We start from the raw sequence: 129448 nt of genomic DNA, 5'->3' as shown, positions 1-129448 counted from the left end.
AAACAAGCCTCAAGTTGTGTCAGGGGAGGTTTAGATTGAATATTGGGAAAAATTTCTTCTCTGAAAGGTGGTCAGGCATTGGAACAGGCTGCCCAGTGGAATCACCATACCTGGAAGTGGGCAAGAGCTGTGTGGATGTGGCACTGGGAAAAGGGTTTGATGGTGAGCTCAGTGGTGCTAGGCTAATGGTTGAACTCAAGGGTCTCAGGAGTCTTTTCCAACCTTAACCATTCTAAGATGAAAGTTAACTCTGTCCCTGTTGAAACCAAGACAATGACATACTACCTTTTTTATTTTCCATGAAACTGTCAGAGCTAAACTTCCTACTCTTCAGCAGCCCAATGATGTTTGTTGCTTTCTCTTGTAATGCAATTCCAGATATTTTTCTTCTCCACAGTTAGTGGAGGCTGAAATCCTTTTGCAGCTTGAGTGAGAAGTACTGATATCTTCAGTGTCAATTTGTGTTAATAAGAATATGGCATTCCAGATAGGCAGGTATAAATTCATGAGCTGATGCTGTGTTGTTCATTTCATCCTCTCCCTTTTCATCTCCAAAATCTCCAGCTCTCAGAAAGAGAAGAAGGCAAAGCAACAGCCAACACAGTATTTCCTAGCAGAAGTTTCCAAGTGCATGAACTTCTGAAGAATCCTTAATAAGACCAATCATCCCACACTCCCTGTATTCTCCAGGCCCTAAGAAACAGAATCAAAAGAAAGAAGGATTATCTCTGAAAACCCTCAGGGGTATAATTTAGAAATAGATAAGTAGTACTGAATTCAGTTCCAAATAATGTTTATGTGAAAGCTCTTCTCCTCCACAAACCATGGGGTGATGTGTCTAGCTTGCACTTTTCACTGTGTACTGAAATAGTAAGTGCATTCTGTTCTTTCTCCAGTAAGGACAGCGATCATCTTGTCATTTTTGGCTCAAGCAACATAAACTTTTATTTCCCCGGAATATTAGTTTAAATGATGGCTACATTTTTTTTTTTTTCTGATGAAATCATAGGGGAATTCCCAAAGTTTTCTTCCTCCTGTATATGCAACAGGATTACAAAAGAGAGGTATGAGATAGACCACCCAGTGAATGAGCCATGATTTATTACTCAGGGTTATTGCCCTTCTCTGGGCAGTGCCATGCTGCTCTGATTATCAGGCTTTGGGTATTGCCTGTATATGGCATCATTGAGCCTTATTTGTGTATTTGGGAACTGTGAAACTCCCATTCCCAGTTTTTACTTTTGCTACTGGCTTAGAAACAGCTTTATCACACAGGCTGCTTCTGATGTGTGCTCTTTTTGATAACTTGCATTAACATTTGTTCAAAGAGCTTTCATTGCAAATTCAGGAGTTGTGTTTGATGCATAAATTGAAATGACAAACATTTTATTTGGGAAAAATACTTGATTGCTTCAGGACCAGACTGGGGTACATCCCTTTTTTTTTCCCTCGGCAAAATTATTTGCCCTTTCAGACACCAACAAATTGGAAGGAGTTCTGCTCTGACTAAAAGCAAACTCAGAATTGCTATGATATGCTTTGAAGACATCTATAAAACAGAGCAGATCTTATCACTTCTGTTCCCACAGGTACAGATGGGGAAAGAAACCTGGCCACCATCTGTCTTTTCTCACTTGGACTTTCACATAAACCAAGAAAGCCTTATGAACAGAAGGGTAAATATAGTTTCTGTAAATACAAACTTTTAAAACTAAATTTACTGTCTTTAAAAAAAAAACCACAACAAACTCATGTCTAAATTGACAGTTTACTCAACAATGGTAAAAACATGAGGTATTTTTCACTTTCTGACAGATTGCATCTGCTTGACAACATTGCAACTTGAATTAATCCCGTGTTTCCTTGTGAGTGCAGCTTGCTCTCTGCCTGCAGACAGTGCAGCCCCTTTTCTTTGGCCAGAGAACTGCTCCTGCACCCAGATCTCCAGAACCAGAGCATTCTGCTGTTTGCCACTTCTGCAGCCTGGTTGTACAAATGAACACTTGATGCCACTGAAGCTCGTAAACATGAAAATTCCAAGCCAAGGATGGGGCAGTTAAAAATACACACCTGGGTGGTGCTCAGGGCTGCCCAAAGGAGTTTCAGCTCTCTATTAGCTTCCAGCAGTGTCTCTGAGCCTTGGCATCCCTCCACCCCCCCACCAAGTCAGGTGAGCTCCCCACCTGCCTGCCCTGCAGGACTGAAACACATTCTGCTCAGATTTTAACCCAGCTGCCCACTGCTGCTGTGTTTGAGCCAGCTCTGCCAGGAGGGTGGGATGGACAATCTCCTGCAGTCCCCTCCAGCCTGGGCTCTGAGCTGCAGTGTCCTGCCCTGCTGGCTGCCTCTGGGCCCCCAGGATGGTGCCTCAGGCTCTAAACAGCTGTAGATGCTGGTTTGTGACAAATCCCAGATTCTTACAGGAAAATGGCTGGGGAGCACACAGGTACTCCTGTCAGCTGGCAGAACAGAGGGTGGGATGTTTCTTCACAAGCAAGAGCATCCTGTGCTCTGGTGTGTTCAAAATGAACAGCTGGATTGACATGAAACGTATCCCAGTTGCTGGGTAATTTGTCAGGCATGATGATTCTGGTGGGCCAAAGGAGGAATCCAAAGGTGTTTTTACCCTGCCCCACATTACACTCTTTAGTTGGGCTCAGTTTTGAGTGGACAGTTCATGCACTGTGGTGCCATGAAAGTGCTGCTGCAGACCAGAAGTTTTTTAGACAGTGTAGGAGACAAACTGGAAGTTAAAATGAGGCATTTAAAATCAGGCTGTCAGAAGTGATTTACACTGGGGAGTTTATTTGCTTGTCTCCCACCCCACAGGAAGAAGACAGTGGTTAACTTGTGTTCTGTTGGCCAGTCCTTCTCACAGGGGATGAATTTCTGACCTCTGATGAATGTTTTCTGTGCCAGACATTCACAGAAATAAAACCTACAAGTACAGGAATATTTGTTTTATGCCTGATACTCCCAAACTGGGAAATAGGAAACCAATGAGGGACAGATGCTGTGGGCTGGAAGATGAGCCAAGGCTGTGGCTCCTTAGCTCCAGCTGCAGTAGGGTCCCTTTTGTTGTGGGCAGTGCCCTCCCCTGTCCCCAGCACAGGATCCCCAGTGCTCACCCCTGTGCCCAGGCTGAGCTGGCAGCTCCTGCCCCAGCACAGAGAGCAGGTCCAGCTGTCTTCTGCTCCCTGTAACCCCAGCTTGTGGAATTAAAGGTGATGCCCTGGAGCATCCACTGGAGCAGACCCACTTTGATGGCTCAATGTCTGTGGAGACTTTCCCTGTTTATCCTTTCCCTGACATTAAATGGGTTTATTTAAATACATTTTGGTGCAAAATGAGCCATATCATTTGTTTTGGGCTGAGCCAATGCATGGAGCAAGGGAGTTCAGGCCTCCAGGGACTTCATGTGCTGCAGGACTTCACAAAGGAAGCATCACAGGGTGCCTCTGTCCATGGCATCTTCCCAGGGGCTCCCTGCAGAGACAGGTGGTGTAGGACTGGGAGATGCTTCAGAAGAAGGCAACTCTTCAAGTTTCAAGGCTAGTAGTGGGATTAAAAAGCCACTGCTCAGTCACCTTGTGGGGAATTGAGGAGAGCACAACTCAGTTTTAGAAAAGTGCAGATTGCTGCACCCACAGGGTAAAGGAATGTCTTTCACAAAGCAGGCAAACTACTGAGATCCTTTCATTAAAATATTAAAATACATTTTTTTATTTTCTCTGTTAAGACAAATCTTCCCCCATCAGCTAAAATCCATCTTGTGCCAGTTGATTAATACACTGATGAAGGATTCGTGGGTATGTTTCTTAAAACTTGTTGAAATATTTGTTTTTGCTGTTGTAAATCTTTTGAGTAGTATTACTCAAATCCATGAAGTCATCTCTAATGCAGGGCAAACCCAAGAACAGAGCATAACACCAGGAAAAGTCACAAAAAGGGAACAACTGGATAATAACAGGATGATCTTTGGGCTTAATCCTGCACACCCACAAGAGCCTGTGCCCATGGGACCTCTAATTTCTCAAGAATTTCATGTCAGATATTAGGTGTTGGCCAATATTTTTGTTTGCAGAAGTAGTTTTTGATCTGTCTGAGCCCTGCCTTCGAGGTGAAACTGGAGCACATTCTTTCTTACCAGCAACAGAACTGCAATGAAACCATCCCAGCATGGCTTTGTTTTGTAAGAGTTGGTTCACAGCAGAGATGTCAATCCTTAGATTCCTTTAACCCAAGCCCAAGTGCAGTGGTTAGTACAAATGCTGCTTGGTGAACCCCTCTGAAAGGAAAACCCAACACAGCCTCTACTGAAAAGGATCCTCAGGACACTGACATGGGAATGGCCCTCTCAGGGCTCTGGCTTTGGAAATTTGCTGTGCTTTTGTAGAGGTTTGAACAGTGTTGATTTCAGGTCTGGTCACACTGACCCAACTTTATCAGTGCTATAAATTGTTGGTAAATTGTCTGGCAAAAACATCTGGCCCCAACATCCCAGGCACAGCTCTGGCCAGAGCTGGTCTCTCCCAGGACCCAGGGGCAGCTGGCCTGTCCAAGCCCAGCTGAGTGGGATTAGCCTGACACCCCCTCAGGAGGGTCAGGGTGTCCCCCCTCCCTCCCTGCAGCCCTGCAGCTGCTGCTGGATGAAGGATCCTGCCAGCAGCACCTTCCACAGGGCACAGCAGCTCCTCCACCCCCTCTGCTCCCCTTCCCACTGCTCCCTGATGTGTGTGTGCTCCTGGGTTTCACAGGGATTCCAGAAGAGGCTGGTCTGCCCTTTTTCCCTAATCACATTTCCTAATCACATTTCCTGCTGCAGAACAAACCTATGTAAGGGCATCCACAAACCTGGGGAGATCAAACCTGTGCCTGATTGCACTGGCCAGTCACTGCTGGGTAGACCAGCCAGCTGTGCCTTGGGGAGCAGTCCTGTGAGCACATCCTTCAGCACAAGGATTTGTGGCTGGAGAGCTGCTGAGCTGCTGTCTGAAAGCTGCAGTCATCTGGGCAGGACCTTGGTCACAGCACGTTTCACAGGAAATAACAATGGAGCAAGATTTTTCTCTGACGAAGGAGCCCCACCCAATTTGAAAGGACCCAGTGGAAGCCAAGAACAAAATTTGTCATTGGATAAAAAGTGTTTTACTTTCTGACACCTGTGTTTGTTTTTGGGGGTTTTCCCCATAAATGAAGAAGTCCAGCAGTCTGTGGACACTTGTGCCCAGCTGAGATGCTGATGTTAGTCCAGGCTGTGCAGAGCTGCAGCAGTCCCAGGGAGGGGGTGGGAGACCTGAGACCAGCCAGGATTGCCAAGGTTTTCTTTCCCATCTGCTGGACACAGAGCCCCCAGCCAGAGCCCCTCCCTGCTGGGCTCTGCCTGTGGCACTGTCCCCACGGTGTCCCACAGCCAGGCAGGGCTCTTCAGGTCACACTAATCAAGGTTTCCCCAACCATACTGCATCCTGCTGGTAGGAAAATTAATCCACAAACACCAGAGGTTTATGTCCAAAAAGGAGACAGAGGAGTCCTTTCTGGCTTTATTTGAATAAAGGGAGAGGCCATGGGGCATTCCCCTGGGATCTCTCCCATTTTTGGAGGATGCAGCCTCCCTTTTTATCCCAATTTCCCAGCCACATTTCCCTTCTCTCTTTCCCCATTGGCTGAGGTACTTGAGAGGTACAGACTTCCCAGAACTCCTGATCCCAAAGACTCCCCTCTAATGTACAACCCTCCCTTTTCATTTTTAATTGATATGGAATTTAGGGGTTTGTTTCTTTCATCTCTCAATTGTTTCTTTCATCTCTCAATGTCTAATTTCATTTATCAGCAAACCTAAAGTTTATTTGTAAAAGCAAATATCATTTTCCATCCATCAATCAGTGGAATCCTTCCCATTGTTTCTTTTACCACCCAGTGCTGGTTTTATCTACCAGCAGACCCACAGTTGGTTTGGAAAGACAAATCCACTGCTCCTCTCACTGTGAAGGGAAAGTCCCTCACACAGGGCTGTGGGGCCACCAGCCCCACGTGCAGGAGCTGTGCTGCTGGGAGGGGATGCTGAGCCTGATGTCTGCCAGCTCTCCCTGCCTGCCCTATTTCTTCATGAGCATCCTACACACAGAGCACTCCCAGGCTGCCCTGTCAGATGCAGCTGATCAAAGCTCACTCTCAAGAAACAGGAACGTACACAGGACTTTTATTTTTTTTCATTTCACTCTTCCAGCTTTTTTTTTTTTTTTAAGAGCTAATAAGCATTTTGTCTAACACGTTACCTGGCTTAAAGGAACATCCCAAAGTGTGATGGTAAGTTGTAGTTACTTTATATTATCATTTTATTTTGTGTGTGTGTGTGTGTGTGTGTGTGTGTGTGTTTGAAACTCTCCAAAGCTGTTCAGTTGTAGTGCAGAATAGGGATTTAAGCATACCATAATTTCTATATAAATTTGAAAGAATTTCTATATAAATTTGAAAAAAATTTCTGTACAAATTTGAAAGAGTTTTCCAGCACCTCTATATTTTTAAATGACACTGATGTTTGTGTTCTTAAAATAACTTTGGTTGTATCTGCTCAGAGTGCAGGGTGATGTTTAAATTGCCCAATTTCAGACAGTTGTGTGTGTTTGTGTGTGTTTACACCATTGTTGCACCAATGTCTCATCCCTTTCAAGCCACATTCTGGCCGTTCTGAAATCTTTCTGGTGATCATTCCTTAAGTATCTTCCTATATTTTTTCTTTTATGGCAATATTTAAACACTTTTCCTATCATTGACAGCCTTTGGGCACGTCCTAATCCAGCCCTGGCTTGCTGATAAGAGCTGTCAGTTGATGTCATGCAAGGGCTGTCTGGCCAAGCAGTTATTCTGGGCTAACACTTTTCTCCTGGGGGAGGTGTCAAAGATCTGCCTCTGAAAAGGGTAAATCCATTCAGCATTTTTGGAATGTCTTTTCCTTTTTCCTTTTTAAAGAATTTCTCCTCAGTTTGCTCACTTTCAGGCCAAACTGCATATCTAAGATTTCTCAAAGCAGCTTTCAACACCAGAAGTTGATGACAGCAATAAAGGCTCGGGCTGCTGTTTGCACTGGTGGTCCCTGGTCACCCCTGGGAAAGCACAGGAGGGCAGCCCAGCACTGCTGCCCCCTCAGACTCCAGGGAAACCACCTGTCCACAGGGAAAATGGGGTTTTGTATGCCCAGGGCTGCAGCTCAGGGTTCAAGGACCAGCCTGTGAGGCTGACCTGGAGCTTGCCCTTTCTCCTGTGTGTGCCAGCTGCCCTGCTCAGGCACTGACCCTGTGCCATCCCTCTGGAGGTCGCCAGATCCTGCCCTCAGCAGCAAAGGCAGGATTGGATTCTGGCTGCAGGGAGCCTCCAGGGCTCCCTGGCTGAGCATTCTCCCAGCCAGCCCCCTGGGGACCTGCCTGTCCTAGTGTCCCTGTGCCTGTCCTTTTCCTGCATGTGGCCCCAGCACTGACTGTGGGGGTGGGGGCTGCCCCACCCCTGGCAGATCCTGCCCTGCCCATGGCACCACTGGAGACAAAGGCAGGAAGCAAAAACAGAGATTGGGAATTGCCAGCTCCCAGGTCAGGGTGTTCAGCTGTACAAATAACAAATGCAGAATAAAAACCAGAATATCTGTTCTTCCACTTGTTAGTGCCATTGCACAGTGGTTGCACCAGAACACCTCTGCCAACACCTCCATAACCCTCTGGAGCAAGGCATTGGATGGAGTTTAAAGGAGAAGGAAAGGGAAATTTATTTTCCTTATTCCAAGGGCTTACAGGCTTGTGGAGGACAAATCAGTTTTGAAAGACGAGGCAGAGAATAAGAAACCAGGAGATCATTCTCACTTCAGGATGGCCTGAACAGAGCGCTGGCTCCCTTTGCTGCCTGTGCCAGAGCCATCAGAGGCAGCTGATCCCTGCCTGCCAGGATCCCTGCTTTGCCTCCTCCATTGTCACCCAGAGCCTGCAGTGCTGCCCTGCTGCCAGCCCTGCTGTCACACTTACTGGGACAGCACCTCATGTGAAATATTTCTGCCTTGATAACTCTCAGCCTGGTTTTTTGTATGTCTATCTAATTCTGGAGCAACCTGAAAATGACATTGGAATGCTTACCACCAGGGATAATTACTTTAATTACTTTTACCACCAAGGTAATTACTTTTGGGGGCAAATGCTGCTGGGATTAAGTTGGTACAAGGGAGGGCAGGTGGCCAGTAGAGATGGTGATTGCCTGGCAGCAGGATGTGCTGGAAGGAGGCTGGGCTGGCACCTGGGCACTCATCACAGCAAAAAGGCTGAGCAGGAGGGTCCCAGGGAGGTGTGTCAGCCCCTCCCAGGATTTAGCACTGAGGAAGGGATTGAACCCCTGGCTGCCATCACCCACGTCACTCTGGTGACAAAACTGCTCCTGTGGACGGGCAGCAGGCTCTTGGCTGCACTCAGGTGTTCAGCAGCAGGATGGCAGAAAACCATCCAGCCAGCCTGGGAGCTTGCTCTGCCCTCTCCAGTAACTCCACACTGGGTTCGGGACTGCAGCAAGATTTAGGACATTTCCCTTTCCAGATAAACTCTGCCTTGAAGCCAGGCTCACAGCCATGTGGTGAGAAGGTTTTGGTCTTTCCTAAGGCAGCCTCTAGGCCAGGTAGGGAACAGTTGTGCTCACCTGCCCCCGCAGCAGGATTTGGTGGGAGGAAGAAAGGGGAGGGCGTTTTCTAGCTCTGAATGGACACCTGCACAGAGCCTGGTGCCCAGGAGGCTCCTGCCCACCCTGCAGGACAGCCAGGGGGGATGGGGTGGGTGAGAGCCATTTATCTTTGGATATCTCCATTTTCTCTGCTCCAGCAGGGCTCAGTCTGTTGGATACAAGGTGTTCCTTCTGCCTGCTCTGGCTGAAGAGCAGAGAGTGGTCCTGGAGCAGCCCCGGGCTGCCCTGCATGGGGTCAGCAGCTGCCCCTGACTGTGGGCAGCAGAGATCCGAGTCTGCAGGCAGGGGGGAGCAGGAGCAACAGGGCAAATGGCACCTTTCTCACAACAGGGAAGCACACACCTTCCCTGTAAGCTCCATATCCCTGGCAGAGCCAGGCAGGACCCATTGCACCCAGTGCTGATGGTGCTGGGAGCGGCCAAGAGCAGCCACATGGCAGAGTTCTGCCTGCACAAATAGGTACAGCGGCTCTTTGCCCCCCCCTAACCCTTCTGTGGCAGGGCCTTTCTGCTCTGGAGATAATTTTTACCTTCTTTTACATCTCTCTCTGGATGTACTCATGGCCTGTTGCAGTTGTTGCTCTGCCAGCTTTGTGTCTGCAGTTGTTTCTGTAATGCCCTGGTGAATTTAGTGGCAGAATTTGGTCCCTGCCTTTCCAGGCTGTGCTCCTATTCCCCTTGCAGCATATCCCCAGCCTGCCCTGCACACCCCAGCCCCTGGAGCCCTGTTTTTCCTGCAGGCTGATTCCCAGGCACTGCTGTGCACTTTGGTCAGCACTAATTCCTCAGCCTGCTCTGTAGCTACAGAAGTTTTATGTGCACTGCTGTTCCAGGGCAGAGCCACTGAGCTCCTGATCCAGCCTGGCTCTGTGCCATGAGAAGAACTCGATTTTTCTCACAGTCTCTGCTAAACCTAAGCCCAGCTGCAGCAGAGGCAGAGGCAGAGCAAGTCCTTGTGTGGGCCAAGGGTACGTGCAGGCTCTGGAAGGAATTGCTCCAGGAGCAGAAGCTGACTCAGAGTGAAGACAGGAGCCAGCAGGTTGTGGATGCTTCAGTCAGGGTGTGCTCCCAAGGTAGCAGGGACAGCACACAGAAACCATTTCATCAGGAATTGCAGGAAACTGCTGATGGATTTGTGCAAGGGCTGTCTCACAGGCTGCCACAGACTCATCTGAAAGGCAGAGGGAGTGTGTGATGTTTGACTTTGGGCTGGATGGGTCTTCCTGGGAGCAGCACTGATTACAGAAAGCAAAGATTTCAGTGAAGCCAGCTCCATGGCAGCTGCCTTGTTGGCACATTCCAACAGCTGCTGTCCTTCCTAAGATGCCATCCAAGCCAGGATAGTAGCCATCAGCAAAGAAATATGGAAAACTGAGGTCTCCACTCTCCAGAAAAATAAATATTGACACTGGACATTGCTAGAGAGCCTGGATTCCTTCCATCATTTCCTGAAATCCTCTAACAGCCATAAGTGTTTAATTTATGAATGTAAAGAAGGGATTTTTTTCCTTGCAACACCCAGTCTGTTGCCACTGCCCCGTGCTCCTTTTCCCAGCCCTTGTCTTTGTGGTGACATCCCCTCTGCAGTGCAATCCATAACTCTGTGCTGGAGGCCACAGGTCTGCCTGGAATTACTGAGTCCTTCATCCTGGCACCTTGGAAAGAGCTTGTTTAATGCAAGTCTGTAAAGGAGACTGATTTCCCTGAAACATGAGGCAGTTACAAGGCTTTTATAAATCATCCCTTTTCCATGCCCCTGGCAATTTCAAAACTATCCTTCTGGATCAAATGAAACATGCTCTTTTATACCAAATGGTCTGTTCACAGCTGGAGCCTTTCTGGTTTTATTTTGGTGATGAGGAAGCTGCTTCTAAACATGGAGGTTGCAAAGTTGAAAGCTTTTATTTTGAGCTATGGCATCCCAATATTTTAACCTAGGTTTACAATGGAGTGCTTGACAGAACCAATTTAGCACAAATGGGACGAATATATCAAATATATTTCAACCAAAAAGGATTTGGCCCATTTTTTATATTTAGCTCCATTAATGACCTCTGCCAACTGCTTTGCCATTTGCAATGAAGTATTTCAGCAGTGATGCTGCTGTTCTTTTATTTCCTCAAACAGAAGCAGATTTTTAGAGAAGGGCTTTTTAATTTCTTCATGCAGCTGCATATCTGTCATAGTCCAAGAACCCAGCTCGGAGGAGTCTTGGCTCTTTGAAATCTCTTTTTCAGCCTGGTGGCACCTTTACAAGCTTGCATTCCCTCAGCTTTAGTGTTTTTATTCCTCTTGCCCCAGGAGAGGAGCTGTGGGGCTCTGGGAGCTGGCCAGGCTCTGGGAGGAGGAGGAGGAAGCTGAGGTGTTCCTGAGCACACAGTGACTCCATTTGTCACCCAGCTGACAAATCCTAAAAGCTCTCGTTCATGAGCAAACCAAACGAGCCAACTTCCAGATCCTTGCAGCAGGGGAGGCAGACAATCAAAGGGGACACAGCCCCTGGGGCTTTGCTCGCTGCTGGGCTCAGGGGAGCTTTGCTGCTGGCACCAGGAGCCTCCCAGGAAAGGTGGCACAGGGGACACAGGGAGGGCTGAGCCCAGCCAGCAGTGACCCACAGGCTCAGCTCTTTGCACAGAGCTTTGGCAGGGCTTGCTGGTGAGCCAGAGCTGCTCTGGTTTTATTTATGTCTTCTGCCATGATCTTGTCATCACCTTCTGATGGATATTTTTTTATATAATTTTTTTTAGTTTTATCCCATTTACACAACAGTTATTAAGACTCAAATCCTCTGCCTGTCCCTGCCCTGACCTCAGGGCCCTGAGGCTCTGGTCCAGCCCAGGCAGGGATTGTCCCTGCCTGTCCCACAGTGCTGGGACACTGCTCACAGCCTCAGTCAGTGAGGCTGGAGCCAGCCAAGGGCTGAGCTCATGGCCTGGGCAGGGCTGTGCCCTGGGCTGCTGATGTCTCCCCACCCACGGCAGTGCCTCCCCCGGCTCTGTGGAATGGGCATGGATCCTCTCCAGTGAGGAGAGGAGAGAGCTCAGCTCAGCCTGGCTGCACCAGCACTGCCAGGGGAGGGACAGAGCAGGAGGAGCAGTGCCAGCAGAGTGGCACCATGAGAGGAAGGGAAAAGCATCTGCAGCTCACCAAGGGGGCTGTTTTGGGCAGGACATGGCCAGAGCAGCTGGACCAGCAGGCTCTGCTCAGCACAGACCTGCACCCTCTGCTCCTTCCCAGGTGCTCCAGTGCTGCTGGATGTGTGTGGATTGCTCTATCATTGCAAATCCCAACTATGCATTTTTTCCAACCCAATTTTCTCAGGAATTGACCCAGTTCTAGCATTTGGGAACTGGCATTCACTCTACTGGCAAATGTTTCTTATTTGTTTCAAACAATGTGTCCAGTGTGACCTTTTCTTTTTAAATAGCTTACACAACAGAAATACATGAATGCTAAATTCTAATCTTGCATAACTCTGAAAGCAGGGCCATACATTTACCAGCAGTAAGGGACTTTGTTCCCCATCCTTTGCAGGAAGTAAGAAGGAAAAGCCAGCAATTTCAGTGAAGGGACAACCCACCCATAACCCTCCTACCCTCAGAATTCACAGGGCTCTCAAGGTGACTGTGTTAACACTACACATTTCTCCATGTCTATGCTCACAGAGAAATGGAGAGGACACCTGGCAGCTGGAAAGGGCCCTTATCCTGCCCTTGCTGCTCCAAAACATTCCCACTGCCAACAACTGGGAAGTGACAACACATCCATTCAGCCTCTCATCAAACAGCAATACCCTAAGTCCTGCCCAGGTGCTTGGAGGACACTTTTGTTCCTGACAAGAAGCACTCCTTCAGTTCCTGATGCCATTTCTCATGCTCTTTGTATGCCTGAACTCTTTCCCAATCTGCCTGAATTTGGCCATGGGAAGAGTCAGCCTGAGCCACAGCCCGTCCTTGTCAGGGCATGCAGAGCACAGCCCTGCTCCTCCCAAAACCTCCCATTGTCCCTCCTGGAGGACACTCACTGCACTCACATTCCTGCAGCTCACAGCAGGCAGCAGGGCCTGGCTGACTCATGGATGACTGGCCATGACCTTGAACGATCCTTGGCAGATCAGCAGAACCATCAGATGCTTTTCCAGCAAGGTGTATTTGGCAATAGATTTCTCACCTGGGCTAAACCAGGTGTGGTGGAAGCACCTGCTCCTTGCAGAGCTCTCCAGGCTGGGGCAAGGGAGGGCTTGCAGGAGAGGAGGGATGGAGTAAATGGAGACAGGCAAGGCTGAACAAACTCAGGGCTGAAAACTCCTGGCCACAGCAGAGGGGTGAGGAGGGGGATAATTCACTGCATTCCCTGCAGAGCCCCAGGAGCCAGGAGAGGCTGGCTTGGTTCCTGAGCCAGGGAGATGATGGGAATGCTCTGTGGCGGGTCACACAGCAGGTGGTCCTGGGGACCCCCTGGTGGAGCCACGGGGGTCAAGGCAATGTGTGGGTCTGCAGTGAGCCAGGGGCTGTGGCTGCCAGCTGCTGGGGACAGCTGCGTGCCACCAGCTCCAGCAGACAGCCAGCACTGGTTCTGCCATTTGGTTTTCATCTTCATGAATCACTTCAAACATACCTTTGACTCACTTGAGCACATAACAACAACAATTAGCACCAGCACCTCATCAACCCCAGCAATGTTCCCTCTGATGGTTAGTACAGCCCCTGACCGTGTGTCAAAGCCATCACATTGCAGTTCAACAGCTGATCCCTGGGGAGCACCGAGTGGAGTCTTTAAAAACCACAGGACTTCTGTGAAATGCAAAGCTTTGAGCCATGAAGCTGCTGAGGAGCCCCACACTCCAGAGATAGATGGGTTCCCACGCAGTTAGAGGTCAAGGTAAGAGCACTCTGATGATTTCAAACTTCCCTGTGAAAGCATTTGTTTACTTTTACTTGCCTTCTGAAATCAGATGAATCTATTCAAATAACCATACTGGAAATGATGAGAAGCTGTCTGTGCTAGCATGCACACACAGTCCTTGGATGCTGCTGCTCACCAGCTCCAAGTCAGAGCTGCTGCTTCTCCCAGCTCTGCAGGACAGCTCTCCTCTGCCACTGCACCCTCAGACCTCTCTGAAACACAGACCCACTGGCTACAGGTTTGTGCTGACACTGGTTTTATCCTGTATTTCATAGGATAAAGAAGTAATTCCTCTGATTTCTCCTGCCTACACATTCTCGCTTCACAGTGAAACAGAAAAATTGCTGCTATTGCTGTAATAATAATACTTATGTAATAACTATATTTATGTGATATAATACTTACAATTATATGATGGACTGGGGGGATTTGATATTAATTTAAATTGAAAATTTGCTGTTAAAATTGTTGTGTATTTTTAGTTGCTGCTATGTTTTGCCAGCTCAAATTTCTGGTTCATTTTAAACACGCACAGATAACCTGGCCAGCACAACCTGTCTCCTCCTCTGGCTCCCCTGAGCCACTTCTTCCACTGATGGGGGGGTTTGTGTTGGCTGCAACCCTCAGATTTCTAAAGATCCCTCTGACCTGAAGTTCTGTCATTCAGCAGAGCCCAAGTTTCCTATTGCTGCATGGTAGCTGTGGGTGCTGAGGAGGAAGCAGCTGTGCCAGAGCCTGACCTGGGATTTCACCTGCTTAAGCCAGGCTTGTGTGGGCAATACAAAGTGAGTTTGTTTTCTGAACAGATCTCAGTGATAAATTGCATGCTCACACTGAGGCTGCCAAGTTCTTAGTCAAGTGGAGCTCAAGCAGTGGCCTCAAGGTTCCAGGAAGATTAATGTCTATATCTAGACCTATTTATATACCTAGATATCCCTGTATCTATATCTAATCTATATCTCTCTCTCATCCTCTATCTCTCTAATCTGTACCTACACCTGTATCTATCTGAAAAAAATTAAAACCCTGTCAGAATCCATGTGCTCCTGGCATAGGAAAGCATGCTGAGCTGGGTGTCTGTAGGCAGAAATTTCTACCCACCTTTAGCATGAAATCTGAAGGAAAGCATAGCCCCCTCCCTGCAAACTCTGCTCCTTTCCCTCTCAGTCCCCATCTTCCCTCCAGCAGACTTGCACAGGAATAGAAATTTGTCCCCTTCAAATATTAACATGACAACAGAGAAGCATTCTCCCAAGCATTCCTACCATTCCTACCATCCTGAAACAGCAAAGGCAAAAGGTGGGGATAGCTGCATAACCCGTGTCTAGATAAGGCAAGGCTCAGGCATTCTATTTTCATTTTTTTAAAATGAAAGTACCCCTGGTCCAAGGCACTTCCTGAGGCAGGGAGTTGAATCACTTTCCACAGAAGCATGAGACAGAGGGCTGGTGACTGAAGTGCTGACACACTTCTGCAGAGTGTGCTTAGCTGGCCAGAAACTATTTCAAATGAAGCCACGTTTGGCCATCACCAAAAATTGCAAAAAGAATTCCTCTGGGAAATCAGCCTTGGTAAACAAGTAAAGCCAGGCTTACTGTCAGTGCTGAGCCTGCAGAGGGAACACAGGGTAACGCTGAAGCCTTTGACCTCTGCTGTGTCTCCACAGCCCCTCAGAGCCTGCTGCAGGACTGCTCCTCTGCCCAGTGCCACCCTGACCCCTGATGGCTCCCTGGAGGCTCCCCCTGCTCGCCGTGGCTCTGGTGTGGGGCTGGCTGCTGGCCTCCTCCTCCTCCTCCCCCAGCACAGGTAAAGGCCAGCAGGCTCTTGTGTCACTGCTTGTGTTCCCCTGTGTCCTTTGGGGGCTTTGTCCTTCAGCCAGAGGGTGAAGAACACCCTTTTCTTCTGTGTGTGTGCCTTGCTGTGTGAGTGCTGGCTCATCCATGGTCTAAATATGTCATGTGTTCAGTGACTGTTTTTCTGAGTGCATTTGAAAGGAGAAGAGACTGCCTTTGGTGCACAGCAAGTGTATTTGTTTGATAGAGAGTTATCAAATAGAAACACTGCTATAAATGCTCCTGAGCATGCTCCCAGACAGACAGACAGACTGTGCTGGGTGTAAGAAACACAAGGCTGATTTGTGCTTGCAGAGTAATGCTTCTAAGGGAACACTGCTCTGCCAGCTGCCATTCATGGCAATGGCACTTCAAGCACCCTGCTGGCTCTTTTGGCAGCTGGCATTTGCACCCAGAGAGATGCTGAGCAGGTCTGGCCCTCCCTGATGGAAGCAGTGCATGGTGCAGAGGTGAGAACATGCCCAGAAGGCCACTGAGAGACTGCCTGTCCTGCCAGCCAGCATGCACAGAAGGCTGCCACAGCCCCTGTCAGAACAAATCAGGCAAGGCTCCATTTTCTTCACGTGGGAAAAGCCAAATCTTTATTCACATAACTGATGTTATACAGTTTCCACAGACCTCAAGTGCAACATCTCTTGGCTGGTAGTTGTCTTACTGCTCCATTTGTTGGTCAGAGGGTGATTTGTGTGTACATACTAAGGTTCAGGTGTTTACATTTTTCTTTTGTGGGTTTTCATGGAACAGATCTAATGTTTATGCACGTGGACTTATTTTTCACCCAAGAATAGGTTGTTATGTTAACAAACTATTCATACCAAGATTGTTTTCACTTGGGAACTTGCAAAGTACTAGGTGCACTTAGAAGAAATGACAGGGCAGCTATCAATCCAGCAGAGCAGGCCTGATTTTATGAGGCTTTTCTTTTATAGTTCTTTCACCTGTCTACAATACCCCCCTGGTGCCACTCTGAGCAAAGCCTGCTGCCTTTGAAATGGGCTCCAGAAAACATGAGTGTCACCTCCACCTCTCTGAGCAGCACAGGGAAGGGCAGACATAGAGGGGGGACATTTGGGGACACCTGGCAAGTTGATGTTTTCCTCTAGCAAAATAGGTGGGAAATTGTAAACCCCACCTGCATCTCAGAGGGCATGGGGTAGACAGAGGTGGTGAGGGGCAGCTGGGGACAAGCAGGGGTCTGTCACCTGTGAAAACCCCCCCTGAGGTTCCCCTGATGGGGAGACCCCTCAAAAGTTCTGTGCCAGGATTGAGAGATGAACGGGACTTTTAGTTTTTTCAGTCTTCAGGTTGTTTATTTTTTCTCTTATCAACAGTTCTGCATGCCATTCCAGACTTAGCACACAAAGAGAAAGGCACCAAAAAAGCCACAAGACACACAGGTTCAAGGTTTTTTAAAACTATTTAGTCCAATTAACTCTTAGAATGAATTTTATTTCTACTTTCTACCAATAACTCATTATTTGTCTGTTCACACAACACCTGCACTGTGACTCTTTCTGACCAATCACCCTGTGCCACCAACACTGCAGAAAATGGAGCAGATGAAGTGCAAGAAGGAGATCAGACAAGGCTCAAAATGCTTCATCTTGTCTCCTATCTACCTCCAAACTAAAACCCCAAAACTCTGAGTTTTTCACCTTTTTCACCCTGTGATGAACTACACCACTATCTATTTCACACACTCGTAGATTCCAGTTGATCCCAAAGTCCTGGAAGATTTCTCCATGGATGAAATTAAAAGCAGTGTTCTCCTAGGGTTCAGGACTTCTCAGGACAGGCAGAGAAACATTCCCTGTGCCCTGGGTTCCAGCAGTCACCAGAGCAGGGATGCTGGTGGCAGTGAGGGCTGTGGCTGTCCCACAGCCAGCCCAGCATTACCTGACTCACCACCACAAACATTCTCAGGGGGAGAAGCTGTTAGTTTGGTTTTCTCCAAGAAACATCGAGGAGCAGCTCTCCTTCAAGACTGTGTGGTGAAATAGAGCATTTCCAGTCCTGTGTTCTGTATGAGTGATGGGGATGAGAGTGAGACTGGCAATGTATTATTGGGAAAATGAGAAACTGCAAGAGGCAGTGCTGACACAAAAAACAATGAAACCCCAGAATGCAAGCACCATCCCAAAGAGAAGCTTTTCTGTTCCCTCTGAAATCCAGTCAAAATTTATTTTGCAAGAATTACTGTTTACAATTACAATTGTATTGAAAAAATATTTCTGTTTTGCTCAAGCTCAAGATATAAATAAATTTCAGAGCATTCTCCTATCCAGACAGAAATTCCACTTCTGACCAATCTGATCCTCTCCTGACAGCTTATCATGGCAAAGGCTAGCAGCTTTTTGCTTCCTTGTTTTTCTCCTTGTGAGGTTCAGCATTTATACACTCAGGAGGAGCCTCCCAAGCCCTTGGTCCAGTATCATCCTAAATGCATCTCCTACTTCACCATCTAATGTGGTAACAAATCTCCCATGGAGCTTCACATTGTGGGAACAGTGGGGTTTTCAAACTGCTGCCTGGAGTGTGTTTCATTTGGGAAAATTTCTGTAGAAGAAACAAATCCTCCAGCAATGTAGCCTGCAAACTTTCCAGGGAGCACATTAAAGCTGGATTTATGTCACCATCTTCCACTGAAAAATATCCTTATGGTCTGCTTTCACAAAGGATTTATTAAAAGAATAAAAGAAAAAAAATGGTGTAAATCCCGATGAAGACATGAAAAAGGTGTTAGAGAAGTGATCTGGAGGCCAGACTCAAAGGGAGAATGGTGGTAATTCTGGACTGGCTCTGCCAGGACATAGGCTCCAAATTCCTGTGAAATAAAGTCTATCATGCAATGAATATGTAGAAACCAAATGGATAATCTCACCTCTAGTGGAGAAAAATGACCTTCAATGTTGAAAAAAATTGGCTTTGTTTCAGCTAATAAAACTGAGCAGCCAAACAGTTTTTATCATGTGAATGACAACTCCTTATAGAGCTGGACCTTTAGGACATGTTTTAGGATGGAATTCATCCATACTTCCTTATTTATTGGCACATACCAGCACCTTGAAATACCTTTATAAAAACCAGATCAACTGTAAAGGCACATTTTTTGTATAGCTGATAGTCCAAAATAAGAATAATTCTAATTCTCTGCTTTTTAGGTTTTTTTCCTGTATTCCAATAATCTTGAATACACTTGAAAGGAATATTTAAAGCAATATGGGTGATTTGTGTCTATTCTGGCAAAGGAATATAAATCCCCCTGACAGCACACTTTGATCTGTCCTCCTGTGCTGGTGGATGTGCTGAACACAATGTTTGCAGAGATAAGGGTCCTGGAGGTTGGTAAATACCAGGGGTTGAAGGTAAGCAAATACAGGACATGAAAGGCCATCCCAGGACAGCAGTTTTGCTTAAAACATCTTGAAAAACAGTGTGAAAAACTGGCATTCTGTTGCCTTTTCAATGATCCTTGAGTGCTTTCTCTGAGCACCAGCAAAATCTGGTTTTTGGGGGGTGGGCAGGGCAGAGCTCGTGTGTGTTGGTTGAACAGCCAGGGCTGCAGCACTTCCCTGCACATCCAGCAGCTGCATTTCAACAATTCACAGCAAAGTGTCACACTGACTGTTTCATGACTGCTTTGGGGTTGTTTTCTCCACTTTGACTCTCTGTTTCACCCTCTGCTTTGTTTTTAATGCAGTTGCTCCCCCACGGGACCTGCGGATCACTGACCCCGGGCTCCTGGGCTCCCTGGATGTGGAGTGGAAGCCTCCTCCCCACTCCCAGACCTTCCAGGAGTGCACAGTAAAATACAAGCTTGAATATCACAGCACTGGGGATAGAGACTGGAAGGTGAGGCACAGCATGAATTAATCCTCCTAAACCAGGGCTGTTGTTCTGTCCTTACATCCTGCACAGATTCATGTCTGCATTTTGAGCAGGAGTGGAACCAAAGCTGTTCCAGTTTTCCATGAGAAACCAGACTGGTTCAGTGGTTTGAATGGGAATGTGCTTTGAAATGTGACAGCAGCAGCAGCAGCCAGAGAAGGGGTTCTTTCTGTCACAGGGCTGGGTGTTTGCTGCCCAGAATAATAACATTCCTCATTGTAAAAGGAAAAAAATATTTCCAGTTTTCCAAAGCATCTTTATGGGGCTTGAGCTGAAACAACAGATCCTTAGGGATGCAGAGCAGTGAACAAATTACAGTTAAATTTCATTAATTATCCTGATGCTCTAAAATTCCCTCTATCCAGAACTGTGTTTCTAATTGCCATTCACTTCTCTCTTTTAGATGTGGTTGACTCTAACTCAGCTCTTTGATAAAACTGTCAGTCATCTCTCATTGCTGTGTAGCAGGGCAGCAGCAGGCACAGCACAGGAAGGGTTGTTGGGAGGTATTTTGTGAGTGCTTAGAAGATGAAAGCTGCTGCAGGGTTGGGAAGGTAAATGGAATGGGGAGAGGAGAAACCCAGCAGTGGGGGCTGTTTGGTTGGCACAAGGTACTGAGGAACACATGAAAGGTATGCTGAGGATCTCCCTCAACAACCTAAAATACAGACTGAAATCCTGAAAGAAAAAGGGATTTTTTACCCAATCCTAAAGCAGGAGAGCTAGAGGGCTTGCCAGCTCAAGAGAGAGGGAGAGAGAAGGAGCACTCAGTCAGGCTGGCAGTGCTGGAGCCAGCTCCTTGCTGGAACGGGTCACTGCTTCACCTGCCTGGGGCAGCAAAGCCAGGGCTGCCAGGCTGTGCTCAGCCCCCACAGAAATGGGGTTAGGCCCAGCCATCCCATAGGAGCCTGCAGAGGGGAAAATCCTGTTTCAGCTATGGATTGCAATTGCAAAGGCATGGAAAGGGGCTCCTGGACCTGATGCTGGTCACAAAGCACTTCATGCTCCCAGCTCTGCAGCAGTGCAGAGCCCTCCAGGATGATTTTAACTGCAATTTAAAAGAAAACCATATGAAGTTTCAAAAAAAGAAAAAAATCTGAATTCCTGAAGTTAAGAGTAATGAAAGTTTCTTATATGAGGCAGATGTACAGACTAGAGCAAAATCATCTCTGACACCTTGCCAAAATGTTGACCTCAGATAAGGTCACGAAGAACAGTCAGGCTGAAGAAAATCCATTGGACATCAGCAGAAGCAAACATGACTGATACCTGTAGGAAATACCTGGCTGACCAGAGCTCTCACACCTGGGGAGGGCTGAGGGCAGCCTCACTGTGGGCTGTGCCTCTGCTGTTCCCACTGCAGTTTATGGCACAGATGCATTTATGGCACTTTAGCTCTGTCCTACATGAGCTAACACACCACTTTACCTCATCATTTGCTGTAAACCTTGTTAACTTCATTGTCCTTGCATAAAGTGAAGGGAAAAAAACCAGAAAAACCTTCAAAGGGGGTGCTCAGAAAGTCCCACAAAGGCTAAGCCAGGTGGGACACAGTGGTGGGTGAGGCTGGGCTGCACTGCCTGGCTCACCCTTTCAGGAGTTGCTTGAACTTCCCACAGGAACCAGCCTTACAAGACTCATTGTTCTTTCTGTTTCTCATTATTTCACACCATAAAAAACTGCCTTTTGTGTGGATGTGTGGTGGTATCCTCCTCAGGCTGTCTGCAGTGCTTCTTGCTGCTGGGGGTCCCATTAATCAGCCTGCTCTGCCTTGTCCTGGCTGGGTCCTGTGGGGTGAAGGGACTCACAGCCAGCAAGGCTGGGCACAGCAGGCATGAATTCATGCTGGAGAAGCCCTGGGCAAGGGAGGCAGGATAGAAATATAAAGAGACAATAAAGCACACGAATTTGCAGCTGGAGCAAGAGCAAGGGTACCTAATTCTGCAGCCCACTTAGTGACAGAAGAGGTGCTTAAAAAGTCTGTCTTTCAACCAGGTTATTTTTACTAGGAAGCTAAAACTCAGAGTTGGATTTGACCTCAGCAGGACCGCTGAAGTGAGGCTGCAGACACTGCTCAAAGGAAGGTGTACAGGTGACGTGGAGCTGCAGAGTGACTGGATTTATGCAACCTTTCAGATCCCACCACAAGGTCAGGAGCAGCCTGTGGTACCTGCTGCAGTTTGGTGCTTTGCATGAGCCTGTTGCATGAACCAGTGCTGGCTCGAGGGCTCCTGGATGGATAAGTTATTGCAGGGCTTGCTGCTGTTTAAGACACTGGAGCAGCTCTGCTACCAAAGGCTGTGGTTGTGGTCACTGGATACCTGGGGCTTGTTTCCCTCTGCTCGTGCCCAAGCCTTGCTCAGTTACCCTGCAAGAGCTCCTCTGCTGAGTGAAAAGGTCAGTAAAGCATCTTTCTGCTTTAAGGTAGACTGGCTTTTATGAAAAACCAAGCACTTGGCAGTAAAACTATTAATTCTGACTGGCTGCCTTTTCTTTCTTCCTTTCTTTTCTTTTCATTTTTTATCTTTCAACTGCAGCACGCAGTTGTTCAAAGGCATAAAACTGTGTTTTTGCTGCATCTGACTGGTACACTGCTAAATAGTGGTTATTTCCTTCTCATTTGACAGGAAAACTTGAATCAGAGGTCCAGAATTTCAACTGCATCTATCATGACTGGGAATACCTGAAGTGCACCTGGCAGCCAGGTCTCCTGACACCTCCTGGTGTACATTATGAGCTATATTATTGGTATGTAACAGCAAAATAGGAAAACTTCCAGGCAGCAATCAAGTGAACCACTCAGAGTACAAAAATGCCACAGGAAATGTGCTTTTATAGCTGGCAGTGCTATTGCCCAGCTCACCCAGAATGAGCCAAAATAATGTCCCAGGCAACACACAGCTTCTGGCAAGAAAACACCAAATCCTTTCTTACTTTCTTATAATCAGGCCCATGCTGATCTTTGCCAGGAAATGTCTTCTCACTTCCTCCTTTCCTTTTATTCATCCCCAGGAGGTGTTTTCTGCATGTTGTCCACCATAAAGACTCGTGTTTTCTCTTTGCTAACCACACCTGGGTAGTTCTGGCTGCACATTTCCCATGATCACAGTGCATATATCTCAATGGGACAGGATTTAGCTCAAGGCTACCAAGCTCAGTGAAACCTAGACACAGAGTGGAGCTTCTCAGCAACTTAGAGTTTTTAGTGTTCAAATATATTTTCATAGCCTCAGCACTTGCCATACAAGCAAACACGCTGCCACAAGGTTATAATAATACAAAATTCTCAGTTCTTTCTTTTAAACTGGTGCCTAAATTCTGTTCTGCAGGAAAACATAGCTGGAATTAGTGGTTTGAGGCACAGTAAATACTGTATTTGTGCTTCAGCTCCCATGATATTATGGAAAGGATGACTTAGGCTGGGTTTTGTGCCACTGGGCTATGTGGACAAAAGCATGGCTGTGTTTTAAAGAGGTTCCATGTAGTTCTTGGAAATGATCTTCAAAGGAGAAGCACCAATTCAAAACCATTCTGCTAACTGCAAAGATCTGCTTGAAGGAAACCATGGAAATGCATGATTCATGCCTAAAAGGAAAACAAACATTAAAAAACCCAACCTTGATTCAATTGCCTTCAATAAAACCAGGCATTTGGATCTGGGTCCCATTTTATCACAAGATTGGGTGGACACCACGGCATCCTTTGATCCCTGAGAGCAAATTTTTATAGTACTAGAACATGAAGTTTTTCCCCCAAACATAATGTGCTGTGCAAGGAGACTTTCATTAGGTCTGGAGTACAGGGGCCAAATTCAGCCCTGTTGTGAGGGCATAAAGCAGCAGGAATCCTAAAAGGCAATATGAGACACCAGCCAATATTTCCAGGATGCAGCCAGCAGCTCAGCTTTGGGGAGTGGCCCCCAAAGGCAGGAGGGACAGGGTTGTGGCTGCACATCAAATAACAAACAGCAAACCCTGAGTTTCCACATGCCCGTGGAGAGCCATGGGAACCACCTGCAGTCAGCCAGAGCAGCTCAGCAGCACTCAGTACATTCATGGCACACATCTCCTGCCTAAAAACACTTCCTATTGGTTTGGGAGGGGACCTTTCTGCACCTCCAGTCCGTGGCTGACGATGCAGGAAGGGCCCTAGAGGAGCAGCACTGTCTCCATGAGTACAGGCCAGATCCTTCCCCAGCTCCAGTCGCACACTGGCACCTCTTGTGCTCCAGGAATGGGCTTGGGGAGAGCCTGGCACAGCCTAAAAACCAACCTGAGAAGCTGTCTGTGCATGTTAATTTGGGTTTTTCTCTTCTCCACACTTGTGCCATAGCAGGGGTCCAGGTGACTGACCCACAGCACTGTGCTTTGGACAAAGGCTGGGCTATGGGCAATACTTGAGGCTTAGGTCCAATCTCATAAAAACCATCTCACTAAGCAGCAATTTGCTTTGGTTCTTTTTTCTGTTTCCCTGCCAGGTACGAGGGGCTGGAGCAGGCGGTGCAGTGTGCTCACTACATCCAGGAGCAGGGCCTGAACCTGGGCTGTGTGCTGCACAACCTCAGCCAGGCAGAGTACCAGGATCTCCACATCTGTGTCAATGGCTCAGCAGCAGCCACTCTGCTCCGGCCCCTGTACAGCACCCTGCGCCTGCACAACCTCGGTAAGGGTGGCAGGGGAGCAAGGGGACCCTCCTGGCCACCACACAGCCCAGGGCCACTCTTTCATTAGGGCTCTCCATTCAATGTGTGCTTTTGGAGCTGGGTGGTTGGAACGTGTGCCTTTCCCCAGGGAAGGGGGCTGTGGCATGTGCCAAGCAGGATTTCCCTTTCCAGGAGTGTTTGCAGGGAAGCAACACCCAGCACAGCCCTGGAGGTCAGTGGGTACCTCCAAGTGCTGCATTTGGCAGCTGAACAGCTCAGGACATAAATGGCCTGCTGGGCATTTGGCAGAGCAGCTATGGGGGTCTGGCTTTAGCAGCAGAGTCACAGAGATATCTTCATTTACTCCTGCTGGGATTGAAACCACTGCTGCACTCCTTGCAAGCACAGGACAGACCTTTGGGCTCTGCTGTTCAAACCAAGCTAAGGGGTGAGCTGAGTGCAAGATGCGATGGGGTCTCTCAGAGATGGATTTCAAGCCCGTGACAGACAGGGAAAGGGAGCAGAACACAGCATGATGTGCAAACATTACATGCACTCCGTGTTTATTATGGTGTATATTTATTAAACCGTGCTGGTGCATTTGCCTACATGCCAGAAGGACAAATAGCCAATCGTCCAGCTGAGCCCCAGAGCTAAGGAGCAGGATTTCTGAATTCAATTAGTGCTGCCACGTGCTTCGCGTGTGGCTCTGGGTCTGGGACAGGAACCAGAGCCCTCTCTGGGATGCAGAGCGGGCAGGGAATGTGCCGGGCACGGTGCTCACACCCCGTGCCTCCAAACCCCTGCCCCGCAGCCCAGAGCCGGGACCCTGGCCTTGCTGTGCGTCAAGCTAAAATAAACAACACACCCTCCAGACTCGGTGCCATCCTGCCCCTCCAGCGTGGTGGCTGAGAGCCAGGAGCGCTCAGAAATCCCATCGGCGGGGACAGGGACAGAGGCAGGCGGGGATGAACTGCAGCCTTTCGGCCAGGAGCTGTCCCAGCACCTCCTGACCCTCTCTCTCTCTCCCCAGCACAGCCCTCGGCCCCGGAGCAGCTGGAGCCATCCCAGCACCTCCTGACCCTCTCTCTCTCTCTCTCCCCAGCACAGCCCTCGGCCCCGGAGCAGCTGGAGCTGTCGGTGTCCGCAGCCCAGGAGCTGCGGGCCGCCTGGAGCCCGCCGGGCGGGCGGGTGCCGCCGCACTGCCTGGAGTACGAGGTGCAGGTGGCGGAAGATGCAGGGCAAGCCGCGGCTGCCTGGGCGGTAGGGACAGCACCGGGGTGTCCCATGGATGGGAGGGGGTCGGGGAGCCCGGCCGAGCCGGCAGAGGGGGCACAGGCTGCGGCAGGGTGTGGGTTACCCCGGCGGGAATCGCTGCCGCACCGCACACGCTCCTCCTTAACCCCCCGACCTGCAGCTGCAGCTCTGCTGGAGCAGGAGCAGAGCCCAGCAGGAGGCTCCAAGAGAGCGTTTCCTTTTGCCTGCTATCTCAGAAAACTGCCATCGAGGAAATTTAAAGGTCGCTGCGGTTTATTTCCCTGAATAGGATGGCATAACTTGGAGCTATGAAACTATAATTCTAATCCCTCAAAAGGAGTGGCCTGGGACAGAACATATCTTTTTTGCATGGTGCTTTTTCCTTGTATGTTATCCAGGTTCAGTTTGGAGGCAAAACCAAAAAGGGCTAATTAATCATAGGGGACATCTCTTTTTTAATTGATGTATTCCACTCATGAGTCTACTCAGGTAATTAAAAGAAAGATTCCATAAATTAACAGGCATAAATGGCAACATACATGATGACACCTCCAGAAAACTATTTTCAGTAGATTTGTCTTCAGAGTCATGTTATTTGCATTAGCTTGTACAAAACTATTGTGAAATCATTTAAAACTGCCAAAAGATAATCCAAAGGTTTACAGAGCCTGGACAATGTGCAGGAACATCAGGCCACACCTGACAGATCCTGGTGGTGGCACGTAATTCCTTGATATTTCTTTCTGTTTTGTTTCTCAGTTTGTTTCAACTCAAATGGAAACTGATGTAACAATTTCCAGAGCAAACCAAAGCCAAGTTTCATGTGTTCGTGTCAGGGGCAGAACAAACATTTTCTGTGCAGACCAAGGCTTCTGGAGTGAATGGACGCAGGATTGTTTCTCTGGTATGGAACTCAAAATAAATGGTGTTTCATTTATATGGTTTATAAAACCTGTTTGGGTGCAGGTGCTGATGGCTGCCCAGGGGATCTGCTGGTGTCCAGCCCTGCAGGTGGGCTGCTGGCTTAATTCCACCTTCAATCTGCTCCAGCACAGCCATTCCTGCAGCTTTGCAGCTCCAGTGCCCTTAGCAGGCGGGCCCCAAAATATTAATGCTTCTGCAGCAGCACCTTTCCCTGCTGCATGGGGACAGCTGGCATGGAGGAGTGGCTGCTGAGCAGGAGAGGGCACAGGGTACTTGCAGTCTCCGCACAGGGCATCCTTCTGGCCATCCTGCACCACAGAGCAGCTCCTCTGAACCCTGTAGGCTCTTGGGCTGTCCTCGTATGCCCTGGCTCTGCTGCAAGCTGCAGAAGGCAGGGGAGAGGCACTTAGCATCAATGTGCCAGAGGTATAATACCCTAAAGGAGGATGTGATCCCACCCAGTCACATATACCTGTAACAAACAAACAAATAAATAAATAAAAGCTTGTTGGGTAACATGGACAAGATGATTTGTGTCTGAGCCCAAGCTTTGTAGGAGGAAATATAATCCATTCTAACATCTTCTTATTTCATCCCATTTATCTTTGCAGTGCCCAGAAAAGAGGACAAGCAGCTATTTATTCTCATCCCAGTCATCCTGAGTTTGTCCGTTAGCCTCATAATATTTATGTTGATTGGCCAGTGCAAGAAAAGGTAAGCACCAAGGTTGCCTGTCCAAGCAATGTGCTTTTTTGTTGGTGTCTGTAACTATTTATAAGTACAGTTGTAACTGAAACATCACATTAAATGTCTAAGGGCCAAACATTAATAGATGCTCTAAGATTGGACAGCAAATAAGAGTTCATTTTCAGTAAACAACCCTCCTGAGTGTGCCTGTTTCTGATATGAAATGCCCCTGCAGCAACCCATAAACTCACTGCAGAGACTCAAATACTGCTCATAAGAGCTCAGACTGCTTCTGTTAAATGCAGCAGTTGCTTGCATCCACAGCAGCATAAATAAAGCTATTACCATGCCCCAAACCACTCAAGAGCAGAGATTTGTCCTAGCTGTGTTATAGCAGTGCCATTTTAATGGGCTAAAGCCTCATTCTTTTGGCACTCTCGTCCCAGCTGTTTACATTCATGTCAGTGATGGCACGAGGGGAAAGCAGAGTGGATGAATTTGTCTGGTTTTACTCATGATCATTTCTTCAGGTCTGAGAGAACTGATGCCCCAGTACTGATGACTATTTTCTTTTCCTGATGGCTATGTAGCATAAGCAAGAAGGAAGCTTTTCCCAAAAGCCTTCTATGGCATCACTCATGAGGGAGAACTGGCTCTAGAAAGACCCTTCTGTGGTCCCCAGAGATGAACTGACACCTGTTTGCAGTCCCAAACTCACACCCCTTCATCTTTGCTGTGCATCTGCCTTCAAAGGGTTTTGGTTTGTGAAATTTGAACAAACTGTAGATGCTAGTGAGAAATCTGTGGAAAGCAAATGCTTCCTGCATTGCCACTGGGATGTGTGACAGGGATGCTGGAGCATGTCCTCGGCTCTCTCATGTTGGGAATGACAGCCTTTGTCCCTTTCAGATCCCCAGCAGGAAAGCCACTGCACACATCTGTGGGATTCTAACTGCCTGTGCCTGCTGCACTGCTCGTGTTTGGTGGGCTGCTCATGGAACCATCCCAAGGACAGCCCAGGAGCCCTGAGCTTTCTGCAGCCCACATGGGTCTTCCCTGCCTGCTGCCACTTGTGGAGGCAGCTGTTGCAATCCCAGTCCTTAACGGGCCCAGGAAAACTGGAGGGGCTTAAACTGGCTGCAGGAAGAGATCTAAACTGCCTCTGAAGCAAGGTGTTTCTGATAACAGAACAAAGGAGAAAAAGAGGCAGTGGAAACTGAATAAAGATAATGTGTTCTTCTGTGGGCTTGTTTGGGTTTTTTCTTTCATGAGAACTTCAGAAATCTGTTAGCAGGACACACACACTGAAGGGCAGCAGCTCACACACCATACACACCTTGCTACACCTGTGCAAACACCTGCATCCAGCCCCTGTGCCCACCTTGCTCTCACCAGATGTTCCCTTTTCCCACTCAGCCTGCTGAGAGCATCTAAATGCTGAACAGGAGCTACCTGAGCTATCCATTGCATCAGCTGATACGCCTTATTTGTTGAAAAGCTCAGCTGCAGAGGCCTTGAGGGAAACTTTTCCTCTAAAGAGGCATCACCAGAGCTACTGCAAAGGACAGATGATTCAGAGGAGAAGTGAGGGTCACACCAGCAAATGTGACATGGAAATTTCTCTAGGAACTGGACATTGGCACCAGAATTCAATGAATCATACCTGATGTTTCTCAACACCATGTAGTCAGGTGACAAAATTGCTGATCGATTTTTTAGGAATCATTCCAAATGATGATGATAGAAAAAAATGATTTAAAAAGCATCACTGGATGAGATACTCTTTTCCAAGCCCATTCTAGGATTTTTTTGCTTGAAGAACTAGCCAAGGCAAACACTGGGGTTTAGTGTGGTTTTATTTCATCAGAACAACCCTGAAAATATATTTTCTTGAAGGAGCATTTATTCAAAGTGGGAATTCCTAATGAACAGTGGAAGCTCAGAGAGAAAATCAAGTTTGTGTCAATCAGTTATGTAAAGAGCCATACTAATCCAATCAGAAACAAAACATCACAGCAAGTGTTGTTGGATGCAAGCAGTTGGATGTCTTACACATCCAACTGCAAAATTATTCAATCACTATCAGCTGCTTCCACTGCTAAATGGGCAACAGCCCAGTGTAATCTGGGGAGCAACCTAAGGAGGAAAGAACCAGGGAAAAAAAAAGGTCAATGCAGGGGCTGAAGCAGAAATGAAGTTTCGTGGTTGCTATAATTCTGCTGAGACACAACTTCTGCCTCTCCTGTCTCCTGGGCAGCCACCATAGGACAGCTTTACTTTGAAAAACAACTGTGAGCATGCACTGGGTGTGGATTTCAGAACTGCCATCAGGCCTCTGATGTTCTGCAAGACTCTTAAACTGTTAAAATATCTACTAAAACCACGTGAGTGCATTGTGAATGTCCCCAAGGGAAAAAGTAGGGCAGGCAGCCAAGCCCAGCCTGTTGTCCTGGGTACATCTGGTGCAATCTCACCTACTTTACCAGGTGGGAATGCTGAGCAAGGCATTTGGATTGGGGCAAATACTGCAGCAGCCCCAACCTGCTGGATGGGTTTAAACCCATTGGGCTAAAGCCTCTAGCCCAGTTTTACCCAAAATAAAGAAGGGAAGAAGAATTAAAGTGTATGGGTGCAAGTAAGAGAGAGCAAAGGAAAGGCTGTTGTACCTCCACAGCTAGATCTCACCCCAAAAAAGATCAGAGCTATTTCAGTAACCACAGAATATAAAAGTTAGGCTGAAGCCTGCCTAGAAACCTGCCTAGTAACAGAGTGATAAATTAAGTACATCTACTTATGGTATCTGTATGCTGCAGCTTCACAGGAGCATTTAGGTGAGGAAAACTGGGCTTGGCCCCAGTGCAGGGCTCCCTGCTCCCCAGACTCATCCCTGCAGAGGGTCCTCACTGCAACTGCAGCAGCAGCAGCAGCAGCAGCAGCAGCAAACACCTCCCTCCTGCCTTCTCATGGAGTGACATCTGCAGCATTAGCAAAAATCCAGCCCTAATAGATGGCACTTGCCTTCCTAACATCCTGAACCTCACTAGAATTTCAGCAGTGTTTTTTTTTATCCTGTGCTTATAGAATTACACCAAAGTATTTCTTTCACATAGTTGTCTCATGAGAGTGTTTTAATTCATTTGCTGTAGTTCATAATTAATATTTTTAGTAAAGCAATTTAAAATCCCTCCTTTGGCATGCTCTGCACTTATTGTTCCCAGCTCATGTCTGGGTTCCACATATTGTTACCAACTAAGCTCCACATGTTTGGTGAGACACGTCTTTGTCTTTGCATACCCATGAGTTTAGAGTCTTCTTTCTGTCTTTGACTGATAAAGTCTTAGAGCCATTTGTTGAAGAATAAACCCAGCTTTTCCTACACAGCTTTTTTCTCCCTAGAGAATGTCAATACTTGTCACACATACAAAAGCACGATCCTGTGCATGCTGCAGGGAAATGCAAAATCCTTTTAGTCTGTCATATTCTAGCTGCTTTGGGGAACTAGCAAAACAGGGAAGAGGAATACCAAGGTCTTTGAACTCAAAACTCACCCTTCTTCTCTCACTGAGGTATATTTTCAAGCTGCCAGCAAGAGAATAGTTTGAAAATCAGTTAAAATTCTGTTTTCTCATATCTATCCTCATATTTTTTTAATTTTTCTGAGTGGCCTCTCAGTACAAGTGTTTCAAACCCTGTAACTTGACACAAAGCAAGGCTGACATAGGAACACAGGAACTGACACCTGAACATGAGGAGGAACTTCTTTACTGTGAGTGGAACAGAGCACTGGAACAGGCTGCCCTGAGAGCTTGTGGAGTCTTCTCTGGAGATATTCAAAAGCTGTCTGGACACAATCCTGACTAAAGAGCACTTGGGGACCCTGCTTGAGAGGGGTTTGAACAAGATGAGCTCCAGTGTTCCCTCCCAGTCTTGCAATGTTCCCTCCCATTCTGCAATGTCTCAGGAACTCCTTACTCCTCCTGCACTCGAGGAAATGAAAAGGAGGATGTTGGATCTCACCAGCTGAGGCATCTCTGTTGAAATTTTCCATCTCGTACAGGTGCTAGAAATCCCATGGCCACTGGGTGTCAGCATCTGTGCTTGGATGCAGAGGACATGGAAAGCAGGTGCAGCATTGTGCCGCCAGAATTTGGAATTTAGTGCATGAAAATGAAACAGAAGGGATAATGTCTCTGTCACCATAAGGAAAAGGAGTCTTGTTCTTTCTGTCCTGAGAAGCAGAGACGTGCCACAGCTCTGCTCCATCATTCAGCTCTGGTGTGACCGAGCGGTAACCTCACCTTGTGCCGCGTGGCATCCTGCCCATGGCCCAGTGCTGCTCCTCTGAGCAGATCTGGGTTCCCCAGGGCATGTGCCAGCCAAAACCAGCCCCTGCCACTGCCCTCCCCCACGCTCATGCCACTGAGCACCCACAGAAAGGTCCCGTCAGCCCAAACTGGTCTCCAGCACCCATCTCTGAGCCACTGCAGGCGTCTTGGAAGGACAACACAGCCCTTCTGGCTGCAGCTTTCTCCATGCCAAGGCTTTGGGACTGCAGCAGCTAATGATTTAATCTGAAATCTAAAGAGCTTCACAGGCCATGGCAGGTTTGCAGCTCACTGCCTTGTGTGGCATCTGTACATTTGAGAGCATTGTCACCCTCTTTATTTCTATGTAGAAGCTAAATTTTCTCAGGAGGGTCTCTGGTTTTCACAGCTTCAAGGCAAGCAAATACAGCTGATGCATGTGCTTGACAGAACAATTTGAGGCAACATATTGTGGCTGAGCTGTCTGAACAGCTGAAATGGCTCTGCAAACTGTCTGTGTCAAGATACCCTTCCCAGAGCACAGAGAGATAAAACAACCAGCTGAAAAATGACACACCACAAGGCTTAGCCCCAAATTGAGGATTCATGTCCCTGCCATCCTGGGCTGCTTGCCTCCTGTGTGGATCTGCATCCAGACACAACAGGGGACTGCCACATCCAGGAAATAAAATGTCATTTCAGCAAGTCTCACACCATCAGACAAATTACCAAAAAAAAAAAAAAAGGAAATTATTTAAAAATATTAAACATGGCTTTGATATTTCCTTTCTTGATGGGTCTGCCCAGGAAACAATCTCAGTGTTTAAGTGGGTCTCAGCCCAGGGAGAGCTGAGTGTGGGTGCTTCCTTAGGCTGGGAGGATGGATGAGCATGGTGGCAGTGCTGCTTTGGTCCCCAGTGGTGCCTGCACTCCTCTGGGACAGCAAGGACAGCCTGCACAGCACCTCTGACGTCTCTGAGATGCCAGATGAGGTTGCTCTGCCTTGCCTTTGATGGAAGGTGTGAAAGTTTCCTGCAGCTGCAGTGAGGGGGTTTGAGCCACGGCCATCAGCGATCATCCACAAACGATGGGTTTTGTTTCCTTGCCTGGGAAGCTGTGAATGGAGGTGACAAAGGCATGTCACACCTTTGGTGTGCTTGGAGGTCTCACCTCACCAAAGCACCAGCGACTCCCAGGAATTATTTTCATTTGGGAAAAAAAAAGTACCTAATATCAAGGGGTTTTTTTACAAAGCAGAGAACACCTTCCTTTAATGTTATCTAGATATCATTGTGATTTAAAAACAAACAAAGGGTGGCAGAACACTCTTCACTGAAATTGATGCAGAAATGGAGAAAACATGCATAGGAAACAGACACACAGAGCCTGATATTCCAAGGGGTTGGAGCCTCCCTCCAAGGCTGCTCTTGGCCATGTCACCCACCCCAAGCACCCTCCTTGCATGGCCATGGCACACAGGTGACAGCAAGCAGATGCCAACAGTGTGTTGAACCACTCAGAGCAGCTCCTGCAGGAGACACAAACTGCACAGCACACACAGGTGTGAAGCTGCTCTGAACGTTAACAAATGCAACCAGGCAGTGGTCTAACATGCAGGTGAGTGTAACATGACATGGTTACAGAAAATTTACACAGGAGAAGGAAACAAAGACAGCAGACACATGATCCCATCCTGTCTCTAGGTACCCAAACATCCTTTGTACCCCCACAGGGTCTGACTGCAGAGCCAGGGCTGCCCAGGGAGCTGAGAGTCATTGTGCCATCAAGAGGTCCCAACTGATCCATGAAGCCCAGAAGAGAATAGTCCTTGCCTTTGATCTGATGGTGTTCCAGCTCTTACCTGTTGAAATGGAAATATGTCCCAACCTTTGGGATTCTCAAACTGATCTTGGCTGGTTGCTGCCCAGAACTTTGTGGCCATGATGCCAATTTGTTTAGAAACACTCATGCTGAGAAAGCAATAACCTTGATGCCTGCCAGGTTCAGCAAAGTTCACTTTTAACAGTGAGCTTAAAAGGCCAACAGCACAATTTACTTAACTAAAGAAAAAGCATGGAGTTCCTGGCTACAGCAACAAAGAAAAGTGTTTTTAAAAAGCCAGGCAGTGCAGGCACAAAGCAGGCTCAGCCCTGAAAGTTTCTCAGCAGTGTCTGCTCAACCACAGCAGCTGAAGGCAGCCCAAAAGGACATTACCTCAATGCTGCTGCTCTCCTGAGCAGACTCCAGCAACACCGAATGTCCATGGAAATGCTGTTGTATAAAACAAACCACACTTCTGTGACTGCATGCAGCCAGGCTTGGGCTAGCCAAGCTGGTTGATTCTGGATGCTTCTGAGAATGCAAATGAAATATTGCTTCACAGAACTTGGGGCTGGCCCAGGGCTGGGAACATTCAGCCTTTGCCATGCCTTGACTTCATGCTGTCCTGCGTGTGGGAGTTGCACTGACTTGGCACGGCCCCTCCTGCCTTCCTCCAAAACTGGAGCATTTTTCGTGGCTTTGCTGGGACTTGGAAGGGCCATAGCCCAAAAATAGTGTTCTCTCTTTGGGATGTTTGTTCCTCCCACACTCTGGGAGGTGTCTCTGGGGTGGTGCTGCTGTGCAGATGGCTGGCTTGGTGCCTGAGCTCTGCCAAACCACAGGACGAGGACAAATGACTGACCTGGGCCCTCCTGCTGTGCCTGTGGGATAAATCCCTGTGTGAATGCAAGAGCTGAGCCCTCAATAACAATTTCAGTTCCTGTTACTGCTGCCTCACCAGGAAATGCAGTCCCAGGCTGGAATACCCTACTTCTTGGAAGCCTGCTTCTAATTCCTACTTTATTCCCACCCTTTCTGTATGTCAGTGCTTTCCTCTAGCCTAAATAGCTCCTCTCTCTCCCCTTATCTCCTGATAGAGAGCTTTTTTCACCCATCTTTGGCTGCTAGGAGGAAAAAGCCAGGGTTTCTGCTCTCTTCTCATAAGAGGCCCTGCCTGGCCTTGTGTCCCCATGCTGTGATACCACCCAGGCTGAGGCTCAGGCCCAACACACAGTCCCTCCTCTTCTCTAAACAAACATGACAACTGCCTGCAGACCAACAGGGAACCATGTTCATTTACCCTCCGAGGTTAAAGAACATCCACAAGTCCTGCCCCTGGTGTGCTGCACAGTCAGAGCTCATCCCTGCCCTTTGCTGAAGGCCAGCACAGCACAGCCCGGGCAGGATCAGGGCAGCTCTCCCCTCAGAACACCCAGAGAAGGTACAAGAGACAGCAAATGCTCACTGGAGGGTTGTCCCACCCATGCTCCAGCCTTGTGGCTGTGAGGCCTCAGGGTTTAGCTTTTACATTTTTCAGATTCTGTGCTGCTTTAGTGTGTGGGTCTGGGCTTCATATGAGGGGATGGTGAGCTCTGTGCACAGAGCAGGCAGATAAAACAATTCCTTCTCTAGCTGGGACCAAGGACAACTGATCCAAATCTCAGACCCAAGAGCATAAACAACATGGACTGAAGAGAGAAAGACAAGAAGGTTTTCTTGGTTCATAACCTAAAGCTGTAATTGGACAATTAACTCCAAGATGCAAACGGCCCAGAACTTATAAAAGTGAGAGACCCCATGACCAGGTGTCCATTTTGGGACCATTTTGGTTCATCTTGGGTGCAGCCCTGGCTGGGCTCCCCGAGGTGGATCCATTGAGGCCTTTTAATAAATCCCTGCTTTATTCTTTAATTCTGTCTAGTCTCTGTTCTTGGTCAGCTTTCACAAGGCATCAGCTGTGCTGCAAAAGGAAAAGGTGGGGAGCACTTAGCTGAGGGGGCCATACCTTGCCATGACAGTGCTGGGTTAATGCTTGGACTTGATGATCTTTGAGTTCTTTTCCAACCAAAATGATTTTATTCTATGATGGCTTCACAGGTGAGTCACTGTGACCTGTGGAGGCACTGAGGGACATGAACCACTGGTGCCTGCAGGGCTGGAACCCCCAACACCCCTGAGATCTCTGCTGGGCAATTGCTCTTACCTGTTGCTTTGGGCAGTGTCATGATGTTTGGGAAGGCTCCACAGGAGAGGCACTGAAATCTTCCTCCCCAAATGTCACAGAAGTGCTGTTCTAGCTGTCAGTCAGGGAAAAGGACCCTGATTAAAATCTTCAGTGTCTTTGATGAGCATCCATCACTGGCTCCCACCTGTCCATCTGCAGGAGGAGACACCAACATCAGCAGTGCACACAGATGTAAAGCTGATCTAAATTTTAACAAATGTAACCAGGCAGTGGTCTTACAGGCACTAGTTTACAGGGTTGGTTTTTTTTTATGTATCTGAAATTTAAATCACACAAAATGCCACAATTAGATCCCATTTTTCGTGGTGCTGCATGATTCATTTTTCAAGTCACCTAAGTGTTGGTACCAACTAGAGTCACAAAGCAGCTACCATTGTCCCAGGAAACTGCTGGGGAAATTGCATTTATCTGCTAGGAGATCCTTTGGTTTTTGGGGAAGCAGAACATAAGACAACATTAATGAGATGTAATACAGAAGAAGGATTGCTCCAGAGTGTCGATTTTCCACAATAATTTGTCACCCACTGCCTGCTGTGAGCAGTCTGTACACTTCTCTTCTTGTCACCACCCCAGAGGCACCAGAGTTATTTGGCCTTTGTCACCAGTAGACACTTCCCCACTTGCCAGGCCCCTGCACAGACCCTGGGAGCTGTGGCCCCCATGGGCTCGTGCAACCTTTTGTGTGGTTGGAAAGGGTGCAGTGAATCCTTGGGGGCAGGGGACACACTGTGCTGCTCCTGAGACAAGAACCCTCCTGGAGGGACCATGTGGGAGATCTGCCCAGAGCAGAAACCCTGCTGCTGCCACACTCCCTGCACTGTACCCACACACCCTCCTGCTGTCAGCACAACTTGGCATTTAGGACAGTCTTAAGCAAATTTTTTCAGTGCGTAGCTCATGCACTTGACTTCATTAAAGACCTGGTGTGATTCTTTAATCAGGAGTGTGTGCCTCATTGCATTGATTGCCTGTAGTGTGGATATCTAAAATCCCTCACCTGAAGCCTCTCCATCTCCATGTTGTTGTGGGGTTGCAGCATCCCTGCACAGCTGAGAGGGAAGGGCACATCCCATGGATGTTTTCTGACAGCTTCAGAGCACAGGTTTCAGTGTGTGCAAAAGCAAACAAGCAGAAGACCTGAGACTTACAGAAAAACGGGGGAGAGACAAAACAGATAATAACAACTTCATAGTTAAAAATGAAAAAAATAAAAGCATTTTTTTGGATACATGCACCCCCCCCACAAGCTACATTATCACTGGAACAGCCCTCATGTGACACACCAGCAGGTATATTTGAATATTTGATCTCCCCATCACAGGTTTCCTCCCCAGCTTTGCAGATACTCCCATTTTTTTTTTGAGGGAAGCATAAAGTGTGATGACATCTGTGGCTCTCTGGGGTCTCTGGGATGTGTGCACACATCTGTCTAGCTCTGTCCTTCTGCTTCATCTGCACAAGGCTTGGTGCTTTTTTGTGCCTTTTCCTAGGAAAAAGCCTCTGATGCCTTTTCCGCCCCTGAAATGGAGACAAAGCCAAGTGCAGTTGCTGGCATGTGGCTGTCCTAATGATGCTGTGACACAGGGAGGAAAGCCATCCAAGAGACATCTGCTCCTTTATCACATGATGGGCTCTGCTTTTGGAATGCACAATTTGTCTGCCACAGTATCACACACCCTTCAGTAGCTCAAAGTGAAATGGTGTTTCTGAAGGGCTGATTGTGGTTTGCTTTTCTTCCTCAAAAAACATGTTTCTTCTTTGGAATTTGTGTCTCTCCATGGCTCCAACACCTTGGATGGTGACTGGGAAAAGCACCAGGCACCCTCCACACCAGTAATGAAACTCTTCACAGGGCTGTCCAGAAGAAAGGCTCTAAGTATTGACAGGAGTGTCTCTGCAGAGAAAACAGCAAGAACCACACTGTTCACAGAGCTTGCTCACACATCACCTCACATTTACATCTCTGAATTATCACTCAGATGAAAACTATTGAGGACTCACAGATCTTCAGACCATAAAGAGCTATGCTGAGGTGGGATGCCTTAGGACTCCTCAGCATTGGCTCTGAACCTTGTCACCTCCCAAATGCCACAGCCTCTGGGTAGCTCTCTTATCTTCAGCAAGCATGGGGCGGGAGGAGCTGACCTTCTCCTCAAAGCACAGTCTGTGAGGCACACACAGGTCCCCAGAGCCACCACAGCTGATCCCATGGATCCCAGACCTGGCTGTGTGGGGCAGCATGGAACAGATGCAGATCAGCAGCTCAGGTCTAGAAACCAGGCTGCCCAGCCACAGGGTTTGTGCCTCAACACCACGGCCAGCCTGGCTTCTGACCCTGGGCAGGGAAGACTGCAAGCCCCTGGAGCTCAGGAAGATGCCAGCCCTGACCTGGGCTGTCCCCAGAGCAGATTGCCCAGTTCCAGTCCAAGGGGGTGGTCTGTTTGCTGGGGCACAGCCCCTGCGTGTGTGCTGTCCCATGGGCAGCCTGCCTGCACAGCTCCATCTGGTTTGGGAAACAAAGCAGCCAGCACATCTCAGCCTTCAACCATTTCCAAGGAACTATCTTCACTTCTTCAGTCCAAATCAAAGCAAAACACTGGCACAGACACTATTTGTAAGACAAAACCATACCTGAGCTGGGATTTGAGGACTCACACAAAGCTTCCAGCAGATGTTTCCACAAGACAGCCCCAGACAGGGCTTCTGGAGGCACCACCAAAGTTAATGGTTACATCTCAGGAGAAGCAAAGGAGCTGTGGGAACAACCTGACTTTGGTTATATTTCAGAAAATTAAATCAGTTCTTCAAATTCGCAGTTTAAGAAATTGTAAATTTTAACAGTTGTTCCTGAAAGGGAGCAATTTGAAGAGGGAGAATATCAATTTGAAGAGGGAAAGCAGTCTATCACTGCTTTCACATTTAACAGGTTTTGGGGTTGGGGGTGTTGGGACATCTGCTGACACTAATTCCTGTAATTAAGCACCTGTGGGCCATACTTCAAGTATAGGTCCTTATCCTCCTTTTTTGTTGTTGGTTTGGTTTTTTGGTCAGGACATATTTTAACTGGGGACAGATGAAAAAAAGAGAGGGCATGTTCACTTATTTATTTTCTGATAGATCATGAAAAAAATAAATAATGAAGAATGATTAAACCAACAAACTTTCTTTAATAAATTAATAGCAGCATCACAAAACCCTGATGTGAATGACCCAAAGAAAGTTGGGTAGGTGACAGTTTTTAACCATTCAGAGAAATGTTCTCCCCTGCTGGCTGGGAGGAACGCAGGCGCTGTAAGGCAGTCAGTCCCCTTGGCTCTTCATCCAGACAAGAGATGGACATCAGAACAGGTCCAGCTGAGGTTGGCATATTTACAGTTCTGGCGCTGAATTTTTTTTAAAAACACTTATAAAAATTCTGAAAATTCTCTGTTCAATTCTCATTATTTACATCCAAATATAGCAGGTTCCCTTTTTGCCCATACAACAGAACTGGCAAGGGTGAGACATGAAGGCTCCCATGCGAAGACAATGCCTGTGTGAACACTTACACTGAGCTCCAGCTGGAAAATGAGCTATTCACACAACTTACACATGTGCTAGAAGCTACTGTAATTCAACTTATTGCTCAAAGCTTTCAAAGTCTGTGGTTGGTTCTGAAAGATATATATATGTGTGTATATATATAAGTACAAACTCACACGTGTGTGTATATATATACACACATATACATGTTTGGAAGAGATGTGCTATACATTCACCCAAAGGGGGAAAAAATTAAAATGCACTGTGATTTTTCTGATTTTTCTGATTTTTCTGTATTTTTTGAGATAATAAAATCTGACTCATGGTAAAGAACAGTTGCTGAAGGTGCAACTGTGTCTCTGGCCAGGGGTTCTCCTGCTGATTACTTGACCCTTTTGGAGAGGCAAGTGGATTCCCAAGCATTCATGGTGGTATCTGCAGACTGGCACATGGAGCAGCTCTGCTGCCTTCTGCAAGCAGTGAGCTGCACTCTGCACTGGGATACCTCATCTGCCTGCAGGGAAGTACTATGGATTTATCCCAGGAGGGGATGAGGGAGAGAGGATGATCAACTTCAGTGCATCATTCTGGGATCAACCCAGCAGCAGATACAACCCAAATGTTGTGTTTTAGTAGTGGCCTCAGCAAGGCTGCAGCTGCACACAGCCATGCAACAGCACCTCAAGCACTGGCAGAATTTTCCAGTTCTTCTACAAGTTAGTTTTAATGGAATGAACACAGCAAGCTGAGAGTACAAGCAATTCATGTAAATAAAATGTGATTTATCCATGTCTAGTGTAAGCTTCTGTGTTCTGACAATTATCTTAGCCAGAGGCTGTCAGTGATGCTAAATGCATCCATGTTAGATGGGCACTGCAGCATCTGTGTAGTAATTAATGAAGATATAAAAACCTTATGGGTGATATCTGGCATTAGACAATACTCCACATAAGGAAATCTGCATGAGAGGCATCACCCCAGAGGCACAGTGCCAGAAAGACACAGTGCCTTGGAGGGTTTGTGTACACAGGAAAGCAGAGGAAAATTAATTCAAATTATACATGGTGTGTATTAAAAGCAGATTACTTAAAATACATTCAATCCCAATGTGGATGCTTTCATTAAAGATGTAAGTGGTGTTAATATGATATACTCTAATTTACTTTGGGAGTAAAGTGGAATAAATCAAATTTTAAGGTTACTCCAGATTCATACTCCAGACAGACTAGCTCTAGGTCTGCTTCCCTGCTGACCCTGGTCACCACTTGCTTTAGAACAGTGTCACCAGCAAATGATTCCAGTCACATTGCTCTGTTCAGCTCTGCCCAGCCCCTCCTGAGACAAGAGCAAGGACCCTCTCTTACTCCTCTCTGCAGTATTCCCCAGGCAGGCACATCCTGCTGCTCACAGCCTGACCCTGGCCAGCACCACACACAGAGAACCTTCTGCTCTGTGCCCAAAGCACTGTTCTGTCACCAGCAATGGGCTAGAAAATAAAAGCAAATGCCAAACCAGCTAAAGAATATCTAGATGAGAGGAGTGAGAAGAGCAGAGATTTGGGCTCCTCCAAAGCCAGAGTGCCCTTCCTCAGACAGGCCAAAGCCCCTGGTCCTCCAGCAATCAGTGAAGGCAGAGCTGGCCACACAGCCTGCTCCACCCTAGAGCTGATGGTTATCTGCAAGACCAGAGAAGGGCTTTTAATGACTCCTAGGCCTTCCATTTACTGGATGCTTGAACTAGATAACTGGGGATCGCTCTGCTTCTCACACTTCTTCTCCAGCCCAAGTGATCCCAGCCAGGACTGCAAAACCACATTCCCTGCCTTTCTTAGGGGAGCCAGAGCCTCCTGAGGGATGGAAAGAAAACAGCAGGATTGGAGAGGGAGCCAGAATCTAACAAGGTCCCTTGAAGTGCAAGGTTGACCCAGTATGGCAGAAGACACTACACATAACAGGACATGTCTGGCCAGGTGCCTGCACGGCCACTCCGCTGTTGTGATGTCTCTCTGCCAGGTTTCTGTAAAGTCTTTACACGGCACAAATAGGGGTGAGGATTTAAAGTATATATTTACTGTCAACTTGAAAAAGAAAGTTATACTGACCAAGTCTAATAGCATGTATTTGATATATAACTATTAACGTGCCATTCTGGACTCCAGCAAATTCCACCTGAGATAAATATTCAGCATTTTTTTTCATGCACTGGAAGAAGAATTCAAACATTTTGTCCATGACATATGCAAAGTAACTAATAGCTCTGATCTAGTATTAACAGTAAATATAGAACCTTAAACTTCACTGCAGTATATTAATATATATTATTTTAAGTACTGGACTGAAAAGACAATTCTTTTTTCTCTTTAAAAAAAACTCAAAGCTTTGTTCAGAATGCAATATTTACATAGTCCTTTGACTGACACTTACATTTTTACACCATATATTTTGGCTACAGATACACCGTAGCAAAGGTCTGTGAGAGTCACTTTTACACACAGCTCACTCGTTCACTTACAACATTACAGCTGTTTATGGAGAGTTCTGAAGTCCCTGGCTGCATCTCAAGGCCCTCCTCAGCTTCATCCAGTTCCATGCTATTGAACTCATTGCCATTTCGATAACTGGTTAAAGTCAGGTCTTTCCCATACAAAGCTGTTGAGGCCACGTTCAGACACTGGTTCTGCCTCAGGGCTGATTTTTTGCCAGGCCTGTACTGGCAGCGGATGTAGTTGGAGAAAGCCCTGCGGTAGGTTTTGTTGAAGAGGGTGTACACCAGGGGATTGACCCCGGAGCACACGTACCCCACCCAAACAAACACGTCCAGGAGCTCACTCAACAGGTCTTTGTCGCAGGCTTCCTTGCAAAGGACAGACATGACATTAGTGATGAAAAACGGGCACCACATGATGAGGAACAGAAAGAAGACGATGCCCAGGACCTTGGAGGCTCTTCGCTCGTTGTTGATGGACTGCATCGTTCCTTTCCGGAAAAGCACCGCCTCCTTATTGACAGGGGAGTTCAAGTGGGAGGCCCCCTCGTGATTGTGAAGCATTGAAATGTTCTCTGTGTTGTTTTCCTTCTTGAGGCAGTTCACGCTGCTCCTCCTCTGCTTGGGTACCTCTCCACACATGAACACCGTGGCCTGTCTCTGCAGCACCTGGACAGTCAGGCAATACGTGATCACCATGATGATGAGAGGGATGAAGAAAGCCATGAAGGATCCAATGAGGACGAAGTTCTCGTCATTCAGGACGCAGGTCCCATTTACAAACACCCGGGAGTCATCCTGCAAACCAATGACTGGAATAGGCATGGATATCCCTGGGAAAATGAAACCAAAAAGGAGACTGTTACCTTTGGAGACAGCTCCAAAGAGGCAGCAGAGACAATGCAGGTTCTGCACGCATTCAGCCCACTGCCTAAAGCTGCTTGGAAGAGAAGTTACTGCGTCCAGGTGAAAGGGAAAACGTCCAACAACACTCCTGGGAGCACAGCTCCAGGGTAGGACACCCTTCTCCAGGAAGAGCAGCAGCTTTGCTGTGCACCACAGCTGACTCGGTGAATGCAGCCTACCTCCTACTTTTCTAGCATTAATTGGAATTTGTGGGTGTAGGAAAGGCAGTCACCCCTCTGCAGTGTTCCAGCTGACCACTCCATACCCACCAGTTTGAGGGGGGTAGTTTGAAATCACTGTCATAGGGTAGAAAGGAGCAAATTTTAAAGAGAAAAATTTTCAAAATATGAAAGCACTACAGCTCTGAAGATTCAAGAGCACGATTCTTACAGTAATTAAAATAACCCTGACAGAAAAATAGCCACTTTTGCCATGGCATCACAGACACATGGAAACAAAGCTCTGGATCTCAGGGCCATTGCAGACAATCTCAGTGCAAACAGAAAGTGGTGTCTGCAAGATGTCACTCAAATATTTTTCACATGTACTGAGATCCAAACTTCATCCCTTGGTCTGTGAAGCTCAGTCCCAAATCAGGACAGACCTAAAACCTTCCAGAAGCAACAACATATTTTGGAATGCCACAACATGTGTGCACAGGAAAACACGTGGTGGACCAGACCTAGTTAAAGCATCATGGGTTCATCTGGTCCTGTCTTGTGTCTTTGGCAAGTACCAGAAGTTTAGGGCCATGGTACAAAATGGGTACAAAATGGGGCAGCTGTAAGCATTTTACCTTTGAAAATTCCAAAGCAAGAAATTGCATCCAGATCTCATTTTTAAAACAACCTTTGAGAGATTTATCTTCATGATAAATCTTATGAATCCTTCATCTCATTTCTAAATCCACAGTACTCGTGGCATTCAGTTCCTCGATCTCTCTGTTTTTCATCTGAACCAAGTGCTCATTTAAATTTGCTGCCTGATAATTTCCTTTGACTCCCCTCAGTTTGTCTACTGTGAGAAACAGTGAATAATCACTATCTGGTCACCTTTTCCACCTTTCTAATGATTTTATAGACCTGTTATCATCTCTCCTGTCTGACATCTCTTTTGGAGCTGAAGAATGCCATTCTATTCACTCTCTCTCCTCATGCCAAACTCATTCTATGCTTTTGATTATCTCTCTTTATTTCTCTTTAAATTCCTTTTTGCCCTTTTAAAGAATCAAAAAAAGCCCTGCACATCCAAGCAGCTAGAGAGCAACAGAGTGAATTCTTTGCTCCCCTCTGGGCACCTGGCTGTCATGGAGCACCACTCCTCAGTGGTCTGTGTGTCTGTGGCTGGCCATGCCCTCCTTGAGCTCCTCCACCCAAGAAATAACAACACTGAGGCCACTGTTGTGCCTGAATTGATTTTTTGGAGTTGCTGTGAACATCACAGGTTCATAAAGCTAATCCTGTGGGACTCTGCATTTCTTAACAGGAAGAATTACATGCTTAAGAGATTAACCAGGGCATTTTTATCACTCCAGCAAAGTGTTTTTCAGGATTCTGGGGAATTCATCTGCAATTTGTCATTACCAGAAAATTACCATTTGGCAGTAATCAAGTGATGGAATTTCTTCTGAAAATTAAGGATGATAAATGCCTTCTGTGACTGTAACATGTGTTTTCTTAGCTCAAGTACTAGTTCCAGGATTTGCTCTTCCTTCCCTCTACAAGCCAGCACTCATCAGTTCCCCTCTGGCAAGGCAGCTGCCTCCTTTCTGATATGTTACCTGTTATCTTGCTTGTGCCAATTCCCTGCCACTGCAATAACCTTCAGCTCATAAACCCATCATTAAAGACATCATCCTAATGCCTTGGCTCCATCAAACCACAGACTTTTGGGAAATGGTGGAAGTTTGACTGAGCACTCTCTACACGAAGAAGAAATCTGAATTAGGTCCATGGCATTACACTGGATTATATTTGCATGTATAATTTTATGCTTTAGTGCCCTGTAAAACACCTACCCTTTGAAATGTAACTCCAAAATGAATGAAAGTTCATTCATGAAGAAGCCATCATTTAAGTTGGTGTTAGTGCTTTAGCCAAAGGAAATGAGATGAGGTTTTGGGATATCTTCACACAGAAACTGACATTTATGTGACACACATAAGGTACATTTGGGAAGAATAACCTAGTTCTGGGATATGATGGATAAACAAATCAAGAGCACTGATGTCAGCCTAAAACTCTGCAGGAGCATGAGATAGCTCAGCTTTAATGACAGAGAATGAGGGGGCAGCTGCTGAAAAAGTGGAAAAATGGAAAAGTGTCTCTCACCTCTCACATAAGAAAGTGAGATTTCAAACTGAGAATGCACAGAAGAAAGAGAGCACTAAGTCTTTACTTGCACTTTCTTCCAGTCTGGGAAAACCCCATCATTAGGAGCAGTAGGAAAGATGCCCTCAGATAAACTGGCCACATGCTTTGATTCAGCTGTGAGCTGGATTCAGCACTGCTCAGGGGGCAGCACTACCCTCATCTCTAATGCCTTCCTTCACCTCACACCTCTCCTTTGAAACTTGTCTTTAATAAATGATTTATCACCAACCCACTGCACAACTGAGTCTGAAAGGGAACCAATTCTGTACACACCTTGGGCAACAGGGACTGACTCACAGGGAGAAGTGTGAAAGGTCTCAGACACCTCAGAGGGGCTTCCTTCACGGGGGATTACAGCAAATCACTGCTGCCACCATCCCAAATGCACTAAGACCTGCTTGCACACACAGCTCACAGCCTGGGCCTTGTTTCAGCAGGGGTGCCTTGATCACCCCTGAGCATTCCCAGGGCCCCTGGCTGTGGATGAACAGAGATGCCTGCCTGACTTGAGTTCTTCTCTTTGAGCAAGAGAAGGCATCCAGCTCCACTTGACTCAAGCAATCCACAGCACTAACAATGCAGGTTTAACTGTCCACAATTTAAGAACTGAGGTGGCCAGAGAATACCAAACTCCCCACAGCAGTGCAAGGAGAGTGAGTGTCAAATCTGGCAAGAGGCTCTGAAGCTGCCTGCTGTCCCCAGCCTTTTGTCAGTGCAGCTCTCTGAGCCCCAGTGCAAAGCATTTCCTGAGCCTCTCCCTGACACACTCTTCACCTACAAACATCAGGCTGACATAGTGAGCTGAAGTCTCCAGCCTCAGAGGCATTTTCCAGTTGTGTCAAAAAACCATTTCTAACTACAGTGGCACCAAATTCCCCAAAAGAGGCAGTGCTGCTCCAAAAACTTGCAGGGTTAAAGTGCTGCACATCACAGTGCTCCTCAGAGCAAACTTGGTCCTGTTGTTTGAAGTCTGAGCAGTGCTTGGCAAAGCTGATTTGCCCCAGCAAGAAGGGGCAACCTGCCACTAGCAGCCACTAAGCCAAGAGCCAGGTCCCTGCTCTGGGCACCCTCCTGCCAGGCAGCAGCTTGAGCAGGACATCCCTTTACACCACAGCAGAGAAGGTGAATGTGATTTTTTCCCTCCTCTATCCTCCTTTAGCTTCTGTTTGTCAGAGCAGCAGGAAGCCACAGAGAGAGGGATCCTCTGGATTACAAATCCAATTATAAGTGTTGTCCTAACTGCTGCCTGTCAGCTTTAAAGATGTCCTTAAGCCAGTAGAAATGTTCACCAAATGGGGCTGAGATGATACTGTGGGCACAGAGTAACAGATGCTCTTCACAGATTTTAAATTAATAAAACAAAACCCAAATGACTACAAATACAGATTTATTAAATATTTACTGGAGAAAAAGTTGGCTAAAAAGTCCAAATTTGTATTCACAGATACTTTGACTTAAATGAAAAAAAATGTATTTTTTGTGTTTAATACCTTGTTTTCTTCAGTGAAAGCCCAGGAGCCTGACAGAGATTACAGAGATCACTGAATAGCTGTGTCTTTGATGGTTATTTCCACTAAAAAAGGCAGGAATTTCCACTCTTCTACAAGAACACATTTTCTCCAAGGACAACTACCTAACTAAGGAAAACAGAGGCATATGGGTTTACTCTGACTTTCCATGTGTGGAATTCTCAGGGCTGAATACAAGAGTGGTCACATTTTGCTGCAGCTACATGAGCTTGGGAAGGCCAGGGACCACCTCTCCTGGGGTCAGCACTGAATTCAAAGTCTGCTGTGTCCATGGGAATGCTCTGCTGCTGCAGGTGGCTTTGGACCTCACTGCCACTCTCCAGACATTTACAGACAATTGAAAAGGAAAAAGCAAAGAGAAAGCTGTGTGCCAAGCAAGCCTGTGGCTGCCACAAATACATCAGTGTAAAAACAAGAACACCACTGAACACTACATGTTCAAATCCACATCCTTAACCTCATATTTAAACAAACATAAGTGAAAATAAACCTCATATTTAAACTAAAACAAATCTGTTTGGGTTCTTAACTGCCTCACAAAGTTCCTGCACATTTCTCTCATTCAGACAGCGAGAAGAAAACCCCACCAGCCAGCAGCCTCCTGCAGTGTGCAAGAAAAGGCACTGGGTTTAGAAACCAAAGCTCTTCAGAGGAAAATTGAAGAATGTTGGCTTCTGAAGTGTTCAAAATCACTGAAATTCCATATTGTCCCCATATTTCAGCAGACTAACTGCAGTGCCTTTCATGTACTAATATTGCAACAATGCCCCTTCAGGGCTGGATTAGGTCTAGTTTTATCTGACCATTCCAATAAAACAATTGTGCCAGCCTTGCATTGGTTGAAAGCCAAAGATTAAAGAGGGATGAACTTCGAAGGATCTCCCTGCCCGCAGCAAGCACAACTGCAAACAGATGAAAGCCATTAGTGACTGTGCCTGGATGAGCTGCTGACCTTTACTCAAACCTTGGGAGAGCACTGAGCAACCTGAGCCAGATGGAAAACCACCAAACAACAGTATAAGACAGAAGAAATCAATTACTTTCCCACCTGCCCTTCTATTTTGCTAAATTACTTCTGTTGGTTTGCACATTTCTGAGTGAGCATTTGAAGGAGGATGATGGGGATCCTGCTCACACCAGAGCTGCAATCCTGGGCTGATGCTCAGGAGCAGAACCTCAGACACAAACATCAGCATCCCTCTTGCTCATGGGAACAGATCTGGTGGGATGGTCAGTCTAATTTCTGTCAAAATTCTTCACACATTGTCACCATCAGCTGCTGTCCCAGGCAAAACCTGTCACTGACATCCAGTGACAAGATCAAACCAATCCAAGCACTCTGAAATCACCTGGAATCCCAAGGTACTTTCCTTGCTATGAATTCAGCTTGTTATCAGCCAGTATGTTCTTTCTCACCTTGATAACTCTTGGTACTGTGCTGGGGAGATCAATGACCCTCTTGGGAATCATGGAACAAGCACTCAATCAAAAAAATGTCTTTAGATAAAATAACTTTGTAGACAACTCAAACAAGTGGGAAACAGGCAGATGACACCTTAGTGTTTTGCTCTAGGTCATAAAGCAAATATTTCTGTCTCACCCATGACCAGAAGGCAGGTCTGAAAAAGTTTTATGAGCAGAAGCCAGCTCTTCTGCCCCACAAGAGGCATCTTGCAGCCCAGCTTGCAATGCTAATGCCACCTCTGCACTCTGGTGAGGCAAACAGAAGTTATCAGATCAGCACCACCACAGCACCTCTGCCTACAGGCCAAACAACTACAATCCCCATGCTCCCAAGAGAAGAATTTTATTCAAACATACCCTGTCAGACATTCAGTGTCAAATATAAAAAGGCAAAAATAAATTTAAAATACATGAAGACAGTATATTTTAAATCTCCCAAATCTGGAGAGATATTAAGCTCCCTTAGGCTTTCCTAGTATGCAACCATTTTTCCCAGCAATATATGTGGTTGCTGTCCTTCTGTTAAGGCAGTGCTCATAGTCAGGAATGTGTATGTTTTTCCAGGAGATGGAGGGTGATTGTCCAACCTTTGCTTTGCCAGTAACAGTGGTTTCAGCACTGCTTCCTTGTGTCCAAGTGATGAGCCACAGAGCCTGCCTGCTTAGTGGGAAAGGTTTGAGCAAAATCCCAAATGAAATAATTTTGATCTTCCATGTGCTGTCTTCTTCATCAGCAGTGGTTTTGCCCTTTTTTCCATGAAATCTGTCCAGAGGTTTGTGCTAACTTGAAGCCTGCAAAGAAATTCCTAGGGTTTTGGTCTTGTCCCAAAGCATGATCTCCCAGGAGCAGCTCCAGCCCAGCACAGAGCAAAGGGTGCCAGGACCAAACACATCCCACCAGCACAGGAGCCATGGAAATGCCTTGCTGAGCTGCCCCTGCCCCCAGAGACACTGATGGGCAGAAATGCAAACCAGAACCCTACATGTGCTCTGGAACTGTGACCTCAGGGAGCTCTGAGAGCTGTTCCAGGCCCTCTTTGTCTCCATGCACACCTGCCCTCAGCACATCCCCCTGCCCTAGGAGAGCACACTTCCTTTTGGATCAGTGGTGCCACTCCAGGTATGCTCCTCAGGCTGAGGATTGTCTCCAGTGAGAGAGGGGAAGGCTTAGCTGGTACCTGGAGGCTCTTGAAGGACATCATTAGAGCAGCTTGCAAGCATGGGGCTGCTCAGCCCCTGAGAGAGACAAACACTCAGCACAGAAACAAAAAGCTGTTAGATGTAAGTTCACTTAGTCTGAGATGAGTGTTTACTCATCCTCACAGCACACATTTATACTTTTCATAGTCTTTCATAATTCTATAAATAGATCTTCTCAGTAAAACAATGAAGCACTATGAAAGTTAAATGGGGATTTAAATTTCCTTTTTAAACCTGAATGGTTTATCCTATACACAAACCTCAGGTACCTCCCTGAAATCAAAATTATAATCTCATTAATGAGTCAGAGAAAGAGTAAAAATGTTTTCAAACATGCACACACACAGCCACAGACACACACACTGTTTGTGGCATCTGCCTATGGCACTGACACACAGAGCAAAATTTAAATAGCCCTATCTTGGTCACTTATGAACTAAATTGAATTTACACTGCTTGTGAGGATGTGAAACTGTGAGCTGGAAAATTGGCAGCATGTGTAATTTCAGCACTCTGTAGCAAATGACCAAACCTTGAACACCCCAGGAAGGAGAAGCCCTTCTAAGCATATATTTGGGTGGCAAGGAAGTGCAGAATTAAAATATTTCAGTTATTTTCACATCAGAAGCAATGTGTGTGTACCTCCACATCGATGAAGTGCTTTCATTCAGATTTTCAAAGGGATATTTTGTTTATTTTAATGTTACCCAGTTAACACTTCCTCCTGTACGACCCAGTGTGCTCCCAGGGTTTGGCTGGTTCCTTAGCACAGCTGAGCTCTGCATGGGGACTCCACTCACCTTCCTCACAGCAGGGCAGAGGGAGGCTGCTGAGATGGCCAAGTCCCCAAGTTACTGCTGAAAACTTTGAAACTACACAAAGTCGGAAATCCTGAAACAATACCAAGATTCTGCCAGCAGGCTCACACCTAAAATTGATTTTCATTTTCAATTGTGAGGATATTTCTGTAACCTGTGTTTTAATTTCCAGCCTCAGCACAGTGCTGTCTACCACAGAACTAATTTTTACAAGCCCAGCCCTTCACAGCAGCCACTTTTTCTCTAACTGAAGACAAAAATCTTGCTCAAGTTATGTTTGCTGAAGCACAGGACAACTGTCTGTGATGTAATTTAATCTGGAACTAAGAGAACTTTGGAAAAGAGAAATTGTCAAGAGACAGGAGGACTCTGTTATGTTCCCCTACTTTAAAACCTAATCATAAGTTTAGGCTTGTGCACCTTGACAAATTTGTAGCTCAATGAGCAAAGAACCTCTTTTATACTTTGCTGTCAGCATTAACACTTCAGAAAAATGAAATGCAAAAGCTGCTGAATTAAGATAAATTACATGCTTTTTACTTCTTATTTTGAATTCTGATTCAGGAACTGAATTCAGAATTCTTTGCATGGAATGCTTTTAAAAGTTTCTTCATCTGAAGCAGGATTTAGGAATTGCAAACTGACCAGCCTGCACTAAAGTCCTGCTTTGAATATGAAGCTTAATCACAAACAGAAATGCCCAAATTCTTTTGTGACACTTAACACCAAAGTGAGGATGAATTCCTTTAACCTATTTCATCCTCCTGAAATTAACACAGGATTTCACCAGGCCTTTCCAAGTGACAGGTAAGAACCAGAAAACAGCAACAATACACTTTGAGTGAGTTCTCTTTCATTTCATGCTCAATTTTTTTCCCATGTATGCCACATTTCTAAATTCATTTATGAAGTACAAATAGTTAGGCTAAAATGAGCTACATACATACCAAGAGTACTTTTCTTTCTCCATTTAATGCAACCTACTGCAGAAAGCCCAAGTAAAAGGGTAAGCCCTGTCATGTACACTGAGGAGGAAATCTAACAGCATTTCAGTGCCCTGAACAGACTGTCTGGGGAGAATGGATTCTGCCTGTATCTTCAAAAAATGGATGCAAGCAAAGACTCTCCTGGGCCAGCAGTAGCTGCATCAAAGAGAACAAAATGAACATAAAGCCCAGATGTGCTACACGTGCTCCCAGCTGTGATCCTGACAGAGGAGGGCACACAGGCACAGGCACAGCTGCACCCTGTGTCCCTCCAGCCCAGGGAGGGAAGTGCTGCCCAGGGCAGCCCCCAGAGCTCTGTGCACCACAGACATCCCACAGAGCAGCTGCTCACAGCCTCTTCCTAAAGACTTTGGGTGCTGGGGAACAGCTGCAACAGCCATTGCCTCATGGAGGGCTGACAAACCATGGGTCGAGTGGAAAAGTGTCATTCCATCTCCTTTCCAAGCTGTGCCTTGTAAGCTCCATTATTTCACCTGTTTGATATCCTATCCAATGCAGAGAGGTTAAACATCTCCTGAGGAAGCTGGGTAGGGGTGAGGTGTTTGCACTGTTCAGCAGCACAGTCACCTCACCTGCTCTGGCTCAGGTACCTTTGTCCTTGGGGTGCAGCAGAGGCCCCAGTGTTCCTATTTTCCATCGTCATGAGCCCAATCCTCACCAAACAGCTCCATGAAGAGACTGCCCTGTGTCTTTACTGCTTGGTCAGACTTCCTTAGCAGTCTGCTGAATCAGTGAACCGTGCATGAAGTAGCCACTTTATCCCTTGGACTCAGAGTCCAAACCACAATTTGCTCCTCGAGGCACTGGTGCAGGCAGCCACTTCAGCACTAGCCAAAATTTCTAAGGATACGTCAGCAACATCTAAGGCAGCACAGGCAGAAATCTGCAAGTTAGCTCCAAAAATGGAAGCAGAACAGTTTTACTGCCCAGATTTTGCAATGTGATTTATACATCTCAGCTGGGGGGGTGTCTATCAGCTCTCCCTCTGCATTCCAGTGCAACGTGGAGCACAAATTCTGTGCTGACTCTGAGCTGCCTGTGCAAACCAAGCCCATGTGAACTTGTCCTCATGTGACTGCTTATGTATTGAATTCAGGAATTCTTTCCCATGTCAAATAGAGAGCACAGAGAGTTTAAAATAATAGTAGTAATAATTTCAAAAAAATCTTAAATGAATTGATTAAGCCAAATCCAATTTCACTGTGGATTATATTACCTCGGGAAAATGTAGCAGGCCTGTGACACATGAAAATTTGTTTCTAATAGATATTCTTGTTATATTCATGAGGAGAGAAAGTATATTTCCCTAATTTATCATTTTTTGTTTTTTCCCATAGCCTTTTCCCAAGGCAAGCTTCTTCAAAATCAGTCCCTGTAGCACCCAGACATCCAGAATCATATTCCACTTCTAAAGCAGGCAAAAACTCAGGAGAAATTCAAATACCTGGAACATGCTTTTCCTTGCAGTACAGCACTGAAAGCAAAAACCACTTCATAAAATAGAAATGAAATGTTAAATCTCTGTAAGACTGCATTTTAAACAAGCACAAAAGGAAACACAGCAAATGGAAGCGGTCATACAATTCTGCCCCTGCCTTGAATGTCTCTTTTTTAAAGCACATTTAAAGAGTTCTACAAAAAAAAAAAATTCTTCACATAATTCTCAGTATTACAGAGTCATTTTGACATTATTTTGTGCTTTCTTCCCTATTTTTCTGCTGCTTTATTTATTATGCTTTATCAAAGCAATACAAACGTGTCTTCTGTTATGGCTACTCCTCACTTACTAAGACTTCAAACTCGCTGGCTCAGTACCAGCAGCAATCCAGCTGTGGCAGAGAGCAGCCCAGGCTATAAAGGCTGAGCAGGAGCAGTAAATACCTGGCTGATAGCCTGCCTCCAACCCTGTGCAGCTCCACTCAGACCATTACCAGGCCTTGAGAGAGTTTCACTGCAGCGACTGCAGCGCAGCCGTGCGCCCTGAGCTGGCCGGGCTCCCCATGCCGGGCTGTGCTAATGCTGTTTGCTGCTCTGTTTACACAGCAGTTTTACAGCACCACTTGCCTGTGTTATTGCTGTTATCAGCACATTGACAGGGGCACAGCAGCAGTGGAGAGGGGTGGTGCTCTGAAAAATGACTGCTCCCACCAGCTGCAAGGAAAGGCTTCCATTTCCAGTTATTCCACTCAGGCATGCGGGCCAGGTAGATTAATTTGAGTATCCCCTTAAAAAAATTCCTAAATGAAAATTGGAGTCACACTATTATTCATTCAGACACAGTCAAGAGCCATGTTGCTTACCTATGGATATGGTCCAAACTGCAGCAATTTTCATAATGGCCTTGGTGCGGGAATTGAAGCGGCTGTGCTCAATGGGATTGCGAATTGCTACGTACCGATCAAGAGAGATGGCACAGAGATGCATAATAGATGCAGTTGAAAAGAGCACATCTAGGGAAATCCATATAGGGCACAACTGTTTAGGCAAAGGCCAAGCATAATCTGAAACATAGAGAGAAAAGAAATGAAAGGAAAAAAAGGAAAGGAAGTAATTTGGGAAGCTAGGCCATCATTTCTGAGGAACCGTTGGGATATTTTAGGTCTGTGACACCAGTAAGGGGCACGTGCATGAGGGGTGGACAGGAAACCTCTCATGGGACTTCTCTATGGGAAGTTCCTGGCTTTGAACACTCCATAAACCCATAGCCAGTTCCCAAACATCTGGTTTCTGTGACCAGTAACTAAAGGGCAGTGCCTGCAAGTGACCATTTTAACACTTTTCCCCACTCTTAACCTTTCTTCCATATCTTTACAAAATCAAATGTTGCATTCCTTTATAACTCGCTCATTGCATTGTTTTCACGGATTGCACAGCACTTTGTGGCATTAACTTGACTCAGATCCTTTCTGAAACTCCCTTGACATGTCGGTCTCAGTTTCTGTCTGCGGAGGAGAAAGGTAGCAGACAGTTTTTGTGCACAGTCTAACACATAGCTAAATGACACTGCTTCACCTTTTCTCCCCAAGCAGTGTGCCTTGATATCAAAGGAATACTTGCCTCCTTACAGAGCTGCTGGGACTGAGTGGCTGAAGTTCAAAACCAGTTTTGAAGGTAGAGTGGGGTGTTATTCTTTACAGAAACTGTTAGCAAACAGAACAGATTCAATAGCCACATCTGACAGCAGCTGGCACTCAGCTCATTTGGGTGCCTGCACTTATTAAACAGTTTACTCAGTGCTGAAGTACAGCTTGAGAATAAAAGTGACCCAGAAAGATCCTCAAAGGCCGCTGATACTTAAATCAAAGCTCAGAGAAAATTGATTTGTGAATGATACCCCCACATCAGTGTCCAGAATGGATTGTGAGATCAATAACATGTCCTGCCAAGCTCTGGGCTTCAAATCAAAACAAATCAAGAGTATCTATTGCAGCTGAAAACATGAGAGACTTCATAATAGCTGAATAATGAGATATTCTTGTGTCTTCATTCAGAACATGAATGTCTAAAGCAATCTTAAAGTTTACCCCAAGGATCAGAATCATCACTCTGTAGAATCAATGTTATATTAAGAATGGTGAAGCTCCATCCTACTGATCTCAAATGGAAAGGATGAAATGTTAGTCTCAGAAATCACAGTTTGAAACAAATTACCCAGCCAAGAGAGACCCAGGATACCTTCATGCAGAAACCTGAGATTAACTGAACCAGAGTAAATTATTATGAAATGTCCCAGAGAAGCCAAGGAACCTTTCACAAAGAGCACAGCAGAATGAGCTGGACACATTAGTTCATTTTACCAGTGGGAAACAAGCAGATGAAGTGCTAAGTACTCACCAAACCCACACAGCCAGACCTCAGCTCTGGGGAGATAAGCCACTCATTTCAGGGAGTGTGCACCATGTCTATTAAATGGACTGTGAGTGGACTGAAATCCACAGCAGCAAGCATTTGAGAGGTCTCTGTCAAAGGGAACTAAGTGAAACACTTTGTGGCTGCAGCATCTTTACTTTAAAAGGCACCTCTGCTGTACAAATGAATAGAGCTTGATGAAATATGACTCAGCCCCTTTATAACACTAGGATCAAATTCTCTGCCTCTTGCTCACTTCACACTTTGTTATAGCTGAGGACATCGTTGCCATCAGCCTGCAACTGAGCTCAGAGCTGCAGCTAAGCACACCTTGGATTTGCTGGGTGATTCCTCAGTGAATGCTCTGGGGAAGAACAAGTCAGAAACCCTACCAGTGGGAGCTGTGCTCCCTGCACAGCCCCAGGCTCTCAGTGCCTACCCACAGTAAGGCACATCCAGCACCCTTTACCCCCCAGTTCTCCTCTGGGCTGCCAGAGCCAGCTTTGTGCTCAGGCTGAGATGAACCAGGAGCACAAAGCCCTGAGTGTGCCCCGATGGAAGGAGCAGTCCCTGGGAGCTTGTGCAGCATGGTCACGGCTGTGCAGCAGCCTCTGCAGAAGGGAACAGTGACATTGATGGCTACTCCCCACATCAGGCAGATGGCCAGGAAACCCCCGGTGTCTCCAGAAAAAGACAGCCAGCCTCCAGGCTTCCTGTGCGTGGGAGCCTCTCCAGGCTGAGCCGCGGCGCTGCAGCGGGCACAGTCTGGTGCCTGACATTTGCTAGACCTGGAAGAGGTTTCTACAGCAACCACCTTTCCAGCATTGTTGAATGATGAACAGCCTCCCTTACCTCTTCCTTCAAGCTATCCAAACTCTTCCAGTGACTGATTCCCCGGAACAACTTCTGCTGCTGAAGTGAACCAGCACACATCCCAACCCAGCAGCCACCAGCGTGGGGACAGGAGACATCACCTGCTGCCAGCCCTGGCCCTGCAGGAGCCACAGACACCAACAGACCCAAGCCATGCTGCCCACAACTACTGCCCAGGCAAACTGGCAGGATGCTTTTGAGGGTAAAGGTGAGATGAGAGTTCTCCTAATGCCAGATCCTGTCAGTCCTTCCTGTCCCAGGGCACTCCATTACATTTCCAGCTGAAGAGCCACGAGTAGACATTTTACTTTCCCAGGAAGTTTCCTGAAATGATCTGCAATAACAAAATGTCACTCTGGAAATTTGTAGAATGGCAGCTTGTAACACATCACTGTAGCTCGATAGGAAGGGCATAATATACATTCTAGCTCAAAATGTAATTATTTTTAAGTAAGCATGGTGCGTGCCTTTGAAAAACACCTACACAGCCTAAAAAGCCAGTAATTTGTAAAAAAAGAAAAACAGCTTTATTCTAATTGTGTTTTGAATAAATGTACAAAACATAGGAAATGTGCCCTGTGACTGTGCCAAGATGCAAACAAGGATTAAAAAAAAATCAGTTAACGATGTTATACCTTTAAAACAATTTTATCCTCAGAAACACTCTAATTACAGAGGGTAACATTTTTCTAATTTGTCTTTTTTCTCTTATTTCATTTAAAAAGAATAGCAATTATCCTATATTTAGAAGAGCAGATGACTGAGTGAAATGAATTCTTGGACCCCAGCACCTCTAAGATATAGTAATTGCATTTCCAATGAAAAACATTCATCTCAGTCCAAATTTGGCTCCAAGAATGAAACAGTTCTAAACAACTGCATAAGCAAAAAAACCAAATTCTTTGTAACAAACACTGATTTTTGTACCTTGAATTAATCTGAGCCCTTAAAATCATATATTTAATGCACTGGCAGGTAGACCACTGTAGATAGGTAGATGGGAGAGTGCTGAAGGGAATTAGATGAGTGCAGCAGATCAAAACAGAAGTTGTTATTTCTTTACACAGCATGTAATCAAACCACAGATATTTTTGCCTCAAGATATTTTGTGGGTGGTGGAAATTTACACTGGCCAAATTAACAGAGAAAAGTGTATAGAAAACTATTGCAGTGGTATGACTTTGAGATCAGTGCTAGCTTCTGGCTCTGATCAGAATAAAACCAGCATGTAAAAATCCTTGCAGGAAGGAAACTTCTGCAGAATATTGCTTCAGCCTCTAGGACTGAATAGCACCTCATGGCATCTGAGGTTGATGTGGTTCCTCACAGGACACATGGGACAAACACTCATATTTAAGCAGGAGTCATGGTCCCCAGGTGGGATTTCAGCTCCTGCCCCAGGATGAAAAAGCAAACCACAGTTTCTGTGTGTCACTGAACAGCAGAGATGAGCACAAACTGCTGGCAGAAAAACAGAGAAACTCAAAGGCATTTTGGCAAAGCCACAGACCATCTCTGTGTGGAGTTAATTTGCTGTCAGATAAGAGTTCCTTACATTTTTTTGTGTTTTTCATCAAGGAAGATGGCAGCTATGGAACTGAGTCACTTTTGTCAGAGGCTTTATGCATATGGGTAAAAAGAGTTCCTTAGCACTGTTATTGGCATTGTTCAGTGCATGAGAGTCAGAATCACCAGCTACTGTAGAAGGAGGTGACTGAATAATCCAAAACACAGCAAATGGAAGCAAAATTAATTAAGTCAAACAGTAAAACATAATTACTCCAGATTGTAGGAGAATGGTTGTACAGAAAAAGAAAAAAAAGTCTGTTTCTTGTACATGTTCAGTATTTCTACAATGCAATCTGCTCCAGGATATCTCCTGGGAAAATCTAGTATAACACCTAGGACAAATCTGGAATAACAGCAACAAAATACCTGCTTGCACAACAATAAAGTGAAGAATTATGTAAAATTCATCTCTGTATCTTCAAGAGTTTTTCATGAGAAACTCACAGCAATCTGCATCAGTCATTTCTTTTCCAGCCATGAACAGGAATTTGGAAAAGGTTTCAGCACACATTTGCTGTGTTTAGCCAGTACCTTATATCTATTGGGATGGATAAAAGGATAAAAGCCATCCTTCAAAATGACACAGGGAAAAAAAAAATCTATTTTGTCTCATTATGACATTTGACATATATGCCCACTATATATCCTATTTATGTAAAAGAAACAGAGCTATCACATGCAAAATAAGTACTAAAGATGCTTATGTGCTCGAAAGCCTTTTTTAAAATGTTCATTGGGTTGGCTAAAAACTAAAATATGTGTAATATTCCTCATTTTAGGCTTCTGATATTTACTGTATTTACAATTTACTTTGAACTGCTTTAATGAATTGAATGAAAAAAAGGCAGGAGTTTGAGTAACTAAATCCCAGTACAAAGCAGAACCTCCCAGCAGTTAAAATGGCAACATTGAGCTTGAAGCACCTTTTGATCATCCTGCAGCTGCCACAGGTCTGTTTCAGGCCATACACTGACCCACTGCTCTGCAGAGTGCTCTGACCCTTGGAAAGGTCAGCAGCAAAGATCCAGGAGATGCCTCAGATAATTCCCTGGGAATTCCAAAAGGAGCAGAGTGCTCCAAGCAATGACAGCTTGGGGTTTCTTGCAGCAGCAGACAATGCAAATAGCAACCCAGGACAGACCCCAAACCTGTCACTTTCTGAGGGGTTTTGCTGCTTTTGAATATTCTTTCACACATCCCAGGGAAACTGCTGTGGTTTGTAGAATAAAGCTCACATTTTCCCACTGTTTTTTACCCCCACTGCACCATTGATGCAACTGAAGAAATTTGTACAAACCAGACTTTCCAGTGTTCACTTTAAAGGTTCATAGCTGCCACAGGCTTTACAAAAATAGAAAGCAATTACATACAGTTTTAACATTATTGCATTGCATTATTCCCAAGGGAATGAAAGAATTTAAATTATTCTCTTCTCTCACTCTTTTCTAGGAAGTAAAGCATTTCTAAGTCTGAAATACCACACTAGGAAGTGGAAAGCTACATTATCTCTTTTCTGCTAGTTTGTTTTCCCCAGATTTACATAGACAAATGACTCAGAACCATCCATATCACTCTGAGAGTCACACACCCAAGGGTGCTGGAAATCTCCATCGTGCCCAAGAAGTACAGAACATCTTGCTTGGTCTCCCACAGCCATCAGTGTTTCCCACTGTCCACAGAGGGGCTCAGGGACATGCAGCCTCCTGGCTAAAGCAACAGCTGATCTCAGGGGCAGCACTGCCAATCCTTTTGATTTCATCATCAATAGAGTGGAATTTACAGTTTTTCCAATATACTGAACTCCTGGGAACCAAGTTACATGAGAAATTATGTTTACCTTTAAGTTTCTAGTCTGCATTTTTCTAGAGGAAAAAAAGGCTGTCCTAAGGCTGTCTGGATCCCTTAAACATCACATGCTGCAGCCCAGCCAAGCACAGGGACATAGCCTACACACAAAGAATGATGGTGACTTTTAGGAGAAGGACTCTGTTCTTCAGTGCTGCAAATTCAAAAAGGCCTGAGTGTCCCAAGGGGTCCTGAGCAGAGGATGGGCTCTCAGGTGATGGGATGGCCAAGGGAATGGAGGAGACCAGCAAGCAAGAAAAGCAGGTGGCCTTGTCTCCAGGGAGACACTGCTGGCACCCCACACTTGGCTTGAACATCTGTGAGCAGAAGATGCTGCTTTGCCATGGTGCAACTCCACACTAAGGATTTATTTGGATCTGTGCCACTGCTCCCATCCAGCTGGGCTGTGACACTCTTCCTGAGCTTTGGTTTTCCCCTGAGCTGTTTGTTTTACAGCTCCTGGAGCTGTCAGCATGGCAGGGAGCAGCAGGAAATGGGTATGGAGCAGCGTGGTCTCCTCTGAGAGCCCCTCACCACCGAGGGAAACTCCAGAGGAGCTGAATGGGCCTCCAAAGATATTTTGGTTCTTGTCTCACAAGTTACAGTGATGAATTGATGGGACTGTATTTTATTGCAAATTAAACAATTGCACTCACATGCTGTTATAAGAATTTTAGCTGTTAGATTTTCCTTTCTATCCAGTATTGCAATGACTTGCAGTCTTGACAGGATGTGTAAGAAAGAAGGAGAATTAAAGCTGGAACAGATATAATTATCTGAGCTAGGGAAAGGTTGCTTGAATACCATTTAAGTAATATTTTAAATGCAAGGAGCCAGCTTTCCATATACTGTACTTTAAACAACCCTGTTAATAAAATGGGATGTTTGCTAAGAAGCAAACCTAGTGAATGTTGGTTTTATCCCAATGTCAGCATCTCTTCTCTTATGGAAATATAAAATTATTCTGGTGCAATTTGTCATTCCATAAATCCATGTGTTATATTGATTTTTTCATTTATTGGCAGAGACTAAAATTATGTTTGAAGCCAGAGGATAAATTTCTAGGCTCAGTGCTGTTCTCTGCTCACAGCTGAAGCATCTGTAGCTGCATCTGGAATTTTTGCATTGAGTGATATGGACAGTTAACGAAGCAATGGAACAATTAATTGAATTGTTTCAGCAAGTTCATATAAAGGGTTCCTTCCAGCCTTTTAACTCCAAGAGAGCTGTGATCTCTTCCCACATTTCTGAGCTACATGTTCTTCATAGTAATTGATCTAAATGAAACCACTGCCTAATAAAATATCCAGATCAGTAAACATTTTCTATCCACTGATGTTCTGTATGTCAGCACAGCATCAGGAGAGCATCCTCTCCTTCAATTTCCTTCATGCAGCTCATAGATCAGCCTTCACCTGTTATTGAAACACGAAAAAAGCAACTGTGGGATGAACACCACACTGGAAAGTAAGCCCACAAGCCAACACAGGCCTCACACAAATACCTTCTAAACATGAGAATATAAATATTTTCAAATAATCTGTCTCATAACAAAGTGCACAAAGATGTGTCAGTAACAGGTGGTTTTCCTTGGTTCTAATGAAATTGAGAAAGATCCATTATCATAAGAAATAGCTGCCAAAGCCTACAGATCATCTGAGGAAACTAAAATTCAGAACTGAGAATGATGTGGCATTATTCAATTACAGCTGACTGCTGAGCAGAAGCCATGTGCTATCAGAGTTCCTGATATCAAATCAAGTTTTTCAACTCTGCCTCAATCCTAGGACTGGCTCTAAGGCAAGGGAAAGGACGCAAAACCATAAAGAGGAAATTGTTTAGGTATTTGGATTTATTTCAGCATAACTCAGTGGCAATTCAGATGTCTGTGCTATGCTGACAGCTGCCTGGGAACCTACATGGGATTAATCCTCTTTCTCAGCTCGGGCTCCCTCCTGACAATGCAGCTGGACAAACTGGCTTCCAAATCATGGTAAAATACCTGATATCAGTAACAGATAAAATATTCCTTGGATATAAAGGGTTCCTTATTCAGAGAACGCAGATCTGCCATCTTTCACTAGCCAACATTTTTATTAAATCTTCCAGGAAGATGACAAATTTGATAAGAATTTGCTCACTGTAAACTTTGTTCTGCAAACCAGCAGTGCTGGCTTTGATCATAGGATGCAGATGTTTGGTCTGCTATACCTGCCATGTCCACTCATGCCTTGGGATACAGAGCATGATGTGAGATCTGCTGTTTGAATAGTGTCAGTGATTTTGCCTCCCTCTTGCTGCAGGCTGCTTGATGTGCCCAGGATGTGATCCTTGTTCTGCCCCTATTCAGTGCAGCCCTGCACCTGCTCAGCCCTGGGCCAAAGCAGAGTGTAACCCACACTCAAGAGCTTTGGGGAATTTAGGGATATTGCAGGAGTTCAGTGACTCAGCTTTCCCATTAGGGACAGTGAGTTAATGCTCTGCTGCACTTCATGCCAGTGGGAGGCACAGTTTTTGTTTGATGAGGTTAAACCCAGTACAAGCAGTTGGTGAGACTGATGCTGGCAAGAAACCACTTCAGCCAAAGGAAAGAAGCCATATTTTGGTTGTGCTTAGAGATAATAATTCTCATTCTTGGTATTTCTCAGGATTTACAAAACACATTCCACATTTAGCTTCCTCCAAGGAAGCTGATTCCTCCATCTCTGATTCTAAGTGATTACACACTAGGAATGCCAGGGTGAGAGTGTTCCACAGCAGCCACTGCCAGAAGCAATTATATGGGTGTTGCTCAGAAGCCAATAAATTCTTCTCATCATCCTTAGTGCCATCTACTGTCCTGCTGTCACTGCCTCCCTTAGGTGCACACCTCTGATGCCTTGTCAAGGCTGACCTAGAACAGAGGCTAGATGGAGCTAAAGAATAAAGCAGGGATTTATTAAAAGCCTCAATGGATCCACCTTGGGCAACACAAGAACCCAGCCAGGGTTGCACCCAAGATGAACCAAAATGGTCACAAAATGGACAACCAAAGTCATGGGGTCTCTCACTTTTATAAGTTCTGGGCCGTTTGCATACTGGAGTTAATTGTCCAATTACAGCTTTAGGTTATGAAGTCTCATCCTTCTTGTCTTTCTCTCTTCAGTCCACATTGTTTGTGTTCTTGGGCCTGAGATTTGGATCATTTGTCCTTGGTCCCAGCTAGAGAAGGAATTGTTTTGTCTCCCTGCTCTGTGCAGAGAGCTCACCATCCCCTAATATGAAGCTCAGAAGTACACACTAAAGCAGCACAGAATCTGAAAAATGTAAAAGCTAAACCCTGAGGCATCACCTCCCACTTGCAAAGCATTTCTGCCCCTGTGCCCAGACCTCTCCTGACCAAGAACACACTTTTCATTACAGCAAAAACACCAGGCTGGAGCTCAGCACACTGGGAACAGCCCCTTCAGGGGCTCTCTCAAGGGAATAATTTGCTAATGAACACTGTTCCATGTGCAGTAATCCCAAGGAAGTGCATGAGCATGTGAGCTCACACTACCTGAGAAGTGTCACTTCCCTAGGAGTTTGCTGATCACCATGTACCAGCTCAGCAGAGAAACCTGTGCAGGTGCCCCAGTTAAAAGGCAGCACAATGAAGGATCATGGTCATTCCCTGAAACAGGAGTGGAGGACAATTCATTCTGTGTGTAAACAAGAGACAGACATTTAATTAAAGAACTCTAACAGCAATCTAGAAAATGTCTGTATTGCTAATCAGTTCTGTACTCTATGGGAATAACCTTCTGATCCATGCAGGTATGCAAAATATGCCCAGTTTGCACCCAGAAATGCACAATTATCCACGAGGATTCTTGATGTGTGGTGTGACCCAGAAAAAAACTTAGGGAATTTTGCTGATAACTGTCTTTTAACTGAAGAATAAGATGTAGGAATGAGAGGAAGAAAACAAGTGCTGCTAAAAAGGACCAAGTTATTTAATTACTTGATCTCCTCTCAAACCTTGAGCAATACTTGTAAAATATTATTTCAGTAGCCCTTATCTTCCAGCTCAATGTTTCAAAGTCTGAAGTTAACATCAGTTACCTAGCAGTCCTTCTTCACTTCTTCCCAATTTTCCCATTATACTTAGATGTTTCCTCATTTTGCCACACCATGGAAACCCTGGAGGCTTCTTTCACAGGCCTGGAAAATAATTTTCCACAAGGAGACTAGGTCTGAAAGCTTTATTGGCTGCTAATCCTGCCAGGGAACTCATTTCTCTCAGCAGCACAGGAGGCTTTCCTAGACAGCCCAGACACCCACAGGACATGGGCAGAGACAGCAGAGAGCTCCTGCTGCAACCCCCCCACCTCTGTGGTAGCAAAAAGTACCAACATTAAAGGCTCATGATGGGGATTGTGGGCAGAATCATGTGCTGGGGATGTCTCTGCATCAAGCCTAGGAGGCAAGAAGGCCTGCAGCCCTCACCTTGGAGTGCTTCCCTGTGCACCTGCCAAGGCCTGCAGGATAACTCCAACTTCAGCCCCGGAGCACCAGAGCCACAGGGGGCTCAGCTGCTGGCCCTCCTGGAGGAGTCTCCATCCAGACCAGCTGGGAATCAGCCTCCCATATGGTATGATGCTCAGAGAAGGCTGGCTTGTCCCAAGCCCCTTGCTGTGAGCAGGGCAGGTCACCCTGTCACAAGCACCCAAGCATCCAAAGCAGCCCTGGGAATGCAGGGGTCTGGGGAGGCTGTCTGGGGATGAAGAACTGGGCTCCTGCTACCCTGCTCACCCCATGGCCTCCCAGAAGAGCTGTTACACCCCAACCAGCCTGATGAAACATGATTTAAAATCATCCCTTTACTCCAAGCAACAGATTTGTCATTTCCTGTCCCAACCAACTGGTAAAACCATGTAATTTGACACTGAGGATTTCCATGATTGTAAGCATTTTGTGCACACCTTGTTAGTAGTTTAAACTGCTCACTTCTCTGAGCCTGTTATAAAAGACTTGAAGTTGGAGTGTGATTTCACCTGAGGTTATGGTGTTTTCCCACTGCAGTGCTTACAGCCCATAATATGCCCACTTGTTGTCAAACTGCTGGCTGAGGGGACATAAGAGTCAACTCAGCACAGCTTTTCTTACAGACCCACAGGTTTAGAAACACTTCAGACTAAGCTATCACATGTACCTGCAGCCTGAAATTCAGGAGCCATTCCTCAGCCAGAAAAGAAAACAAACAGGCAGCAACACCAGTCCTGCCTGGCTTTCTGTCTCTCTCACAAATGAAGCAAATACCCAGTTCTGGATCCTGAGAAGGATTCAAAAAATCTGCAGTTCAGGACAAGTGATCCCATCTCCCATAGCCATGTTTTGGCATGTGGACCCCAGTCCCCATGGGTAACATCAGAGAAAGTGAAAGTTAACACGTGAGCACCCTCTGGGTGTAGCTGTACTCCTCTGAGTTTTGCAGGAATTGTAGGCCTATTGTAAGGTCCATTCACATGAAGTAGAAGTTTAATTTAACGTGGATAAATGAAGCGTGGGTGTCCTGATATATTAGAAAGAATACTATTACCCAGAAAATTATAGTGGTCTCATGAGGTGGTAAAGGAAATTGAAGAAATTATATTTAGTTAAGTTGTACCATTGGGGGTTTTGATAGGCTTGTTTTTGCTTTGTAATCAAGTGCAACATTATTTTATTATCATGGTTATACTATTATTACTGTGTAATCTTGCACTTGATTACAAATCAAACCCAGTGATAACTACAATAATAAAATAATGTGTTAACATAATAATCTAGCTAAACACAATAAAATAAGTGCTGTTCATCAGGCACAGCATTGCCAGCCAGTCAAGGGAGGGAACTGTCCCACTCTGCTCTCACTGGGGTGGCCTCACCTGGAGTGCTGGGGACAGTCCTGGGTGCCACAAGAAGAGGAGACTGAGGACAGACCTCACTGGGGTCTGCAGCTTCCTCGTGAGGGGAGGAGGAGGGGCAGACACTGATCCCTTCTCTGGGGACCAGACACAGGACCCAAGGAAACAGCCTGAAGCCGAGTCAGGGCAGGGTTAGGGTGGGCATTAGGAAAAGATTCTTCACCTGGAGGGTGGCTGGGCACTGGGAAGTGAGCACAGCCCCAAGCCTGAGAGAGCTCAAGGAGCCTTTGGACAATGCTCTCAGGCACATGGTGGGATTTTTGGCGCTTCCCATGCAAGGCCAGGAGGTGAACTCAATCATCCTTGAGGGTCCTTTCCTACTCCTAGGATATTCTGTGATTCTAAAATTCTAATTGTTGTCTAAAATTTCACAAACACAAATGAGTAATATTAGTGCTGTAGAACAATTAGCTACTCCCAAGGTACAAGAGGCACCTATCCCAATATGGACTAGAAAATCTTGGAAAAATCATTATGGAAAGTAGATAAAGTAAGGTGCAAAAAGTATATTTCAAGGACTTCATCTTGAAAGTTGTTTTTCCTGTATTCATGCTTGTCAACATTAACTTGCTGTGCTCTATCAATCAATTAATCTTGTTCTGCTGCTGTGCATCCTGGATGGACACAGACAGATGGATTTGAGCAAGAAAGTGACTCACTGCTCTTGGCTTCTCCTGTGTAAAATGTAAATCTCCCTTTAATTTCAAATTGACTGATCAGAAGAAACCAACAAAAGTCCAACTGGCAAATTCAAAATTTTACCCAACAAATCCAAAATTTAGATAGTGGAGAGAGAAGTAATTTCCATTCAGAACACGTGCACAGGCAGAAGGGCAGAGCTCTGCTGCCTCCCAGCCATCAATATTCACAGGTGTCAGATATTGTATTTGCTGGGAACGTCCCAATGAAGGCAGGAATGATGCATCTGACCCCATGTTCTCAGAAGGCTAATTAATTACTTTATGACACTATATTATATTAAAGAATGCTATGCTAACTATACTGAAGAATACAGAAAAGATACTTACTCAATGTTGAAAAGAAAATAATGAAAACTTGTGACTCTTCCCAGAGTCCTGACACAGCTTGGCCCTGGTTGGCCAAAGAGTGAAAACAACTCCCAGCAGAACCCAATGGAACAATCACCTGTGGGTAAACAATCTCCAAATACAAAAGCAAAACACAGGAGAAGCAAATGAGATAAGAATTGTTTTTCTTTTCTCTGAGGCTTCTCAGCTTCCAAGGAGAAAAATCCTGGGTGAAGGGATTATTTCAGAGAATGTGAATGCCACAGTCAGACACTTTACAGGCTCTTGCATCCCAAACAGGTCCAGTGAAAGCCTGCCATACAATTTCATATCTCAGCAACACCAAGACCTTTCCATGCAGCTGCTGCCTCTGATTGAGGATGGAAATAGACATTTATAAAAACAAAAAAAACACCCCAATCTTACCAAAAATAAACACATTGCAAAACAAATTATACATCAGAAGATGGAGAGGTGTTGGTCTGAATAACAACTGGTCTGTCCTGATAACTCCAGCACTGCTGGAGAACTGAGGCTCCCATCAATACATGAACAGGAATGGAAATCAAACCACCCAAAAAAACAGCCATGACTCAACAGAGCCTTATCAACCACCCTGCCTTGCCCATCAAATCCCACACCTAAGAGCTGATAGAGGAACACTTCATGTTTGTGTATTACTGATTGAACTTTCTAGTCCTGAACCTTTTTCATCTAGGCAGCAAGACAGCATCTTGGGTGAGAGAGTCACTCACTGAACCCACTGCTGTCCCTGTGCTTATCAGACTGCCTGCAGGAAGAGTAAACTTCTCCTGCAAGAAAACTTGTTACAAGCAGAAAACACGGAGTGGAAAAATGGAATGTATCTTCGAAACGAATGCATGAAACCCAGATTTTGGCACAGCACGTATTTTTAATCACAGCCTAGGCTCCATGACAGGTTCATGCACAAATTCCCCTCATGCCATTAGCATCTTTAATGACAATTTTGGCAGGATAGCCAGTAAGGATCCATTTGGTTCCTCTTGTAAATTGTCCATTCAGGAAAAGATTGGATTTTGTCAATGAGGCAGTGTGGAAAATAGTGGAAGGCAGAGCAACTGGCATGTGGCCCCACTTCCACCTCTGTAATTTTCATTTAATTTCCATGCAAGCAGATGAATTACATAGAGCCTGTTTCCCAGCATGTGCTGATAAAACACAAAGTAGGAACTTACTGCTACTTTTCCTGTTAAGTGTCAGGGAAGTGAAGTAACTTATGAGGGTATTTTAATGAATAATAGACAACTCTAGAACGAGAATTTCAAGGAATATATTATGTGAATTGGATAGAGACAGTAAAATCATAATTTGCTGAGTAGAATTTAATGATATCATTTCAACTGACGGATGGGAGAGGAAGTAGAATGAAAAAGCTGAGTTAATTCTGACTTAATTACTCCAATCCTGGAAACATGTATAATTTAAACTAATGTTTTACGCTGGAATATTTTTCTTACAACATATTCAAGGAGTGGTAGAGATTTCACCTCACTTCTCTGTATTTCTTTGCATGTTGTGTAAAGCAGCTCTCTGTAGCTGTAGTAGCCTGCCTAATGGCAGTGATTTTCCCCATATTTTTGAGCACAAAGGCTGAGCTGGCCCATCACATCCATCTCTTCTAAAAATGCAGCAGATTATTGATCAAGTCTTGGCATTTCACCAGCATTCAGGCTGAGCCCTTAAGGCAAGAAATTATGATATTATTGTATTGATCACATAAAGTTACCATGCACCAAAAATAAATCTTACTTTTTACACAGTGTGTCACATAATATCATACAGCAAAAGCACCAAATATGTTAGGATGTACACAAAGACACCAAACAGCAAAATGTAGATGGATGCCTTATCCAAAAACAAATTTCCTGAGTGATGAAACAGCCTCAAGTTGTGCCATGGGAGGTTTAGATTGGATATTAACAAAAAATCTTCACTGAAAAGGTGGTTGAGCATTGCAAAAGGCTGCCCAGGGAAGTGATGGAGTCACTGTCCCTGTCAGAGTTCAGAGATAGGAGCATGGGGTGCTCATGGTGCCCCTGGCTGTGGCAGGTTTATGGTTTGATTTGATGATCCCAGGGTCTTTTCCAGCCTGAAGGATTCTGTGAACACAGAACTGACACTGAACAAGGATGAAAGAGCTGTTCAATGTGAAGTCCAGACAGAGAACACAAACACAGCTGACCAGCCAGAGGTTCTGGGTTTTCCCTCATGCTCTCTGCTCTCTGCAGGTGCAGCGAGGCAGATGAAGCCATTTGTTAATCTTTACAGCAGACTGCAACAGGACCATTCCTGGAAAGTGTGGCTGCTCCTTGACAAGTGTGGAGAAACACATCCTACTGACTATTTCCTCAGCCCAATTTCACTCTGCTGAGAGCAAGCTCTCAGCATGAGATAATATGTCCCAGATATTTGGTGCATGGAAGTGTTGCTAGATTTAGCTGCAGTCACCTTCTAGGAAGGAAAACAAGGAGCTTGTGGGTAAGAGAAAGCAGAAGTAAAAGCAAAAACTGGTATGGGCAGAGTGGCTGAAGCCATTGAGATGCACTCCTCTGTCACAGCTCACCCGTGATCACAGCTGTGTCTTAAAATCTGGGTCACAAATATAATGCTTCTAAGTAGGGAATATTTTATTTCTCACTTAACTGATGTTAGGGTAAAGATTAGGAGGAGTTGCTGCTCTTTCAGTCAGGTGCAGGCAGCTCCCTTGCTCCCTGGGCTGCTGGGACACCAGGAGTGAACATTTAACTGGGGCTTTCTCCAGATGAGGAACAGACAGGTCAACCTGTGTGCACAATGACAGAGACTAAAATTAACTCAATCTTGGTAAAATGTTTGCACTTCTGGTTAAATCCTTTCTCTTGATTTCAAAATTTAAGGATGGGGATGAAACACAGCCAAGGTGGACTTTGGGTGTGTCTCACATGGCTCCTGTGCCTGGAGCTGGTGCTGTTCATCCTCCCAGATGAAGCTAAAGCTGTCTGTGGGAAACACATTACCTGTCTTCATTTTATTTGGTATCTCCATGATCTGCCTGGTGCCTTTATGAAGCACCAAATTAACTGCTGGAACCATTTATCATCATAGAGTCTTTCTTTTTATACATAACAATTCCAGTTTTCTCATTATCTTGTATCAATTTCTGGTTTGCTACAAAGCATGGGAGTTTATATTTCTTTTCAACTAAACTCATAAAAGTTAATTACAATGAGGCAATGCACTTACAAAACTACTACTGGATCTAACAGGCTATTGTAATAAAGAGTAAATACAGATTCATGCATTTTAAAGCACATTTAGCTTCACTGATCTAGAAGCAAATTGGGCATGAGAAGATTGCACTGACAGCATTCAAACTGCTGCTGTATTTAAACTGACACCAGTAAAACAGAGATCTATAAAGCAGAAATGTAACTATACACACTGCAGATTTTGGGGACTTTACACTCCTGTGAGTTTTGAAACCTGTTGTATCTTCCAAAAATTTTGAGCAAAAGGAGGAAATAAAAACTATAATTGGATCTAAAACTTTGTTTGCATTAAATAAAAACATTTAAATGAGTGCAATTCAAAATTATCCTAATGAGTCATTCTTGCACATAAAAGATTTATTTTGGTTGGGCAATTCTCAGTTTCACCAAGCAAACAAGACAGACCCATCCAATTTGATGTCTAACACATGAAAAATAGCTCCCTGATTGGATGCAACACACGAGCTGTGGGTAAACTAGAAAAAGAGAAGGCCATGTGTTCAACAAGTACAACAGCATTTACCCCACTGCAGTCACCTGAAGTATTTTAACATTTCCCTTCAGCTCTCAGGAACAGGCAGGCCAAAAGTGGGCTCTGCCAGTTTCTTCTCCACATCTGTGGAGGCAGCATCCAAGGAAGTGCCTGAGATGCCTGGGTGATGGTTTATGTGGCTTGGGCTGACCTAGAACTGCTTTCATGGTGTGTTTTGGGGTGACAGCACACCTCCAGGTGAGCTGTGGAGCTGGAAGTGCTGGAAAGATCTTGCCCCCACTCAGCAAGAGCATGTGGAGGCTTTAGCTAACCTGCTCTCTGCTCTCAGTGCCTCTGAGCTTCTGGCTTTGCTGCACACCCAGCCTCACACTGGGCAGTCATGACTGACCCCATGGTGAATCCTGAGCCCTGGAAGAGAGAGGAAATCCTGGAACAGGTTTCACTGGATACATCTGAAAAGGGAGAGCAGCCCAGTTTATCAGCTTTCAAAGGAAAGTTTCAAAGCCCATTTGCCTCTTAGGAAGTACCAAGGTGAATGGAGGCTCTGTTTTTTCACACTGCAGTGTTAGGATTTTCTATTTAAAAACTGCTTCTTGCAAGAAAGTTAAGGGGTTTGATTTCATCATTAGTTGTTCAGAGATTTGTCCTGGCTTTCTGTTGCTACACACTAAAACACACATATTTTCTCCTCAGCTTCCCAAAAGAAGGCAGCTGGAAGGAAAGAGGCTCTGGAAAATGGAAGATATGACTGCAGCAGCTCAGTGTCTTAATGATGCTTGCTATCAAACAAGGACACAAGTCAGAAAGTTTTTTTCAATCCTGCATTCCTGTGGGATCAGGAAATTCCCCTTGTGATCTTTGTGCCTGCTCTTTTTATTTGAATTATGTAGCTCAGCAAAATATTTTTCTAAGGTGAGTTTGCTTCCTTTATCTTTTAAATATTTTTGGCTTCTAATCAAAACCAATGAAATTAACAAAAAAAACCTCAACAGTCTCAGCCAGCCCAGAAGAGAGGAGATCACTCCTTTCACAGCAGGAAAAGCAAAACACAAGTGTCTCAGGGAGTGCCAGCCTCACCAAGCCAACATAAAGAAGTGTTTCATGCCAAACCACAGTAAGCAAATGGCTGCCCACAAAAACACACTTTAGAAGCAGGCCCTGCACAGACCAGGAGCACATTTCAGCACTGAGCTGAACGTTCCACACTGTGCACCTCTGGGTGACCTCAGCTGGACAAGTGCCAGCTCATTTCTCTCACCTGGATGTTCCACAAAGCTCCAACAGGAGAGTGCCTGGTGCTGGGGATGATGGTGCTGAACCCAAGGAACAGCAATGCCATGAAAGGAGCTGCACTGCAGTGCCAGAAGAGATTTCCTCAGACTCAGAGGAGAGCAGCAAAACATCTCAGACCCTTCTAGCTGAGGGATGCTGCTGCAGTCATGCCAAGAGCTGCAGTCATGGCCAGCCAGGAAGAGAGTAAAGAGGTTGGAGGAGACAGAGAATTGCTCTGGCAGAAGTCCTAGGCTCTCTGCATGTCCTGTCAATGTTCCCACTGGCTTTAGCACAGTCAGAATCTCCCCTCATGGATTTTTTAGGAAACCATTCCCCAGGTCCCTTATGCTTACAGTTATTTACCTCTAGCCTGATGCCGCTGAGCAAAACAGAGGAGCAATCCATCTAGAAAATAAATTCTAAGGTGTTCTGCAGCATTCCTGGTTTTCTTATTTAGGGGGAAAAAAAGAAAGCACTGGACATGTCCTTTTAAATCTCAGAAATCAGGCGTAATGCTCCCATGCAGGTTTGAATAACTGCTTTTGTTCAGGCCTTTCTGCAAGAACCTCTGTCTGGGAGAAAACCTGTCAGAGCCCTGGGGCAAACACTGAGTCCCTGCAGAATCCCCTGGCGAGCTGTGAAATCTGGGCTAGAGATTTTCCTGGGAAAGGCCAGGATGAGTTCCCAGCCAGGCAGTGCTGCCTCGTGCCAAGGCTGTGGCTCACACACACCTGCCCTGCCCAGTGCCAGGCTGGGATGCTGGCACAGCCCCTCATTCCCTGGTGTGGAATGTGATGGAGGGTGTGATGAAGGGCACACCCAGGGCCTTTGGGATCTCTGCACCTCTCTGGAGGGGTTATTTATCCAAATCTAACACAATCTGACTCAAAGGGTGGGCAATCTGAACAATCTTAGCCAACAGAGAGCAGCCATACAACCTTCTCCTTGACAATCTTCTCCAAGCTTCTCTCATGATGGAAGCTACCAGAAAGAGAGGCTGCTGGAAGTGTTTGTGCTCTGCTCATCTGTGCTGCACTGAGCAGCCTGAGCTCCATGGGCAGCAGCCTCATCCCTGGCAGATCACAGGCTAAAAGTCCCATTAACCCACAGCAGGCAAAGGAGCTGCTTGCTTAACAGCAAGGGGTTTGGAGGAGCAAAAAAAGCATGTTTACAAATGTGGAATGTTTCTTGTTCTCTGATGTTTTCTCCTAATGCTGGCAGATTGACAAGACCCTCTTGTCAACAGGAAGAAACACAGAGGGGACAGTAAAGAATATCTCTGCCTGTTCCAAGAAGCCAGCCAAAGTCAGAGCTGGATGATATACAGGTGGCACAGGGTGAAGAAATAACAAGGAAGAGGCAGGTGGTAAAAAAATTAAATAGCAACTGCTCTGCCTTTTTATCTGACAGCAGAATTTGGTCTTCAGAGTCCTATAAAATAATGCTCCAAAATGTGGATAATGGCTGAGCTCAAATGAGTCACAAGGACCTGGCACCAAACTGCCAGGCCTTACCCACAGCAGTAAGCAAGGTGCCATTGAAACTCTCTCTGAAGCTGGCATTGATTTATTCCAAAAATCATCTTTGCACCACAAACCCTCTGCTGCATCATCCAGAGCTCAGCAGCAGAGGAAGCAAGATCAGAGACCTAAGGCAAGGGGGCTTCTGCTTTCCTCCTGGAAAAAAGAAAAGGTTTGCCACATGCAAATGGCCCTGAGCAATGGGCAAGGAGCTGTGGGGAGCAGCTCCTGTGTGAGATGGGGCACTACTGTAAACTCAGGCAACCCCAGCGAGGGGAGGGAATGATGAGGAGGGCTCCATCTTTTCAGAAGGCTAATTTATTACTTTATGATACTATATTGTATCAAAGAATACTATACTATATACTATATACTGTACTATTAATATAATATAATAATAATATACTATACTATATAATATAATATACTATATATATACTCTCTCTATATATATACTATACTATATACTATATAATATAATATACTATATATATATACTCTCTCTCTCTATATATACTATACTATATACTATATAATATAATAATATTATACTATACTATATACTATACTATTAATATACTATAATGTATACTAAAGAATACAGAAAGGATACTTACTGAATGTTAAAGAGATAATAATGAAAACTCGTGACTCTGGAAAGAGTCCTGACACAGCTTGGCCCTGATTGGCCAGAGAGTGAAAACAACTCACACTGGAGTTCAATCAAACAATCACCTTGAGTAAAACAATCTTCAAACACATTCCATATGGGCACAACACAGGAGAAGCAAGTGAGATAAGAATTGTTTTCTTTTTCTCTGAGGCCTCTTGCTGCTTTTCAGCTTCCCAGGAAAAAACCCTGGGTGAAGTTCAGAGAACGTGAATGCCACAGTGTGGTTGGCGAGGGAAGCTGTGCAATCAATCAATATGATTGGTAAAGCAAGCCTCAATTTATTTGGAGTACAACAGTACTTTTATATTGTTTTCAGTAATTATGCATACTTGTCGTTAGTTCATTGGTTTAAGGCAAAAGGTTGCATTTACATACTCCTCCTACTTTGCAGTTTCTAACACAGGGTTCTTTCCCATTCTTGTCACTTTTACTTCCTTATTTTTATATTGCAAAACCACACAAAACCATCAAGGACACTTTGTCCTTGCCCTTTCATCCTTGTCAGCATATTTTGCAATCTCCCTATCATGGTGTGCAGCCTACTCATGCTAAGCTAACATGGGGTTTGCTTGTACAACGTTTCCAGGGATCTATGGCCCTGCTCATCCAGCCATTCTTCCACACCACAGGCCACCCTGGCAGCTCAGGCAGAGCTGCTGGCACCACTGCCAGGTGGACACACTGAGCCCTTTCCTAGGAGGAAGGTGCTTGCTGACCACAGAAGGCAGCTCCTGATCCCCAAGGCTCCAGAGAGCTGCCCAGCTCGTGGCTCACACCAGCAAACTGCAGCTCCATGGCCCTGGAGTGGCTCCTGCTGCTCGGACATGTTGGGTAGAATCTGAGCTTCCCAGAAGTGTTACAGGGTTGGAAATTCATTTTCATTCAGCATTAGAATAAATGTGAAAGTTACCAGATTTTTGTAAGAAGGAAGTTACATTAAAAATACATATTTTCAAGAGAGAAATTCTAGTTTATGGCTTAAATTATAGTCTGAGACACCCTGGTGATTACAGTGCTACTGGCTAAAGTTTTCACTTTTTGCAACAGATCACCATAAAGCTGGCAGAATGGGGAGTTGGGCTCCACATGCTGCAAAGTATTTCACCAGAACTGAGAATAATCCCATCCCTCTTCCAGCTTCCCAGGAGAAGGGCTGCAGACAGGGATACACTGCTACAGCCTCAATCAAAAGTGCAATTAGACAAAAGCACTCTCAACAGCTTTATTTGCCATGACATGCTCCTCGGGATGCCTCCAGAGCAGCAGCCTGAGAGAGCCCCTAATTTCTCACTTTCTCACAAGATACCACATGGCAAAACAGAGCCCAGGCTCCCAGGAGCTGCAGCAGAGCAGCTGCAGGGGAGAGGGGCTGAGCAGGGGCAGCAGGGGCTTCCAGAGCATCTAAGGAAGAATAAGAGCATCCATTTCCAGGAGGAAGGTGCAGAGCAGAACACCTTGTGGAACAGAACCTTCCTGCCCAGAGCTGGGCAGGACAGGACACAACAAAGCTTTGCTGAGAGGCCAGGAGGGACATGTGCACTTTTCATTATTATTAATTTATTATTATTATTGGTTATTAACCCCAGGTCATTCACACTGCCTCAGCTAACACACAGCAGGAAAGATTCCTAACTATCCCAGAGGCCAGGGGATTACTGCAGCTGGCTGCAGCCAGGAGTTGTAGCCCCAAACACTCGCTCTGACTTTGGCCCCTGCACACAGCAAAGAGCCTGGGCCAGGGTTTGGGGTGGCTGCACTCTCACATGGGCTGGGGAAAGACTCAAACTCTGCTGCCAGACAAACCTGGGGAGTTGCTGACAGCAGGGGCTGCCTTGCTGTCCCTCCTGGGGGGGCCCAGGCCCCGAGGATGCAGCTCAGGTGACACCTGGGGCACTGCCTGCTCCTCTCAGATGTGAATTCTGGTGCTCACATCCTGCTCACCATAACACTGCAAGTTTACCAGCAGCACAGAGGGAAGGACAGACTTGTCCTGAGGGAGAGAAAAGAGCATCCATACCATCCACACGGAAGACTTATGCCAGGTCTCCATGGAATTTTTTAGGAGGAATTTGCAATTCAAGCCAAGGTTTTACTAAAATCTGAATTTTTATGGGGCTGGTTCTTATTACATTAAAAGTGACAAGCTTTCTAAATCTGCTTGTACAGGTGCAGCACAAGGAGAAAAACCAGCTCAGTTACCAATAAGTACATGGCCATCTGCCCAAAGAAGTGATGGCAGGTCAAGTGCTGAACACTGCTATAATTTAATCTACCAGAAGACAGACAGATCTAACACCTGCAGGTGCTACAAACGAAGAAAAACTGCTTTCCAGAAGATCCAAGTACACTCTGTAGCTCTTCTTGCTCTACCCAAATGTAGCGACGCTGTTCAAAAGACAAATACAGATCCATCTAGTGCTTTAGCATAAGTAAAATAAACCTCCAAATTGACAACAGTCTGTTTGCAGACAGCAGAGACTTGCTTTCCTGAATTTATACCATTTATTTATGGGCTGCTCCACTGCCTGCAAGTCTTGTAACCAAAATCCACTCCCAAAAGGAGGAATTCAGCAGAAAGCAAGCCAAGACATGAGCCTGACCAGGGAAATTTCCCCTGTGCCCTTCCCAGAGCAGAACCTCCCCATCAGAGCTGTGTTTTGTTTCACAGAGCACAGCTGCAGCTCCTCATGGAGGAGGTGGAGATGACCCTTCTCCAGTTCTATGGGCTGCTCACTTTTGCATCTTTCTCTTTCTCAACCTGGTGAGGACCAAAACTTCAGGGATTAGAAAGATGTGTATGAGGAAGCCACTTCAGTTAAATCAACATTCCCAGACAAGAGGAACCATCAGCACAAGGGTTACTGGTGACATTTTAGTTCATTGAAAACAAACCTGCTTTAAGCACTGTGTACTGTATCAAGGGTACCTGTGCCCACATAAACAACTTATCTGCATCCATGGTTTTACACCATTTCTGCCTCCTTTTCATTCCTGGTCAGCCCTCAGCACACCATCAGGGCTAACAAGCTGGCTTGGGGGTCTTTAGCATACCTACTATAACACTGTAACATGCCTATAAAAGAATGTCTAGCAGATTTTTTATGAAACTGATTGAGACAAAAGGAAAGAAACGGAAAGGAGTAGAAAACATTCATGTGAATTTGCTAATTTCATACAAAGTATTTATCTCAATGGAGAATGTTGCTCTAGAGCCATACACAGCCTGGCTGTCAGAAAAGTCCTGGAGATGGGGCTGCTGCATGGATGAGTAAGTGAAATTCCATCAGTTAGGACAAATATATATATATATATATATACACACACACATATCAAGTCCAAATGACTGCATCCATCTCATATTGGTGTCATTCTGCAAATATCAAATTTTGCTTCTCAACTTTCATAACAGAAGCAGATAAAAATCTTGAAGAGATTTTCAGACAAGACATCACTAAAACACACACATCAAAATAATGAGAAAGAATAACAAAAGGCTACAATAAGTTAAATTGCTCTGACAATTTTTGAAAGCAATTCTGCTTTAATAAGACTAGTAAGAAGATGAGTTTAAAGTACCATAGAACACTATGGTCTTTCCTTCAAAGTGCTTTGCACTCTTCAGATAATGGCACTTTCCTCACTCCTCTGGCTTCCAGTTTTTATTGTCCAACATTAAAAGTATAGCAAAACAAAAAAAAATTAAATAAACTACATAAAAAGCCAGACATAAAGTATAGATAATCTCAGACAAAATAAAAAATTACATTAAGAGGAAATTTATGTGTGTGAAGCAAATCCAGCTTTCAATGACAATTAAAAGCTCTGAGTCAAATGTTTTTGAAGAGGGTGATGCAAATATAGGTTTAATAGATTTAATCACTGCTGAGAAAGGGTGTGGAGCAGCACTCCCTCCTCTTGACAAGTGTAATCACCCTCTCCAGTGCTGAGCTCTTGTGCTGATTTCAGCCCTTCAGCCTTTGACTCTCACTTGACCAGAAATCATCAGTGTTCCACCAGTGCAAGCCAAAGCTGTGCAGGCTCCTAATGCTGTTTCCAGCAGGGAATCATCACAGGGTGCCACATTTTCAGTGGCTCTGAAAAACCCTGCAAGTTAACATTTAGCTGCCTCAAGATATTTTACAGCCAGGGACCCATATTCAATGAGTACAGAGAGTATCCATTTAGCATTCCCCCCTCCTCTCACTCTAAGCACAATTTAAACCTTGGGTAGCAGAAAAGAAGGTGCTCTGTGGATCCAGGGCACATCATACACAGCTTTCTTTCCCAACAGCAACACAGATACACCACAACTTTATCCCATTTGTCACACAGGTAAACAGGCAGTTGTTCATGTGGAGAAAATTCAGTAGCAGGACACTCAATATCTCAGCTACAGTTTCCTATGAATCTAATAATCTGGAAAGAGGGTAAATAATGATACAGTAGGATGTCAGATTTCACAGAATTATTTAGGTTAGCTGAGGGACAAGAAAGCTTAGGGACTTGGAAAGAGAATAAATGCTGCTGGGAGAGCACAGAGTGCAGCAGCCTAAGGATCCTACTGATAGCAAAAGATAAACTCACACTTCCTGTTGGGTATAAATTTCAATGCACACACCCCAGGTAGAAGGTGTCATTGGAGAGAAAAAAATAATCCCCTCTCTGAATTTATGACACAGATAGTGCAAGCAGTGTAGGAGATTCCATTCACTCACACCCTAGCAGAAGAACAAAATGTAGTGGTTACTTAGCACAAACATTGCTCATTTAAAACTAACAGGAATAAATAATAATTTCTGAAAGTAATGCAACTGTCAGCTGGAACTTGGTGTATGCAAGATGCATTTAAGCCCCTGACTTGATCTGGTCTTTAAATGCCTGATCATTTCCAGATACCTGAGTGTCACATCAAAGAGCTGAGCTGCACTGCTCCCCCTCTGCAGGGAAAGCAGCACCAAAGTGTGCCCAAGTGCTCAGCACATCACTGTCACCACCACAATGATGGGAATTATCAATAATAACAACACTGTGGGTGTAAATCTGCTCTGGCAGCTGGGGCTGGTGAGTACATCCAACACCAGCCCCTGGAAGCTGCCTCAGCCCCAGGCACCACCCAGGGGAGAGAGAGCAGAGCCTGCACTGGGAGTGCAGAGGGGTCTGCTGGCCACTCCTTGGCCACACCCTGGCAACTTGTGTTGGCAGCTGTGAACCTTCTGCAAGAACCCAGAAAGCTCAAAATCCTCTGCAACTCAGATCAGCTGAGGAGATTCTCTGGCATTCCTCCACCAGCCCTCTCTTTCCTGCTCATAAACCCACGACATGATGCAAACCCACTGCTGCTTGTCCCTGAGCTGCTCAGGGGTGAGGAGATAACCTCTACCTGCCCTCTGAAGCTCCATCATGTGTGAGATACCTGATGCCCTGTCAATATTTTTATAAAGATACCAGTATTTTTAATTAATCAGGCATTTCTTCATTGAGATGAAACACTGTGTACATTTCTCATTTACTCTCCCCAATACATGCTTATTAATTAGCAGAGTAATTTACTTACTTCTTTAGGAACTGCATGCCAGGCAAAATGTTCTCAGCTGTCAAATGCAACTCATCGATTACTGTAAGACACTTAAGACTAATTGATAAATATATCCAAGCCCTGATTAATTGCAGAAAAATCCATCATGCTGCATCCTGCTGTCCTTTCCTTTATAATAAGACTCTTGAATTAATTTGAAACTCGATTTTCCCTTCTTTTAATTAAGAAAGCCACCAAAAACCAGAAGTATTTGTGGAGGGTGTCTATTCAATTTTCTGGTTATGCTTGAAGTGAAATCTACTTCATTTACCTTATTAGCCAAAAGTAAGGAAATGAGCCTACTCTGAAATTAGTTACTCTGTTGACTAGAATTTATCTTTGGGGCTGAGAGAGCTGATGTGGAAACTTGAAAGTAATTTCTTCACTCTTCTATTTGTTATACATATTTTTAAGGTTTCTTTCTGATTACATAAATTAAAAGTGACTTCCACAAATCTGGAAGAGACGTGCTGCATGCACTTCTCAGTACAGCATATGGCAGCCTTTGAAACAGCCCAGTGTACAATTATGTAGATTGTATGGAATGAACAAGGTAAAATATACAGAGCAAAAGTGACTGAACATTCACAGTGATGTTTCCAAGCAGTAACCCTCTCCCTGCTCAGTCCATGGCCATGCACCCCCATTATTCTCACAAGAATTCTGCTGATGTAAGAACATTTTCCCCCTCCTTACTTCCATAATTTGTAGCTTAAATAGTATTCAAAAAATTATTTCACTGGGGCCCTACTGAGATCAACCCACAAGTTCCTCTGAGGTTCATTTTTCCCCAAGTGGAACTCTTCCTCCTCCTCCCTTCACAAAGCCTGGAGGCAACATGCTTTGGGGTCTAACACCCAGCACTGCCCCAGCAGCCTCCTCATTCCTCAAAGTATTTCCACAAATCTTCCATGAAATTACGATTTTTGCCAAAAAATCTACGTACTACTGTTTGTCTGTGGAGAAATGTTTGGGCTATCAACAGCCAGTGCTGGTTCTCTGGCAAAAAAGGAGGATAATTACAATGCCTCTTGAAATCGGTGATATTTCCTTGCTGCTACAAGGGTGGCATGCTTTACACCTCTAAACTACCTTAAGTAATCATTTTCTAGGCAGAACAGAAAATCCATTTCTATTAGTTTCCAAAGACCTTGAAAGTATGGATGTAGGAAGACCACTTCCATAAATTCACCTTTTTAGAGTCACTGGCTAACACAGAATTTATGCAAGCGCAGGTCTGTCACATAATTCAGTATTTATATTCTCCCTTTCTAGCTCCAGGGAGCTGGAGTAAAATGCTAAAAATAAAATACACATGTTATAATACACACAAGATTTAGAGATGGAACTATTCTGACAGTTCAAAATAAAAGATCTTTGTGCATAAGATCTCCATAGCCAGGCCTGTACCTAAATCACATATTGATTTAACTCACTGTAGACAAGTTATATAAGCTTTGGAATGATGTATGCTTGATCAATGTGTTTTGGAAATTAATCTCTGCCAGACTTACTCATTTAGGCAAGTGAAGAAGTCAGATAAATATCCCTACATTTTACTTTATAAGACAGTAAACCAATTTCTAATCAAATTTGTCAGTAAACAACATTATTTGTTTCCAAGAAATATCAATATTAAAATACCTTTCTAAGAAAATCTGAAAACAGACTTCAAAAATTTAAAGTTTTATCTATGAAATACACAGATTATAAGATTGATACAAGAGTACACAAACATGATGATCAGAGATACAGAGGTGAACAGAATGCTCCTTTGGAATACCCAGGGATGGAGAGTCCTGGCCCCACCCTGACCAAAGGGATCTGGAGTCCAAGCCAGATGAAAGGCAGATGGATTTGATATTTTACTTTGAAGTGCTAGCAGTGGTTCCACACCTGAGTGCAGGAGTGATGCCCCACTCCATTGCAAGCACACTGACCCTGACAGGGGGAGAAATAAATGTTTACACCTCTACAGGCAGGCTCTGGGTGCTTTAGAACAGAGCATACTCTCAGGTTAGAGACAGGGAAACTGAGGCACTGAGAGGCACCGTGACCCCCTGAAGGGCACGAGGCAAGATGAGGTGCAAATGCCAGGAGTGAATTTTATCTGAATGCCAAATCTACTCGTGCAAACCTCCTTTCTGAGCCACGATTTTGCTCAAATTCCGCTGATCCTAGCAGCGGCAGCTCAAGGACAGACCCCGACCCCGCTCAGAGCTGGGTAGCTCATGAACAATGAGCACTCTCCTCACTTTTCTGTGAGCTTTTGTGTCCTAGCTCAGTTTTGGGACAACCCAACCCAAGGTAAAGAGCTGCCTCTCTGTCTCAGACTCTCCTGGTGGCCCCTGCAGCGTGACATTGTTCCAGGTCACTCCTGCCACTGTGAACACCAGCTCTGCTCCCAGCAGAGAATGAACCTCAGCACAGAGCCATGACCAAGGACACACTGACACTCCCCAAGCACGAGGAAAATCAGGCACAGCAGGCTGCTGCAGCCTCGGGGGACTCCCTGCAAAAGCAAAAATTCCAATGAGGAGGGAAGGCACTTACCGTACAGGACTGCAATGAGCGACACGGGCATGACCAGGATACCCACCAGCATGTCTGCTACTGCCAGAGACATCAGGAAGAAGTTTGTGGCATTCTGCAACTTCTTCTCCAAGGACACAGCCATAATTACCAATATGTTCCCCCCAATGGTCAGCAGGATGACAACCAAGATCAGGAGGGCCGGCCAATTCTTCTCCCTCACGGACATCCGAGAGACTTCTCCCTTCTCAGAGGTGTTGAGAGGATCAGATGTAGGCAAACTCTGGTTCAGAGTCAAATTGCTGCTCAAGGACCAAGCCATCAGACCACCATGCAAACTAAAATCCAGTGTGACAGACACTGTTGTTAAGCTGAGCAATATTCCAGTGCTACTTAAAGTGCTCATTGTCTGGGGCTGGTTGCTCTGTCTCTTAACTGTGCCTCAGAGACGATCCCTTTTCCAAACTCCAGGTCCAAGGCAGATCACAAAACCTGAGCCAGAAAATCATTTGATCTTCCATAGTGAAGCAGACCTTACAGAAGTTAGCGTGGAGCTCTTCTGCTTTCCTTGGGTGTGGGTGATGACGACCATTGACGGCCAACCTCAAGGGAAAGGAGACTTTGCAATCTCCAGCTGGTTTCCAAGTTCACCATTCTGAAAAGTAAAGGAAAAGGACATTCTTCACTGAGACCACAGTATACACAACACCTTCTTTATTCCCCATGCAACTGACATCCTTGTTCTTCCCCTTCCTGCTGGCTAGGACATTCTCCAGACTGCCAGCAGTTTATCTGAAGGGTACAGACTATGTCTACAATCATGGGGGAGAGAGGCAGGGAACCACATCAGTGTGCTCTGGCTGGTTAAAAGCTGATTATCACTAATTAAATGTTTTGTGAAACCTGCAAAAGCAAGTCTGAAGAGCAAAATATGTTTCAATTGATATCCACTTCACAAATACTCCGCTGCTGTGTAAAACAGTAATTGCACAAAATTCCAGCCAATCCAGATAGCGCAGCCAAGCACAGGGCAATCCATCTCCTTAAATGGAAGGGTTTGGAGATATTTTACATATTCTGAGGTAAAATGAAGGTGTTGTAAAAACCCTCAGATCTTATGATTAACTCTCCTACAATAACAGATACTGTAGTTCAGTTTTTTTGGGAAATTAATGGTGGATAAGATGCAGTATTATTAGGCAACATTGTATGATCCTTCTGGAACAAACAGACAACAAAGAGTTAAGAGAAAAGAAACTTTCATAAAAGCTGAGCACTTATTTCTGCTTTTCATCTATTTTTGTGCCACTGTTTCCTGCTGGTCTTGAGCACACAGCCAGGCCAGCAGTCTGCTGCTCAGGACCACTGTCCCAACAGCCTCATCCCACACCCAGTGGGGCCAGATTTCCTCACAGCATCTCACTTGATTTGTGCTGCCTCAAAAAGGAGCTGACAGTGAGGGCAAGCCTGATTACCACCCATGTAACACAGGCCAGAGAACATCATGCTGCTGATTCTGAGGTCCTTCAGCCTCATGCATTGGGCTAATTTGGTAATTTAAATGTACTCCTGACTTCAGGCACGTGCTGCAGGCGCTGAAGCTAAAGGCATGTATTGCCAGTCCTGGTGAAAGAACTCAGTAAATCTGACTGCCAGTCCTGCACAACTGATGGGAAACAGCAGCTTTGCTTTGCACTTGCACTGCACTGGGTGCAGCTCCTGACAGCCACGTGCAGCACAGGGCTGGGAGCACAGGGGGAAAGCACCCAGTCAAGCAGGGCGATGGAAGTGGACCAGGAAGAGAATAAAATCAAGAGCAGGCAGCTTCGTTTGAGCACATCCTCGACTTTTTGTGCAGCCCACAGGAAAAGAGCTGTTCTACCACTGTTAAATAAATAACAAAATAAAAGCCAGATTTTAGCTCTGTGGCACACATCTGACACAGCAATCCAGGTATCAAAAGCTAGATTAATTAATGAGATTACATTAGATTTCATTTAAATAGGAAGTGCTCAGAATCCTATAATGAAATGTTTAACATTCATGAGGGTTTTGGAACCTCGTTAATGGGCTTTGTGCACAAAAATATTTCTTAAATGAGCAGTTCATACAATGAACCCAGATTTGCTTCTGCATTGTAGTTAATTACTCCCAGAGGGTCTCTAAACCTCATATTTAGGAAGAAGTTTTGCACAGCACAGAAAATAATTTTGCAGCTGCACAGGCAGATGAATGAACAAGTGGTCACTGGACCGTTTATTTTTTCCAGCTTAGCTGGTCTCAAAAACAAAAAAAAAAAAAAAAAAAAAGGTCTCTAGAAAGTTTCTAAATAACTTCAGAATATTTTTTCCAAAACACAGCTTTTAACTCAAAGCTGTGATGACAATTTTCCCAAATCACCTTTCCATATAGAAGGAGACACTGGGCAGCCAAAGGATCACAGACAGGACATGACTTAACTCTAGATCATGGAAACAAACCAACAACCCCCAAACAAAACCACACCACAAAAAACAACTCCAAGATAAGGCTTCTGAATTAAAAGTGTCTATTTTTATAACTGCTAAGGTCTGTATACTGAAATGGTGAGTAGAGTCACTCTCTTTTGCATTTTACATATTCAGTTTGAAAAATCACATGGGAATTTGATTACAGGAATGCTCAAGCCTGGGCTCCACCTTCAGAATTAACTGTTCTACTGCCTTGCTAATACTCTTGTTATTATTTTACACAGATCCTGGCTTGAAATCATCAGTTTTCCTTTTCACTGCATACCTCAGTCTTCTCAAGGTAAAACTTTGTGACTAATTCCTTCAGCTACAGTCTTCTAAGCACACCACTGTACCAGAAAAATAATTCACAATTTATTCATGGATTCTGCATTTATTTAAGAACCATCTCCATAATTTTAAATTGAAACATGGGCCCATCACAAATTTTTTTTCCAATAGCTAACATCAAAGTACACATACTGAATTTTGTGGTCAATCATCAATTCCAGTTCAATCTACTACTGACAGTCCTTAGAATTATAATTTAAACATTCAGCAGAGCCAAATTCTTTTCTATGCCACTCTTGCTTTTTGATAAAGTTAAATAATGATTTCTTTTGGCACATTCCTTCTTTTCACTCTTTAAGTCCAGTTTAAAATAAACTGAAGGTGGAAAAACACTTTTGTCTATCAAGAAACACATGAATTATTTAAAGCAGGGGTTGGTATGCTGGAGTTTTTGGATGCTCCAGAAGGTTAAGGTGGAGTGAAACAGAAGCTACAATGGTTAATTAGCCTGTACTGGTGGGGCTCACATGCCTTTGGGACTATTTACCACCACACTTGCTAAAAGGAAAAAACCCAAAAACTTTCTCGGAATAAACACAATTATTTTTTCCTTTGAATTAAATGCATTCATCTTTAGTCGTTTTACCCTTCAAAGCTCAGAGCACTTTTTCCTGGAGAGAGGCAGCTGCCTGCTGAGACTGGAGATGTTCCCCAGCCCCCAGGCAGGATCCTGCTCCCCTGGACACTCTGCAGAGCTCCTGAGTCACTGAGGGATCCTCTGGACGTTACCAACGTGCATCTGAAATTGGTGAGAAACCAAGGACTGTCAGCTGAGCCCAAAACAACAACCTCAGTGTCAGGCAGACTGAGGTAATACATTAATTCATGGTGAGTTTTACTGTAAAAAAACCCCAGAAGTACTTAATGATCAAAAGTGATGGCTTTCACCAATTCCCACCCCACTAAAAAACCAAAAACATCCAATGGCATCACGGGTACAAGGCCATATGCAAGAGAGATTTTCTCCTCCCAAACTATTGGCAGTGTCCAGTTCTCCAAGTTCCATCCACATCTCCCCAATTACCAGATAAAAGCCAACAGGCTGATAAAGAACAAACATTTTTAAATAAAGAGTTTTTCCTTCAGCCTTGACTTTGATGGTAGACCTACATCAGGGAAAAAATAAATCTGAAGTCAACTAAACTGAGCTGTAAGTACTGCAGTTTTTGACAGGAAAACAGTTGCAGATAGTTCACAACTATCTGAGCCAGATAGTCAGATGACATAAATTTTTATAGCTCCATGAAGCCCTTTACAAAATGGCAAATAATTTAAAATTATATAATAGAATATGCAATTTATGTTCAGGAAGGCAGATTTAAGGCTTCATTCTTCACTCTAAACCCTGCATTTCTTGCTATTTGCATCTTTATTTTTTTTTTATCCATTGCCAATTTAATTTTCACTTTTTTTGGAACAGAAGGTTGCTTTAAAATACAGATTTTCATGGCAAACTTGCAAAGGGCCACTTTCCTTTTAGTGATTCAATAAAGTCATATTTTTAGATTAAGAGAATTCTATATTTTGGGCAGTTGGAACTCATTTTTGTCCTTTTTGTAGCAGCACTAGGAAACATCCCTATTTCTGTGCAGTTCTATTTTTTAACAGTGTGTGAGAATGCTGCAAGTCCGGTGGAGATGACCAGGGTGATGTGGGAGGAAGCACAATAAATACTGGGTTTGGCTCAACCCAGAGAAAAAGCTCTGAACAGGGATGCATTTGCTGCCTACATCTACCTGCTGGTACTTCCAAAAGCTGGGCAGCAAAACAAGAAGCAATTTTGCCAGGGATAGATGTAAGGAAATCGTGTATGAAGTAGGGAAAAAAAAAAGAGATAAAATCTCAGTGCAGGTGGTCAGAGAGAGACTGTGGGATCACAGCTGGGATCTACCCCCAAACACCCATCTAACCTGGAAGTCAGCTCTTCCTTGAGCACCTTGAGGTTGGACTAGAGACCTTCAAAAAGTCCCTTTCAGGTTAAATTATCCTATCATTGGATCAGAATTGTGCTTCTGTGTGGGGGGAAAAGTGCAGGATGTGGAGGTTCAGGGACATCACACCACAACCAATGTGATCCAGTGAAGCCACATTCATTATCCCTAAGAAGAGTGTATTCATAATAATTCTCTACTGCCCACATGTCTCTAGCTAATACATGACTGGCTAGGGCAGGCTGTTCATGTGTCTAAGACAGGATGCTGAGTGGATCATCTAATTTTTCATGAGTCTGGCTGTGGTTTTCTGTCCCACCCATGAACTGTCTTTTTCCTCACTTTCCCAAGCTCACTGACAAACTTGCTGAGTCCTGATGACTCTTTCTTCTTGTATCTGTTTCAAGGATATCCCGACCCCATTCTCTGAATATGTCCATTATTGTTTGTGAACGTGTCCATTGTCCATTATCCCAAGCAGGCTGGATTGTGCATTGGCTGAAAATGGCCATTGTCCTGCAACAGCTCCTCAATCTGCAACAAATCCTCAACAGTTGTGAGCAAAGCTGTCCAGCATGGGGATGCTTTCGAGCTCTGACCCTTGGATACACCCCCTGTGCTTGCCCTGCTGCTCAAGCTCAGGATCAGACCAGCACATCCTCTCCCCTTGAGTTTTCCCAGGGCCAGAAGTAAAAGTGTGTGGCCAGGTGGGAAAACAGAGCTGTGAAACAAAGGGAATACAAATCCAGTTTGCCTGAGGTGGGATCCAGGGTCCCAGAGCTGCCCCAGGTGACACCAGAGAGAGGCACACACCAGAGCCAGCTCCTCACCTTCCCCACCTGCTGGGGCCACCTGTGTCTGAGGTGCCCACAGATCAACATTCTCTGAAAAGTGGCAGTTTTGGAAAGCCCCAACTCATTTTGGTCACTTGGCAGCATCAGGAAATCTCCTTTCTTTTGGAAGAAATGCCTCCAGTGACAAGACAGAGGCAGCATTTTCACAGTCACTGCAGCAGGGAAGGAAAAGTCAAACCCCAATGATTTTTCTGCAGATACCCACTGCAAATTAACTGAAGCTGCAGCCCAGAGAAGTGGTTATGCCTAATATGACTATTTTGCTGAGCTACTCTTGAACTTGGGAATATATTATTAGCTCTTTGTTCAGAGATTTTCTTTCCAAGGAAGAATTTGATACGTCCTCTTCTGTTTTGCAAGAAATTCTGGAATTTTTCCCAATAGGTATTGGAGATAAATCAGCGTAAAAAACACTTAATAAAACCTTAGGGAAACCTCCCCAAACACAGCTTTCTACCAGTCTTTTTTAATTCTGAAACAGAAAATAACTATTTAATCACTTGCAAATTAAAAAAAGAGTATTTCATTTTTTCACAGCAAGAGGAAAACGGATTTGCTCAGATATGAGCTCAAGCAGTGATATTTTTTAGGGTCATAATAATGAATCACTACCATTCTGCCCAAAAGCAAATAGCATCAATTTCCCTCTCTGTATCTTCCCTCATACTGAGTCAGAAAGGCATTAATTTTTTTCCCAGACATTTCAAGGCAATACAAACACACAGAGATCTTAATCCACCTTCTGGCTGTAAGACCAGCATCCTTTTTTATTTTCCCTTTGTGGAAGAGCACCTGGGAACCTCACAAGAAGATGTAGATATTCTGCCACTCCCTGCAATGATAAACTTTCTCTCTTGGCTCAGACATGCAGAAACACCACACCAGAATAAATCTGAATCTCATCACACACTGTTTGAACTTCTTGGAATGATTATACCCTAGTTGTTCATATTTTCTATGGGTAGATGTAATTCCAACCTGCCTCTCTGGTTTTTTGTTTTGTTTTTTTTTAAATACACATGTCCCCAGTGGCTGAAATTCGAAGCACATATTAACTCTCTGCAGTTAGTGCATTTATCATGGCAGTCCTGACCCTGCTTTCCTGTTGCTTCAATAAATCACATTATTCATGAATCTGGATCATGCAAAGTCCTATTGAATGCAATCAAACCCACATTCCTGCACTATTTGTACAGCTGTGCTCCTGGAAGTTCTTACTGAGCTTGACCAGCCCCACAGTCTGAATTGGCTACAACGTGAATTTGAGCCCTGCCTCGAATTTCTGAGAACCAGCTGGAACACAAGGGACAATTATCTTCTGCCAAACTTTAATACCCTTAATGCAACAGCATGGAGGGTATTAAAGTTTGGCACATGGAGCTTTGGGAGTCCCCAGGATTCCCAAGGCAGCTCTTGTGGTTGCAAGGACCTGGCTTCTGCCTCCACTGCAGTGACCTTTCCTCTGTCCCTTTTAATTCAGCTGCACAATGTGGCAAACATCAAGCGTGACATTGGTGGGAAAACCCTGTCTGCTAGCTTTTTTACACTCAGCTTTTCAGGGTTCTTGTAGTAAACTACTGGTAAACTCTTTCTTACTCTTTCTAAACTTTCTTTCTCTCTAGAAAACCAATTTTTCTTCTTCTCTCAGATGTTTTGCACGGCAGCTCTTTGTTTACATCATTAAAGTCTGGAAGTGAGCACTTACCCAAAATGAAACGTAATAGACCAAAGCAACAAAAACACTTGCTTAGCTTTCTTTAGCTAACTTTTTTTTGCAAGTTTTAAAGCCAGGCCTATTTAAAAACCAGAAGACTCCACAATTTTCAGCAGTTTCTGATGTACAGTGCTCTATCCCATATGTGGTTGAATAACTTCATAGCTCTAAGTGCAACCACAGCAAAACACACCTAAATACATACATGCCTCTAAATAAAAAAATAATCATCAAGTGATTTACATTCAATTCATGTTTCAGAGGAACTATCACACCCAGTATCACTGGGCTGGCATTCTGTAATGACTGGGCATGGTTTGCAGCAGCAGCGTGGCCAGGAGCAGGTGAGCACAGAGCAGCTGTGAGTCACAGCCTGGCACACACTGAGAACACCCACCCCTGCTTGGGGACTGCTGCTGACTCACTCTTTACTTAGTAAGTCACATTTCTTAATCAAGCAAGAAATCCCTTGATGTTTGGCTCAGAGCCTTCTCTTCATTCCAGCTCTCCGTGCCCTCTGCAATCACACCACAGGACCCCTCATTTTCCAGTGAACACACAATTTTCAGATTCTGGGATACCCTGCACCTCATCCCACACAAGATCCAGGGGAAAATCTCCCCTTTTCCTTTGCAGGTGGCCCTGAGCTGGGGCACTCTGAGCCCTGGAACATCACCAGCACAGGGCTGCTCACGTGGGGGTCCCACAGCTGAAACAGCTTCTCCCCCAAATCTGTTTTCCCAGTGAGCACCTCAGCCTGCAGAACTCTCTCATTCAAGGCTCAGGGAGTTCAGCTTCTCCCCCAAATCTGTTTTCCCAGTGAGCACCTCAGCCTGCAGAACTCTCTCATTCAAGGCTCAGGCAGTGATTTTTTAATAGAGGTCTCCTCCCTGCTGTGGTGGTGCACTCTTAGCATAGGTTTACAGTGTCTCTCCTGTTGTCATTGCTGTCCAAATGTCTTTAAAAAGAATAAATTACAGCATCAAATAAGCCAAGGGAAAGGAAAACAAAGCTCAAAGTGTAATAAAAAGTGTGCCTAATGAACTGACAAATGGCTCAGGGCTTTCACTGTAATAGCTTAATTAAATATGTGTTTTCACATACCTGTGCAGTGTCAGAGAAAGGATTATTGAAACATTCATAAGTTAATTGACTTATCTTTATCTCATGCATAGCAACAGTTGATACAATAATTGCATAGAAAATGCAGCTACTTATAGGGGGTTTTCCCTTTTAATTTCCTTTTCTTTTTTTTTTCTCTTGGGAAACTGACCCATACAGACCCAAAAGGGAACAGCTGACAGTATAAATTCAAAAAGCCAACACTTTTCTGATGTAAGTATATTATATATATAACTGGATATCCTGATAAATCTGTAGTAAGGGAAACTCTAATGATAAATGTAGGTAGAAAACAAAACTCTTAAAAACTGGTATTCAAAAAAACAGGAAAAGTACAAAGAAGATAAGACTGAAACAATTACAGCAACTGGTCTTCATTTCAAGATAGAAAATTATCCACACAAGTATAAAATTATTAGTTTGACTTTAACCAGGCAAAAATTCAGAACAGATTTTAAAGGAAAATTTGAGACACAAAAATGTGTGGAAAGTTCTGTGAAAGGCAACATGAGTTTCCCAGATGTACATTGCAAGTCTTGGCTGGGTGTCTTGGGATTTTGTTCATCTGTTCTGTAACACTCCATTCTTTAGGAAAATAAAATAAAAAAATAATAATAATAAAAAAGGCAGTGTCTCTAGCTCACACTTCATTAAACCATTTGATATGCTGCCACCAGGGAAGTTATTATGTAAACTCCAGAGAACAAGATGAACAGAGCAATTGTGAAGCTGCCATGGTATTGGCTGCAGAGGAGATGAAAATGGATTGGACTGGAAAAACAAACCCTGGTCTGGAAGGGAGGTATATGTTGAGGTTGGTAAGGTTTGACCTTGATAGTAAATTGGGGTCTTTTTTGTTTTGGTGTTTTGGTTTTTTTTAATGTTGCCTAACCAAAACATACTTTGAGAACTAAATACATTGATAATTCAAAACCAAGATTCAGCGCCCACATCAGTAAAGGTTGGAATGTAACACAGGAAAATCAGAATGACTGAGGGCTGAACAATCAAATATTAATGAAATATGATAACACAATGAATATGATAACACAATGAATTACTAAAAGAATTTGGCTGTACACTATGAGTTTATCAGTCAGATACAAAGATAATTACTTCAGCATCTGAGCCATATGCAGGCATATGAAAGAGACAAATATAATCCAAGGTATAGATACAGCAAGCAAGGGATTTCTGTATGTTCCATCACTCCAAAAGCAAACAAATACCTGCCTCCACCCCCATCACACATTGACTGTTTGATGCCACAAGAGGCCACTTTAATCTGATGCCTTATTCCAGATAAATTCTGCATTGTGATGCTGCTCACAGACCAAGCTCGGGGACACCTCTGAGCTCTTACACTATAGTAAATCACAAGTATTTTCAATTAAATGACAACGCCCAGGGGGCCAGACAGAGCTCAGCATAGTCACTCTTGATTTGCACTAGAAAACAGGCCAATTGTGTTGAAACATCCTCAATGTGATTAGAAGCAGGCTCTTTATTTAGGGAAATAATTAAATTTTCAAAGCATTTGACAATTTTAATAGACATCATCTATGAATAAGTCAGGGTGGGTAATATGCCTGGAGCAGGAAGAAGAAGGCTCATTAGCTCTGAGAGAGCAGACAGATGGGCAGTGCTGGGGCAGGGCTCTGACAGCTCCCAGATTCTGTGAGCAGAGGAGCGAGGAGCCGGGCGCACGCGCGTGTGCAGGAGGCATTTCCATGGGAGCAAATTGCACTGACACAAAGTGGCATCTCTGACATCAATACATGAGTCAGGGAAAATGAAGTGAAGGAGACAAAACATAATTGAAAATGCTTCGTTTTCCAGCATGACATGAAAGGCAAAGGAGGTCTGTAAAAGCTGGTGTAATTTGGATCAACCCGCTTCTCCTTGTGAGCGCACACATGGAAGAAGGATTTTATACATTTCAGATTCTGTCCCAGCTGAGATGTGCTGAAGCTGCAGCAGAGGGAGCAGTCCTGAGGTGCTGAAAAGAGCAGGCAGGTGCTTGGCTGCATTTAACAAGATGGTTAGGACCACTGAGAAGAACATGGAAACAGGAGAGAAGCTGCAGACTTTAATGTTGCCATGACATTTTCTGAAAAATCCCTTTGCCAGGACTTTTCTCCTGAGAAGCCTCAGAGGAAAAGAAAAACAATAATCTGCTGCTGTGGAATGCAACAGGTGCATCTTTGACTGGTCCATGTTGGATGTTTCTAATTGATGGCCAATCACAGCCAGCTGGCCTGGACTCTCTGAGAGTCACCAGCTTTTGTCATCATTCTTTTCCATTCCTTGCTCGCCTTCTGATGAAATCCTTTCTTCTATTCTTTAGTGTAGTTTTATTATATAATTTTCTTTTAATTTAATATATATATCATAAAATAATAAATCAGATTCTGAAACATGGAGTCAAGATTCTCATCTCTTCCCTCGTCCTGGGACCCCTGTGAACACCAGCACAATTCAGCAGCAGAACAACAGAGAAAACACGAAGGTTCAAGGAGAACAAAGAAATGTAAAAGACAATCTCTAGTCTCAGTGACAGTCTAAGAAGGAAAACTTGCATTTAGAAATTCAAACAGGGTCCAAAGCAGCCACTTCCTTTTTAAAAGGAGTATTCTTCCTACATTCACCTGAAATGTGGGTGAAATCTCTCAGGTGCACCAGCCGTGCTTCCCAGACAGGCTGTGGGTGCTGCTGCGTGGGGTCAGAGAGCCAAGGGGAGCTGTCCCCAAGTGAGCAGTGTGCCAGGGGACCAGGCTCTCCACCCAGGGGCCACACCAGCACAGCTCTACCAAAGGGAGGCCACCAAATACACTTTTATTCAACCCCACAGAGGAAAGATAATGAAACTATCATAGCAATTTCTATATGAATCAGGTAGTGTCTGCGTTTTAATGGCTCAAACAAAGACAGCTGAACTCTAATGGTGTCGATTTTCTCCTGTAAGTGATTACTAAATTGCTTCCACTTTGTCAGCAGCGTAGTATCTGTGAACAGCTCAGAGTTAAGGAAGTGACAAACCACCAATTGTCAAGTGGAGAAAAACAACACACATCCACATACACGGAAAGTAGGTTTGAAAGAGAAACACTTCTGTTCCTCTGGAAACAGCAATCCTTCCACATGAGGGAAGTACTCCATCAGAAACAACAGGGCAAGTCCGTCATTCCTGGCTTCTGACCTCCAACAAATTCACTATCACCACAAACCAAAATAATCTGGGTGCTGGCACTATTGATTATAGGTGAATGAGAGCTTTGCTGTGTCCAGTGAGTGCAGCAAAAGCGTGTTTGGAGGCAATATCTGAAGTCTTTGAGCAAGGAGTGTTCTCCTTTCTTGCCAAAGTTCAAACACTGGAACAGTTTGAGACAGAAATTGCTTTAGTTCAGAAGTACAACTACAGCACACAGCAAGCACTGCACAGAGAGACATCAAATGAGGCTGGGGAGCCAGGGAAACAGCAGCAGAGAAATCTCTCTGGGCACTGAGCCCATTAATTACCTGTCTGGTCAGTGGGGGTGAGGATCACAGCACCCCAGCCAGGCTGTGCCTGGGACTCAGCTCTGCCCGTGCTGAGCTGCATCCAGGGGAGCTTGGGATTCCCAATGCACACACACCTTGTGACAAACAGATACAACTGCTCTCAGGCTGGGTTAATTAAGTACACTGACCTGTTGATCTAAAAAAGCCTAGAAGCAAAAGCCCAAAGCCCTGATTCCTGTATTGCTACAATTTTTTTTTTTTTTTTTTTTTCCATTTCCTGCTCATTGCAGATGAAGGGAGATCTTGTCCCCTGTACCAGCCAGCTTGGAGCAGTTGCAGAAATAGGGCCTGGGTATATTTGTGCAAAAACACAAACACCTCTTGAGCTCTGTGTCAGTAAATTGTATCCTACATTTTCATTTTCCAAAACCACTACAAACAAATGATTATGCAAATACCTAAAGTAGCAATATTTTAGGCAGCTTTACACCAGGCAGTGTAACCTTTACAAACACACTTTGATAAATAGTAGTAGTCTAAAATGGAAACAATTACATTACTTCCATTAATTAGCAGGCAATAAAATACTTCCCTGTGCTGGTGACCTAACAAACACCATAATGTAATTTAAAAATTACACTGGCAATGTTTTTCTCTCACACACATCTGACCCTCAGAGAAGTATAAAAGGCAAAAAAGTAGCCAACACTTATTCAGATCCCAGCTTTATCAAGCTAAAGCAGCCCAAATAGAAATTGGAAGTAGTAACTACTCAGAGAGGCTGAAATCAGCTTCACCCACATGGGTCACGAGGAGCATGTCCCACCCTGTTGATGTTGGGAATCAGTTTGGGGGGCTGAAATTGTGCCCTTCAGTCCAGGGGACATGGCACAACACCCTGCTGCCACCACTCCTTGCTGTCTCCTTAAGGGAGAGGAAGAACCTCTGGACCATCACGTGGCTGCTGTGTGAGGTGCATGGTTTGAACTTGTGCCTGTAGCTTGCAGGGCCTTTAGTGAACCATCTCAAGAAATCCCAGAAGTAAAAAAAAATTCCCTGGTTTGATAAGCGCCCCTTCCTTAAGGCTGAAGAAGGTGGGATGCAGAAGCCAACACAGGGCTACAGGGGCGCCTGAACTTTACTGCAGGAAAATTGTGTGCCACAAGCCAGGATTCCAGATACAGAGCTAAAGTTTCCATGAGATTGCCCCAGGCAGAATTTTCTGCTCCAAATTATAACAGACCTCTCCATGTCCTTAAAAATAGTATCTTACTCAAGCACTTTGTTCTGCAAGCCTGAGCTGTTAGAAAGCCAAGGAGCACAGCACAAACACTGACACAAAACAGAATGATGTTCTGTGATGGAAAACCCCTCTGGGCAAGAACATCTTCAAGTGGTGGATAGCAAAACTGCTGGTGGTGATGTGCTACTGCACAACACTTCCCAAGAGCTTCAAAGAAAGCATGACCTGGCAAACAGACATGGCAACATCATTCCAGAGCACTTCCAAAACGTGGGAACAGCCATCATTGCACCAGAAAGGAGGACTGGGTGAAGGCACACGTGTTCACCCAAGTGGAGAGCACCATATAAGGTGTTAAAACCTCAGGGATGGATCAGGCAACAGCAGCTGATGCCTCAGGTTTCAGCTTTTCTATTTTTCAGATTCTGGGCTGCTTTAGTGTGTACTTCTGAGCTTCCTATTAGGGGATGGTGAGCTCTCTGCACAGAGCAGGGAGACAAAACAATTCCTGCTCCAGCTGGGCACCAAGGACAACTGATCCAAATTTCAGGCCCAAGAGCACAAACAACGTGGGCTGAGAGAGAAAAACAAGGATGGGACTTCATGGGCTAAGGCTATAATAAGACAATTAACTCCAATATGCAAATGGACCAAAACTTATAAAAGTGAGAGACCCCGTGCCTGGCCATGCATTTTGGGACCATTTTGGTTTATCTTGGGTGCAGCCCTGGCTGGGCTCCTGCACTGCCCAAGGTGGATCCACTGAGGCCTTTTAATAAATCCCTGCTTTATTCTTTAGCTCCCTCTAGCCTCTGTTCTAGGTCAGCCTTCACAAGACATCAGTCATTAAACACAGGGGGTAGAAATATCAGTTTACAGCTTGTGAGCAAAACTGAGCATTTTGAACCCATCTGCAGTCTCAGTGTTTATCTGTGGCTGTGAGAGCTGCTGAGATGGAAGATGTTAGAAACCAAACCTCTCTGAAACACTGGAGAAAGTCACCTATGCACAGCTGAAGCAAACCAAGAAATCCTCCTGCAGCAGTTTGTATCAATCAAAAATAAGCATGGGACAGGAGAGGATCCTGTTTGAGCTGATGGCAAGCACAAATTAAGACATGTTACCTGAAATCTCTTTCATTTCTAAAGCTGTGAGACTTTACTTTTGCTGAAGACCAAGGGATGATGCAGGTATTATTACCAGTGCACACACTGACCTAAGGCACAGGAACTTCACCAAATGCAGGGACCTGAGCCTCACAAAACCTGCAGACAACTCTGTCCTGGGTAGAGAAGAGCTCTGAAAGTAAAGAAACATTAACTTAATCCTGCTTTCCCTTCCCAGCAAAGCTGTGTGGGAGGACAGACATTGTTCAAGCACAGAACCAAGGATGAAAGCCAAAAAAACCCACTACCAAAACCTAGAGATTGTAACTTCATTGAGGATTCATAAGGCATAACAACACCAAACAAAAGTTTTTCTCTTTGATGCTTCTATAGCATTGAACTCATTTAGAAAACTGAAGTAGATTACACTTTGTGCTCTCCAGATAAAAGCACTATTGTAGTCACTTGGATGCAGAAGGGCTTTACTCTGCCAGCAACAGCATCCTCGTGGTGCAGAGCAGAGCCCTGAAACACGAGCCCCAGCTCTGAATGGGAGCCCAGGGCTCATTCAGAACCCAGGGGCTGCACTCCCCACCCAGAGCCAGCAGAGAGATCTGTGCAGGCTGAGACAGAACCAGCCACCCTGAGAGCTCAGGGACACTCCTCACCCTGCTCCAGAAGGGCTGGGAGGCTGCACAGCCACAGCTGGGAGGGCAGGGCTGGGAAAAGCTGGGAAAACAAGGTTTATTCCTTGAGAAGTAGAGCTGTTTTGGTGGTCTGCTTGTTACAATAATACACTTCTTTAAAAACATAAGAATAAAGACCAAGGAAAAGCAAGAGCTGACATCAAAGCCAAACGCTCCATTCTGCCTTCCCCCAGGAGGGAAACAGAGATAGCCCCTCACAGAAAAGAGGAAAAACCCAGAATAAGCTGTTTTTACAGAAATGACTGAAATACAGGACAAGGCTGAACTTCAATCATAACATTTTTTAAAGATTATAAGGAATTCTTGTAAACAACTTGAAATACTTCTTGCTTCCACTTGCTACTATTTAATACCAATTTTTTTTTTTTTACTTCCTTTCTTTAAAGCTGCAAAAGCCCAGACCAGCTATGAGAAGTAATGGCAGTGTGAGTTATTCCATCCCTGCTTTCATGTTACTTTGGGAGAAATGAAACTGGTCCAGTACTGCAAACTGCCATAGGTTTTCCTTGCAAGTCTTTTAGTGTCTTGTGTCTTGGGTTTTTAAATTCCAATCCTTTGAGGCAGAAGGTCTCAGGGCTGCAGACAAAAACAAGAAAAATACACCTCCTAAAGGCTTCAGAAACAGAAAGCAAAAAATATATATATAAAAGCAGGGTGTGTTGTCTTCTGGATTTTCTCATCTTGGGCACTTGACTCATGTTCTTAAAGTTATCTTAAGGCCAGTGACTTTGCACTCAGCAACTTCAATGAGAGATTTGTTTAAAGCTCCACATCCAGAACACTTTTTTTCCTTTTGTTTTAATATTTAAAAAGCATAACAGAAACCTTATATGAGCCAAAGTCCACAGAGCCTGAGTAAAACCACAGGTTATAGCTCCTAAAAGAGGAATGTGTTTGATCTTTCACCAGCCTTTTGCCCACAGATGTTGTGTCAGCAGCCAGCTGAACATTTCCTTGCTAGTGAGATCACCTCAGGTTAGAACCACTTTGGAGAATAAATTCATCTCTGCTGCCAGCATCATAACAGAAATTAAAGAGGCCAAAATAAAAACTAGAGACACACAGGAAAAAAGGCAACCCCCCAGTCCCAAGCTGTGCTTTGGGACCCCCAGTGCTGCACTGACAAATAACAGCCCTGCACTATTTCACCCCAGCAGGCACCTCCTGATCACACTTCTCCCGAGGTCAGCTCCTGATTGCATGATCATTTTTCTGACATTCTCTGTGAAGTCAGAAAATAGGAGGCCCTCAATGACACAAACTGTACCCAAAGAATACATGAGCAAAGCTATAATCCTGAACAATTCTGGACAAGAGAAGGACTTGAAAGAATTCAACAAATATTTTCTTAGATAAATACTGTTCAGAAAATTTCTTTATCAATGCAGTAAAAAGAAGCACCTTTGCTGTGGTGTACCTCACAGAGAGCCATCAAAAGCAAAGCCATGCCTACCCCTGTGTGCCTGGTGTGCTGATTTTTATCAGCTTTAGCCTGATTTTTGAGTAACAAGAGCTGAGCACTTAACCACCTTCCTCTCTTCCTGCCATGCATCACTGTGCCTTACCTGCAGAGCTGATTCAGTGACAGCAACAAACCACCAGGGAATTCCTGAGCTCTGCCATTCCTCCTGCCAGGATATCCATTCTTTTAGGAGTTGGTTTGTTGGGGTTTTTTTTCCCCTTTGGTGCTTTTGAGGTTTTTCACAGAGTACCAAGCTCTGCACTGTGTTTTGTGATCTAAGAACAGAGCCTGCCTGCCCTACCAGAACACTTTGCCATGTCAAACTAAGATTTCTTCCCAATGTATCATCATCCAGCTCAGGCTGGAAGGTAATAAGTTTTCTGTACATGTATGTAAATATATTTCCACCAATATATATATAATCCATGCATACTTTTGATCTAAATCCACTTGCCATTAATAAATAACTCAGTAACAATTTATTTGTTAAAAAAAATTTAAGGGCTAAAGGAAAATAAAAAGGAATGAGAATAACAGTAGACTTCTGGGTTTGGGTCATTTTTCTTATCACAATCTCTGCCTCAAATCCCTGCTGTTTGTGTAAGGACCTTTCCAGCTGGAGGAGGGTTTGGGAAGAATTCAATGCTGAGCACCATTTTCCTACATGACTTTTAAAAAGTAACTTCCACCCTTCCTTTTCCCAGTGACAGCTGTATCCTGGGGTAACACCAGGTTCCTTCCAAAACAAATGTGGCACAGCTGCTATAATTTATCTTCACAGCTCATGGCTTAGAGTTACAGACAGAAAATACACTTAACAGGGGAATACTTCCAGTGTGTTCCCACATGCTGCAAAAGTTTCCTCAGTTACAGGGAGGATGCTGCAAATTGCCTGGAAGGGTTGGAGCAGCCCTACCAAGTGACTAAACCCACATTATGTTTCTCTAGAAGATTTGGAGGGCTGTACCTAGTTTTGGTGAGTTCTCCAGCCTCTGCAGCAGGAAGAGTTTCTTTTTGCCCTAGGCAGAGGAAAAGGCTTCTGCAAGTGTGAATAAACCAACAGGGAGCTGCAGGGAGGTTTGGCTGGGCTTTTCTAAGAAATTACCTCATAAAATCTCTGCAGTAAATGTCCCAGGTTCAGAAGATTTCATAAGACAAGAGTCAGAAAAGGAGCAGCTCTTGCACATCACTTTCCTCTGGACCCTGGCCCAGGCTGTGTTTCAGGGGTGCCAGTGCCCCTCCAGCATCTCACTCACAGATTTGCTCACCACATTTGCTTGCAAATCCTAAGATGGAAGGAAGGAAGGAAATAATTATTACTGTAGCTGCTTGGGAATAGTTCCACAAACTTCCTTCTAGTTTACATAAGCCTTCAAACATTTTTACACATTCTGAGATTTCACTCAGAAAAAAAAAAAGATGGACTCCTGAAAAAACAGCTGTGGGCTAGAAGAGCTGTTTCCATCTAGCACTGGTTGAGTATTAGGCTAGCAGTGAAAGAGAGAGACACCATGTTACTCTCAGGATCCAACAGCTTCTTCTATCACACTAAGATAAAAATGTGTGAACATCAACCACATGGAACACAAGTTCTTTGTTTTTCTTTCCCTAATGAACTCTGCAAAGAATGCAACATAATTATGCCTCCAAAAGAAACTACTATGCTATCAGAGATACTAAAAAAGCTCTGTTCTTTGGCTGGAACCCATCTCTGCAAATGCTGTCACAACAGACTCCAAACTGTCACTTCAGCAACTGCCCCTCACGGGAAAAACATATTTCTTCTAATTAGGCAGAATTCTAACTCCGCATCTGAAGAGTATAATTTGATCTTTTCTCTAGAAACTCATTAACCACTTGAGCTCAATTATTAACATTTGCATTAATAACTGACTGAATTAACTACCCATTGTGTGAGTGCAGCTCCTGCCTTGCTCTGAGGAGCTTCCATTGCACTGGGGAGGTGGCGTGGGCCACGTCCACCTAAGAACTCCTCTGAATGTTGCAGAGCTGTTGTTCCTGCCCCTGGGGCTGCCATCAGATCACCAGATGGCTTTGAGCAGCTTTTCCTCTTTTCCTTTCCTTTCTACATCTGTTTAAGACAGTCAAGCCATGAGCAGGGACTCCTCCCTGCTTGTTCTCCTCCTTCCCTCCCTCCAGGATCAATAAAGTGCCCAATACAGGACACCAAGGTTAAAATTTCAATAATAACTCCTGGCAAGGGTGGAGGGTATTAGCACCCAGCTCCTGATGCTGGGTCTGGTGACATGAAGCTCTCGATATGAGAAAAAATAAATAAAAAACTTCATGCCTAGGTAGTGTTTAATGGCACAATTATTCATGCTGGGGCTCCCACAGGGCCCAGAGCAGCAAGAAACCAGCAGAAAGCCCTAGGGGTTCTGAGATAAACCCAAACTACAGATTCCTTGATGGAAACCTTTCATAGCAGTAGGAACCCATGATTTATTCAGTAAGAAACAAGTTTTCAAGCAGTGTTGTAAACACTGAACACACAGACATGCTTGCACCTGGCCTTGGTTATAAAATGAGATGAGTTCCAAATCCAGGGCACAGTGGGGTGATGCACAGTACAGCCTTTCAAATGCAGAAATGTATCTTCAGAAAGCTACTTCCTCCCAAAAACTCCACAAATTGAGTTTAAAAGGGGAAGGGAGGGGAGGGGAGGGGAGGGGGAAGGGGGAAAGGGAAGCAATATGCATACACACACACAGCTAACTTCTACTTTTGGTTGAAATCAGGTGGGTATGTACATTCCAGGCTTTTCTCAAAAGTAAAGTTTCTACAGGTCTTTGTCAGGCAATTTCCCACAACATTTATGGGTGAGTACCTCCATGTTAAGGATTTCCAGAATCCTTTTAAATTCTCCAGCTGGTATTTGCTACAGCGTTTTGGATATGCAGTAATGTGTGAACCTCAAGAAGCTGAAAGGCTCCAGCACCAGCTCTCTGCTATTTGGATGCTAACTCAGACATTTTTGCTTCACAGCAAAGGAATGTAACAAAAGTCAATTTTTGTTATGAGATTTGACACACTTCAGCAGCCTTAAAAAAAACCCCAAATACCCCAACCACAATCAGTGCTATAAAGTAGCTAGCAGAAGAAAGAAACCTTTCCCAATTGCCAGTGCCATGAGATATTTTCAGGTGAATAAAGGCATAAACTTACGCAAGAGCTTCTACACAAATCTCGGTAATATCGGCTTGCGTGAGACTCGGCTGCTTTGTTATTCCTGCAGTTGGTAAATTCAGGCTTAACGATTTCTGAAGTCCTTTGGCTTTTACAAACAGGTATGATTGACAGCCTCTAAATGCTCTGCTTTTCATAACAAGTCTGATTGACAGCCCTTTGGTGCATAGCCCAATCAGCCTAACAATGTTATTGTTCTCTAATAATTACCTGATAATTTTATTTTTCAACGTGTTGCCCTTAGTTATGGTTCAACTGAGAGTCCTCTGAACTTCCCAAGGGTTTATTTAACTTGCACAGATTTGGGGCTGCCTTTCTGGGAGCCTCCTCCTGTGGTGGCACAGGGATTACACACACTGGTTCCCAAGGTGCACGGGCTGTCACTCCGCCTGCAAGCGATGCTTTCCCTGGCAAACAGAACATATCAGAGCCCCAAAAATGCGCCAATCCATGTGTCATTCTGGCACATATCACCCACAAAGTTTTTGTACAAAGAGAAATGTTTCCTAACTGAATGGTCCCTGGAGCACAGGGAGCACAGCTCACAGTTTGTGTGCACCCAGGGCCAGCGCCTCGCGTGGGATGCGCGCTGGAGCTCAGCTCCACTCCGAGCAGTTTACTACCTCCAAGCTGCTCGAGATGGCAACTTGTTTAACCTCTGCTGAAAGCAATAATTGAGGCTTTTCTGCTACAGAGAGATCATCCTCGAGAACACTCAGCCAGGGAAACCGACTTGTGTGAATCATGTGAAGAAAATCATGACCTGGCAGGGTCCCTTTTCTGGTAGCTACAAAATAAATGTCTCAAATTGGAAAGTGTGGGGTTTTTTTCATCTCTTGATTTTCAGATAGGATGGGAGCAGGAAGGAAGCAGCAAAATAAAAGCCCACATTACTTCCAATTTCTGAAACTTTGTGAATATTTTTTTCTTGAGTGTGTTGAAAAACATGATAAAGGCCACCTACATTGCAAGAAGGGCAAAAGAAAGATTAGATTTCTTTTAGAGGGCTATTGAAAGTATACTATGATGCATTTAGTTACTCTTAAAAGGGCCAACTAAAAAAAGAAAACCCTTAAGGAAGGAAGCATGCCCAGCCTGAGTTTTTCCAAACATTCCCAGTTTTTCAATGAGGGTACTGAAAAAGTAAAGAGAGAAGGAGAGAGCTGGGACTTTGCTCTTCAAAACCACAACTGCAGAACTTGAGCACAGCTTTGCAGTTCACTTGTTGGGTCACTTTTTGAAGAGCTAGTCTGAAGTTTGGCCTCTGCACCAAGCTACACTGTGCAATACCAAGCAGCCTGAAGACCCAGGCATGGATTTATTGGTGTGTACAGTGCTGTAATACAGAGGGTTGGTGCAAATTTACTGCAAATGGAAGCAGGTACACAGTGCATAGACTGCATAGCCAAAAGGGCTAATTCTGCTCATAAACATTTGCTCACAGAGATTCAGGGGCTACACTGGGGCAAATTGAATGGTCAGACCATTACTATTTGTTAATTTACCTTTCAGTTCTTCTGAATTTTAGCCATATATTTACAGAACTGGCCATTTCCATAACATATTAGCCATGAGCACAATCTCTAATTATCTACAGAGCTCATTTCTTTATTGAGTATTTTTCCTATCCTGTAAACCTACTGGGCATTCTCTTAAAGTTGGGTTTGGGTTGACAAATCATGTAGAGAGCAATAGTGAGGTGATGAATCATTGCAATGACAGCACTGTCTCACTACAGGCTGAGCAGAGTATTCATTGCATACTAGATACAAAGCAGAGGACAAAAACTCAGCCATCTGTAGCTTATGCCAACATCATGAGCAAGAGCTAAAAACAGCTTCCCACAGATCTTAAGTCAATGGTGTCTCTGACACTTTTTTCCAAGGACTTTTCAGGATGAATTACTGAGTTCTCAGCTCAGCAACCTGCAATCCCTCACCTCCAGCTTGGTCTCAGAGGCTCAGTGCACTCATCTCAGCTTGCCCAAAGTCTGATGTGGCACCTAAAGCTCAGTTCTTGCCCATGCACACATCTCTGCTTGCTCACCAAAAGGCAGCTCAGAGAACAGAATAATCACTGTGGGGATAAAACCTTTTTGGGGTGCAGAGAAGGTGGGGACGACTTGAAATACCTGGGGACACACCCCACTGCCAGGAATGAGAATAAAGTTTCCAAACAGATGAGCAACACCCTTCTCTGCTCTCTAAGTGTGGAAGAGGGGCTCTGTGAAAACCACAGAGGTGCTGATTTGAAGGGGTCTCTTTCAGATCCAACACTTTTAAAAAATTATTACAGCAAAGGGATTTTTTCTGGTGTTTCATGTCAGAATCCCAGACATTTTTGTAGCACAAACTGACCCCTGCCAGGCACACAATGCCATGGATCCTGTCATTCCTGCCCTTCACAGATCAAGCTGCAGTGGGCTGGCCCTGGCTGGATGCCAGACGTCCTCCAGAGCTTCTCCATCTCTCCCTCTGCAGCTGGACAGGGGAGAGAAAACACAACAAAGGGCTCAAGAGCCAAGGACAGAGAGAGCTCTTAGCCTTGAGGTAACTCTGCCACGCAGAGCGAGATGAAGAAAGTACTTAATGCATTTTCAGCATTAAAAGTGAGGATCAGAAGCCACATCACCAGCTGGAGCATTCACATTCTCTGGAAAAATCCCTTCGCCCAGGATTTTTCTCCTGGGAAGCTGAGAAGCCTCAGAGAAAAGGAAAACAAATCTTATCTCATTTGCTTCTCCTGTGCTGTGCTCACATGTGGAATGTGTTTGGAGATTGTTCACCCACAGGTGATTGCTTGATTGATTTCTCCTGTGAGTTGTTTTGACTCTTTGGCCAATCAGGGCCCAGCTGTGTCAGGACTCTGGGAAGAGTCACGAGTTTTCATGTTTATCTTTTCAGCATTCTGTAAGTATCCTTTCTGTATTCTTTAGCACAGTGTAGTATTCTTTAATATAATATAGTATTATAAAGTAATAAATTAACCTTCTGAGAAGATGGAGTCAGATTCATATTCCTGCCTCCCAGCAAATGCAATAACCAGCTGCCCACAAACACCACGAAGAAAACCCTGCATGTGGAAGAAGAGTGGCAGCATCTATCAGCTCACACCAAGCAGCTGCACAACCACGGGGTGTGCTGTGTTTGAGATACCAAACTAAGAGGAATTAATGCTGGTATGAAGTTTCTTCCCTGCAGTGGGTGGGGCAAGCTTTTCCTTCAGTTTTTGCTGTGTTTCAATTCATTTACCTCATCTTGCTCTCACCAGTTCTACGATGCAATCCCCAAAATCCCAGATGAAAATCCAGAGAATAATCAAGAAATTTATTTTTTTCTTATTCAACACAAGTTACTGATTTATCTAAGATAATTCAATAAATTCATGGTCCTAAAGCAGTTTTGATGACCCCCACTTTCATTTTACAACAATGGAAATCTTTCCCTAGCACTGTTTCACTGTGGGAAAAAATTGAATAATGTCAGCTAAGGACATCTTAAATCTTGAATAAATTTCTTTTACCCTCTCTAATTATTACTTACCAACAGATACACTTCCAGCATCCTCTTCCCATTCATATTTTCTTACATTCACAATCTAAAACCAGATGCTAATAAATCAGCATCTATCTGATTTACAATTTCACTAATTATTTATGAGATCAGCTAAATCAGTTTCATTTAGAATTACAGCCTTAGTTACTTGAGGCAGAATTTTCTCACAATTAACATTTTTAAGCTGCCTTAAAGTAAATAATACAATAACATTTAATCTCTGTTCAAGGGCCAAATATATTATTAATAAGTGATTTTAAACTGGCAAGAACATACTTAATTCTAGAGGTATCCAAAATGAATTAAACAAGAATGGAAAAATAAAAACGTGCTAGTGAGAATAAAAGTCCCTGAAAATGCATTTTTACGTTCCAGTGATAACACTGAAACAAGCCTGGTTCAGTGTCTTCAAAAATGCTATGAAATATGAATATATTAATCCTGTCAATAAATTGGACAAAATTTGGGGTGCTGAAAGATGCACAGAGCTTCAGCTGCCAGAGGTTCACTCCAGAGGGAATGTCACAGCTTCGACATCAGAGCCCAGCAGGTGACCCTGCCCCACGTGTCACAGCAGCTCCAGGAAGGGCTCTGCCCCACTGCTGACTGCACAAACATCCTTGATTAGATTCTGAGAACTTGTTAAAGCTTTTTGAAAGTGTGCTTGTATCATTAAAATAAATTATCTTCTGCTCTGCCAAAGAATAACCTCTGCTGCCTGCAGGTGCAGCCCCAGCCCTCAGCCACTGGGGAGAGTTTCCCCAGACTCCTGCTTCATTCCTCACCTGCCCTGGCCCTTCCCCTCCTTCACACACTGAATTTTCACAGACTAAATAACCTGAAACCACATCCTTGAAGCAACACCTTCCCTGAAGCCCGGGTTTCCCGGGTCAGGAGGTTCTGGGGGTGTGATGGGGAGTGAAGCTGCCGGCTGTGAGCTGTTCCCGAGTCCCAGCCCTGCTCTGCTCCACTCCCAGCCCACCACCATTTCCTCCCGAGGCAAAAATCACACCACCTGCTCTTCACAGATCAGCACTTGACTGTTCAATCCATATTCCTCCGCTTCAGATCTCCAAGGAAAGCCAAGTACTGAGGTTTTTTCAGTCACCCTGAATCCTGTTGTCATTTTTGACAACAAAACCACATTGCTGAGGGGTTTTTTTTTGCTTTTTTTTTTTGGTTTTGTGGATTGTTTTTCTAGCCTGAAGATTTTGGCCAGAAAAATTTTCAGCAAAGTGAAAGAGAATGGAGCAATGATATTACTTTTGTCCCATTTCCAGGCAGAGTGGCAGAGAGCCAGTTCTCAGAATTTTTCTCAGAAGCCAATTGATTCATGTTTGTCTCAAGTCCCAGTATCCTTGTGAGAAGCTGTCAGAGGGCAGCCAAAAATTGCTTCACCTACAGATAAAAGGCCACTCTCTTTCAATCATATTCAAACCCAGGGAAGTGCCACAGAGCAAACAGCTTTGCCCAAAATTCAGATTGCACCCAGAAGTTCACCAGCCATTAGTCATTGCTGTAAATCAGCATGACTAATCAGCTCAGCTCCACATCCTAATGGCACTGATGGATTTTCACCAGCCCCAGGACCTATCCAACAGGGCCAGGGCAGCTCTGGTCAACTTCACAGCGGGTGCAGGGTCATGGTAGAGAAGCCTCCCCACAAAATCCTCAGCAAGCCTTGCTTTAAGCCAGGCTTGAAGGTGTCCTGTGACTACCACAGCCAACTTTCCACTTTCATACCTGGCCAGTGGCAGGAGCTATGCAAGCTGTCAAATTGGATGGGAAAGAAAGAGCAAAATGGAGAACACCAAAACCTGGGTTTCTTTTGGCTTTGCATCTTAGAAATCAGCTTGTGTTAGATACAGAGAGAAATGGGACTTCATTTTAGACATGTTCTTTCTTCAGCTGAACTAATTCACCAGACTATATCTCAAAGTATCTTTACAACACCAGTACATGGGTATATTCACAGGAAAACTCTTACAGAAAGCCTAACAGGTAATTTAGCATGATTCCTTCATTACAAGTTCTTACACAGCTTGTCTATTATCTCAGGCTCTCAAACAGCTTTTCAGACACACACATCTGTACAACATGTAAACATACTTATGTTCAGTTTACAAGCAGATAAATCAAGACCTGATATCTTGGAAATAAAATCAGGGAGAAGCAATAGAGCTGACACAATAGCCCAGCTGGGTTCAGTCCTGGATTCTCACTCCAGAAAGCCTGGACTGCATGTGCTCAAGGTTTTCACTCTTTTAGCTCAGCCACAAGAGCAAAGCTCACCCTTCTATCAAACTGGAACTCTTTGGCAACCCCTCTGCTTGTCAGACTAGAAGCAGTAACAGAAAGACAGAGGGAGATGGTAAAACCAAGACAGTCATGACTATTTCACAGAACTTTCATGCTTTAGTGCTGTTCCATCAGACACCCGAGGGAAAACATGATTTTGGGCAGGTTTTGGACTGGAAATTCATCATGCCTGAACTTCAGCACTTTGGAATGAGCTGTATCAGCTCAATAGCCCAGGGGTTTTTTTCCCCTTTTTTTGTCTTTATTTTGCTTTTTTTCCTCAGCTGGGAAATATCCCAGCTAATTAATGAGTTGAAACAGTCACTAATGGATTCACTGAAGGCAAAAACCAATGCAGGAGAAGTGCTGGGAGCACAGAGCCATGAGCAGGGGAACCTGAAGAGGACCCTTCCTTTTAAGACCATCTAAATGCTATGCAGTTAACTGAGCAGAGGAGCTCAACCCATCTTATTCAACTGCAATATAACCTGAATATCACTGCTGTCTGTGCAATACTCCACAGCTGCCTGGCACAGTCTCAGCTAGACGCCTGAATTTCAGCATTCAGTGTGAATGTCTGAAAACTGATGGCTCATGGACCATTTCTGTTGTGAATTTAAAGCAATTGTAATGTCTGAGGCACTTTCTTCAATGTCCATAACTGAATTCAAATTAAAAGCAACAACCAAGAGACACGAGCCTAACAATCTCTGCCTGAGGCAGAAGAATTGATGTATTAACTGAAGGATAAGGTGGAACACATTGTACCTCAGGAAATGCATTTGCTCCAAAACACATTAAGACTGTCAACAATTTGGCTTGGATGTTCACAGCATGGTACACCAAAAAAAAAAATCATTACTGTGCCACAGTATGCAATAAAACCAGGCTTCAACACAGACAGTAATGCTCCAGAGAGAAAAAAATACCAGCAAATCAAAGACAAAGATTGGAATCATAAGGGATTAAATTTTGTGGTTGATTTGGTGTGACAAGTTCCAATTAGATGCCAAGGTTTCTTCTGGCATGTGAAAGTACTGTTTAATCCTGCTGCCCAGAATCCCCATGTCTGCATCACCTCTGCACGTGTGGGCCAAGGCTGGCCTCCTGCACACCCTGCCCACCACAGGGAGCCCTTCCACCAGCCCAGGCCAAGGCTGGCCTCCTGCACACCCTGCCCATCACAGGGAGCCCTTCCACCAGCCCAGGCCAAGGCTGGCCTCCTGCACACCCTGCCCATCACAGGGAGCCCTTCCACTGCCTGCAGAGCCCCACATCAGCTGGGTGAGAACAGAACATGGACAAGAGTTCTGCTGGAAAGGCAGTCCTGGGCTTTGGAACCAAAATAAACCCAGTACTACAAACTGGGACATTGCTGCATCTTTTCACTAACCTAAACACCTACAGTAAATAATTATTTAGTGTGCCAGGACTTGCTTGTTTTACTTAAATCAGCAATAAAGAAAGAAAAATCAAGGTCTGGACAAAAATGCAGTGCATTTTTTTAATGCAGAAGAATAAAATTTGCTGCTTGGTCACAAAATGACAGAGTGGCTGGTATTGGAGGGACCTCTGGAGATCCTCAAGTCCAGCCCCCCTGCTCAGGCTGGTTCACACAGAGCAGGTTGCACAGGAGTGCACCCTGGCAGTTTGGGTCTCTCCGAAGGAGACTCCACCATCTCTCTGGGCAGCCTGCTCCAGTGCTCTGTCACTCTCAGAGAACTTTTCCTGCTGTTCTGATGGATCTCCCTGTGTCTCAGTTTGTGCCCATTGCCCTTGTCCTGTCACTGGGCACCACTGGAAGGAGCCTGGTTGGGCTCTTGTACACAGAGCCTAAAGAAGTCAAGGGAAAATGGATTGCTGCTACTGAGGGGTGGAGCTCACCACAGATGAGAACAGAAACAATTTTGGATATTTAAATGATACCTTTTTGCTACTGCATCCAACCTATTATGTTAAAAAAAATTCACCAAGAATGGTTGAGAGGTTTTCTGTTTACCTGCAGCAGATGATAGTTTTCTGGGGTAAGTGGAGTGTTTTCTGTTGAGGTTTTAAAGAAACTAAAAAAACTTATTGAAGCCAAACCAAAGCAGAGCCATCAACTATAAAAATAATTTCCTCCCCTCCTTCAAGCCAAATAGTTTGTTTAAAAGTCCAAATTCTCAGTCTAAAAGTATCAGATAGTGCTTGGGACCACAAGCTGAAGTTCATGCTGCACTGGAAATTTGCTGTGCCCTGTGAAACCACTGGGTCTGTTCTCTGCATGGTTTGACTGCCTCACTGTGAGCTGGAAGCAGAACAATCTGGTGGGAGTCATGGTTTTCACTTCTCTACAATTCCACTCCTTGGAAGCTTATCTTCCCTTATCTTCCCTTCTACTTACTCCTTTAGTGACCTTGGAAAATCGAGATAGAGATCACAGAAGCAGAATCCTGAAAGGATTATTGCTTTTATTATCTTACCATTGGGAAGCTGATTAAAAGCACATATCCTTTCACAGACTACCCTGCCATTAGCACTTCCAGCTCTCTTAAAAAGGTCACTGAGCAGGATATTAAACACAGTCCTAAGTACTGAGCACTCTTTATACCAGTACAGGTGTTGCCATGGCAAATGTTGTAGGAAGTTGTCTGTCCCTAGTTCAGGAGTCCTATCTTAATTCCTACACAACACAACAATGGCAACAAGGATTTGATAAGAAAACCTCACTGGTCTGAGAGCGAGGCAAAGAATTGTGCTGGGTGATGGATAGTGACATAAACACTGCTATTTTATCTGCACAATTTCAGCCAAATCTCTGCTCTGTGATGGCCCCTGAGCCACTGCCCAGGCCAGTGACAATAGGCTTGACCTGGTTTGGGGCCACCAGCAATCCAAAGCCAAAATAACCCTGTGAAATCCCTGCAGGTGTCACCTCACACTTTCACAACGCCAACCCAAGGACATTGTACAAGGTCTGAAGATAGGGCCCTTACTGCCTTCCCATTACAATAGCAAACTGCTTTCTAATGTCCTTACTCTTGAAGCTATCAGCTGCTTTGGCCTCCTGATGCCTCCTGCTGCCATGCAGAATGGCAAGGCATGAACCCTGAGCACACTCAGAGTATCTCCTAAACCCAGCAAGAGCTCAGACAGGGAGAACATGCTCCCAGCCTCTCCAGGCTGTTCCAAGTACCAGTTATAAAATCAGTGTGTTTAAGAATAGATTGCAGCAGCCATCTCCATAAGCACCTAAGTCCTTTTGTGTGGTCACACATCTTCTTTAATCCAGTAGCTTTTATTCCATACCTGGTCTGAGCAGCCTCAGATCTGCTGGAACGCCAGGGCTCTGTGGTGCTCAATTGAGGAAGAGGGCACATTGCCAAATGGACAGAAATAACTCTCAGGAGCAGAAGCCTTTTCTTTTTTGGCTGACATTAATACATTGGTGCTCTTAGGGAAGAATCCCCCACAGGTTTTCAGAGCACTGAGTCACTGATCCCTGGGAGTGGATCTGGTGAGGGTCGGCTGCTCTGCTGCTGGGTGGGCACAGGGAGGGGAGGGAGCCCTGCTGGCTGACAGCTCTTATGCAATGCAGATAACCCATCTTCCTGCAGTCATTTGTGGGTGTCAGGAGAAGCCAAGAATAAACCAGGAAAAGCCTCTGGAAAGGTCTGCTAAGCAGTGAGCTGAAAGAAACATCTCTCAAGGGACAGCAAGCACACCCTGGCTTCAGCTCAAAACACAGCCTTGGGCGAGCTCTGCTATGTGATCACAGGTGATAATCACACTTTGCACTTAAAATTACTGATTGACCTGCCCAGGAAGTATTAAAATCAGCACAGAAAAGTAGACATTAGGAAAAACTACTTACATTTCTGTCCATATGGGATAGATTCGAGTTGCAAAGCTAAAGAAAATGGGTAGGTGCCCCCTCCTGCTCATTAAAGGGAGTTGTGAAGCAAATTGCAGCATTTAAGATCCTGCTTACCCACAAGCCAGAAAAACTAGAATTTCTTTCTTTTTACTCTTTTTTTCTTTTTAACAGCTTGTTCTCAAACAAGCTACAACCATGTGCATCTCCAGCAGAGAAAGAAGGTCAGCACTGGCTGCCATCCAGAAGGAGAGATGGTCAATTAAAAGAAAGAAGCCAATTAAGAGGCAATTGGGCATTCCTAGTTAGGAAGATACTAGGGAGAAAAGTAAGGAGAAAAAGAACATGACTGTCTGGGAACACCCAGTCTCCCCAGGAGAGGCTGGAGCAAACCTGGGGCTGTGGATGAAATTCATCCATGTCCTTGCCTGCAAACTGAGGAACCATGCTATGATCAGATCCTAGAAATTGAAAATAAAATCAAAATCCAAGCAACAGCACTGTGTTTTTGTCAGCTTTAAGCTTCTGGTTTAGCTTGTTAACAAGATCAAGAAATTTATTTGCCAGAGAAAGCTCTATAACTCTGTAAACTTACAAAAGTTTGTGAAAGACAGAATTACTGATTAACTCCTGATTAAAGCTGCAGCTTTAGGGCAGTCTAACAGCTAGATTAATGCTTAAACTGCACATGCAGGATTGGAAACCAACTGTTAGCACTCCTGAGTCTCCTGCAAAGCAAGCTTGCTCTCAAGGTCTTCAGAATAAGCAGAATGGGTTTGTCCCATGCACTCTAAGCACAGGGAAATTGTGGCCATAAAAAACCACTGAGAACAAGGTTAGAAGGAAGCCCAAGTAATAAAAGGTCAGGTCACATGAAAAACTGATCTTCACTTTGTTGCAACTGAATTTTTGCAAAAAGAAAAAACTGCAATCCTTTTTGAAAGAAAATGTAAGATGTAACCTAACCCACATCCACTCCCAAATCAAAGGTCAATAACGTGAAATGTACCTTTTTATATTGCCCAAAAAACCTGAATATACTGGATCTGTTGAAGTGTCTAATACCAGCTAGAATCAAGAACAACAGAAGGTAAATTTGGTGGAAAAGTCTCTTCTGGAATGTACCAGACAAGGCTTCTTGCAATATCATAAAAATATATGGAGAAGAAGCTTTTAATTCAAAGAGCATTAAAGAGTTTCCATTAATTCCAGAGGGGGAACAGAAAAACAAGTACATCTCTGCTCAGCATAAAAAGCAACAGTCTTTGTAATGGAGCAGAAGGACCCACACTTCTGTCTCTTTTTCAGAAATAAAGCTCTGTAAACACTGGGCCCACCATCAATCTGTAGCTTCTTGATGCTCTGAATGACTGGGTCCAACAACAGCAAAGCCACTGCCCTGCCCAGACAAGGCACACAACCTGCCTGGACTTGGTTTCAGAGCACATCAGGAACAGGACATGGGCTGTCTCACCGTGGGCCTGTTTGGAATTTGAAGAAATTACCTTTTTATTTTAAATTACAAAAACGATCATCCTAAATCTGTATTGAAACCCACAAGTGGTTCCTAATAGAATAACATGCTGATTAAGTCATCAAACAAAGCACTCTGGTGCTGGGAGCAGCAAGGCACCAGCTGCTGCTGAGAGCAACTGTGTGTCAAGGGCAAAAACTGACAAGTTTTCAGTTCACATCCAGATACCTGACTGTGCTGTCCTTTCCTGCACAAGAGGACAGAGGCACAGCTCACTTGGTCAGAGCCTGGGTTTGATCCCTGTGTGCCCATGCACTGAAGGGCTGCACAGTGATCCTTGTGGGTCCCTCCCAACTCAGAATATTCTGGGATTCAAATGTGGAATCAGCAGGAATGTTCCTACCCAAAGTGCACAGAAGGAAAGGAACCTCTGCCTTTCAATTAATTATTTAAATTCCTTGATGCAACCCTTATGTTCACAATCTGCAGCTACACTCAGAAACATAAGCAGTCCAAAACCTCTAAGGACCTTAATCATTACAGAATATGCAAGGGGGAACTTGTTGACAACTGCAGCAGTCATTTAAATCTGCTGGCACTTTTGGAAACCAATAGCTCTGTATAAAATCCAGCTGGAGCTGGCTTCTCCTCCTCTTGGTCTTTGAACACTGACAGCAGGACATCCCCACCTCCACCCACCAGGTGCTCAGCAGGGCAGGCAGTGAAGCCTGGGCACGATCCCGTGGAGCACACGGGTGTTTTCTCTCCTGAGAAAAGCACAAAGCAATTCTTCTGCAGCTGTCACTGAGAAATGCTTCCCCCAGAAACAGCTTGTGTTGTTCTTCACAGCATTTTTACTGCTGGACAGCAACCATGGGTTTTTCGTGGAAATAGTTTCCCTCTCCGAAAGTAAAATTCTTCACTGTTAAAATCCACAAGTTTGGTGATATTAAAGCTTTCTGTCTCCCCATCAGAAAGTTATTTTATTGTTAATTTTTGGTCAAAGCCCAACAAATCATTCCCACCCATCAGAGGAGGATGTGCTGCAGCAGTCTGAGACTTCACAAGTCTCCAATCACCAGTGAGACATCCCTGGAGTCTTGACCTTGTGGGCAGACCTTGTCTTTCTGCTCAAGTGCTGCTCAAAACACCCTTCAAGATCCATAACTACTGATTTTATGGTATGTAAACTTCAAAACACTTCTCTGAATTTTAAGGGACAAGGATAGTACAACAAAAAACAAGAAGATGAAAGACAAGACCATGAAAAGGAGATAATTTTGCTATATTTTTTTTAGGTTAAGTGTACAGAGCTTTTATGAAGCTAGTGAAAATCTTCTAGATGAGCCTTTAGGGCACATCAATTTCGAATTATTTTCTTTCTGCTCTCTCCTCACTAACATTGCTCAAAAACAGTGCTGAAAATAGTTGCCAGCAATGTAATTGAGCCTGTGAGAGGCACCATAAAGGCTTCTGTGCCTCAAGGCACATCACTTCTGCTCCTCCTTTTATTTTTCCATGTATTTAATTGAACTTGGCAGTAACCTTTACCACATGAAACCAAGATGGAAAAACAGTAGATTTGATCTGTGTGCTGAGTCTGGACTGCCTTGCTGTGAGCTGCTGGGGGAAGTGGTGCCTGGAGATTGCTGGGTTTGAAATGGAGACATGTTACCTGTCCCCCTGCTCCCACTTGGTGGGAAATTTAGCCCCACATCTTTTCCATGTAGCAGCCAACAGCAGAAAAGCCAGGACAGCAAACCTCTGCAGGAATTTTCCCTAAATGTCATGTAACTGTTCATAGGGAGCAGTGAATATCTCACTAGCACACAGAGAGAGGAACCTGATCCTTAAGCTTTCAAAATATTACAAACCATGGGCAATCCAAATAAAAGCAAAGCTATAAACTATACAGCCAATACCTTGCATCAACCTTATATCTACAGACCAGTCTCCCCTTCATTTCATGCTGTGTTTCACCCCACACTTCATATTTGCCAGAAGGATTTTTCAAAATGGAAAGCAGTATCTTTTGTGTTTGGCTGAAATCCAGCACTGCAGGACATCCTTCCTGGCTGGAAGGTGCAGAAACAGCACAGCTAAATGTGCTCAGGACCACAAATATCTTCTCATTTGCACAGAGAATAAGGAAAACCTCTAAGATAAGGGCCTGAACTCTGAAATTACATTAAAGCTCTAAGACTCACCACACATATCTAATTAGCAGAACAGAGAGTACAAGAGAGCTAACCTCCTGTGTTTGGGTGAGAATGCCCTGAATTGGCACAGCTGGAGGGCAGGCTAGGACACCAGTGCCATCCCATCCCAGAGACCCCTGAAGCCTGGGGTGTGCAGGGGCTGCAGCCCAACACCCCCTAAACTGCCCCTGCTTCCCCTTTGGACAGGAGAGCAGAGACCAGGGTGCTCCCTGCTCCTCAGGGAGGATGGACAGGGCTGGGAGGGCAGCAGTGTCTTCCTCACTTCCCAGTGGCTTCACCTGTACTGGTCAGCAGCTCAGTGTCCAGCTCTGCAGCACCAATCTCAAATGACAAAGCATTTCTAATGCACAGGATCACAGAAGTTGGTGCAAAACCGACTCGGTCCTGAAGGTGCAGAGAAGAAGAAATTCTGGCAATAACGGAAGGACATAATCAGTATTATTGTCATAAAATGTCTGTAGTTACTGCACTGGCAATTTTTCCAAATGGGTTAGCTTAGAGACTGGCCTCTTGCACTGATTACTAAATTATTTTCTTTACAAAGGCCTAAGTGGCTCTGTTTTCCAGATGAATAGCCTGAAGCCACTTGGTTCAGAGCTTCAGTCCCCTGAGATTCATCTTGGACAGTAAAGAAATGAGACAGATGAGCACTAAACTACTCTGTGTACAAATCCAGCCGTGGCTTGGCTGATGAGAACACTTTGTGTAAAGTACCACTGAATTTAAAATAAAAACAGAGGTGAACTGAGCCGAGTCTAAAGTTAGAAGAAGTCAGAAGCAGTATTTGATAACAAAGCATTTTAAACTAAATAAAGCTTCCTGAAGAGAATTTTGGCTTCACCACATCTCGCTTCATCTGGGCGAGCTGCCTTGCCAGGCAAATTAGGAGCAGTGTGCTGGGACTGGCACTTCCCCAGCCCAGCCCCTGCCAGAATTCTGGAGTGCCCTGTTCCCCTTGCCTGCCCCCAAGGAGCAGCAGCTTCTTCCCCTGAAGACACAGTTACACACTGGCCCAGCTCTCGCTGAGCAGCACTTACTTTTTTCTGGAAAGAGAGCACCTGTGCTCAGGGAGGGGAGCTCTCTGCAGCCTCTTGCACATCTGGTGGGTGGTGGTGCTGGCAGGGACAGGAGCAGGAGAGGTGAGCAGGGCGAGGATCTCGCAGAGCCACGGAGACTCAGCTCTCCTCCACGTGGAGCAGGGTCTGGCAGCACAGCAGGAACAGGGAGTTCAGCCCCTCTGAGCTGCTCCAGGGGAGGTTTGGTGATGAGCTGGGCAGGTTTGCTGTGCCTGTGGCTCAGGGCTCTCCTAGCAGGAATTCAGTGGGCTCTTCCCAAAGCACTCAGGGCCTGGGGTGGCACTGGGCTGAGCTGCTCACCAGGGAGGAGACTCACACATGCCAGGGAGACCTCTGGGGAAGAGAGATGGAGAGAGAGAGGTGAATGGAAAACAATGTTTATCCTTGAAATTTAAATGCCTGTGGCTTTTCTAGAGTGTGTTTGAAACGTCCCAATTAAATCAGTCCATTAGACAAAATCCCATTAATTGGACAGCTTGGTCAGCTGTGGCTTACTCAGAATTTGTTCTGGTTTTAGTATTTCATCACTAAACATAGTTCTGAGTAATTCAAACCTCACAACACCAAGGAAAAATTGCCCATAATTAACATATCCAAGTGTAAGCAGCTTTCATCACACAAACACCAACAAGAGCTCCCACCACTCTCCTCCACTCCACTTCTCTTGTTTATTTAATCTGGTTTATCCCTGAATTTCTTCTTTGGGTTCCACTGAAGCAAACTTGCACTGGTTTGAAGGGTTCCTCTGCAAACACAACAAACCAGCTCCATACAGGAAGGTTTAATCTGTCACCAGAGCAATCAGATCCCTAACCATTAGCTTTGTTAATTAAAGCAGCACATCTGAAAAATTAGCAGAAGGGAATACACTGGCATATTTCTGTGCAACGGGGAGAATTTATACCTTCAGCAGTCACCAGTGGACTGAAAAAAGCCAGTAGAGCATGCCACATGATGTTGCAGCACCCCTGGGCTAGAAAGACAAGTAATATGAGTCATTTAAAAACTAGAAACATTCAAAAGATCATTAAAAAGCTACTAAACCTCACAAAATCAAATAAATACATTAATCAATTAAAGCCTCTATGAAGCATCCTAATTGAATCTTGCTGTAGTAGTGTCACATGGCTTTGGAAACTGCCCTTCAGTAATCCAATCAAAAATTGGCATGTTCCCATCCCTACTCATTCTCCCTGATTAGTGAAATATCAGAAGGAAATAAAAAACAAGGCGGGGGGATTCAGGAAAAATAAACACGAGTATTTAAATTTCATCGTGGTCTTCTTATTCATGAATCTTAAACTCATTTTTCCAAGAGAGTGGATGGCATCCTTCTGCAAGAGTGAGCTGTGGCCAGGAACCCCTCCAGGGATCAGGGAACACAACACCACAGGCAAGGGAGCCCAGGCCAGGGAAAAGCCTGAGACTCTGGGAGCGGGGCAGCTCTTGCTCCAAACCATCTCTACTGCAGCCCAAGAAAACAAAATGGCAAAACTCCCCCTGCACCCCACACAGAGCCCAGAGCTGGAGCAGCTCCAGGGAAGCCTCCTTGCAGAGGCTGGGCAGGAGCACAAGAAGGTAAAAATCTCTTCCCAGGAGTCCCCTGTGGTATCTAGCACAGCACAGAAGGGCTGAAGGAGAGGGGGAAGGAGCAGGAAAAGCAGCAGCAGCAGCACAGGGGAGGCCAGGAGCAGATGTGTGCTGGCTGCAGCAGTGTCTGCCCCAAACCAGCCCCAAAGCAGGGTCAGCAGGGGAGCAAGAGCTTGGGGGGGCACTGACATCTGTGAGCAAGGAAAATGGGAAAATTACTGAGGTAACTGATGTCAGCTAACCCACAGAGCCACTGTCACACCCATATACCAAATATCAGCCCATCAGTGCTCTCCAAAGGGAAGGAAGCCAAGCAGGGGGCACAGAGGATGTGCACAGTGTGTTTGTGTTCAAGGGGATCCTGTGATGGACCATCCAACGCAGGTTCTTCACTCTGCATCTCCATCTGCTTTCAAGAACCACAGAATTTCTGTCTTTGAAAAGCCCTTTTTGCAACAAAAGTCACTCTGAACTGGTAACTCTGCTTTATCAGGCCACCCAACATGATGTAATTTACACTGCACACAGATGACAAACCCCAGTGAAGCCTTTGCTGTGCAAGGCCCTCATGCTGGTGACCCTCCCAGCAGTGACAGCTGCTGAGATGAGCCCATGAGCAGAGGACTCAGACTGCAGCAGCTGCTCTGAGCCTTGAAGGAGTGAGAAACCCCCAGCCTTGCACACTGCACAGTGCTCCTCCTTTATCTGGTGTAAAATAACCTCTCAGGAAAGCAATTCCCAAAGTGCCTGCTGCTGCTGGTGACACACAGCCAGGTGAAAGAGAGGATTTACAGTGATTAGAATAGATCAGATTTATGGACTAACAGGGCAGGCCATGCGTGAAGCAGGGAATGAAATGTAATGAGGCCAAGAAAACATTAAACACATGCTCTATTCCAACCTAAACAGCAGTGCACAATCTAAAACAATTCACATAATGCTTCATAGCAGTGTAAAGAGAAAGCAGAAAAGGTTTTTCAGCTCTTCAGACCTCACAATACAGAGAACAAACCAAGGGAAGATGTTGAAACATCTGTATGAAATGCACAAAGAGCCTGTCACTCTCAGGAGCACTTTTTGCCACACAGAAAAATGGGAGACACTGCCAGACAGGCTTCCAGAAGGTTCAAACTCAGTCCTGAAAGATTTCATAGATGCTGTGTTATTTAGGCAACATGATCATTTTTGCAAAATGAAACCTCCAAGTTACATTAAATCACCCTAAAGCTCACAGCACCTGGAGGCCTTTAGCACGAGAAACACAAATGCAATAGAGGAGCTGTTTCTCAAAATGAAAGGGTATAGCAAGGAATAAAAGTGGCCTAGAGCAGAACAGGAATGAGAAGCCAAGAGTTTGACCTGGTCCTTGAAAAAGCTTTGGTGGTCTGGGAGTGGGGCTGAGCCACTGTGCAGAAAATGCTGTGCCAGAGGATGTTCTGGGTTAGCAAATGCTGCTGTGGGGAACACCTGAGTGCAAATAACTTATTGACAGCTGGAAACTGTGAACATGTTCTCTGTGCAAGGTTTTATTTCTACTCTGAAAACATTTACATACATGCTTAACTTTATATGTGTTGACTAGTGAAATCAACTGGGAAAAATCATGGGCTTCAAATTTCATTATAAAATGCAAGGGGATTAGCAGGTTGGTGTGGTTTTATCTGTCTTTGGGTCACTGTGGATTTTTTGCAGTTGCACTTGGTGCAACAAGAAGAACTGCAACTCCCAGAAAGCTAAGAGAAAATGCAAGGCTTTAAAATACATCAGAGGCAACAAAATTCTTCTTTACTGGAGAGCACCCATCTTTAAAGGCCCTCTGTACATACTTTATTAAAATATTCCCTTAATCACAGCAACTTCTTAGCTGTTTTCCTGACCAGCTTCTTTATTTGGCTCAGAAATAAAATTATCATGCAGATATTAGCAGGTTTGCTGTTCAAAGTCTAATCTATTTTGAACGCTTAAACAAAGTCAATAAATATTTAAATTAAATATAATCTGCACTTGCTTAGTGATTTTAATTAAGAATTAAGTTGGTGCTCTCTTGAAAAGTGTAAGTGTTTAAAGCCAGTGCAATAGGAGAATAATGTGAGAGCATTTTAGACTCTGTACCCTTATAAATATATTTTTCAGTATATTGCAGGCTGAGTTTAGCACTGCAGTCGATGCTGCAACACAATTACTCAGATTTATCTTTCAAAAAAAAAAATTACAAAATACTTGAATACTTAACTAAATTTTGAACTTCTGTGACTGAGGCATAGAAAAATGTTTTACTCATTTTTTTTCCCCATTTTTATTTTTATTTTGAGTTCAGTTCCTTCAGGATTCCCTCCCTGAGCCCTCTGGGTGTGACATGGAGATTTATGTGGCTTTAGGAAGAAAAGTCACCTGTGCTGCCTTCACACAATTCTTTTCAAACAAGACAGTTACAATCCTGTTTAAGACAAAAACTTATTCCTTGCATGAGGGTTACTCAGCTGCAAGTTGTTCCTCTTGTAGTCCACAAAAAGTAAAAATATTTCTTCTATTTGTTCCAGTCTCTGAAACTATGCCTGCATAGACTGTAGCTACATTTTTATCCCAACATGGACACTGTGCTGGATGAATTTTTCTTTGGTTTAAGAAGGGACAGAGTCTGATGTGGGGGGACAGGCTGTGTCTGCCCTTTACCCCAGAACTGGGAACCAACAAATAGAAACCAAAAAAACAAAATTAAAAAAAACCCAAACAAACCCTCACCAAAAAACCCAACCCACCAAACCAGACCAAAACAAAACAAAACAAAACAAGAAAATTAAACCCAGTTTTGGTAATTCTGAATGTACTAACTAAAGCAGCAAAAGAAAATTGGTGTTTTGCAGAGTGAAGCTTTCAGTTTTCATTTGAGCAGCTTTCTGGCATGTAAAAGATAATAAAAAGATAGTTCTATACCTCTGGAGGCCTGATATAAAAAATCTCTAATTGACAACCAACAGCCACTTTCTGATCTGGAAATAAACAGCCCAGCACAAAACCCCAACTCAGCATCCCTCCCAAACACAATCACAAGAGGGCAGAGGATTAAATCTCTTTTTGCTCTTTTGATGAAAAAGAGCAGAGTTTTGACACAAAACTGCATTTTCTCCAGTGGACCCCAAACAACTCAGGGTAGCACAGTCCAAGAGAGGATTTCCAAAAGTGCCATCCATCTGCTTTCATCTGTTCTACCAGTTCAGCTGTGACATCCAGAGCCCCACGGCAGCAGCACATTGCTCCTTCACTGCTACAGAGTCAGCACAGACAAGAGAGGATTTTTAAGCATTTTAGAACACTCTTAGGGAAGAAAATTAAACAGAGCCAGAAAAAGCCAGCAGAATTTTCTTTTCAGGGAAGTTTGGCACTGGGTGCACAGGAGCAGGGTGTGAAAAATGCCTATTTTATGATTGGCTTTTTGCAAATATTAAAATGAATATTATAAGTGTTGTGTTAGAAAGTAACGCTGTATTAACTCTCTTCAGTAGTGTGGTAAATATAGTTTTAGGTTATAAAAATTGTTAAAATAGAAACTATGCTACGTAGGATACTTTTTTTAAAGAAAGGACTTGCAGCGAGATAGCAGCCACAGGACACCTAAATCTCTCAGAGAAAAAGAATTTATTGCTCCCTTATCAAAAGAAAGGAACTTCTTCCCGCCTCGAGGGCGCTGTTAGGATTAGGAGGAAGAAGCTGACACTGTCCAGGCTGAATCCTGTGTTTGAATGGAATTTATGCATCATGGATGAGGTGTATGAATATGCAACAGGCTGTTGTTTTTAAGGGTTAATCCTCTGTTAACGGGGGTCCTTTTTTGGGCTTGTGCTGCCCAGAAAAAAGGTACCCGGATGTCTGTGACTTTGTTTTTTTTGTCTCATATTGTCTTAATTCAAATGGTCTAAATTATTATTACTCTAATTGTATTACTATTTTTATAACTATTTTTATTACTATCAAATATTTAAAAATTTAAAAAAACAAGTGATTGGCGTTTTTCACACAGGGTCTCTGCCAGCAAGGTGGGGTACAGCAAACACATTAAACCCACAGCAATTCCTCATGGCTTCAGCTTTGCCCTCTGCCTTTCTCCTTTTCCCTGCAGTGCTTTGCACAGACAATGATGCCTGCATCACCTTTCACTGAGTCCCTCAGACACCTCTCTTCTGGCTTAATTTCCAATTAGCATTCCTGTTTTATGCCCAGTATATCACTCATAATAATTTTAGTGCAGTCAGAGCTCCTCCCCAAATGAGAGGAAGGTTAATGACACTTCCTGTGACTGTCACTGCATGCTTTGCATAAGAAAGGGAATGGATTTGAAATAACAGGAGCCAGCCTCTCCTGGAATGTCCCTTCCTCATCACTGACCTCCAGCTGCCCTGCCCACCTTTGACAAACCAGGAGGTGCTTTGTGCCCTCCCAAGGTCAGATCCTTGTCTGAAAGAGAGCAAAAACTGCCTTGAAGATGGAGCCACAGCAGCAGTGACCCAGTGCTTGCCCTGGTGCCCTGCTGGAGCAGGCACAGCTCAGAGCCACACAGCCCTGGGCTGGGCTCCTGCTGCTCTGGAGCCAGGACAGCTGGCAGCAGGGCCAGCTCCCTGCTTCACCCCCAGACAATGCAGGGGGAACCCAGCCAGTGCTCAAAGACAGAAAACATTAGAGTGAACACAGGGCAAACAGGGAGGATGATCTGAATAGGAGTTCGACCTAGGAGCCACTGACTGCAGCCAAAATACTTCCATTTAAGTAACTGCTGTTAATTCTGTTGAATAATTCCTGTTACTTGTTAATCTTTCCCCAAGGAAAAAAACTAATTCTGATTGCCTGGTAAAAGTTGCCACTGGTTGTGGCATTACAGTAACTTCTAATATTTTTACATTAATACCACACCATGTGAGCAACTATCCTTTTTTTCCTATTTTTTACATTTCTTGCTGTTTAGATAATTAATTTTTTTACCTCCAATTTATGTCAAACTGCTTTGAATCAAAGTTGGAATTCAATTTACAATGCAGAAAAAAACTATTTTAATAGGTGCACTGGCTACAAAAGAAACCACTGAGTTTACATTTTAAAAAGAGTCAGCATATGAAGAAAATTATCTACATAATTAGTGACTTGAGGCAGTTGTGGCTAATCATATTATGATCAAAAGATTAGAAAAGGCCTCACCTCATCTTTATCTAAGATAGCTGCTGTTTTTATGAACTACAGTGGTTTGCAATTAAGCACATAATTTGTGTGTTTAGCCAGAGAATTCCCTGGGTTGTAGCTTTCTTTACATGTTAATAGGAAACATCTGAGGCTTAAATATTTGGGTTTTGTGAACTTGAGATATTAAAATGGGTTTAAATCTTAATATAGAAATTATGCAATGCCATTTTAGTTCTGCAGGGGTATATTTCAAACATTCTTATAGAAGGTTTAAGTTAAAAGGACAAAACCAACCCAAATAAAACCACCAACAAGCCTCCCCCCCTCCCCCAAGACTTCCCATTCCCGGAGATGGAACTGATTTGAAGGATGCCATCAACAAGAAAGGTCAGCTTCAAAACTTAATTCTCATCAGAAGCCAAGCAGATGGGACAGGAAATGTAGTCCAGCACCCCCACATAAGCAGTTCACAGGAGCAAAGGGGTCTTATCCAAAATAGGAGGCAGTGCCTGGGCTGAACAGGATGTCAGGTACATCATCTCAGCTCATCACAAGGCTCAAACACCCACCCCTTCAGTCTCTGTTTCTCACTGGATCCCCTTGCCAAAGTGGGAAATCTCTCTGTCTGCTCTTTGTGGTGGAGAATTTGTCACGTCACTTTTACATCACAAACAGAAGCCCTGCTGGTCCCAAGAGAGCCCAGATGTTCAGCAGGATCCATCCCCACCCCAGGCTGTCTTTTACCCCAGCACAGCACAGCCCCTGCTCAGGGCTGAGCTGCTGAACACCCCACACCCCCTGGCACAGGGCTGAGCTGCCCAAACACCCCCTGGCACAGGGCTGAGCTGCCCAAACATCCCCTGGCACAGGGCTGAGCTGCCCAAACACCCCCTGGCACAGGGCTGAGCTGCCCAAACACCCCCTGGCACAGGGCTGAGCTGCCCAAACACCCCACAGGGCTCCCCCTGTGCCCAGCCCAGCCCCTGCCCCAAATCTGGGCTGGGACCTCACTCCCCAGTGCCACGGCCTTGGGACAGGCAGCTGCACTTCTGCAAAGCCTGGCTTAAGCTCTGGCTTTAGTTCAAACAGGAATCAGTTCAGGGAAGCCCTCAAAGATCCCTTCTGCCTTTAGGAACACTTACAGCACAAATCATTGCATTTTGTCCTGGTGCCAGGCTTTGTACTCACTTTGTGTCACCATGGAGGGCTGCCAAAAGGGAGGGCAGAGGAACTGGGGTCCATTAGCCAGACTTTACTTTTTCATGATTTTCCCAGAAGTGGCTGCCTGGGCTGCTCTGATGCACCTGGGCAGTTCTCATCCAAGGCACTGAAAGCTCAGCTGCAGCCCTGGGGTACCTGCAGCTTTTCATCCCAGGTGACAGCAGCACGGGCAGCAAAAAGAGAGCTGGTTCTCCAGAAAGTACCACTGGGAAGGATGAGTTGTGTGTCACCTCTCTGTCACCCTGGCCAAGCTGCAGACATCACATGAGCTGCTGGTTCTGAATGTATGGCAAATGAAGGAAGTGGCATTTCTATCAGCAGGAAACATTTGGGCCCAAGTTAAGAGAACTGGAATGACCAAGTGTGCTTACCCAAGAGGTCAGAGCAAGTGAATTTTGTCACCTAATTTTTTTTTTTTTTTTTTTTGGTCACCTAAAATTCTAAAATTCAATGAGCCATTCCTACCAAAAGGGGTCTGCTTTTCTCTGCCCCTTCAGAGGGGACTCACCCAAATAATCTGCTTAGTGCTCACAAGGAGGTGAAGAAACACACACCAGGGCCTCTGTTACAGCCACTGCCTTCACAAAATGCCTATTTAATGTTTAATGGCTGGTTACACCTTGCACTGTCAGCTTTGAGACCACCCTACCTAGGATGGGAAAAGTACAGCTTATTTAAATTAGTTATCTCTCTTTCAAAAAAGACTCAGGGAAGGTTCTTTAAGAACACTGAGCAATACCAATTAATAATATCTGAGTCACTGGGCTGGCTTGATTTTAGACATTAAGGGATTCTCTGTGGATTTTCCCATTTATTAGTATTTTAAATTTTTTTAGATTAGAACATTATTTTTATAACCACAGTTGGGAAATAAATATCTTAAGAGGGTTTTTTTCCTTTTAATGCAGGGTTACAAAGTGATTTACAGTGAAAATTATGAAGACTTAATATTTGAGTTTCCTTTGGAACATACTGTTCCTGCAAGGTCAGTACCACTGAACAGTATTTAAAACTCATGGAAATACATGTCTTGTGGGGCAGCCAGAATGCTGCAGTCCCTAATGACCTGTGCCACAGGAATAAGAATCAAGCAGCTGCAATTGCCAGCAAAGTTTTGGTCACCAATTTGGGAACTAAACTGATTATAGCCAAGATTTGCAGGGACAGCACAAAGGGCACCTCTTCCCCTGACAGGAGTCATTACCTACACTTTTGCATTATTTGCATTAATGCAAGTAAGGGATAAATGCAATTAAAAAAAAACACTCATTTACATTTCCCAATCACCTTCCAATGAATAATTTTACATGCAGACAGTGTCCACTCTGTAGAACAAGGCCCCTCCAAGGCAGGGTTTGAACAGCCTCTTTAGAAAGTGATCACACCAGTCCCCATGCCTGCATTCAGCCAAAAATACCACATTTATTTAAAGGTTTGCATCATTTCAGAAGGCTGCACAATGTCTCACAGATAAGCAGTACTGCAGAGGAAACAAAGGCAGGGAAAGGGCAGGCACAGGGGACAAGGACTGGCTCCACAAGACATCCATCATGGCATAACAAGCCCTGCATTCTTGGCAGGTTTATCACTGCAAGAAGGGAATTAAGAGCAGCCTGAAGAGCCACAGCACACGGGAGCTGCCTAATGCTCCAACTCCACACCTGGATTTACTGATGTTGTAAACGTCCACGTCACGAGTCTCACAAAACTCACACCCTGTATTCAAACAGCCAAGGGAAAATTTAAATTTTTGTTATATTGGGGGCAGGATGAGGGGATTATTCCCCATGGCTGAGAACCAATGACTGAAAATAGTGTGATACTAAATGAATAAAACTTTCAGTAGTTAAAAGAATCATGAAAGCACTCAATGCAAAGGTGCTGAGTCAAGTTTTTTTGAGTGTATGCCAAGACTGCATTGCTCAGAAAACAGATGAACTCTTTAGAAAAGATCTGTCATAAATCTTCTGAAAATAATTTTTATTTCAATTCCTTTGACAAACTTCCCAGTAGGGACAGTTGGGAATCACACATCCAATGCCATGCTGTGGAGCTGTATACCTAATGCCTGATCCAAATCCCTAATGGACATCAATTATTATATAAAATGAATTAAACATGAAGATTATTTATTTCCAGAGCACATTTTAAGTATGTACTTGTATGTGATGAAAATTTCATTGTTTGTGCTTGGGAAATAAAAGGGGCAGGATGCCTAGTGTTAAAACGAATTTTCTAATTGAACTTTAATGAGCCTTGTCAAATCTCTTGATGCAGCTTTCTCACTTCTAAGGATGACTTGGTCCTTATCTAAAGAGTGAGCCTGCATTAGCTTTTAGAGGCAGCAGGGCTGTTCATGTTGAGCCTCAGCTTTAACCTCAGGCAAAATATTTTTCTTTTAAAAATCAGCCAAATGGAATTAGCTAACGGAATTATTTTACACTACTTTTGATAATGTATGTAATTTATTTACATGATTTCATTTACGAGGGAAAACACTAAGGGAAAAGAAGGAATAAATAAAAACCAATCAGCCAAAACTCTGCTAGTTGTTGGCAGATTAAAAGCAACAGCAAATTCTACATTTCAGAAGTATTCCCCAGATTTCCCCTTGAAAACAAGAAAATTGTTTGGTCTTTTCAAAAAGAGATCCCAATTTGACCACTTTGCTGTGACCAAGGGCACTGCCAATGCCTTAGAACCAACAGTACACAGCACAGAATAGTACAGAACCAAAAGCTGCTCACACTGCCAGGAAACTGCTACCCAAGTTTGTAAAGTTTTTTCTTAATGCAAACATTGCAATAGCAAAGAAACATTTTGTGTGATTCAAGTAGAAAACAGTTCCAGGGAAAGTGCAGTCCCAGAGGACAGAGTGGCTGTGCTTCTCTGGATCTCTCTGGGCTGCAGCAGGTCCCAAAGCACCACAGAGGGGCCCCAAAAATAGACCCAATTTTTAACAATAAAACACTTTGAGACTTCCTAGTCTCAAAGACTTCTTGGAAACATTTTCTTTCTCTTCATGTCAACCTTTTCCTCTTATACACAGCTCTTCAAGGAGGTTTTTATAGCCACTGCCTCTGGTGTTGGAGATTTGAATTGCCAGATCCAGCTACAGCAGAGCAGTGAATTATTCCTGTCAGTCCCTACCACAGACTCAGGAGCTCAGATTGCTGTCACTGTCAGTAGTGCTAAAATTCATGAACATAGTTTATGAGTAACCCTTAGTTCAATTTAATTACCTTACACCAAACCAGCTAGCAAAATCACGGCTTCCATCCAGAAAAGAGAGTATTATCCATCCAAGTGTAAGAGCACTCCTCATCTGAGGTGGGGCAACCACTTACTCTCATCCCTTTGTGGTATCAAAGGCTTCTGTCATTCAACAGACATTTTCAATTATGATGTATTCCTATTCTTTTAAAAAAGGCACCCCAAAGAAATAGAAAATCCTCATTTAATTACATCCCTACCCTTACAAGCCCACTGCTGCTTTGTAAGACTAAAAATTTCCTAGATGTTAAATAGGAATATCATTCCAAAGGAAAAATAATGTCAAGGATAAAACTTTGTTCCCGAAGAAAACTAGAACTTCACTTGGTATTTTAAAGACTTCATTAACAAAACCCTCTGTGGGTATCTACAAATGTTAAATTAAGATCAAGACCTTAAACAGTTTGTCAAACAGATGAGCACATCAAAGCATTTCAAAAAGGAAGAACCTGAGACTTGAAAAGCTGTCAAGAGAGCAGAAGTGAGAAGAAATAAAGGCTAATGAAGTAACTGCAATGCCTGAAGAAATGTCTGGAATAGGTTTTCCTCTACATTATCATTTTAGAGCACTAAAAACGAGGCTGAATTCATTTTATGAGCCTGAATTCACTTCATCACATTCAATATTTTATTACATAGAGATTCATATTTCTATAAAGACCCATTCCCCCCTTTCTTAATCTCTTTATAACTGAAAGATCTCTTTGCTGTTATTTTGAAGTTATTTGTCACATTGGGAAATAGAAGAGAAAATATTGCATCTGTTCCTGCACAGCTGCTGGAAGGTGCCATAGTCCTGGTGCAATCCCTGGGCCAGAGATGGGGGGAAAATAGTCCATTTACTGTGGGTAATTAAATGTAATTTATGTAAATAAACCTCTACAAAGATCCAGCACAAATAAAATCAAACCTTTCTTCATCTATAACCTAAGGCCCAAGGAAACCCACAGCACCCTCAATGGTGCAACATCTTCAGGCCTGAGGCTTTAATTTGAGGAAAAAAGCACCTACTATGGTGTTCAGCATGGTACAGCTCTGCACCTCTCATCCCCTGCAAAGGCAGGTGTAGGAAAAAGTCCATTTATTGACAGTCTGCTGCTGATGGTAAAGAATTTTTTGTTAGAAGGAAGCCAAGTTAACAACTGACCCCAACTAAAACTGCAGAGCTCTGTAGTCATCTTTGTATCTCCTCCATAAGCTCAGAAATAAATGGGTATAAGCTGTTAAACTATTTGTCTTAAGTTTTCAAATAATATTTTTTGTACTCATCATGATTTTTAAAGAAAGTCCATTTTTATCTCGTGTAATACACACTAGGCCTGCAGTCTGTCTGCTAATTATTTCAGAGCCACAAGGTTTGCAGCCCACATGGAAAGAGCTAAATCTTCTGTGAGAGTTGGAATTAATCCTTCTGACTTGGAAAAAATCTATTCTCAATCCTGCCTCCTTGTATTCATCGCAGTGTTGTCCCCCAGCACAACCTGAATTTTAAGTGTACTTGCTGTGACACTACTGGAAGATGATGCTTCAGTTGCCTGTTTTATTGAGTGTAACACTTCCCAAAATACGATGGGGTTGGTGGATGATTATTTGAAAGCCCTACTTGTAGGATAAAAGCTAAGCCAGCAAAGCAATGCATTTCATTGAGCACACTTGGTCACATTCATGTTTTCTGGAAAAATCCCTTTGCCCAGGATTTTGCTCCTGGGAAGCTGAGAAGCCTCAGAGAAAAAGGAAAACAATAATTATCTGATTTGCTTCTCCTTTTTTTTCTGCTTTGGAATGTGTTTGGACGTTGTTTACCCACAGGTGATTGTTTCATTGGTTTCATGTGAATTGTTTTTGACTCTTTGGCCAATCAGGGCCAAGCTGTGTCAAGACTCTGGAGAGAGTCAGGAGTTTGCATTATCATCTTTTAGCCTTTCTGTCTTCTTTAGTATAGTTTAGTACAGCTTAGTATTTTTTAATACAATATAGTATCATAAAATAATAAATGAGCCTTCTGAGAACACGGAGTCAGGTTCATCATTCCTTCCTGCCACGGGGCACCCCACAAACACAAGACACACTCCATTTGGGAGCACTGCTGGAGATGCACCTGCAAGTGCTCACTGGTGCAGACACGAGTCTGACTGCAGCAGGGGATGGCCATGGGCAGACCATGAAAGGACCATGGGCTCCTGTCAGCAAAGGAGGCTGCAAACCCCCAGAGCCAGGCAGGAAACCTCCTGGAGCCCAGGGAGCCTCGGCCACATTTCCTGCTCTGCAGGCTCAGGGTCACCACCACAAATTCCTCTCTGGATTTACCAGCCTGTGGCCCCAGGAAGGAAAGTCCCTGCAGCCCAGAAAACAAATTTTCATGGGCCAAATCCACTTCTTCAGGTTCTGGAGCCTCAACCTTGTGAGGATCAGAGAATGTGGTGCTCACTTTTTAAGCTCATTTGATATGGGAAAATAAATATTGGCTAGGATGAAGACAATTCCTTTGCCACCAGTGGGAATTCATCATCATCAGAGTCCTGCACAGTGACCTCCCCACTGCCCTTTCTCTACAAGGTTTCACAAAGACACCCACAGCTGTTTTCAGGGGCATATTGATAGATAAAATACCCCTGACATCATCTTCCCTGCAGAGGAGCACGGGCAGGGCTCCCAATTACCACAGAGTGTATTTTTTATCTTAATGCTTAGCAAAGCATAAAGCAAACACACACTATCAGAAGCAAAATGCAACCACACACCAGTGTTGATGCCTCTTGGAAACTATGTGATAAGCTGCCTGCAAGCTCATTATAACCCAGCTTCCAAAATATATTAGAAATTTTCAAAGCCAGAAAAGATGAATAATCAAGGAAATTTTAAAATGTCATTTACTGAGGGAATAGCATTATGAAACAATCTTTGCTGCTGCTACAAACTGACTTTAGCCACAGAATTTATTAACCACTGATAAAAGCCAATCACAGGTTTCCTCCCCAAAGAAAGAAAATATTTTTGTGCTCACCCTATGCCCCTTAGCTGGCTCACTAATGTTCTACTTAAAGCTAGGA

General features: G+C 44.5%; 2 protein-coding genes and 2 long non-coding RNA genes across 14 annotated transcripts; 1 reads left to right on the top strand and 3 right to left on the bottom strand.

The window, feature by feature from the left end:
* The first annotated feature begins 13435 nt into the window (after positions 1-13435).
* On the top strand, positions 13436-28109 carry IL13RA2 (interleukin 13 receptor subunit alpha 2). Of its 7 annotated transcripts, none has more exons than XM_059859263.1 (11): positions 13436-13592; positions 14287-14401; positions 15283-15422; positions 19170-19321; positions 21353-21506; positions 21985-22105; positions 23835-24019; positions 25105-25262; positions 26016-26160; positions 26792-26894; positions 27761-28109. In XM_059859263.1, exons 3-11 carry the CDS (start codon positions 15338-15340, stop codon positions 27894-27896), a joined length of 1239 nt encoding a protein of 412 aa, XP_059715246.1. In that variant the 5' UTR covers positions 13436-13592; positions 14287-14401; positions 15283-15337; the 3' UTR covers positions 27897-28109. The 7 variants fall into 7 exon arrangements, with proteins under 7 accessions (XP_059715246.1, XP_059715247.1, XP_059715249.1 ...); XM_059859264.1 differs by having other exon boundaries at positions 13454-13592; positions 14284-14401; XM_059859267.1 differs by lacking the exon at positions 13436-13592 and adding an exon at positions 13688-13854 and having other exon boundaries at positions 27777-28109.
* On the bottom strand, positions 26791-36454 carry LOC132333810 (uncharacterized). Of its 2 annotated transcripts, XR_009488272.1 has the most exons (3): positions 36235-36454; positions 35196-35369; positions 26791-32285 (listed from the first exon to the last, which is right to left on the bottom strand). It is a non-coding gene; the product is annotated as an uncharacterized LOC132333810 (long non-coding RNA). The 2 variants fall into 2 exon arrangements; XR_009488271.1 differs by having other exon boundaries at positions 26791-35369.
* Positions 36455-38384: 1930 nt separating this feature from the next.
* Positions 38385-115419, bottom strand: HTR2C (5-hydroxytryptamine receptor 2C). 3 transcript variants are annotated; one of them, XM_059859008.1, is made up of 4 exons: positions 115107-115419; positions 81006-81639; positions 52839-53039; positions 38385-42076 (listed from the first exon to the last, which is right to left on the bottom strand). In XM_059859008.1, exons 2-4 carry the CDS (start codon positions 81388-81390, stop codon positions 41244-41246), a joined length of 1419 nt encoding a protein of 472 aa, XP_059714991.1. In that variant the 5' UTR covers positions 81391-81639; positions 115107-115419; the 3' UTR covers positions 38385-41243. The 3 variants fall into 3 exon arrangements, with proteins under 3 accessions (XP_059714991.1, XP_059714993.1, XP_059714992.1); XM_059859010.1 differs by lacking the exon at positions 52839-53039 and having other exon boundaries at positions 115107-115413; XM_059859009.1 differs by lacking the exon at positions 115107-115419 and having other exon boundaries at positions 81006-81677.
* LOC132333682 (uncharacterized) lies at positions 65093-73144 on the bottom strand. Of its 2 annotated transcripts, XR_009488233.1 has the most exons (3): positions 72822-73144; positions 69724-69820; positions 65093-68453 (listed from the first exon to the last, which is right to left on the bottom strand). It is a non-coding gene; the product is annotated as an uncharacterized LOC132333682 (long non-coding RNA). The 2 variants fall into 2 exon arrangements; XR_009488232.1 differs by lacking the exon at positions 69724-69820.
* Positions 115420-129448: the final 14029 nt, after the last annotated feature.

The sequence above is a fragment of the Haemorhous mexicanus genome, chromosome 14 (assembly GCF_027477595.1).
Source record: "Haemorhous mexicanus isolate bHaeMex1 chromosome 14, bHaeMex1.pri, whole genome shotgun sequence".
NCBI classification, from domain to species: domain Eukaryota; kingdom Metazoa; phylum Chordata; class Aves; order Passeriformes; family Fringillidae; genus Haemorhous; species Haemorhous mexicanus.
The sequence above is the reverse complement of the archived record's forward strand: the minus strand, read 5'-3'. Positions and strand labels throughout refer to the sequence as shown.

Excerpts from the sequence above, each read along its gene's own strand:
- IL13RA2 (XM_059859263.1), top strand. The coding sequence starts at position 15,338 with ATGGCTCCCTGGAGGCTCCCCCTGCTCGCCGTGGCTCTGGTGTGGGGC. Across the intron at positions 19,322-21,352 it reads CTGGGGATAGAGACTGGAAG|GTTATTTTTACTAGGAAGCT; the intron begins GTGAGGCACAGC and ends TCTTTCAACCAG. Across the intron at positions 22,106-23,834 it reads CATTATGAGCTATATTATTG|GTACGAGGGGCTGGAGCAGG; the intron begins GTATGTAACAGC and ends TTTCCCTGCCAG.
- HTR2C (XM_059859008.1), bottom strand. The coding sequence starts at position 81,390 with ATGAGCACTTTAAGTAGCACTGGAATATTGCTCAGCTTAACAACAGTG. Across the intron at positions 53,040-81,005 it reads GCTCATTGCAGTCCTGTACG|ATTATGCTTGGCCTTTGCCT; the intron begins GTAAGTGCCTTC and ends TCTATGTTTCAG. Across the intron at positions 42,077-52,838 it reads AGTTTGGACCATATCCATAG|GGATATCCATGCCTATTCCA; the intron begins GTAAGCAACATG and ends TCATTTTCCCAG.